The sequence below is a fragment of the Antechinus flavipes genome, chromosome 5 (genome assembly GCF_016432865.1).
Source record: "Antechinus flavipes isolate AdamAnt ecotype Samford, QLD, Australia chromosome 5, AdamAnt_v2, whole genome shotgun sequence".
NCBI classification, from domain to species: Eukaryota; Metazoa; Chordata; class Mammalia; order Dasyuromorphia; family Dasyuridae; genus Antechinus; species Antechinus flavipes.
In genome coordinates, this window is record NC_067402.1 from 89,465,725 (window position 1) to 89,609,903 (window position 144,179).

Below are 144,179 nucleotides of genomic sequence, written 5' to 3' on the forward strand. Positions count from 1 at the left end.
TCCAATTGATGGGCATCCATTCAATTTCCAGTTTCTAGCCACTACAAACAGGGCTGCCACAAACATTTTGGCACATACAGGTCCCTTTCCCTTCTTCAGTATTTCTTTGGGATATAAGCCCAATAGAAACACTGCTGGATCAAAGGGTATGCATAGTTTGATAACTTTTTGGGCATAATTCCAGATCGCTCTCCAGAATGGTTGGATTTGTTCACAACTCCACCAAGAATGCATCAGTGTCCCAGTTTTCCCGCATCCCCTCCAACATTCATCATTATTTTTTCCTATCATCTTAGCCAATCTGATAGGTGTGTAGTGGTATTTCAGAGTTGTCTTAATTTGTATTTCTCTGATCAATAATGATTTGGAACACTCTTTCATATGAGTGGTAATAGTTTCAATTTCATCATCTGAAAATTATCTGTTCATATCCTTTGACCATTTATCAATTGGAGAATGGCTTGATTTCTTATAAATTAGAGTCAGTTCTCTATATATTTTGGAAATGAGGCCTTTATCAGAACCTTTAACTGTGAAGATGTTTTCCCAGTTTGTTGCTTCCCTTCTAATCTTGTTTGCATTAGTTTTGTTTGTACAAAGGCTTTTTAATTTGATATAATCAAGATTTTCTACTTTGTGATCAGTAATGGTCTCTAGTTCATCTTTGGTCACAAATTTATTTCTCCTCCACAAGTCTGAGAGATAAACTATAGGATTCGGTTTTGAGCCAAAGAAAGAGACCACATTTGCTTTTTAAGTTGACCAAAGTTTTAAGCTTACCAAGAACATATGCACATGATACACTGTTACCACTAATCCCAGACTCAAGTACATAATGAGTTGTATTATAACATAAGGCATTTAGTTGCCCCAGGGAATAGAGTGCTGGGCCTGGTATGAAGACCTTAGTTCAAATGTGGCCTCAGACACTTCCTAGATGTGTGACCCTAGGCAAGTCACTTAACCCTATTTGCCTCAGTTTCTTCAACTGTAAAATGAGCTGAAGAAGGAAAGAACAAACCACTTCTGTGACTTTGCCAAGAAAATCCCAGATGGAGTCATGAAGTCAGACATGATTGAAGAACTAACCAACTACAACTAATAAAATTATAATATAATGTCTGTTTTTGATAGAAGCTAGTAGTCTTTCATAAAATGGCAGCAGATATAACACTCAGTGTTTTAATTCAGTATGGCATCTACTACCACTGGCAATTTCTCTCTGGCCTTGATACTCAGCTAGGGAAACCACTGCCTAAGATTAGCTGGTACAAGTGTCTAGATTAATGTGCAGCTTTTTATATAGTTTTTAGTAGTATGAAGTATCAAAAATTATGATCCTGAACTAATCAGCCATTAAGTGTTACGAAGTAAAGAAAAGCTTTACAGATTGTCCTAAACATAGGCAAGCATTATAAAATTCTGCACTTACACATCAATTAGGGCTGTAGAATTATAGCTCATTTCACTAAAAACAGGATAAACACCATCTGGTTTAGGGTAGGGAGTTTTATCTAGATCAAATGGGTGGTGCAAGCACAAAGCACAATTCTATGAAATAGTAGGGTGAGTGCAATGTGTGGAGAATACGCTGAGTCATGAAGCAAAAATGACTAGTCCAAAAACATATTTCATTAAGCACATCAGCCTGTAATGATGACCAGTTCTTCTGGTCGACTTCATTTATGTTATTTACTTCTCAGAGTTGTGATGAAAATCAAATGAGATAACACATGTCTATTGTAACCATTCGATTCAGCAGATATTTAAGATCCTATTATGTACCAGACTTTTCCACGGAAAACTTGCCTGGCATCCTTCTATAGGGTTGCTCCTTCCTTCCTTCCTTCCTTTCTTTCTTTCTTTCTTTTCTTTCTTTTTTTTTTTTACTTTGTTTATAATAAGAATATCATCATTAGGACAATTTGTTTCTTCCAATATTATTCAAAGACTAATATTAGCCAATTATTACTTGGCCTTTGGACAAGAATTTCACATTTGGAGTACCAGTAGCTAAATTAAAATTTATAGGCACTTTAAAAATTGCTATCATTTTTAGTACCCTCTGTCCCCTTTCTACTATTCTGTCATCACTATAGCATATGCAGAAGGAGACCTCGTGGCCCAAGGGCCATATTTTCTTTGTTTCATGGCTTTTCATGGAAATAGTAGAATTGGTTTTTATTAAATGCCCAAAGGCAACAAGAAACATAATTTCATGGGTCATTTGGCCATCTCATATTACAGTGCTCATGATAAGCATTTGCAAAAAGACCACCACAAGAATAATTATGTCATATGTTCCAACATTTGTTTCAGAGCATGAAGATCCAGAGAAATTGTAAGAAAAACTCAAGACTTTCCATTTAAATCAACATAAATTCAATATGTGATAACTTCAATGTGAGGACAGAAATAGTTGAGGATGTCAAGAAATATGTAAGAAAATATGAATCAGAAATAATGAGAACGCCAAAGACATGTAGGCTACATAGAAGCTTCATGCCTATACAAAATGAGTATTTTCTTCAGGAAAAGAATCAGATAAGGAAATAATGTTGAAGAATTGCTCATATTTAACCTATGTCAGATTGCTTGCTGTCTTAGGGAGGAAGGAGAAAAGAAAGGGAGAGAAATTTGGAATACAAGGTTTTGCAAAGGTAAATATTGAAAATTATCTGTGCATGTATTTGGAAAAATAAAATACTATTAAAATTTCTAGTAAGAAAAAGAATCAGAGAGCTGGACATAGTAAGCACAAAAAAAAAAAAAAAAAAAAATCCCTGAAATAAAATTAGGTCTTAGTAAATAGGAAATGATTTATAACTGAGTCCTTCCTGAATTAGATATCTATATATGCTCAGCCCATAAACTTGCTAGAAAGAAGACTGAAATTAGTACAAAGTTAGAATATATATCTGAAAATTATGGTGTTGTATATCTAAACCATGAAGCACAATTCCTTTTCTACCATATTGTAGTCAGGTTTCCGATCTGAATAACTGTTGCTTTTCTTCCTGCTTAAGATTGCTACATTTTGTCATACAAACGAAATAAAGAAAGGGGGTGAAAAATTATAAGCACTATGACCTCAAAAAACAGTTAAAAAAATAGAAAGGGAAAAGTAGGCAATGAAAAGAAGGCAACTAGGTGACAGTGCACTTGGAGTCAGAAAATCCTTTCTTTATTCAAATTCTCCGACATTTTAAAGGCACATGAGTGGTTGGGCAAATCACTTAATCTTTCTATCTCAGTTTCCTCAACTATGAAATGTAGATAATAATACCATTCAACCTCACAGGGTAGTTGTGAGGATCAAGTGCTTTGCAAACCTTAAAATGCCATATAAATACTGTTACCATTTAAAATGTTTGTATGAGATTCAAATAAGCCAAATCACCTCAAAAATTTAATTCTAAATGAAAGCCGAAGATGAATTCAAACTGGAAGAGAGGCAATGTGATATAATGGAGAGTATGTTAGAACTGGAACCAGGAAAACTTGGTTTTAAACCCTGCCTTTAGTAGTTACTAGCTATGTGACTGTGAACTGTCCATTTAACTTCCTAAGCCTCAGTATCCTCATTTGTACAATGGAGACAGTAATGCATGTAGTATCTACCTCACAGAGTTATTGTAAAGCTAAAATGAAATAATCCATAAACATGGTTAAAGCTCCCATATGGAATTAATGAAAAAAAATCAAATGAAGGTGGCTTAGCTGTACCAGATCTAAAATTGTATTATAGAGCAGCAGTTACCAAAACCATGTGGTATTGGCTAAGGAATAGATTAGTTGATCAGTGGAATAGGTTAGGTTCAAAGAACAAAACAGTCAATAACTATAGCAATCTAGTGTTTGACAAATCCAGAGACCCCAGCTTTTGGGATAAGAACTTACTGTTTGACAAAAATTGCTGCAAAAATTGGAAATTAGTAGGGAAGAAACTAGGCATCGACCCACACTTAACATTGTACACCAAGATAAGGTCAAAATGGGTTAATGACCTAAACATAAAGAATGAGATTATAAATAAATTAGAGGAACACAGGATAGTTTACCTCTCAGACCTGTGGAAGAGGAAGGAATTTATGACCAAAGAAGAACTAGAGATCATTACTGATCACAAAATAGAAAATTTTGATTATATCAAACTGAAAAGTTTTTGTACAAACAAAACTGATGCAGACAAGATTAGAAGGGAAGCAATAAACTGGGAAAATGTTTTTACAATCAAAGGTTCTGATAAAAAACTCATTTCTAAAATATATAGAGAATTGATCCTAATTTATAAGAAATCAAACCATTCTCCAATTGATAAATGGTCAAAGGATATGAACAGACAATTCTCAGATGAAGAAATTGAAACTATTTCTAGCCATATGAAAAGATGTTCCAAGTCATTATTAATCAGAGAAATGCAAATTAAGACAATTCTGAGATACCACTACACACCTGTCAGACTGCCTAAATGACAGGGAAAGATAATGCGGAATGTTGGAGGGGATGTGGGAAAACTGTGGTACTGATACATTGTTGGTGGAATTGTGAACAAATCCAACCATTCTGGAGAGCAGTTTGGAACTATGCTCAAAAAGTTATCAAACTGTGCATACCCTTTGATTCAGCAGTATTACTACTGGGCTTATATCCCAAAGAGATCATAAAGAAGAGAAAGGGATCTGTATGTGCACAAATGTTTGTGGCAGCCCTCTTTGTAGTGGCTAGAAGCTGGAAACTGAGTAGATGCCCATCAATTGGAGAATGGCTGAGTAAATTGTGGTATATGAATATTATGGAATATTATTATTCGGTAAGAAATGACCAACAGGATGATTTCAGAAAGGAGAGACTTACACGAACTGATGCTGAGTGAAATGAGCAGGACCAGGAGATCATTATATACTTCAACAACAATACTATATGATGACCAATTCTGATGGACCTGGCCATCTTTAGCAATGAGATGAACCAAATCAGTTCCAATGGAGGAGTAATGAACTGAACCAGCTATGCCCAGTGAAAGAACTCTGGGAGATGACTAAGAATCATTACATTGAATTCCCAATCCCTATATTTTTGCCTGCCTGCATTTTGGATTTCCTTCACAGGCTAATTGTACAATATTTCAGAGTTCGATTCTTTTTGTACAGCAAAATAATGGTTTGGTCAGGTATACTTATTGTGTATCTAATTTATACTTTAATATATTTAACATCTACTGGTCATCCTGCCATCTAGGAGAGAGGGTGGGGGGAAGGAGGGGAAAAATCGGAACAAAAGGTTTGGCAATTGTCAATGCTGTAAAATTATCCATACATATAACTGTAAATAAAAAGCTATTTAAAAAATAAAAAATAATAAAGTTCCCATATGTTCCTATTATTAGGATAATAAGAATGATGTTCTTATTATTTCTATGATGCAAATGTAACTTATTTGCCAGAATTACCATGAAAAGCTATTCTCATCATAGATACCAGGTAATGAATTTCTCATCAATGGAAACAAAAAGTGAACAATCATTTATTAGAGATATTGCAGAGAAGATTTCTGTTCAAGTACTGACCGGACAGGATGACTATGAGTTCCTTCTAATCTGTGATTCTATTATGGTAATACCACTAAATTTTGTTTCTCTAATAGTGCCCCTTGTGCTGTGTGAAGAAGTGGAAATAGCACTAAAGTGGAGGAGTGTAGCTGAACAAATCAATACCATAGATGTTGGTGCTTGAGGTGACATAATCTTGAAAGTAATGAGGAATCAGATTTCTAGATATCATAGATATGAGAGGATGTCAAGAGTAACAAATACAGAGAAGATTGTACCTTGAAAAAAATATGACTTTGAGAACATCAGCAACTATCAATACAGTAGACTTCCTCATTTCTCAAAAATCTTTATGATGTACAGTATAACCATTGTATTTTTCTACAAAAAAAGAAATGAAATAAGAACAACTTTGCTTTTCCCCTTTTGTAAAAGACTCTGTCTTAATCTCACCATATTTTGAGTGGACACCTGATTACCTTGGCCCACTGCATTTAGAACTCCTGAGGTCCAAGGATTTTTCATCCTAAAATTTTGGCAAGCAGGGATTTGGGGCACTACTCATCACAAGCAGTTCCTAGATGATCATCTAAAGCAGACTATCTCTTTACAATCATTTAACAATTCGACTTTTAAAGCCTTGAATTTTGAGTCCTTGAGAACATTTTCCCTGAGTCATTCTCCCTGATTTAGGGGATTTATACAATAAAGGTAAAAAGACCTTGGCATATATTGTTACATACTTTTATATTATCACTGAAGTATTTTATTTATTTTTTTATGTTCTATTTATTTCCAGTCTTTTTGGGTGCATCTCAGTGAAATTTCAATGGCCTTTTGGCTTCTCAATGGCCTTTTGGCTGAATATAGTGCCTGAATCTTCAGTAAACACATTACAGAAACCTCTTTTTTGGGTCATAATCATGGTGTCATGAAGCCAAAGCACTGAGAGTTAGGCTGCATATCAACTTTCCTTATGCACTGCAATAAGACCCTTGATTTTTCACTCATTTGTTAGTCTCCCTTTTAAAAGATACTTTGAGGATGAAACTTTGAGAATTGATCAATCCTTCAATGCCTGGCACATAGAGGATACTTACCTAAATGGGAGTAATTTTGGAATCAGATCTCTGTATAAATCCTATATATTAAGATATAGACACCATGCACAAAGAAAATAAATGCAGCCAAAATTAGAAGGAAAATCAGAAATTGGACAAAAAGTTACCATAAATTTCTCTAATAAGGACATTATTTCTCAAATATATAGGGAACTAAGCCATACTTATTTTTTTAAAAAGCCATTCCCCAATTAATAAATGGTCAAAAGATATAAACAAGCAGTTTTCAGAACAAATAAAAAATTTCACTATTTACATAAAAATGCTCTAAATCATTATTGATTAGAGAAATTTAAATTAAACAATTCTGAGATACCATCTCACACCTCTTAGATTGGCTAACATGGCAGAAAAGCAAAATGATAAATGTGGTGGTGTGGAAAAATATGGGCATTTTTTGTGAATTGGTTGATCCTTTCTGGAGAACAATTTGGAACTATGCCCCAAAAGCTATAAAACTGTGTGTACCCTTTGGCCTAGCAATACTACTACTTGTTCTATATTTCAAAGAAATCAAAGAAAAGGGAAAAGGACTTATTTGTAGAAAATTATATCAACTCTTTTTGTAGTAGCAAAGAGTTGGAAATTGAGATGATATTCATCAATTAGGGAATGTCTGAACAATTTCCTTCCTTCTTTTTTTCCTTCCTTCCTTCTTCCTTCTTTCCTTTCTTCCTTCCCTCTTTTTTAAAGATGTAATTGGAAAATACTTAACAAAATACATAGAAAGATAAATTTAAAGGATATAGATTTTATTTTTCATGATGTTATTCCATATTTACCATCTCCTAAATCTCCTAACTCTTTTCTTGGACAAAGTATTCATGATACATTTACACACTTAGAGCTGGAAGGGACTCCAGAATCACTTAGTCAATCAATGAACAAGCATTTGCTAAGAGTCTACTGAGAAGAGTAAAACCGACCTTATATCATTTTCTTATTGATCCTATTTACATTTAATTGATTTTGCTCCTATAAATGCCTGTCATGGCTTTCTGCCTCTGAACTTAATTCAGAATTCAGCTGCCCTATAATGGATTAAATTTAGAAATCTGGTTCTTTTGCCAAACTGTTCAATTCTTGCCCCAAGGAATTCTGTTATCCTTGGCAAATGAAGTTTGCCAAAAGGGAGTTAGGCCCATATTAACAAACTATTCTTCAAAGATGTCTGGTTTGCTCTCCAAGGAAGTCTGGGCTACTATCCTGCAGGTAGATTTACACAATGAATACTTCTTAGTCACAGGAAGAAAGGAGGGAGATTGTTGATAGTCCTCGTTCCCATATTCCAACCAATCACATGAACTAATTATGTTGTCCTCAGTCTCACGATGTCATCTATTCTGTTCTATTCTTTGTTCTGTACTCCTCAAAACCTATAAAGGGGAGCTGTCCTTTAGCTCAGAATCTTTAGCATAAATGGAGGTAAACCACTGACCCATTTTATTCTCAGGATTTACAACCTGTGAATAAAATTGGTATCTTGCTTGGAAAAATGTATCTCAGTTTACGTTTTTTAAAAAAAATTCATTCACAATACTACTCTGTTCCAGAAACTATGCTAGATACTATAGATACACATATGAAAATGAAATAGTCCCTGCTCTTGAATTTATATTCTTTTGAATAAGAGAATAAATCTACATACAAATATAATGAAAATTTATTTGGGGGAAGGGAGAATAGGGAAAAAGGAATTAATACTAGTTCAAGTTCCTCTCTTTACAGATAAGGAAACAGATGATAAATGACTTTATTCAAGATCACAATGGTAGTAAGAGGTAGAGCCAAAATTCAAACTTGGGCTTCTGGTTCCAAGCCCAGGAAGTCTATAAGCATGAATGCCATCTCTGAACATTTTGTATGGGATATAAAAAGACCCCTATCCAAAAATGACTACTCAGAGATCACTCACAGAAAGCAGAATTATTTATTAGATTCTCAAGAAGCAGACCATCTGTTCTGTGAGCTGAAGCTCACAGCAGGAAGGCCACTCCCTTGAGAGTGGTCACAGTTTTTCTACATTTCAGACAAAGAACCTCCCAAATCCCACCCTCTATATGTTGGCATTGGTCACATAAATCTGTATTCCCCTATTTGGTCAGTGGAATGTAGTAGACAAGGTGATGTACAGCTTCTTTAGCCACCTAATTCCTTCTTTGGACAATGGAATGTAGTCCAAGCCTTATCTAAAATCCTGTGACTCTGGATAAGCCAAAACTGAGGCCTTAAGACTTTGACTAATTTAACATTACAGATCAATATGTGCTTGATCTGTAAGTTCTTCACCTTTTCTACACAATTTGAAAACTTGAGTCATGTTTCCAACATCTTTTTGCTATATTCTTTTATTCCTATCTTTGCAATTCAACCACTATTAGAGAAATAATAATAACTAATATTATTTAGCATTTATATCATTTCCTACTATATAGCATACACTATGGTAAATGTTTTTATAAACTAATTCATTTTATCAGCACTACAATCCTAAGAGCTAAGTGCTATTATTAACATCATTTTACATTTGGGAAAACTGAGGCAGACAGACTTGCTCAGGGTCATATAGTTATTAAGTGTCTTGAAGCTGAATTTAAACCTAGGACTTCCTGCCCAGGCCCAGAGCTCAATCCACTGTGCCACCTAAAGTATATGTTAATTTAATTTGGAGGAATTTATCAAATTCTTGGGTGGAACTTGTATTAAAAAAACAATTTATGGTTAAAAGTCCTAAAACATGAATTCTTTTACATGCATATACTAAGGCATATACAGTCAACAAATGTTTAATCTATTAAATAATTCAAAACCCAAAAGAACCTCATATGATTTTTTTGTTGTTGCATTACACACACACACACACACACACACACACACACACACACACACACCTACCTTGTACAAACAACATATATAGCAAGGAAAACAGTTATGATTCTATACTTGTCTGTCACTACAACATTTTTCTTTTCAAACTCCTTTTGGACTGCTTTGTGGGATCCCAAGTCCCACAGAACACAATTTAATAAATATGGCATTATAGCATATTGCCTCCTAATCTTAGCACTGATCCTTAAGAAATTTTACTTTTCTCCCCAGATACACATCTGATTATTCTTACCCTTTGTTTTTTGCCTATATGCCAATTCTATATCCATGATAAAACATTTTCCTAATCCAATTGGTGACTCAATTTTTTTTTTGAGTGTTAGAATATTTTATTAAAAAAAGAAACCTTTCAATATCAACTAGAATCATAAGGTATAACCACTTTTTAAAATCATAGTACAGATCTGAAAACTAAATATTTCTAGAATTTTTTTTCCATAAAAATTTCTTTTTTTTTTAAATTTTAAATTTTATTTTATTTAATAATAACTTTGTATTGACAGAATCCATGCCAGGATAATTTTTTTTACAACGTTATCCCTTGCACTCGCTTATGTTTCGTTTTTTCCCCTCCCTCCCTCCACCCCCCCCCAAGATGGCAAGCAGTCCTATATATGTTAAATATGTTGCAGTATATCCTAGATACAATACATATTTGCAGAACCGAACAGTTCTCCCGCTGCACAGGGAGAATTGGATTCAGAAGGTAAAAATAACTCAGGAAGAAAATCAAAAATGCAAATAGTTCATATTCATTTCCCAGTGTTTCTTCTTTGGGTGTAGCTGTTTCTGTCCATCATTTATCCATTGAAACTCAGTTAGGTCTCTTTGTCATAGAAATCCACTTTCATCAGAATACATCCTCATACAATATCGTTGTCGAAGTGTATAATGATCTCCTGGTTCTGCTCATCTCACTTAGCATCAGTCCATGTAGGGGTGACTCAATTTTTTAAAACAGCCTTTGGTGTAGAACAGCATCATAGGCTTTTCGAAAATATAAAAAATGTATCTATTATTGGTAACTCTTTATCTACATATTTTTTTCCCAGAAAACTTAAACATTCATGTTTTCACCTAATAAAAAACATAGTCTTTTCTCCAATTGTTCTTGTTGTAAAAAACATAGTCTTTTCTCCAATTGTTTTTGTTGATTTTAAGTATTAAATAAGTCTATGTTTTATTCTCATCTTGTTTTCTTTTCCCTCTTTCGTTCCTCTATGCTATTTTTCTTCTTCCTTTTCTCTCATTTTCTTTATTATTTTAATGAAGAAAAAGAACTTTTAGAAACCTCACCACTTTCATTAAAAATCACATAGCAACTACTTCTTTTTCCCCATGACTTTACCAGCTCTTTATATAAGTTATGAAAAACTTAAGCATCTAAGAGTGTGGCACAGTTAGGTAGACTAAAAAATACTGTTTGGATCAGGGAAAGTAGATGATATTCTGAAGGGTCAGCTCAAAATTTAGCAATTCTATGGTTAATCTGAACTTGGATTCATATAAATTGTAAAGATAGAATAAGCCATAGGTCATTAGGTAGGGTATTAGGATCAGATATCAAGGGTCAGGTCAACAAAATCTAAAACAAGTTAATTTGCCAATAAGAAAGGAAACAAGTATTTAGGTATTAAGTACCTATTGCATGCCAGGTACTAAGCTTAATGCTTAAAAAATATTGGCTCATTTAAACCTTATAACAATCCTGAGAAGTAGGTGCTGTTGTTAGTTGAGATAATTGAGGCAGATAAGTTATCTGCCCCAAGTCACAAAGCTAGTATTTGAGGCATTGGGCCATCTAATTATCTCTAATCTGTGCTTGGAAGTAGAATAAAGCCAAACAGGGAAACTGATCAAATAGTTATCAGAAAACCAGGTAAGTTGTCATAGCTGAGAACAAAAACACAAATCTGGAATGAGTGATATTAAGAATACAGTCAAAGGAATTTGCACAAAGGTACAGAGTCAAAATAGTAAGAAAGGATCTTGACATCCAGAAATTGTTCCCCATGTTCTTCCACAGTCAGAACTTACCTTAGATCATCAGATCAGATTAGTTAAATGAGAAATCAGTTCCTGACTACTACAGAGTAAAAAGCATGGAAATAATTGCATAGTATTATCTCCATCCCAATCTAAGATAAAATCTAAATGTAAATTGTGTGACAGCCTACATAAATATGAAACTTCCAAGTCCTTAACTCTGGAAAGATCGAAGTTTATACCCTTTCGGGTCAGAGCAATACCAGACATTATAGACTATTATTAAATAAATTGAATAAAAATATTTTAAGAACATTTATTGCATCTTTCATGCATTTCATCTTTCAAAACACACAGGAAGCTCCCTGATAGGATTATTTTCTCATTCTTCTATGTTGCAGAATATAAGGTCATTTTGATTTCCTCTTCATTCAGAAAGGTTAATTTTCTTTAGCAGGGAGTGGAAATATCTCCATTTCTGGATAGATGTTATCCAAATACCACTGGAATGATTTGCAACCCAGTGTTTTTCTCAATTCAACACGTTCACTGATGTTTCCATACTCTTTCCTCCTCAGATCAGGTCTTTCTAAAAAAAATTGTTCCTAAATAAGAAAGGAGAGAGGGAAAATCCAGAGGGTTAGGATTAGGATGATGGTTAGGGTCAGAACCAGAATTGGGGTTAGAATATAATTCTGAGGATGTAGGAAAGCTGGAAGGAGTCTATAAGAGGTTGATTAGGATGTTGAGGAGACAAGAGACCATGTCATACAAGATTCATTCAATTGAAAGAACCGAGGAAGTTTAACATAGAGAAAAGAAAAGTTAGAGAAGACATAAAAACTATCTCCAAGGATCTGAAGGATTTTTATATAGTAAGAAGCATTATATTTGCTTTGCTTGAACTTATAGGACTGATTTAGGAACCACAAGGTTAGAGAGGCAGGTTTTAACTTGAGGGATGGGGAAAGTTTCTAACAATTAGAAATCTCTAAAGCAGAATATGTAGCTTAAGGAGTTTGCAAGTTTCCCATCACTAGATTTCTTTAAAAAAAATTTTTTTTTGTTTTTCAAAATACATGAAAAGATTTTTACATACAATGCATGCAATGTTTTCAACATTGCCCTTTGCACAACTTCGTGTTATAAATTTTTCTTCCTCCTTTTCCCCTACTGCTCTCCCTCAGACAGCAAGTAATCCAATTTATGTTAAACATGTGCAATTCTTCCATATATACTTCCAATTATCATGTTGCACAAGAAAAATCAGATCAAAAAGGAAAAAATGAGAAAGAAAACAAAAAGCAGGCAAACAATAACAAAATCAGTGAAAATACCATGTTGTAACCCACATTCAGTCCTCACAATCCTCTTTCTGAGTGCAAATTACTCCTCCATCTCAAGTCCTTTGGAATTGGCCTGAATCGCCTTCATTGTATATCTCCTCATTTTAAAAGTTAAAATACTAATGTTAACAATACATTTGAAATATCCATATTCATTTATTTTGAAATTCTTGTCTGATCATATTTTTTAAACATTCCATTTTTCCCTAGGCCTTACAACCCCAACACTATTTTTTACTCTCATTATGATTTCCAATTTCTCCATTTCCAGATTCTTTCCAGGCTCTTACTGGGCTATAGTCTCCTCCTTTCCCTATTTGACTTCTCAATGAATCAACCTCTACTCTAACTTTTATACTTAAATCCCCTGCTCCTTGTCCTATTGCTGATCATGTCTTTCTAAATTTAAGTGTAGATTACCTACATTATTGACCTCCCTCCTTTGCTTCTCGTTCATATGCTATTGAAGGAAGCTGGGGGAAAAAATCACACAACTACGGTGACTGGATCAATTACACACTTGTTAAATAATCTCAACTGGACCCTTACTACAACAAAGCAATCTTATGACTTCTTAAATCAGTCTGCCATCTCCCATGCCTTAGCTATTCTAAACATTTTCATCCCTTCTTGTCAAGATCATCACAGTACCCCATCCCTACTTTCAGCTGAGGTCCTTGCCTTATATTAAAAACTGAGGCTATTTGCTCAGAGCTGTAAATTCTTAGCGCTTACAACTGTTTTTATGTATTTGTTTGCTTTTTGCCTTTCTTTGTATTCTTTCTCCATAGTCCAGAACATAATAGACATTTAAATAAATGTTTTTTGATTACTCCTTCCTTACATCAAGTTAAAATTATGGCAGAACACAACTGATATCCAATTTCTTTCCACATTTCTACTTATTTATCTGAAAAAAAGGTGTCCTGAGTAGTTAGTCGATAGTTACAATGAAATAAAAATTTCTATGTTTTCTGGATATATTGCAATGGCTAGGATCATGGGTCTTATGGAAATGAACATTTTATTCACTTTTGACACTGTCAAACTTTTGACTATAGCTGAAGGGAAAAGCAGGTCCTGGCCAGAGCAGGTGCTGGCATTTTAAGAAGGATGTGACAGCTTAAAATGCCATTGGTCAAAACCCCACCCTCAGCCATGGAGACCTTTTGGTGAACTGTGGCTGCTTCTATTTTCTACTCTGATGACTTGGTTTTTCCTTCCTATTTTTGCCTTCCTTGACTATAATTCCAGTATCTCTACGAATGATACTCTTGTTGGCACTCATCAAGTCTTATTGACTTATTAGACTTTTCCCCTAAAGTCTGGGGGATTCTAGGGTTGAAACCTAACTCTGTCTCCATTCTACCTTCCTTTTTTAACATTGCAGAGTATGTTCTCCAAGCCTCTTCCAGCTCCTCCTCATTCCCCATCCTATAGCACTTCCCTGGCACCAGCTTTTGTGATTTACTGCCTTGTTTCCCTCCTCTCTTGGCCATAACCAAACCGCTATCACTGCTGAGTAATTACTGCCCTCTGCTGGCTATGGAAAACTGGAAGCATAAAGTCCCAAACCCTGTGTGTTCTCCCTTTGGGCCCCCTGGCAGAGAAATGAGAAATAGAAACTAATTAGGAACTCAATAACTGATGGAATAGAGCTGGGCCATGTTGGCTAGGGATACGTTCATTTATTGGGAGGAATAGATCCAAGGGAAGAATGCCAAGAAGACATGAAGGGAATGAGAAAGAAAAAGAATGTATATTGATCTTTGCCTGACTTACCTGGAAAGAATTTAAAGTTTCTTACAGAATAAAGTGAAAATAAAGAAAAGAAAAGAAAAAAAAAAAAAGAAATTCTGAAAAAAACAGAAAAGTGAATAATGAAGATGAATAAGCAGAAGAAATAATGAAATTTCCTCCCTAAAGAGGATAGAAATAAAGAAGATGCCAATCAAAAGTGAACATAAATTGATTTGAAACTGAAAGAGGCAAGAAGTAGAAAATATAACCATAGCAGTTACTGAGCCTATGACTCCTATTTTCAAATTAAGAATTCTTACCTTATATTCATCCATCCAAACATGTGCCAGTCGCAGAGAGTTATACTGCAAAGAGGCCATAAATTCCTGAGCTTTGTGTGAGAACATTTTCCGAGAAATATGGCCAACTCTAGAGCAAGGAATGATGAAGAGCTTGCCCCCACACATCCAGATCTAACCATAAGAAAAGGAACACAAACTAACTTTTTCTGAGTGTGAAATAAGATTGCTGGTTTTTTGGAAATGACCATAATATAGGTCCTTATAAAAGCTGGCAGACTATTTTACTTAATTAAATTTAAGCATTATCAAATAATACCCTTGAATGCTCTTACATATTATCTTACCAGAATCATTAAGAGTTAGAAAGAACCTCTTTTCTTATCTCCCACCCAATGCAGGGATCCTCTCTGATAGGAGAAAGATTGCTCATTCCATTTTCAAATAATTTCTAATTGTTAAAAATCAATTCCTTAAATTAAACTGAAATCTGCGCCCCCTCCCAATAATTTCCATTTCATTCTGCCTTCTGTTAAACAAATTGTCTGATTCTTCCCATATATAAATATATACATATATATACATACATGCACACATATATATGTATATTTATAAATGAGGTTATTAATCAGGGATGCCTTATATAGCTTATCTGAATCAGGTAGGAGCTTCTCCTATAATGTTTCTGGAAGAGAGTGCTTTTGTTGAAGTGGACAACAGGGTGATCTAGAGTACCGGATATATGGGACAGTGAGTGGCAGTAATATATTTTTATGCAAAGCCCTGAAGCTCCTGTCTACTCCTGCCATCTGTCCATACTCCAGATCTGTCTTTTTCTTTCCATTCCTATTGCAATTATCCTTGTTCAAGCCCTCATCTCTTTTCATCTGAAAATGAAGAGTCCTCTAAAATGATTCTAATAGGTTTTCCTGTGTCTGTTCATCCTTCATGCTTTGGTGACCTGGTAATTTTCCTCATTCATGGCTCTGATCCAGTCACTTCTCCACTCAAAATCTTTAATAGATCCTTGCTGCCTAAATAATAAAGTTATTGTCCTAGTAAAGCATATCTCTTAGATTGCCAAGGAGATAAGGATGATATAGGAAAGAATGACTTGTACTTTAGGCAGAAATCCCAATCTATGATTAAGGCCTCCTTAATCTCATTGGGAGACACACTAATGACTTGGCCAGATTTTGACTGACAAACTAGCCTCTCCCATCCTAAAGGTAAAGTCAAACCTGCAGCAGGAGTGAAGTGTAAGCATGAAAGATGTGGGCAGTGAAAAAGGGCACCTTGAGAAGATCCTAAACAATTGGTGGAGTGGTACACCTGGACAGGAGAATAAGTGCCATTTAACTAATCAAAGCTGAAGAAATAAAGTTACCAGAATTGGGATCCTGGGCCAGAAAGCACATCTGAGTAGATCCTAGTTGTGCTAAGCTCACTCAGAGGGGGCAGACCCAAAGTTGGTGATTCCTTATTCTCTTCTTCATTTTTTTTCTCCTTTTTCTCCCTTCTCTGAAGAGCATGTGTCTGTTTCCAAAACTTATTTCTTTAAGATTTATTTAAATTCCTTTTCACTTTCTTTTTAGAGTCAGTTTTAAGATAAATGTAATTAACAATTGAATTACTGATTTACATGCTTCATTATTGGAATACTGCAAATAAGACAAAGGAGAAGGGAAGAAAGGCCTGGGGGAGAGAGACAGAGACAGAGATAGAGATTTTTATAACTGTAATATAGCCCATATGTATGTATGTATATATTTATTTATATGTATCTACCTATTTATATTTGCTGAGATAGTTGTCTTGTATAGCGTCTTGGAGATAAGGAGAAAGAATTATTGATTCAATCTTACAAGTTCTCAGAGCAAAGAAACTTAAAATTGAACATTTCTAGGGAATTATACAGTTTTTATTGGAGGAAGCTTTGATGAAGTGGTACTGTCATGATCTGAAGTTTTAGACTTTCTCCTTGCAATTCCTTTTTCCTTTGCCATGTTGAAAGGAAAAACTTTACTTAAAGAGAAGAACTAAGAGAGAGACTGGGAAAGAATAAATTGGCCCATGCCAGGATAGCCAGAAAGAAGAAATAACAATCTCTTCTACCAGTCAGATTTAGAACTGCACTTTAAAGTTGTATTCATCCTTTTACTCATAGTTTTTTATATATGTGCCTCTCTCCACTCCCCTGCTTCCTTTAGATTGTAAACTCTCTCAAAATAAGGTTTATGTAATATCTCTATGTGTGTGTGTGTGTGTGTGTGTGTGTGTGTGTGTGTGTGTGTATTCATGGCCTAAAATACTTAGGCCTTTGTGCATCTCTATTCTCATTGGCGTTATTACTCCCTATGAAATAATGAGTTGAAAGAAATCCTAGAGATTTTGAAGCTTCTATACCTGCTATAATATATATAATCAACTAAATTGTAACACCCTTGTTTCAAGACCTCCGATGTGGGATGTGGAAGTACATTAATGGTCTATATTCCTTCTTAGAGAAATATTAAGAAATCATTTTCTCTGCCTTTGCCCTTGTTTGGTCTTTATATAAGAATGAGAAACTTTATTAATCTTCTATTAACTATTAGCTTTAAAACCTATAAGTAAATCTTTCTGTAGCCTCTTATTAAAAGCCTAAAAGAAAGAGACCTGAACATTTCAGTTAGGACTCTTTCAATGAGCTGATTAGAATAATGATCAGAGTAAGAACAAGAACATCTTTTGATTAATTCAATTAAAAGAAGTATTTCTTAATTCACTTTTGACTAGATTGAAAAGTAAATCCTTAGAGGTAGTGGTTAAAGAGGGATTGAATGGTTTTAGGGAAACAGATGCTCCAGGGTACAGTAGAAAGTTAAGTTACTATTGTTCTGCTGATAAATCAAAACTGTTCCCTAAACTTTGTACTCTTTAATCTTGATCATGGAAATGTTATCTTTGTTCTTAAACTGTGATTTGAAAATGACTGGGCAGAATGTTTTCAAAGGCAGGATGATTCACTGTCCCTTTGGAATTCTCTAAGTAAAGAGACTTAAAATGAGATAATTAATACATTTGTGTTTGATAGGCTTGTGCCAAAAAAAACCAAACCTAAAGAACTAAATTTTTTTTTTCTGCCAAGGAAAACACACTGTATCTTAAGGTAGCCCATTCCACTTATTAATACTGGGATTGAATGGAAAGAAGATGTAGTTAGGAGATATTAAAGAGGTAAAAACAAAAACAAACTCCCTTTTTGGTAACTTGGCCCCAGTTTAGCCTTTTGGTCTTATTCACTAGTCTCAATCTCCTTCATGCATGTCATGTTTTAGCTAAACTTATCTTTTTACCATTCTGTACATAAAATGTTTTGTTTCTTATGTGTTCCCCAGACCTGAGGGACTCAACCTTCATCTCGTACAATCTCATACTTCCTCCAAGACTCAACTCAAGTAACACCAGCTGCATGAAGACTTCCATGAAGTTCCCATCAGAAGCTAGTGCCTTTATTGTGTCCCTTCCAGAAATCTGTTAAGTTCCTTACAGATAACAACTATTTCACTCATGAATGTGTTGCATCAATCAAGTAAACAAGCATTTATTAAATGCTTATCATATGCTGGATATGGTGCAAAGTACTGGAAATATATATATATATATACAAGGTAAGAGAAAATTTCCACCCTCAAAGAACTTATATCTCATGAGGGAATACAGAATATGAAACACAAAAAGAAGCTGAGGATGAGAGAGGAGGTAAGAAGGGACTCATGCAGAAGTATAGTAGGGAAGAAGTCCAGAGAGTCAAGAGCAGAGATCAGAGATGAATGGAGGAGTAAATATGTCTGTCCTGGGCACTTCCTTGCAATGATGTTTCTAAGAACTGTTCAATCAGAAAAAGAACCTCAAAGAAGAAGGCATTCTGGAAAATGCAGTAGTTAGTATATAGTAAATTATTTTAAACTGTTGATTATTTATCCCAATAATATTAACGTAGCATATAAATTTTTCATCTATTTCCTCTCACTTATGCTACATGATAGGACTCATTGCTTCATAATTTTGTACTATTTCATATGGTAAAAGATTCATCTGTCAACGAACAAGCATTTTATTTTGGAGTGTGTGAATAGGGAGGGCTACTTACTTTGTTTCATGCATTCTGTAAGGTGGTAGAATTGCAAATAAGAAAAGCAAGACAATCCCTACCCTCATAAAGCTTACATTCTGCATGTCCTTGACATATTTCATGCTAGTGCCACATTATTTGACAAGATATATGCATGGGTAATTTTTCAGCATTGACAATTGCAAAATCTTTTGTTCCAACTTTTCCCCTCCTTCCTCTCACCCCTTCCCCAAGATGGCAGGTTGACTAATACATGTTACATATGTTAAAGTATAAGTTAAATACAATATATGTATATATGTCCATATAGTTATTTTGCTGCACAAAAAGAATTGAACTTTGAAATAGTGTACAATTAGCCTGTGAAGGAAATCAAAAATGCAGGCAGACAAAAATAGAGGGATTGGGAATTCTATGTAGTGGTTCATAGTCATCTCCCAGAGTTCTTTTGCTGGGTGTAGTTGGTTCAATTAATTACTGCTCTATTGGAACTGATTTGGTTCATCTCACTGTCAAAGAGAGCCATGTCCATCAGAATTAATCATCATATAATAGTGTTGTTGAAGTATATAATGATCTTCTATCCTGCTCATTTCACTCAGCATCAGTTCATGTAAGTCTTTCCAGGACTCTCTGAAATCATCCTGCTGGTCATTTCTTACAGAACAACAATATTCCATAATATTCATATACCACAATTTATTCAGCCATTCTCCAATTGATGGGCATCCACTCAGTTTCCAGTTTCTGGCCACTACTTAGAGGGCCTTCACAAACATTCTTGCACATACAGGTTCCTTTCCCTTCTTTAAAATCTCTCTGGGGTATAAGCCCAGTAATAACACTGCTGGATCAAAAGGGTATGCAGAGTTTGATAACTTTTTGAGCATAGTTCCAAATCAGAACATTCATTTTTAAAGATATTTTTTCAACTATGAGGTCTTACAAAGTTGAAAAAAATAGAAACAATTAATGCTGAGGGAACAGTGGGAAGACAAACACTAATCCACTATAATAAAGCTAGCAAGTTTGGCTCAAAGATTTTAGAACAATTCAGAATTGTTACTTTAGTAATATTGACCCGTAGATTGGGCATATAACCTAATAATGTCAAATTCAGAAAAGAAAGGTTCTATACATGCCAGAATAGCCATAGCATTACTTTTTTTTTTTTTTTTTGTGGCAGCAGAGAATTGGAAACAAAATAAATGTTCATTAATAGAATAGATTTTTAAAACTGGCCTGTAAGTAGAATGGGACATCATTTAAAAATGACGACTATGAGGAAATTCAGAGACATATGAGAAGACTTATATGAATTAGCACATAGGAATATAAGAACAATAAACACAATTCACATCAATAAAATAAATGAAAAGAATGTCAAAAGGAAGGTAAAATCTGAGTAATTATATCAATGACAATATTATAATTACAAGGGCCAAGGACAATTATAATGCCAAACTGCCTTCACTAAGACTCTTCTATTTATAAGACTGTGTTTGGGTTCTGTAGACCTTGGTCCTGTAGAACAACAGTTAGAACAACATATGGTCCCGATAGTGAAATATACCCCACTTCCCGTGGGTATGTTGATAAATGTTTAACAACTAGCTGGGGTGGGAGGGCAAGGGGATTTATGTTTGATACACTTTTAAATTTAATTTGCATTATTTAATTTTTTGCATCATTATATCTAGACAATCAAGTAAACAATAAATTAAGCCCTGATTTTCCAAGGTGTAAATGCTCACAGTGATAATTTAGCCACTATTTCATATTTTTCATAAGTCAGTATTGGTTCCAGGTCAACCCTGCTCCTCCTTTCAGCCCAAAGGAAGAATGTGGCATATATGTTCAGATGCAGATACTGGTTGCTTTTGCTTTACTGTTTTTCTTAATTATTAGGGTTGGTTCTGTTTTCAGAGTGAGGTATTATGTTTAGAAGTAACTGCAGTATAAAAACAGTGCACGAACAAAACTCTTAAAAGTTTGTAGCACCTTGCAGTTTTGTAGGACAACTAGGTAGTGCACTGATTGGAGAGCCAAGCCTGGGATTGAGAAGACTTCCCTCTTCCTGAGTTCAAATTTGACCTCAGATGCTTACTAGTGGTATGACCCTGGGCAGATCACTTAACCCTGTTTGCCTCAGGTCCTCATTTATAAAATGAGCTGAACATGAATATGGCAAACTCCTGCAGTATATTTGCTGAGAAAACTCCAAATGGGGTCATGAAGAATCAGACAAGACTAAATAACAACAAAAGCAGATTAGCACTAAAAACTAAAAATACTTATCCAATTCTTGAATATGTTTTCATTAAAATCCTCCATCAAGGATTTTACCAAGGTACAACAGGCCCTTTAACATTTTTTTTCCCTTTTAGGAGCATAGCATTCAGGCTATCATTGCTTTTGCCACATGGTTAGTTCATGTTAGTCACTTCAGAGGATGTTATTTTCATTCTTAGCAACATATAACTGACAAAATGGTGTCCAATAGGATTTTGATGAGTGACAACTGTGGTAATTAGTTCTTAATATTTGCCATACAATTCAATGTCAGAAAGATATTAAGTTGGGTCAAGTAACTTCTTTAGATATAAGATAATAATGATATGATATTTATAACTGTATTATTATGTGTCATTCTGGTTGTAGATGCATATAAAGATCTAAATATTCACTTTAAAGAAATGGAAAAAGCTTATTAACACTTTCAGTGGTATTATAGTTCTTAAAGTAGAAATGTCAGTCATAAACATGGAATAAAAAAAAGAAGTTCCTTCCAATTGATTAAAAATACCATGACTTAACAGAGGCAATAGATAAACAAAACACAAACACACCACTATAAATAGAAAAATTTTAGTCAAGGTAGTCTGAGACAATGGAAAGGGTAATGAATTTGAAGATATAAAACCTTGGTTTTGAATCCTGGCTCTGTCACTTACTGTTTGCACAACTTGCTTGGCCAAGTCACTTAATATGGTTGGAGCTTCCTTACCTATAAAATGAAAAAGCTGATCTAGATGACCTCCAAAGTCCCTTTCAGCTCCCAATCTTAGGCTAACCCATAAGTGACAGATTACAGAAACAACTTTCACTTTGTTTAGGAGCATTATTTAAGATAAGAATTTTTTTATATATCTAATATAGAATTTTTCTATTAATTAATTTTGGAAATTAAAAATGAAATTAATGTTTGTGATCCATACTGTGAATTTGTTCAGAGAAATTTAAAACATAAGCTGTTAATTTTCCTTTCCTCTTATTTTCTGTTGTGTTTATATATATACTAATAAAATTTTTCTTATATCTAATTAATGCATATACTGGTATAGTTCCAAGAACTATTCACTGGGCATTGAATAAACACAGTTTGGTGATAATAATGTAGACCAAATAAGTAGAAAGCAGGGAACCCTGGATGAATACCAGATTCTGTTATCTAATATAAAAAAAATATTAATTAAAAAATATAAAGTCTGAATTACCCTAAATGAAATTTCCAAATTTTCTCCTCCCCAAGTATTCATACCACTGTCATACTGTCCAATTTCAAAGAAATAGCGTCTGTTTATAGCAAAAATACCTCCAGCCATTGTAGGGGACCTAGAAAGGGAAAATAATTTTAAAATAGATTCCGTAATATATCATCACTTTGGTTGCTTTTTTCTTAAAAATTATTGTGGGTTGTTGGAATCCTTACTAACTACTAACTAATTAGAGTTGATCTAATCTTACAAGAAGATGTTTTGGCCAGAACCTGAAACAAGGTACTAAGTAGAACTAATCAAGACAAGGCTTGTGTTCCCACCTTTACTCATTGGAGTCCACAAGTATGCTAGCTTCACAAAGTAGACTTTCTACTTTCAGGGAGTTCACACCTCCCTTAAAACTCATTGGGTCAGAGAGCACTATGGGAGAAAACCCATAATCCCATTCTCTCAGAAGAGTCAGATAAAAGGCCAGCGATGAGGGATCTATGGCAGAATACATTTTTTCCTCTTGGCTGGCTGATCACGCTGGACTCGAGAGGAACGACTCTGGTGCAGAGAACACTTTGTCGGATTTCAGTGGAGCTACGAAGCCCTCTCTCCGCGGCAAGTTGGTGGCTGGGCTCCCCAGAAGGAGATAAGAGAGATCTTCCATCTCTGTCTTGGTTGGAGGCAGAAGAAAGCAGAGGCAGAGGCTGAAGGACAGAACCTTTGGATTTGGAGACATCCGAAGGGCTCCAAGCCTCTAAACCGGCTGTGCTTTGAGAAGAACAAACTCCAACATTTGAACTCTAACAGTGGGTTAATTATTGATAGTAAAATGTAGATTACTATTATAATATTAATAAATTATAATTCTGGTAAAACTTAGGATAATTTTATCAGGAAAAGTTACCAAAATATAAATACCCATCATTCAAACATAAGTAGTTAGACTTTCAATCAGCTTACATTCTTTCAGGAAAACAAATTGTTACTGAAAAGTAATTTTGGCTGACAAATGAGGGCAATTAAACGGCATGATGGAGTTCAGGTGATGATTTAACTGGTTCATCTTCCTTCTCCACGGGCCTTGGGGAAGAAGGACTCTGCCCCTCACCAGCTGTCTGGCAAGTCCTTCTTTTTCCTTGTTTATAAAACAAAGGAGTTGGAATTCTCGATCTTGTAGGTCCTTTCCAGAATTAACATTCTGATTCCTCTGTGTATGTGTATATATATATATATATATATATGTATATGTATGTATATATGTATATGTATATATACACATATATATGTGATATGAGTGTATGCATATATGCATACATATATACACATATGTGTGTATATACATATACACAGAGCCAAAATCATATATTACAGCTTGTTTAGCCATTCTCCAATTGATGGGCATCCCTTCGATTTACAATTCTTAGCCACCACAAAAAGAATAGCAGGCATTTATATGTCACTTGAAGATTTACAAAAGACTTTACAAATATTATCACATATGATCCTTCACAATTACCCTGAGAGGTAGATACTATTATCATCATCCATATTTTATATATGGGGAAATTGAAGCAGAAAGAGAGGAAGGGACTTGTCCAGGATCAAACAACTATGAAGTATCTGAAACTGGATTTGAACTCCTATCTCCAAATGCATGAACATAAATTACTGAATTGATGAAAGGTGTACTTTTTTGATCTGTGTTTACATGTACACAACATAATTTATGTATATTATTGCATGTACATACATCTAAATTATTTTTCATAGATGTGGGAATAATGGATTCTGAATGTATTCTAAAAAAGGTCATCTAAATACAATGAGTAGAGCATCAATTATTCAGAAGAGTTATGGGATTTGGTTTTCTGGATAATAAAAATTTTTAGTTAAATGAATATCATCCCTTTATATACCAAAACTCTTGTTTCATTTCTTTTTGATGAAATTTTTTGTAATGTGTATTACACACTGCTTCACCTAGGTGACACTGAAACTGTTCTTTATAGTTGATAAAGTATTTTATAGTTTCTCATTTCACTAGAGTCTTGTGAAGTGAATATTATAGGCATTATTAATTTTACAGACAAAGGAACTAAGTTCAGTATGATTAAGTGATTAGCTTATGGTCATGTAGTTGGTACTGGAAGCAGGGCTTCAATTTGTCTTTCCCAACTTCGGTACCATTCTTTTCCTCTAAACCAACCTGCTCCTCAGCAAATTCAATGCAAACTTTTGAAAAAGTATAGGAAAATCTAGATTAGTTTGACATAATCGTTCTGAAACCCTCAACCATCTGAAATGATCTTATTTCTATTTTCAAAGCACATTTCCTTGACTTATTTTTTTAAAATTAAAAACCTGGGACTAAGCAAAAAACAAACAAGTAAAAAAAAAAACAAAAAAAGAAATTGACCACAAAGAAATAACTTAATACCAAACAGTAATTTAAAAAAGATATTGTTGTCATTTTCAGTCATGTGTGACTCTTCATGACTTCATTTGGGGAGTTGTTGGCAAAGATACTGGCGTGGTTTGCCATTTCCTTCTCCAGCTCATTTTACAGATGAGGAAAACTGAGACAAATGGGTTAAGTGATTTGCCCAGAACCATATAGCTAGCAAGCATCTGAGACTGGATTTGAATTCAAGATGACTTCAAGCCCAGAACTCCATCCATTGTACCACCTAGTGACACCATTAAAATATAAGTCAAATAAGAGAAAGTAATAATAATGTTTGGTTTTGTTGATGTGTTGTCTTGTTCTCTTAAATTCTGTAAAACAGCACAGGGGAGCACATATCCATACGTGTTCAGTCATGTAGGAAAATTTTTAAATACATGGTAAACAGTTCAGTAAATTTTGTTCTGGGCATCATTTGGTAAACATCAGTGTTGCCCATAATCCTGTTTTCTTAGTTTTTTTTTTTTTTTTTTAACTTTGTAAATATTGGTGTGAGGCAATTGAGCAGGCCACTGAGACAGAAAAATCTGGCTTAAATTTTCTACACACACACATACACACTCACACACACACACATACAGCACACACATGGACACATGGACACACACATGGTCCTTGGGTCATGCCCAAAACATCTAACACAGAGGCATCCTGAAGGGCTTGCCAGGACTTATTCAGATGGATAGAGCAACAGATAGATTGATAGATAGCTGTATAAAATAATAACCATATATATAATTGTAGTTATAGTTATCCCTTTCACATCATGACTTTCTATATTTCAGTTTTGATATATTATGGGTATGTACAACAAATTAAATGAGAATTTTGGGGGAGTTTTGTAGAAGTTACAAATGACACATGGAGACCAGTAGATCACACAGAGTCTATGACCAAGTGCTTAACCCAAATTTTACAATAAGGTACTGTAAAGAGAAGAAAACAAAAGAAAAAAAGGAAAACTTCAGACTTCCTCTCTGGTATGAAAGGAGAGTCAAAAAATTTTACATGGATTTTCCAGATCACAGGGCCACTGAGTCCCTAACCCCCATGATGTAGAAGGGATAACTTATATGTCTATGTGTCTATATATGCAAACATGTGTATAAGTTGTAGAACTGATGACTTTGCATTAATCAGAGAAAATGTCCTTTTTCAGAGTTCCTTCTATCACTAAAATCACTAGACTGTTTGTTTTTTGAAGCAATTGGGGTTAAGTGACTTCTTCAGAGTCATACAGCCAGAAAGTGTTAAGTGTCTGAGGTCTTCCTGCCTTCAGGGCTGGTGTTCTATCCACTGTGCCACCTAGCTGTCCCCATAAAATGAAATCTTAATCTTATAAATAAAATAATCTTTCTTCCATTAAAGGATATCAAGGCATAGCTCTAAACACAATGTGAAATTATATAGACTTTCTTGAAATGGAAATATATTATCTCATATTTTGAATCCTCATGTTCTGTTGTGCATATGGCAATATTTTCCTTTTTTTTCTATTTTGTATTTATTTTAAATTAATAAAAAAGATAACATTGACAAAGCCTTTGAAAATGCAAATTCATTTTGAAGATATTAGGGTGCTCTGTGCCATTAAAAATATTTGAGCAACTAAAGGTTTTATATGAGTAATTCTCTGTTAAAAAAGCAGTAAGTTGATCCTGTCTTAGGTATCATGCTAAAGAAAAGACAAATGTGTTGATTGAAGCATATTTTTGAAAGGTATAAACTGAAACATAATTTGAAAAGGTTAGATAATAGCTAGTGAAAAATAGTCACCCAACTCAAAGACTACAAAATGACTGCAACTTTTTTTTTTTTCCAGAGAATGCAATTCTGAAAAATTTGAACAGTTTGGTAAAGTAACTTATTTTTGAAAATGCTTCACAATTATCTGGACAGGTGCCAACAAATCAAGTTTCTTTGGATTTAAGCAGCATGAATCTGGGGGACATATTGAATAGGATAATATTGTAGTTTCCCATTAAATAAAATCTTTTTTTTTTTTTTGATGAAAAAACCCCCCATCATCCAAGAGCCTTGGAAGGCACCTATTATCTAAAGAGTATGAGCTAATACATGAATAAGCAAAGGAATAAAATATCTTTTCTGGTTAGTTCTTTTGGTGCTTTCTATTGCTAGATAATTGCCAAGTTCACTTAAAGGAAGCAGTGTCAAATATCTGATAATATATATAAAATATGTATTTTCATATGTATACATACAAACACACATATACACATACATAAAATTATAAATATATTGTTATATAATATATGGATACATATTCATATATGTATATATGTGTGTGCTTGTGTGTATACATATGAAAATACATATTATGTCTTTTGATGTTTCTGAAAGGATGCAATCTAATGGACCCAAATGTTATTCAGAATATGAAATGTTATTTATTAGAGATGAGATTTGATGAACAAGTTTACTCAAAATATTGGATTTTGAATCTTATGACATTAAAGATATAATATTTTAAACATTGCTTATGCCTGGAATTCTATTCTAATTCACACATTAAAGAGAGCTTGAAGAAAATTATGACCTAGCAACATGTTCACAGAAGAATCAGTCAATTATCATTATGATAATAATGATAGTAGTTCACATTTTATATAACTCCTTAAGGTTTACAAAGTTTTTTCATCACCATACTCTTGGAGCATCCCCATTTTAGAGATGAGTAAACTGAACTTAAGATAGAGGACCTGACTTGTGCATAATCACAAAATATTTCTACTAGTGACGGAGGGGAGCTGGAAACTGGAGGGGGGACCCTGAAACTCTCTCTCTGAAAATTCCTTCAAGGAGAAAGTCTTCTTGAATTCTGGCCTCAGTAAAAGACCCTGCCGGAGGGAAACAGGACAAACAACTTCTTCCTGTTATCTAGGTGGGGCTAGTTGAGTCCAGAGTTGGAGATTCCAACCCCATTCAATTGGAGATTAGCTAAGAAACACTCATTCAATTCCAAGATTTTCTCTGATTTCAGCTCAAACTATACCCAACCCCCATCAAGAGCTGCTAGCCTAGGCTTCTATTATAAAATGAGTCAAGTTGGGGCTCAGTCCTTGCAGAGGACTTAATATGCCTCTCTCTCCCTGGCATAGCAGCAATCCTCTGCCTGCTGAAATGATATTCTCCTTCAGCATTACCCTCTCTTTATCTTTCTCTACCTCTCTGTTGGGATTTCTCTGCTAGAAACATTACTTCTCAGTCAGGACCTTGCCATCAAGGAATTCAGTCTTTCTATTCATGCATAGCAAAGGCTGACTTCCCAGTGACAATAATAAACTTCTTTTTATCAGTCTACCTTTTTGGGTTCAAAGGACCTCTGTGCCACCAGAAGGGGGTTCCCACAACTTCTTCTCTAACACCTAGGGGAATCTAAGGGAGTGAAACGTCTTTATTTGATTCCCTAAACCCTGAAACTGCCATTAACTTCATCATTTAACTCCCTGACCACCAGAAACCCTAACTTCATCACTAGGTTGCAAACCATCCATCCTTTTATTCCATAGCTAGAATTCTTTTTTATCATATCAGACAGAAGAATTTACAGATGCTGAGGGATAATTTATAGGCTTTGGAGGAAGCTAATTCCCTCGCCAAATACATGAGCACAAATTTCTGAAATGGTAAAGGATGTACCTTTTACAGATCCTATGAACAAACTTTCTTTAAGTGAGGAAAATAGAAAGTTTAAAAGCCTGTAGCCCATTGTGTGTATGATGTAGTAAATATTTTAAATGAGTTGGACTAATTAAAGGACATAATATCAAGTGGGGAATAAAATTCTCTGCAGGTTGAGAAAACTACTTAAGAGAAGGCTTTAATAATTGGTCTTATAATTAATTTTTCAAAAAGGTAGCCATGATATATAGCCTAGGGTTTTGTGGTTAAACATGTTTCTTTCAACCTTTATTTTTTTTAAAAGGCAATGACCAAAAGATGAAGATTTCCCCTACCCCCCAGAAAATCAAGTTCTAATATTATTACAATAGTCAGTTTTCATTCAGCAAAATATTATAATTCTATATAAACATATCCTTAAACACAGATATTCATGGAACATTGCGTAGGCATATCCCATGATACATTCTGAAGAACGTTTCCAATTTTCCTAGTCCTGAGGGACAGAAGGATATTTTCTTAGATATGTATTCTACACCATCTACAAGCGATAACACATCTGACTGAATCTAGGATACACCATAAACAATAATCAAGAGTAATGAATGATGGCCTGAATTAAGAAAAAAAAGTAGCTTATATTTATTGTTTAAGAAACCTGGGAACATATGACACATTTATATTTCTGTTAGATTGTGAATTCCAATGCTGAAACCTTCCATTTATATAGAAAATTCAGTTATCTATAAAGCTGTCAGTACTAGATAAGCAATCATCTGTTGTGATGTAGGTGTGTAGGCCATCAAACAATGCCAAGACATATTTTGGAACTTGCTTCCTTGAACAAAATATTTTACCAACAACAAAACAACAACAACAACAACAAACTCAACCCCAAAACACATCAAAAGAAAATCTTGAAAATACAATGGAATGAAAAATGTGTCTTATCTGATCTCCAGGGCAATGTAACATGCTGCTTTTCAGCAAAATTGATTATTAAATTATAATCCAAAGAAGCTTTCTCTAAAACTATTTTCTTGCCCTGAAAATGGAAAATTAATTTTTTTGGTCATTATGATGGTGGCTTTTTGCAGGCCTAGATCATCTAAGATGGAAGCCCTCTTATGTGAGATGCCAAAGAACCACTTCTGGGAAAAGACATTCTGCATTCCCCTACCATTTGAGGGCAAATAGCCTCTTTCCATTGACTGCATATCTGGAACAGACTCTGTCCTTAAAACTACCCCACTGTCTCTCTTTCTGGCAATTTCTAGGGAAGGTGAGGGTCTTATTCACTCATAGCCCTGGGGCATGGGGCCTAAAATGGGGGAGGTAGTCCTTCCCCACACCCAGCTTAGTTCATGGTGCACATACTACAGGTACTGCAGGAAAGAGAGAACAACTGGCAGCTTTAAAGATAGCAATCATGAAAGGAATCTCTTCCTCCCCCATCACACCTCAGTGTCTTCTCCCATAAGTGCTTCCACATCCCATAATCTGGGCAAGGAAAAGTCCTGTTACATTACTTTAATTTGATTATAATCATAATAAAAATAGAACTAATTTATCATTTTGAGGTTTGCAAAGCACTATGTGTATGTTATCTCATTTGATCCTTACAACAATCCCGTGAGTTTGATTTTATTATCATTATCTCCATGTTTATAAATGAGGAAACTGAAATTCAGAGAGCATAGTGTGAGTTGTCATACTAGTAAGTCCCATTCTAAATACCATCAGGCTGCTCGAGCTTTGCGTTTACAGTTTGGGATTACAAGAGAAGAAGCTAGGAGCATAGTGAAAAGCTGTACAGCTTGCCTTCCCTTCCACGCTCCTACACTATCTCCAGGGAAGAACCCTCGTGGTTTGAGACCCAATGAAATCTGGCAAATGGATGTGACTCATTATAAATCTTTTGGTCGTCTGTCTTTTATCCACGTTGTGGTAGACACCTTTTCAGGATTCACTTTTGCCATACCAGCAGCAAAAGAGACAGCCCGAGTGGTCACTGAATTCCTCATTCAAGTATTCGCAATTATGGGTGTGCCACAAGAAATAAAAACAGATAATGGACCGGCATATACCTCCAAACATTTTGAACACTTTTGTGCACAGTATAAGATTTTACACACTACTGGCATACCCTTCAATCCTCAAGGTCAAGCAATAGTAGAAAGAAGAAACAGAGACATTAAGACACTCCTCCAAAAACAAAAGAAAGGGGGAGCCACGGGTAACCCTAGAGAACTTCTAAATTTAGTTCTCTATACCATTAATTTTTTAATCTTTGATAAAGATGCACTGGCTCCAGCAGACAGGTTTTATAACCCACCAGAAGAGCAGTGTCCAGTGCGAGCAGCTCCACTATCCTTAGATAATCGCCAGGTGATGTGGAGAGACCCAGAAAGTGGTGAATGGAAGGGACCAGATAGGCTAACTGCTTGGGGGAGAGGATTTGCTTGCATCTCTACAGGTGGAGAAGGAATCAGATGGGTGCCTACGAGCCGCATTCGCCTTGTCCATTGCAGAAAGATGGAGCAGACCCTTGAAACAAAGGAGAACACCCAAGAAATATCGGGTGGTTCTGTTGCTGATTGTGCTCACAAGAATTATTAGATTCCTGGCACATGAACTAATGGACAATGGAATCCTATTGGACTGTTTCTAGGACTTATGGACATGTGTAAATTTTCAGATTGATTCTTGTTATTTGTTACATTACTACTAGCCTGTGTTATATTGCTATGTGCTCATGTAAATTATGTATAATGCCTCCCATATTGATGGATTTATGTGTACCCCCTCAGAAACCCCCTATATTTTAAAACAAAAGAAAGGGGGAGATGTTGGAATCCTTACTAACTGCTAAGTAATTAGAGTTGATCTAATCTTACAAGAAGTTGTTTTGGCCAGAACCTGAAACAAGGTACTAAGTAGAACTAATCAAGACAAGGCTTGTGTTCCCACCTTTACTCATTGGAGTCCACAAGTATGCTAGCTTCACAAAGTACACTTTCTAACTTCAAGGGAATCCACACCTTAAAGCTCTTTGGGCCAGAGAGCACTATGGGAGAAAACCCATAGTAAGTGTTTGAGGTGCTGTGTGAATTCAGGTCTTCCTGATTTTCTGTGGCTGGAGCCAGCTAGGAGCTACAATATACTTTTGACATACTTTCTATAATTTTTAACATTCTTTTATTTTAGTATCAGTAACTTCTACAATGTATTTCTATAACATTTCCAATCACACTAGATATCATTTGCATTCATCTTTTGATCTAGAAACTGGGACATGTATTATTTCATTTGGAGCTTGATACTGTCTTACTTTATGAGTAAATATCACCATCTCTGTAAACTTTAAAGTTATTGCCACTAAAGACCATGAAATGTAAAAATTATACATGCTTCACATTGTTACATGTTCATTTCATTCCAAATCAATTAACTATTTAAGTGCCTACTATGTGCAAGGTGATAGGTATTGTACTAGATGCTGGGGTTACAAAAACAAAAAGAAAAACAATCTCTGCTTTTAAAGACACTTCTGATAGTGTTCTTTTGATTTCTAATTATAGTCACAATTACAGAATAATAAAAATGTCTCATTAAATGTCTTGAATTTCATTTCTTAGTCACATTTCCTACAAGTTTGAATTCCCTACTGTGTGCAGATCTGTTTCTGGAATGATTTTGGTAAAAATATCAATAGCAACTCTGTTTTGGAATCATATTTTGGTGAGGGAGCTATTAAATTCAAAGAGTATCAAGAACATATTCCATTTGTGAGGTCACAGCATATTGCAAGCTAACCAAATGCTGGATACTAGATTACAGAAGCATCTTCAATGATTGCCAAGTCCCAGATTACTGTGTCTTTTGGTTCACTACCATAATTGTGGCAATAATCTGAAGCACATTAACTTGCCTTTTAAAGTTAAGGTTTAACATCCATCTTGATTTCATCCTACGCACAAAGCTTTGTGTTGAAGAAACCACCAGGCAAATGTTTCACTGCTTAGACCTGGCCACTGGAGAACAATGTGGAGAGCAGGAGCTCTTCAGCTGTAGGGAATTTAGAGGGAGCTAGAAGTCAGATCCTGCTACACCTACACTACTATTCTAATGTACATGAGTACAAGACTATTGAGTATGGTAAACTGAGGGAGGGAAATTTAGACTGACTTCAGACACAGATAATCTCTCTAAAAACTCTATTCTAATTTTTGACTCAGATTTATCAAAAGACAATTCTGGCTCCTAACTACATGAATTTCTTGATTATCTCCTTCCTTTACTCCCCAGTTAAAGAGATTTAAACCTGCAGCATAGAATCCAAATAGATTCAACTCACGAGACTCACTTTCATTCCTAGCTCTACTCAGGAACAGGATCCAAAGCATCAGAACAGATTATTCATTCTGAAGTAGTTGGACACTCTAAGAGAGATGGGAGATAGCATGTATCAGGAGATTCAAATGAGAATCACTTCAATTACCAACCTCCAATCAAACCATGATAGAGATCATTCAGGACACTAAGTCATAGTTCTGGGAACAGCAATGTCTCATGAACCATCAGTCCTGCTTCCACACTGGATCTGATAGCCATCACTAAGAGGAACAATTATTGGGGAAAAGGGTCCCAGTTTCCTGTTAACATCAGTATTGTTAACCAACTGCTACTAATGAGTAATGAAGTCCAAGTATCCTGAGAGCATAGTACCCCTACCCCCACCCTCACGACTGATCTTGCTTCCGTCTTAACCATAGCAGCCAATGTTCCTGTAGAGAAGCAACCTGCCAACAGATTCTGTGGATGCTTCAATCACAGCTTCTTCAGCAACCACAGCTATAGAAAACCGAGAAAAGAAATGTGTCACCATTACAGTCCTTGGCATTATCAAATGGTTTTACATTAGAAACAGATATGACTTCATCAGTAGAAGGGATATTAAAGAAGAAGCATTTTCTGTTTGTTTCCCATTAAGCCTCAAGGACCACGAGAACCTTAAATATGACTTGAAGATAAAATCTCTAATATGTGTTGTCTCTCTTATAAAAATGGGAGCTCCTTGAGAGTGGGAACTATCTTCACTTTTCTCTTTGTATCTTCAACCCTTTACATAATGTTTTGTGCACATTAAATACAATTTTTTCATTCATTTATTTAAAAAAGAATGCCTAATTTTTATTTAAAAAAGAGTGCCCATATTAAGTATTGGGAGGGATACAAAAGAGATGGAAACAATACCCCTATCTCCAAATGTAAAAAAGACAAAGGGAAAAAAGTTAGGAAATATAAACAAGGTTTCTTCCTGTTCTTATCATATACCTCCTCCCCAGGCTTGAGTTTTATTTTAAATAATTAAAATTAAATTAAATTAATTAAATTAAATAATGCTGACATTGGATTTTAAAAATTTGATTTTTTTATATGCTTAATAATATGCTTAACATAGGGCTATTACTACCTACTCTCTACCTGCTCCTTCATCCCAAACCCTAGCAGAAAAATCATACAGTAGGAATGTTCTCAGCAGTGGATTGGAGTAGAGAGGTCATTAACTCTCAGAGTGAGAAAAAACCAGGGTTGGAAACCAGGATTTCATCTACCAGTAGATGAAAATGGGCAAAACATTTAGTCTGTGTAATCCTCAGTTTCCATGTATGTGAGATAGAGATAATAAGGGTACTTACAGGATTATTGTGAGGATCAAATTAGATAGTAGTTATAAAACATTAAGTAAAGTTCAGTGTTATTGAATCCTAAGAATAATCAATTCAGAACAACAATTCTCAAACATAACGGCAAGAAATATTTTTTTTGGTTTGTTTCCTAGGCACTCCCATTTTCACACAAGAATGAGGAGAATTTCTCGGTCTTTCTTTGATTGCCTTTGGATCTAGTGCATGGCAGATGCTTCTCCTTATCCCTAAATAGACATTAAAAGATTCATGCAAATGATATTTGCAGTAGCATTCATTTATTCTTCCAGAGATTAGAAATGATGAATTTGCTGTTCTCCTTACTAAAAAGTTTCAGAGTAGAAGAGATGATAAAATCTATTACTGATTTTAGAGTTGAAAAAAAGGATAAGCCTAAATTTTCCTGAGACACTAATATATTGTTGATGGAGTTATGTACTGATCCAACCATTCTGAAGAGCAAACTGAAACTACACCCAAAAAGCTATCAAACTGTGCACATCCTTTGATCCAGCAGTGTCTGTAGTGAGCCTGTATTCCAAGGAAATCATAAAGAGAAAAGGACCTACATGTGCAAATATATTTGTAGCAGCTCTTTTTGAGGTAGCAAAAAATTGGAAAATGAGTAGATGCCTGTCAATTGGGGAATCGCTGAATAAATTGTGGTATATGAAGAGGTATATGAAGATAATAGGACATTATTGTTCTATAAAAAGTCATGAACATGCTTTAAAAAGACCTGGAAAGATCTACAGGAACTGATCCTGAGTGAAACAAGCAGAACTAGGAATACATTGCACACAATAATAGCAAGAATATGCAATGTTCATCTATGAAAGACTTGTTTCTTCTCAGTGGTTCAATGATCCAATGCTGTCTCTATAGATTTTGTTTAGAAAATGCCTTTTGCATCCAGAAAAAGAACTATGGAGATGGAATGTAATTCAACAAATGCTATATTCATTTCTTTATTCTTTTTTTTTAAATCTCTCCCATGGTTTTTCCCTTTTGCTCTGATTTTTCTCTCCCAATATGATTCATAAACAATGTACATTAAAAATAAATTTTTTTTAAAAAACCCTAAATTTTCTTAAGAGCTATAAATGAATTGACTCATTTATTTATTGAAACTGACAAGTTTCTCTGAATTCTGAATATTAAAGCACCTTTCAAAATTTATGTAATTGAATTTGAATTGAGCCAGACTAGATTTTTCATCCATTTTGTCTCATATAAGATACAACTATTTATGTTGAATAAACTACTAAACAAATACTTCCAGATAAAACTTTAATTTATAATTCCTCTTTTACCTGCTTCAGCACAAAGAGGTGGAGAACCTCCTGTTTGGAAATAATAATACTAAATTAAGAAATATAATGACACATAAAAAAATAGAAACAAATCCAAACTTTAATTTTAAGAACTCCGTCAAAATTTTTAAAAATTCCATATGCTATGAAAGTATGAGACTATTTTAATATCCTAAATTAAGATATATTCACATTTTTATCTTTTTTTTTTACATTTTTATCTTTTAACATAAAATAGAACATTAGAGGAAACAGAAGCTACTGATATTGACCATTCAGAAAATAAAACTGATTAATTAGAATTTCATAAGACAAAAGTTCTACTCAGTAAATTTGGGGTTCCCTTTCACCCCTTATTTTTTATCTGAGCTTTTTAAAAATGAAAATGAATGTGTCTATCTGACATATTTTAGGGACTTAGAATCTTTTCTAGTAATATCTCGCTTTGCTTTCTAATAATGATGATTGATAGACTCATCTGTTCTCAGGATTTGGCTATTTCCCTTAAATGGGCAAAAATATAAAATAAAAAATTTCCTAAACCTTGGCAGCTTATAGCTCCATTTGCAACAAAACAAACAAAACATTTAAACATAAATTCCAGTAGCAAATGTGTTATTTAAATAAATTAATCTAAAACTTCAAAATGTGATCATTTTATGAGCAAATTAAATTATGCCCAATGCATTTTTATGTTTTGTTTAATTTAACATTGAATTTAAATCTGGACAGAACACTAAAAACATGTATTATATATATATTTCCATTTTCCATCTCAAAAATAAAATTTCCCCCTCAAAAAAAAATCCACTTTCCCTCTGCTTTTTTAAAACAAAATAACAACAAAAATAGCAGAGAAGTTTTTTTTAATTGATTTCAAATTTTTTGAATATTTTTTCTATTTAATGAGGATTTTGAAAATCCTTCAAATCCAGAATTTCCCAAGAAACAATCTTTGTTTTAAACTATTATCTAAATTCTCTAGCCCATTGTGGTTAGATCTCTTTGGGATAAAAAGATCTACTCAATTTGACTACTACCAAGATCATTCATAGAAAGCATGATTTATTTATTAGAATCTCAAAAAACGAACCCCATCCTGGTCTGTGAGCCAAATTTCACAGCAGGATAGGGGGCCAGAGCCTTGAAAATGCTTACAGCTTTTATATATTTCAGACAAAGAACCTCCAAAATCCCGCCCTCTATATGTTGTGATTGGTCACATAAATCTACTGTTCTCCTAGTTGGTCAGTGGAATGTAGTAGACAAGGTGAGATACAGCTTCTTTGGCCACATTGGACAATGGAATGTAGTCCAGGCCTTATCTAAAATCACGTGATTCCGAAGAAGCCGAAATTTAGGCCTATAGGCTTGATCTACTTTAGCTAACAGTCTCTGATCAATATGTGCTGTAAGTTCTTCACCTTTTCCCACACAGATGCATGGAATCTGACAGTTAAGAGGAGACCTGAGAGAGGGGGTCTTTTATCTGATAACTATTATTTAGCTTCTACTTGAACATTTCTAGTGACAGTGAACTCTAGAAACCCATTTCCTTTCTGGCATCTTTAATTGTTAAAAATTTCTTCACAGAATTAGAAGGGAACTCACAAATCCTATTTAATCCAATCTGTACCAGAATCCAAATATATCTATAGCATCAAGCTCTAAATATATGTGTTATGATCCACAAATAAGGGTCATCTGCTACCTTGCTTAAGCTCACTACCATTACCCTTTCTGTTTCTCAATGTTAGATGGAGACTAGATCCTTTTCTTTTTAGGCAATCAGTTTTGCTTTCTGATAATGACAATTGTTAGGGAGTTTTTTTTTTATCATTTGGAGCTAAAAGTTTTTGTTACTATATGACTTTATTTTATTTAGTTTTTTTCTTTTTATTTAATAGTTTGTTTTTTTCCAATTACATGAAAAAAAATAGTTTCAACATTTGCTTTTGTAAGATTTTGAGTTCCAAATTTTTTCTCCCTCCTTTTCTTCCCTCCTCCCTCCCCAAGAGAGCAAACAATCTGATAAAGGTTATACATGTACAATCATTTTGAACATACTTCTATATTAGCCATGTTGTAAAAGAAAAATCAAAACAGAGAAAAACCACAAGAAAGAAAAAAACAAAATAAAAAAGGTGAAAATGGTATGCTTTGATCAGCATTCATCTCCAGTCATTCTTTCTCTGGATCGGAAAAACATTTTTCCATCCCAAGTCTATTAAAATGTCTTGGATCAATCACTGTATTGCTGTGAAGAGCTAAATCTGTTTGACTTTAGTTTATGCCTTCAATTTAGTCATGCTCTCACTAGATGGCGATAATATGATGGTCACAGGGTTGGGGATGAAATGCATAACTGAAGATTAAAATGCTGATTCTTTGGCTTACCACCCACAGATTTATAAGCATTACTTTTCATGACAAATTAATATCCAAAATATAGACTTTTCCATTAAGAAAATTAAACAACTTTAAGCAAAATCTAAACGGGAATCTTTTAGAAATAGTCAACCTATAACATACACACTGAAACTAGAATATGAAATTATTCTGAGTAACATTCATATAGCAATCCAAATAAGTTCCAATCCCAAAACAGGAAAAATACAACTGACTTTATTCTGTCCCCTATTTGGGAGTGAGATTACTTTAGTCTCTGTTTCTGTACTGTGGTGGAAATTTTTTTTTCTCATTTGGAGCTAAAAGTTTTTGTTACTATATGACTTTATTTTATTTAGTTTTTTTCTTTTTATTTAATAGTTTGTTTTTTTCCAATTACATGAAAAAAATAGTTTCAACATTTGCTTTTGTAAGATTTTGAGTTCCAAATTTTTTCTCCCTCCTTTTCTTCCCTCCTCCCTCCCCAAGAGAGCAAACAATCTGATAAAGGTTATACACGTACAATCATTTTGAACATACTTCTATATTAGCCATGTTGTAAAAGAAAAATCAAAACAGAGAAAAACCACAAGAAAGAAAAAAACAAAATAAAAAAGGTGAAAATGGTATGCTTTGATCAGCATTCATCTCCAGTCATTCTTTCTCTGGATCGGAAAAACATTTTTCCATCCCAAGTCTATTAAAATGTCTTGGATCAATCACTGTATTGCTGTGAAGAGCTAAATCTGTTTGACTTTAGTTTATGCCTTCAATTTAGTCATGCTCTCACTAGATGGCGATAATATGATGGTCACAGGGTTGGGGATGAAATGCATAACTGAAGATTAAAATGCTGATTCTTTGGCTTACCACCCACAGATTTATAAGCATTACTTTTCATGACAAATTAATATCCAAAATATAGACTTTTCCATTAAGAAAATTAAACAACTTTAAGCAAAATCTAAACGGGAATCTTTTAGAAATAGTCAACCTATAACATACACACTGAAACTAGAATATGAAATTATTCTGAGTAACATTCATATAGCAATCCAAATAAGTTCCAATCCCAAAACAGGAAAAATACAACTGACTTTATTCTGTCCCCTATTTGGGAGTGAGATTACTTTAGTCTCTGTTTCTGTACTGTGGTGGAAATTTTTTTTTCTCTGGATGATTATTCTGCTGACCCCGTAGTGTCTTGGATATTTTAAATGTATGCTATTATAGAACATTTTAAGATTTTCAAAGAAATTACCTCACACCATTATGAGGTGAATAGTACACATCTTATTATGTTTTACTGATAAGAAAACCAGCTCTGAGAAGTTAAATGACTTGACTCCCATAGTCAAATAGCTTTTGAATGTTTGAAGTGGGATTAGAATCCAGATCTCCTGACTTCAGCTTTCTTTCTCTTAAATCACATTATCTTTAAGTATATGTTAAATTGAAATGAAAATTGCATTTGGAAATGAGTGCCAGAGGTAGAGATAAAAAGTATGAAAGTATGCTCTGATACAAGTTTTTTTGGTAGTGAGTTTGTCTTTGCTGCTGATTACAGAGACAGCTGAGGCTAAGAGACTAGAAAAATGAATGACTTTGTAAAGCCATGTCAGTTTTTCCAGTGAGCCAAGAGCTGAGGCACAAATCTATTAGTAGGGATCGTACTACTAATTCCACAAACCATTTTGTCATGAAATATATGGACTCTATTCACTATCCTATATGGATAGGTCTAGGTCTAAAGTCAGGAAAACTCATCTTCCTGAACTCAAATCTGTCTTCAGGCACTTACTAGCTGTCTGACGTTGAACAAGTTACTTAACTCTGTTTACCTGAGTTTCCTCCTTTATAAAATGAACTGGAGATGGAAATAGCAAACCACTTCTGTGTCTTTGTCAAGAAAACCCTAAACAGGTTCAAAGAATTGGATAGGATTGAAAAACAATTAAACAACAATATATCTATTTATATTTATGTTTTATTCTCTTAGTAGATTATAAACTTCATGCCAGGGAAAATCTGGTCTTATTCAATCCAACAAATATTAAGTGCATAATATACACAAAGTGTTATGATAGATGGTGAGGATACAAGATAAAAATTTAACTGCCTCTCAAGGAGCTCACATTTTACTTCAGAAATACAATAGTTACATAGATAAGTAAAATTCAAAATTATTTTAATAATGGGAGGAGAAGGAAAGAATGTAGCAGATGAGCTATGCTGAAGAAAAATAAGGGTTCTAAGGGGGACAAATAAAGAAAGTGTACATACCAGAAAGACATGGCAGTAAAAGATGGAAGATAGTTTACGAGTTAGTTTAGCTGGAATGTAAAATGTATGAAAGGGAATAACATGAAATAAGACTAGAAAAATTAGTAGGAAACAGATTTCTTGGTACCTTAATTGCCAATTCTGAGCACTTTGTATTTTCCTCTAGATTTTTGATTATCATAGTGACATGCTCAGATTTATATTTTAAGAGTATCAATTTTTCAGCTATCCTGAGGATAGTTTAAAGAAGAAAAGACATTGGAGACAGGAAGCCCAACTAGAAAATTAGCTGAGTTCTGATTAGTAGGAATAATGAATCTCCCAAAGAGATTATATCGTTTGAACTTGCACTGCATATTTCCACTAGATTGAAACAATGACCATATTTTATATAATTATAGCTTCAAATAGTGCAAAATCAAATAATACAACCACTTCATGAAATTCATTACTGGTAGTAATCAGAACCTAGTTGTGTTATAACAGTCCAGTTGAAAAGTAATGAGAGCCTGGATCAGAATGGTATGTTTATGGAGAAAAAGGGATATATCAAAAATTTGTTTCCAGGTAGAATAGAAAGGATTTGGGAATTGGCTGTCTGGGGATGAAGGTGGAGAGGGCAATGAAGAGATAAAACCTTTGATAGAAATAGAGAAATTTGAAAGACTAATCTAAAACCTGCATCTTCTTCAGTTTTGTACATAGTGGATACTTAATAGATGTTTGTTGAAATGTCACTTATTTTTGTTTCAAATTCTATTATTATTATTTTAAACTTTCTTTTAATTGGAAAATGATACTCAATCTAAAAGGAGTCATGCATAGTCTTTGAATGGAAAAAATAAGAGCTATCTTCTGGGACATTAATGTATGCTCAAGGATCACAGTAGTCTAGACTTCATAGCCCTATGCCATCTGATAGCTTCCAGCCATCAGAGCTTAGATGCTTTCTATATAAATAATTGGAAAAATCAAGCTTAATCAAAAGGGCAAAATCAGCCAGAATAACCTGCTAGCAAAGTTGCTTCAGGAAAATCAAGTAAGAAAAAAAGGAATGAGTCAAAGGTGTGAAAAAACTAAAGAGATTGGAGCCAGGGAAAGTTCCAAAAAAGTAGAACTGACAATTCCTAGGTAATATTGAAAGGCCTAGAGCCTACTAAAGATTTTTTGAAGACCAATAGGAAAAATACCTTTTCTCACCTAGAAACTAGAAGGAGAAAAGGAAGAATAGTCAATATCCTTGAGAGAGTCGAAGTCAAAGCTCTAGAAAATACACCAGATCAAGTCTCAATCAAGAAATCCATGAGAAAAATCATGGTGAGTTATTTTTTCTAATCCATATCAGCATAAGAAGACAGAGGAGAAAGGTCTGCAGACACTGGGGATAAGATTCATCTAAAAGCATGCTACCTAGAGCATTACAACTCTAGGAATGAAATTTTGTATCAGGGCAGTAAACATCAAGGAAGGAGCAGGGGGACCCCAACTTGTGCAGGATGTGGGAGTATCAAATGGTAGTTCTGTTGCTCACTACCCAGTTCTAGTTGACACATCCAAAGTGGACTTAGGAGGGAACTTGCACTTAGAGTAGGATTTTAGGATGAAGAGTGGTTACAGGCCCCAGATTATGCAGTGATCAGGGAACAAGTTTAGAAGCAAATACTATTTATGTCATTGTAACCTCAAAAACAAAGCAGAGACTCATTTGTAGTCTGTGACTTAAATTTGAGGCCTGCATTAGAATAGCTAGAACAACAATTCTATACCAAAAGGAGCTCTGCAATTTGGCTACTCTGAATCTACAGTTTTGCAGCTGATTGATAGTGGCAGAGTCTGGCAACAGTTTACTGGAACTTCTAACTAGGAATAAGTCCACAACCATGTTACTCAGACTCAAATCTGGATCAGGAATTTATAAATTTTTCAGACCAAAATGGCAATGAATAGATTTTGTCCCAGATAACACCATTTTGAAAAAAACAAAACAATTCTCAAAGAGAAGTTGGAAAACAAAAAGAAGGAAAAATATAACCAATTGTTTATGCATAGGAAATGTATAATGTTCTTGAAACATGTTGTAAGACCAAAAGAAAGACTTTTTGGAGAGTCAATCAGATCAGAAATATCTTTAACAAGCCAACATGTCCCAGACCTAGAACTGAGGCTAGAAAGAAAATTTGAGCTGTCCAAAAAAACCTAGTATCTAGGTCAAATCTGTTTTGGCTAAAATACTTAAATTTGATTCACAAACAAATTACAATTGAAATGGCTGATTCTATAGACAAGATCTGGAAAAAGATTGAATAAAAAAAAAGCTAAATACAAAGTTAAGGTCTAGTTCTCTGTAACTTTTTAATTTGACTCTTGTTTATTATTCTAATTTCTTATTTTCCTGCAGTCAATATATCTACAATCTGTATAATTGTTTTTTTCCAATCAAAATCATTCCATAACGTCATTAATATGCTATAACCCAAACCCACTAATATCATTACACCAACAATATTAGATCAATAGCATGGGTTATTTACTTTATTGAATTATCCCCTATAATCTTTTTTATTATCATTTTTTTGGGCAGAACTAATTAATGACATTAGATGGGGATGTTTCTGTAATAGTAAAAGCTCTTTAAAGAAAAATGTTTAAGGGAGGATTCTCTGAAGATGGCAGAGTAGGTTGGTAAATTTCAATCTCTCCTGATTTCCCCTCAAAAAAGAACAAATTTGCACTTCAAGGCCAACGTAGATTGGTGAAAAATCAAGAAGACTTGGGGCAAAACAGAGGTCCTCCTGAGACAATCTTAGATGATATGAAGAAAGACTGTGCTAGGGATTAACTGGGCTAGCTCCACAGAAACTGGGTGTGGCTGGAGCCTTAGCTTGAATCACAGAGCCTTTGAGCTCCCAGACTATTTGTCTAGTTGGGGTCTGGGTCCAGGAAGAATGAATGAACCTCCACTGATTGGAAACACCAAGCCCAGCTGAGCTGCTAAGACACAGTACTGGGTGAGAATGCAGCTTGTAAATGCAGAAGCAGTTGGGCAGGGACTGGCTGTGAGTTCTTGCAGGAGGGTGGAACTCTTGGTTGGGATTCCTGGTCAGAGTGGAGAGTTGAAGGGAAGCTTGAAGCATCATTTCCCTACCTACGATTAGAAGTGCTTATACTAATAACTCATTTAAAAAAATGAATCCGCAAAGAAGAAAGAACCCCACCATTGAAAGAAGATTAGAGTTCATCTTCAGAGAAGAACATTTTAGTAAAAAAAAAAAAGCTTCTATCCCAAAGAGTAACATGAAATGTCTCCCTGTCTAGAGAGAATTTACAGAAGAATTTAAAAATCAAATGTGAGACATTGAGGAAAAAATAAAAAAAATAAGCAAAACAAGATTATGAAAAAACTAGAAAAGGAGGTTCAGAGTCTCAAAGATTAAAATAACTTTTTGAAAATTAGAATTGAGCAAGAAACCACCAGTTACAGAAAAAATAAAATAGATTATAAAGAATGAAAAAACAGAACAGAATGTGAAACATAAGAAAAATGACAAATCTAGAGAACAGATCAAAAAGAAAAAATACAAGAATAATTGGATTGCCAGAAAGTTGTGGCCAAAAAGAGAACCTTAACACAATAATGCAGGAAATAATCCAATAAAATTGTCCTGGAGTGATAGAACATGAGGGGCATATAGAAACAGAAAAAATTCACTGATTCACCTCAAAGAGATCCTTTGTGGAAAACACAGGAATATTATTTTTAATTTTTAAATAACTTTTTATTGACAGAACCCATGCCAGGGTAATTTTTTACAACATTATCCCTTGCACTCACTTCTGTTCCGAGTTTTCCCCTCCCTCCCTCCACCCTCTCCCCGAGATGGCAAGCAATCCTATACATGTTAAATAGGTTACAGTATATCCTAGATACAATATATGTGTGCAGTACTGAACAGTTCTCTTGGTGCACAGGGAGAATTGGATTCAGAAGGTATAAATAACCCGGGAATAAAAACAAAAATGCAAGCAGTTTATATTCATTTCCCAGTGTTCTTTCTTTGGGTGTAGCTGCTTCTGTCCATCCTTGATCAATTGAAACTCAGTTAGGTCTCTTTATTAAAGAGATCCACTTCCATCAGAATACATCCTCATACAGTATCGTTGTTGAGGTATATAATGATCTCCTGGTTCTGCTCATTTCACTTAGCATCAGTTCATATAAGTCTCGCCAGTCCTCTCTACACAAGAATATTATTGCCAAGTTTTGAAACCCCCAAGTCAAAAAGAAAATTTTGCAATAAATAAAAAAAAATCTGAATCCTGCCTGACAAGGCACATGACAATATTCTCTTATCTTTTGCTCTATTTTGTTTTGTATTCCTTTTCTATTCTTCTTATTTTTTCAAATAAAATACATTTTAAGAAAGAAATAAACAATAATATGAAAAAAATGTTTAAGGTAGCTGAACATGAGAGAAGGGTAAAGCCTTCATCCTATCTCATAGATAAACCTGGGCATGTAAAGCTACATCTTTTCTCTATATATCTTTTCTTCTTCCTGCAAGCTAAGAGAAGAAAAAGAGTAATGATTCTAAATTGGCCCCAAACCTAGAAAGCTATGCCCATGCTAAGGAGACTTGACAGTTAATTCCTAACTCAAGTTAAAAGATTGTAATGGCAGCAATAAAACAGTATAGCAAACTAATGAACCGATTTTAAAGCTTAATGGGAGTAGGGGGAGGTATTACAGAAAACCAATGAGCATTTATTTCTAATGGAAATTATAAGAGTTGATAACACTTTGAAACCTACAACCTAAAAGAATTTAGGATATGACAAAGGTAAGCTCATTGTGCTTCTTTCCATTATTCTTCAATTTTAATTAAAGTACCTTCACTTTTGCAGGTAGTTCTTCAGAATGTGAAACCCTACTGACTCAACAATTCCTAAGGAGCTCTCCTTGGTCCTGTTTCAGCAAGCTCTATTAGACTATCTAGCTGCCTGAATATAGCTTTACCATAGTGCTTTGAACATTGATAAACATGGATAAACATGGATTGTCTGCTACTACTTTAAACTATCTTTCCACCAGATGTTGATATAGAGTACAATGTTTCTTTTGCCTTATATTTTTCTTTCATCCCTGTCAATTAGTTTTTCTTTTACCATTCCTTAAACTGACTATATGGAACACACACACACACACACACACACACACACACACACACACACACACTCCTATATATTTTTGTGTTCCCCATTCTTGATTTTAAAATTGGATGAGTTTTTTTAAACATAAAAAGTTAAATTGCTTTTTCATTTTTACATAGTCTTTAATTAGTCTTCCTCCCCACCTCTGCTCCTTTGTGGATCAAATAATCTCTACAGAAAAGTTGTGCCCAAAACAGCATAGAAAATTCTAAAAAAAATTGTAACTTATCCAAATAAAATTACAAACACTGACAAAAACATTTAATTTTAAATTTAAAGAGTTTATAATTACAAAGTTTAGTTTTTATTACTAGAGAAGCTATTTTTCTCTTCTCCCTTCCTCTTTACTATCTCAATCTTTCTCTTCTACTTTCACTTCTACATTATATATTTCCTCCCTCTCCCCCCAATTTCCTCCTTCCTCTTTCTCAGAGAACAACAGGAAGGGTTGGAAGGGGGAAGTAGAGCATAAACTGTAATATAATTATGTTTCTTTCTCAGCTATCCTAAACTTTATTTTAACCTCTTCTTTTACAGTTTGTTATAAACCTAATCTTAATATAATGATCTTGAGTAGAATTATTCTTTGTAATTCACTAATTTAGCTAAAAAAGCCTCCTTAGTGTAAACTTGACTTTTTGGGTTTGAAGCTAATCTAGAATGGTTACAGTTTTGTTCCTTTTCTCCTCTCAGCTAGAAGGAAGAAGAAAGTTTATAGAGAGGGAAGAAAAGATGCAGTTTGGAGGCTGAGATCTCATATCTCTATAAGGAAAGATGCAAAATTTCTTTTGTGCAAGACAGAAAGCTCCTTGATCAATTCTTACAGTCATAGATTGCCTTTCATCTGTGCAATATCTCTTATTTTTACTATTTTTTAAAAAAGAAAACATTTCTGACCCCATTCCTCTGGTATTTGACTTAAACCTACATATAGCTTTGGAGTTACTTAGCCAAGGTTGCCCCCTAGCAATTGCTTCAGCTATAAAGTGCTTTGCTTTTTATAAACATCCCTGAGAAGCTATTTCTATTGAAAGCTTTCAGTAACACAGAAATTGCAAACTTCAGACTTAGACCATTTAAAACAAAGAATTAACAGCAAAAATTACATACATATATATATATATTATTGGAAACAAAATTTTGTAAAACAAGAATTAGGAAAGTCATATTAACTCCAATCCAAACGCTAAACCATAAATCCTTAGTAAAGAGTTCTTTGTTTGACTTTGACAAAATGTACCTTTTGTGCAGAATTACAGCAGTGGTGCCATATAATTCATTTGATTAATATGCTCATATGCACCTGAATATAAGATCCAAAATAAGAATAGCTAGTTGATATAATAGAGAATACACTGCACTTGACAACATAAAGATCTGAGTTCAAAACCTGCCTTATACATATGACCTCGGGCAGACCACTCTTTGTGCCTCAATTTCCTCATCAATAAAATGAAAGAGTTGAACTCAGTGGCTTTTTTCCTGTCTTGACTGGAGCTTTAATGATTATTCAGAGATCTGTGAAACTAGAAAGGGCACCAATACCATGAAGTTCATCTTGAGTTAAATGTGGGGAGAACTAAAACCTTCCAGGTGGTAGTGAAATGTAGGTCACTGAATCTTTCTGGAAAAGATGCACACAAAGAGTTTCAGAAGCACAAAAAGCTGAAGTAATTGCCTCTAAATTGAAATGTTTGTTCTTTTCTGATTAATTTTCTATCTATTAAGAGAAGTCTTACTTACTTTATTGGTGCAGCAACTCCTTCTGGTCCTAGTAAATTAGATGGAGGTACAAGCTCCCATTTAAAGTGTAGATTCCAGGTGAACCCTCCACGCAGGATAGGAGACGGTTTATACTTCAGAGTGTAAGCATTGATTGCATCAATTAGAGGGCACACCACCATTCTGTAGTCTTTTTGGATGGCAAACAATAAGGGCTGGAGCCACATTTTATTCATCTCACAATGACTGTCTAGGAATACAAGAACTTCTCCTAGGAACATAAAACCAAAGGTCTGCTAGATTCAATAACATTAAACTTGGATACTAATACTCCTTTGATCCAAAATACCCATGTTAAAATACAATCAGATTCAATGGGCATTCAATCAAATACAAATGGATTTGTTTATGTTCAGCATTATTAGCAACCAATAAATATGTAGAAAGCATATGATACATGCCAGGCACTATGCTAAGTGCTAAAGATATGAAGAAAAATTAAAACCATACCTTCCCTCAAGGATCTCTTAGTGATGTAAAAGGTCAAGACAAGTATAAGACAAAGTCTCTGTATTCAAGGAGTTTGCAAGAGTTAAATAGCAAAACAATTAATACTAAGTTATATACTGTTAATAGTAAGTGCAAAATCGTACAAGCAATAAGAACCAAGGAGTTGCTGAAAATAGAAAGGTTACAGTAGGCTGGAATGGAGGAGATGAAATAAATATTGAGTTAGGTCTTCAAATATAGAGAAGTTTTGAATCAATTAAATCAAGTATTGTCCAAGATGTACCAAATTCCTTTCAGAAATATTGGAAATATTGAAGCTTGATAGGTCCTTACTCTCAAAGAGATAATTTAGTTATTGTTACATGTCTAATACACATAAAAACAATCAGAAAACAATGATATTACAGAATAAAATCTAAATGGTGATAAGTACTATAATATTGAAGGGAGAGATCACTATAGTCAAAGGAGGTTTCCTGGAAGACATAAACTGAATGAGTGGGAAAACATTTATCAAGTATTACATGCAAAGCATGCATACATATATACACACTCATAACACAAAATAAAATGTTAAATATGAATGAAACTACAAGTCCAATGTGGGAAGTTTAGTCAAAAATTCTTTCTGAATGGAATTGCTATAATTTTAAAAATCTTACATATATGTATATAAAGCTGTCTTAAAGAATTTAAGCCATATTCCAATTTAGTTGCACAGGCAGCTCTGTGTCTGATTCTTCCAAAGTTTCCATGGCAACATATAGAACTGAATGTGATTATCCCTGAGAACTAAGTGGCTATAGCAACTGGATGATTGCAAATATGGGAGATTAGGTTAATTTGCTTGTAGCTATATCAATCAAGCAAGCAATACTTATTAAATGCTTTTATATTTATTATATAAAAGGAACTTTGCTAATCGAGGAGACACAAAAACTAAACTGAAATAGTTCCCTGTCCTCAAAGAACTTATATTCTAATGGGGAAAACAACTCATACACACACATACACACACACACACACACACACATACACACACACACACACAAACACACACACACAAAGCATATACACAATATGAATACAAAGTAGTTTTAAAAGAGGGTGCCCTTGTAACTGGATGGAAAGGGACTAGAAAAGATTTCATGAAAAAGGTGTAGCTTGCATGAGTCTTGAAGGAAACTAGGGACTCCAAGAGGTAAAAGTGAGGAGGGAGGATTTTCCTTCTATGGGGATCAACTCATGCAAATAAATGAAAAAGTAGGAGATAAAGTGCTGTGTGTGCAGAACAGGGAATAAGCCAGTAGAGTTCTCTTTAAGTTTTTGGCTAGGCAATTAGCTGAAGTATTGCCTCTAGTGATCTAAGTAAAAGCTTACTATCTTAGTAAGATATGGGTTTACTTTAGCAGGGGTTACTTTGAGTCAGACTACCCATCTCTCCAAATTCCACAAACTTGTATAAGTCAAAAAGCAAGATTTCCATGATCATAAAACAGGCCAGTCACTTAGTGTTCATTAGCTTTTGAAATTGTCTTGGATCATTGTATTACTGAGAAGAGCTAAATCATTTACAATTGATCACTGTGCGATACTGTGTACAGTGTTCTTCTGGTTCTGCTCATTTTACTTTGTATCAGTTCATAGGATCATAGATTGAGAGTAAAAAAGAGACCTCAGGGATTATCTCAGCTAGTGATATAGTAGGTAAAGTGCCAGTTCTAGAGTCAGTAAGACTTGAGTTGAATCTGACAGATATTTAAAAGTGGTGTGACCTTTATCTGCCTCAGTTTCCTCAAATGTAAAATGGGGGTGGTAAGAGTACTTACTTCAAAAGGTTGTTGTAAGGATCAGACAAAGAAATATTTATAAAGCACTTATAAAAATAACATTTTTGTAGTGCTTACTATGTACCAGGCACTAACACTTTGCAATTATCTAATTTGATATGATTGACATATGGTAATATTCTATAAATCCTTATTCCCTTTTCTCCTTAACTCTTTCATTTTATAGATAAGGAGTTGAGGCCCAATTAGGTATTTGCCATCTCACTTTGGATACAAAACAGTCTTTGACAAATTATTGAATTAAACCCAGCTGATTCCATAGAAAACTTTAAGCAGAATCTGGAATGTTTTCACATTATTATGGATTGTAGCACCAATGTTGGAGCTGGCTACTTCTCTGGTTGTCTGACCCTACACAAAGCTATTGATCCAATATATACTCAGCATCATTTCAGAAGATCTTATCTTGATGATAAGCTGTCATCCAGACTCCATTTAAAGGCTTCCTACTACCTCCTAAGAGAATCTACTTTCCAGAGAAAAGATCAGTGTGGAGAGGATCTAGAGAGGTTATCAACAGTAATGATGGGGTGCAGCATTCAGTTATCCCTCTAGTAATCCTCTGAGAGCAGGGACTATGTCTCACCCTTCTTCCTTAATAGGGAGTTCCTTGATAATCTGGTGCTGAGCACAGTGGCTGGCATAGGGTAAACACTCAAATGTTTGTCAATAATTTAGGACAATAGTTGAAGTGTTCCCTTGACTATTGCATTATGTAAAACATATGCATTATGTAGAACATTGCATTAACTATGTATTGTGCAAGACATAAATGATGAACCTACTCTTTTCCACCACTGTAGCCCACTTAAGGGAATCCAACACAGTCAACATTCATAGAGGCACTATTCTAATCTGCCCAAACAATGCTAGTAGATCTGAAGCAAATTCTAGGGGGTTCATTGTCTATCTGAAGTGTTGTCCAAGAGATATATATACATATATATATATATATATATATATATTATATATATATATATACACACACATATATACACACATACTTGTATCTATGTCTATATGTGTATTTATGTGTGTGAGTATATTTATGTCCATAAATATCTGTATATGTGTATGTGTGTATGTATTTGTGAATTAGCTCAATGGGCTGTGCAGCCAACTACATATTCTAATTCCACTAGTTTATTCTGTGTTAGGAATAATTCTTTTATGCAGAATAAACCTTATTAAGAAAATTCTATAGTTTTCTTGGGCTTGAACCAGTCAAAATAAGGGGTTTTGCAAATAAAGAGTACCTGAAGAATCCCTCCAATTAAAGAGAATCCACTCTGTGCAAGACATTCTCCACAACAGTGATAAATATATGTGGTAATTGTCTTCCTGTACAGTGATTCATTTATGGGAATAGTAGAGAAACAATATAAGGAAGGAGTGGCTAAATAGAAATCTAAATAGATTTTCCATGGAGTTGGTTCCATTGTGCATACAACAACAAAAATAATTTCATAGGACACTTAAGTCATCTCGCCTTGTAATGCCACAATAAGCATTAAGTCCAAAGATCACCATGAGGATAATTGTAATTTATGTGTTAATATCTGTTGCAAAGGATGACAAGAGAAATGCCATGAATAACTCAAGGCCCTCTGACTTAATCTAACATAAGCTATAAGGTTTAGTGACTTCAATTCAAACATGGGCAAAGGGAGAATGGTGAAAACAAGTTGATAAATTTGGATAAGTTCAAGAAACAAAAGCAGTAAAGACTTGCAAACTATAAAAAACCTCTTGACCTGAAGTCTTTGTACTAGTAACTAGTGCAACTTCTTCCAAAGATCCTAAATTATGTTGTTATGTTGGTCAGTCATATCCAACTCTTCATGATCTTACAGACCACAGCGCTCCCAGTCTTTCTGTACTCCACCATTTCTTGGAAGTTTGTCCAAGTTCATGTTCATTGTTTCTATGACATTATCTATCCATCTCATCCTGTGCTATTCTTTCTTCCTTTGACCTTCAATCTTTCCCAACATCAGGGGGCTTTTCCAAATGAGTCATACTTGTGCATTTATTTTGGCAAAGTGGTGAATGTTCAGCTTCAGTATTTGAACTTCCAGTGAATAATCTGAATTAATTTAAGTATTGATTGATTTGATCTTGCCATCCAAGGGACTCTCAAAAATCTCTAGCACCACAATTCAAAAGTGTCAATTCTACCTTTACTCGGCGTATAGTTCAACTCTCACAGTCATATGTTGCTTCTGGGGGGAAAAAAACTTTGACTTTATGGACCTTTGTTGGCAAGATGATATATTCGCTTTTTAGGATACTAGATTAGGTTTTTTTTTCAAAGGAGCAAGTGTATATTCATTTTGTAGCACTATTTTTAGGATTTTAGAAATCATGGTTTGCCTCAGGGAAGAAGGGATTAGTACATGCAAATATTCCACTTCTTTCCAATTACTGACCCTCATAAGTTGTTTACCTGGTAGACCCTGGCTTCTTCAAAGACAGGACTTAGTACAACCACTGTGATCAACGTGTCTAGCTTCTTAGGATACTCTAAAACTTCTTAGCTGTTTTTCTAAAGGTTGGAAAATCTCCCTTTTTCTTAATTGAAGGGAATCATACTATCTCTAACTCCTAAAATTCTTCAGTTCCACTCTTGTTCACATTGTCAATGTGAAATCTTTCCCATCTTTCCAGACGTACTCATGTGGAGTTTCTATAAGGAAGTCCCTCAAATCTTTCACAGCACTTTTTCTGGAACTCTCTTAGACAATTGCCAATCAGTCAATCAGTCAATAAACATTTATTAAGCACTTGCTATGTGCTTACCATGCTATGTATCAGGAACTATACTATATACTAAAGATATAAAAAGGCAAAAAATGTTTCTGATCTCAAATAAGTTCATTATCTAATTTGGGAGATGACAAATAATTATGTTTAAATAGGCTATATGTAGAATAAATAAGAAGTAATTAACAGAAGGAACTGCTAAAATTAAGAAGAATCAGGAAATTTTTCTTAAAATAGATGGGGTTTTAGTTTGTACTTGAAAGAAACTAAGGAAGGGAAAGCATTTTAGGCATAAGAGACAGCCAGAGAAAATGTCTGGAACCAAGAGATGGAGTATCTTGTTTTTGAAACCAGGCCCTAATTTGTACTATAGATATACAGAACCTTGTCATCTCTTCTACTAGACAGTAAATATCTTGAGAAAAGAAACTGAGTTTAATTCATCTTTCTTTCTATAGCATCTATCACATATATCCTCAATAAATGTTTATTGAATCTAATAAAGTTGGAACTTGTTGAAGATTAATTTTTTACTAGGAGATAGAATAAACAATACCAAAAAACCTCACAAACCAATGATTTTGGCTAATGTGATTAAATTCTAACCACATGTTGTTTTAACTGCCACAAGTTAATAGGGTACTTTTCTTTCTCATCACTTTAACCTCATCTTGTTCTGGTTAGATTAAAAGGGGAAAAGATTGATGGAATTTTATGTGTAGGAGGCTTCTGAAAATCAATTCAGCATCACAAAAGGGTTATTGAAGAAAAAGTTATAATCCTAAATCTCTCTGTTAACCTCCAACAGGGAAATTTTTCAGGTTTCAATTCAAAATACAATTGAAAAACAAGACTTGGTAAAGGGAAATCAAAGAAATGCAGAGGAGTGATGTTAAACACAGAGGAGACTTTTAAAAACACATGATAATTTTTCAGTGTATCTTAGGAAATCAAGAGTCAGGATGCAGAGGACAATTGAAGGCTGAGAATGGCCCAGAGGCCTAGAAAATATTTGATTTGAAAAGCTGAATTAATTCTAAGCCAATAAGAACTAGTAAGTTTTGAGTTCTTGATTCTTGCCATTCAGGCAAAAAGCCATGAAGAGGATTCAGTTCAGATGCATTCATTCAAGTAAAAACAAAATTTCATTTAGTGTTAATTTGTTTTCAGAGCTATTCCCTCTTCTGTAATCTACCTCCTCTCAAACCCAATAGAGCAGAATCTGTCACAAGTAATTTGTATTTTGTATTGTTGGCAATTTTCTTGCTTATGACAAAAACCAGTCCTATTTTCCAAAGCCTATTAAAATTAAAAACAGACTAAGTTGTCTTTTGAAGCAAGTTTGGGGTCTCTGAATCCCAGAGGACAAGGATGAGTCAGTTGTGCTAGAAAATTTTATAATTATCTCTTAATCAGATTTGTATATAAGAGGAATCATGTCTCCAAATGGAAAGCAGATATCTCTAATGTAGGGAAAGCTGACCCTAAGTTTAAGGTCACAGTTTGTGTTTGCCATTTTGAACAGTGGAAGCACACACATTTTAATACTTCAAAGCAACAATGTTCCGTTGTTTAGTATTAATTTATGTTTAGTATTAATTGCTGCTTATTTAAGGTTAATATAATTTTTTCAATAGTTTTCCAAATACATGCAATGATACTTTTCAACATTCACCTTTGCAAAATCTTGCATACCAAATTTTTCTCCCTTCCTCTCCCCTCTTCAACACAGCAAGCAATTCAATATAGGTTAAACATATGCAATTATTTAAACATATTTCCATATTTGTTATGCTGTGCAAGAAAAATCAGATCAAAAGAGAAAAAACCACAAGAAAGAAAAAAAAACCAAGCAAACAACATGGATTGATATTTTAAAGGCACATAATAACAAATGGCATTACTGTGCTTGGCTATGCAACAAATCCTGGTTAAATTCCCAAACATCTATGAGATGGACCAGAATCAAGTTTGAGATATGGGTGTATCTCCTGTGACTTAATCGATGCCCATCTCTTTAAATTAAGGCAAAGGAAGAATTGGTGGACTTTAAGTGTACCCACATATTGTCTTTGTGATACATGTGACCATTTAGTCAAGAAAAAAAGGACAGTATGTCATACCTGTAGCATTAGTTGCTCCAATCATTCTTCCTCGAATCAATCCCTCTCGTTTATAATTTCTTATTAATTTAACTTTTTCAGGAAAATTTTCTTTGATATATTTATGTAGGTCTTCTTTCAAATAATCTAAAAATAGAAGAATAATCACATTTATGAGACACAACCACATAATTATTGACCCACAAGTATTTTATATTTGCTGGAATATAACATAGATCAGGTGAATGTTAGTTTGTATTACGAACCTTTAATCTACTTTTAAAAAAATTTGTTGAATAACAATAATAATAGCTAGGATTTATATAGCATTTTAAGTTTTGCAAACTGCTTTACATATATTATCTCATTTGTTCCTCACAAAAACTCTGTGAGGTAGATGCTGTCATTATCATCCCACTTTTTCACCACTAAGAGAGGTTAAATGCTTTGTCTCAGGACATTCAGCTAATAATTGTTGTTGTAGGATTTGAACTCAGCCCTTCCTAATTGACTCTAATACTTCACTCATGCCACCTGCAAAAAGGGAGAGGAAAGGCAAACCAATAGTGAGAACACTTCAAAAATAAAAAATGTCTTGCATTTGCAGCAATTATGTACGTAGAGGATTCAACTTGAAAAGAAGTCAACAATCCTCAAAGGAGTCCTGCTTATGGTAGCTGAAAAAAGGCCTGAGCATTCATATACATGGAAAGCCATTAGTTGTGGCTTGAGCATGGGGTAGGTACTAGTGTGTGGAATTGGAAACTTTGCTGTAAAAAGAAAGGAACCTAGAACTAGTGGTAGCTACCAAGAGAAAACCAAAAAAGTTTCAGACCCAAACTGGGACCTTCAGGAGCCACAATAATCCAGAATTTCAAGCTGAATGCAATGAAAATTATGATATATACAAAGAGATATCAGCCAAAAATCATTAGCCTTGGGTCATTACTCCTATTTCAAGGAAAATATACAGAAGTTATCTTTCATCCAGATCTCTTCTCTTTTCATACTACTGGAACTTTACCAATTGGTACTATGAGTTTGCAGTGATTAAGACTGAACCTCTGAGGGAGGAGGGGGAAGGAAACAACTCCAAACCAGATGGGGGATTATAACTTATGCTTTGTTTCATGGGCTTTAATATTAGTCACCAATCTTTATGTACCATTAATAATCATTTCTATTTATTGCTTTGGACCCATTATGCTCACAGAGGACACTTAAGAGACACAAGCCACATTCTGAACTTCACATAGGTGAGGGAAATGTACCATAGATACAATTATTAGACAAAACTACTGAGATTAAATTCAGTCCATCTGTTAGGGGAGAGGAGATCCATTGACATATAAATCACACGCATTTTTTATTTTAATTATTAGCATTAAACAAGAAATCTTATTATGTTTATTATTATATATATTATTATTATCCTCCCCATTAAACACATTTTAAAACAAACTAAAAACAAATTCCCTCAATAAATATCTATGTATATATTTAAAAAAACATATTCTTACATTATCTATGTCTGAAAATGTTTGTTCCTTTCTGCATTTTAACTTCTTCACCTCTTTGTTGGAAATTAAGTGGACTGTTTCAGTTTCATTTTTCTGTACCTATGGGTTCATCAATGAAGCATGTCAAATTTGTTTTTCTCTATAATATTGTTATCATTATATAAATTGTGCTCCTAATTTTGCTTACTGTGCTCTGTATCAGTTTATAAAAATCACTTCAGTTTTCTTTGGATTGACCATTTTCTTAAGGAACAATTATAGTTCATGAAGCATTATTTGTTTAGTCATTCCCCAATAAGAGGACAGTCTGTTCGTTTCCAATCTTTGGATACCATGAAATAGGCTATATTGAATATTTTTATAATCTTTATCCTTTTTGTATGCTCTTTGGGGTATAAGCTTTGTTGCATAGTTGGCACAAGGGATGCTTGGAAACTTTCTGAGAATAGTTCCAAATTGCTTTCCACAAAGGCTGAATCAACTCACAATTCTGCCAATAGTGTGGCAGTAATGTGCCTGATTTTCCACAGCCCTTCCAACATTTGTCCTTTTGTACATTTTGTACATTTGTAATTTTCTTCTTGTATTATCTCTGTCAGTTTGAGAGGTACGACATTGTATTTTCAAAATTATTCTATTTGTATTTCTCTAATTATTGGTGATTTAGAGCAGCTTTTATATGGTGTTGATTTTTTGATTTCTTCTTTTTAAAATTGACTCTTTTTGTGACCATTTATCCATGTAAGGATGACTCTTAATCATATAAATTTGAATGAGTTCTTTATATATCTTGGAAATGAGGCCTTTATTAGAGAAAATTATATTACCTAATCCATTTTAGTGATTAACCTCTTTATTTATTAACCAGTATCAAATCATTTTAATAATTGCCATTTTGTAATAAAGTTTGAGATGAGGTAATCACGTACCCACTTCCTTACTTTTTTTTTTTTATTATTGCCTTTGAAGTTATTAAACTTTTTTCCTCCATATGAATTTTCTTGTTGTTTTTCTAGATCTATAAAATATTCTTTTGGGAGTTTTATTAGTGTAGTGCTGAATAAGTAAATTAATTTAGGTAGCATTGACATTTTTATTATATTAGTTCAATTTAAAAATGAACAATTAATGTTTTAAATCCTGCTTTCTAAATCCATTCTGTTGCCTTCTCCCATTTAAAGGCAAGTTCATTACATTTACATTCATAGTTATTATTGCTAAATGTATACAAATTAATTACTCAATTAACTTAAATTTAACAGCTATGTCCCTCCATTCTGTTTTCTTGAACCTTGTCCTCTTTTTATTCCTATCTCCTTTATAAATAAGAAAGTGGTAAAAGAAAGGGAATAAGCTTGACACTTCTGATCTTGTAAAACAAGCTATTTCCTCTCTTATATCTTTTCTCTTCTCTTTATTCTCAATCCCAGGTTTATATTCTTTCTTCTTTCCTTTTAATCTTCCCTTCATATTCCTTCTTCCAATATATTTTATTTATGACAATTCTCTTTCTTGCATTATGACTTTACCTCATCTCCCTCATATCACTTTCTATCTCTCCCTCATTCCAGTTCCTTCCTAGTTCTCTTTTGAATTTAATGTAATTCTATCCAAAGATTTCTAAGTGTGATAGGTATAAGTGTATTCAATTTTTTTAAAATTTAGATTAAAAATGAGGTTCGTTGGATAACTCTATCACTTCTTCCTCTTTATCTTATGTACTTCTATTATGCAATAGTAATTTCCTTCTTTTTTCTTTCCTCTCTACTATAGGCCTCCTTCCTTCTATTTTTGTCTTCTCCTAATACCATTAAACATAACAAAATCCTGGAAAGCAGACTGGAAGAAATTAAGTTTAGTACAATATCTTAAAACAAATTCCACAATATATTTAAATGGATATGTGACTTTAATATTAAAGATCCCATTATAAAAAAATTAAAAGTAAAGCAAATCATATACCTCTGACAGATATAAGTGAGAGATATATTCTTAGCTGTGAGAAATGGATGGGCATTTGGTTTCTACAATTATGAAAATTAAATTGTAGAAATTAAACTTAAATTAGAAAACTGAAGCTCACAAGGACATCAAGGAATAATCAAGGGTGGAGATTGTCTTCCCCCAAAAGAATGTAAGTTTCTTGGAAACAGGAATTGACTTTTGTAATGAGGTGCTGGCCTAAAATTTGAAAATAATCTTTTGTTCTTTATCCTTAGTCCTCCTCTGTTACCTTCTCCCTTCTAGAATGTAAGCTCCATTGCGGCAGGGACTGGCGATGTGATGAGGGATGGAGATTCATGTTGAGTAATTTCTGTGACATCCAATTAATGGGGAATCAGGGGAAGGGCTTGTGCTTCAGGATAGAAAATAAAATGCTGCCTTTGGATTTTCAAAGGTGTGTATCCTAACTTAAGCAAACATTGTATCCTTGCAAGAATGTAAAATAAATCTTTCCTGCATTCATCAGTGAGTCAGTGGCGTTTTTGGTAAGATATTTTGTTTCTTACATTAGCCAAACAAAGGACAGAGGTGATTAAAAAAATAAAATAGATAATTTTGATTATGTGAAACTAAAAAGCTTCTATACAGACAAAATTAATGCACTTAGGATAATAAGAGAAGCAGTTGAATAGGGGAAAAATTTTTATATCAATTTTCTCTGATAAGAGTTTGGAATCTGGATGCATAATTAATTAATTGGTGATGGGATAAATTTTAAAATATTGGTAATAGAGAGGCAGTGTGCTTTAGAACAGTATTGGACTTGGAATTCAAAAGAGCTAAATTCTACTTCAGATAATTATTAACTTTGTGTCTCTGGACAAGGCATTTAACCTCTCTGAGTATCATGTAAACTAGGGATAATAGTATCTATTACATATCCATTAATAACAGCTAGCATTTGAGGGTTTGGAAAGCACTATATATGTTATATAATTTAATCCATACAACAATCTTATTCCCATAAGGAAACTGGCATTAAGAGAGGTTGTGATTTTTCTATGAGAGTCAGAAAGGAGATGGTGGTTATGATCCTGGGGGCAGTTTGACTCAGGCACATGCTTCCTGTCTCTCTCCTAGGGGATTTTGCTGCTTTATTTAGGCTTGTTTACCTGGCCATTGGTAACAGTTGGTGGGCAATTGATAGGACTAGAAGGTCTCTTCTCCAAAAATGTTGATTTCCTGGCTCATGACTTGGGGTGGGGAGAGGAACTAAAGAGATATGTGGAGCTGTAGGTCCTCCCTGCTGGAAGAAGTCACTAATTTTTTTTAAGTCTATTTCCTTGCCTGTAAAATAAGAACTAGAAGCTCTTTAAAGTTTCTTCTTTCTCTTACTTTCTGGAAGTTGCTTGTATAAAAGGTATGGCCAGGCATCAACTAATCAACAAACATTTTATTAAGGACCTGCTATGAATCTATGGAACTTTGGAAACTATGCAAGACACTGGGTATATAAAGTCAAAAATGAAACAGTCCCTGCTCTCAAAAAACTATACAGAAAGGGGAGTAATGTACAACAAGGCTGAAAAAGTAAATTGGGATAAGTTTAAATGATGTGTTTTAAAAGTTAGAGCATTTTGTACTCACTCTATTTGTTTCTAAAGGCAAAAGGGCATTATAGCCAGAGTAAGCCCTTCCTATTCTCTGTTTCCTGAATCACTTGTGGAATATCCTACAAGATATAGATTCTTTTTATTCTCCATCTTGTTTAGGAAGCATAAGTAAGGATTACTGAATTGACACCCTATTGATAATAGAAGTCACATATTATTAAAGTTTGGCATTTAAAAAGAAGCAGGAATTGAAAGTGAGGGTGGAGGAATGCGGCACAGAAACAGAAGACATTAAGGAAACAGCCAGAGAAACAGAAACTTAGAGAGGTACGCGAACATAGATGCTGGTCTGTAGACTTCCATCCCTGTGTGCAATTTATAGGGAACCAAGTTCATCAAAAGTCCAGTGCCAGAGATAGACTGGGAAGAGAAGAAAGGACTTGAATCAGAAAGAGAGGAGAAAGGTATTCAGTACTTCAGTGAGAGGAGAAAACAGAGAAAGAGGCTTACTCAGATTTGGACAGAGAAATAACTGAGACCCACATACATTGAAAAGCAATCAGGATCTGTCCCCTCACAGATAATATGAGTCATGTGGACAGTATAGATCCAGAAAAAAGTTAGGAGCTATCAGGATGAAGAATTTGCTTGATGCCCTCTGGAAAGGGGAAAAGACCTTTCCTAACTATATATTAATACAGGAACTATTTCATTCTGTTTTTGTCAGGTAAAATAAAACCTGTCTTATGACCATTACTTTATTAATATTAATGCTTGTAGGATCTTTTTGGGTAAAGTTGGAGTCAAATATTAATGTTCAGGGAAATTACTGGTATGGGAAAAATGATCAACAAAGATTATTAAGAATGGTCTTTAAGCAAACAAGAAGAATGACAATAATGAGACAACACACCAAAACTTATGGGATATAGCCAAAGCAGTTCTTAGGGGAAATTTTATGTCTCTAACTAGTTACATGAATAAAATAGGGAAAGAGGAGATCAGTGAATTGGGTATACAACTAAAAAAATATAAAAAGAACAAATTAAAAACTCCCAATTAAATACCAGATAAAAATTCTGAAACTCAAGGGAGAGATTTAAAAAATTGAAATTAAGAAAACTATTGAATTAATAAATAAAACTAAGAGTTGATTTTATGAAAAAACCAAAAAAATTGATAGTTAATTATCAATTTGGTTAATTAGGAAATGGAAAGAAAAAAACCAAATCATTAGCATCAAAGATGAAAAGGGTGAATGTACCACCAATGAAAAAGAAATTAAATCAATAATTAGGAGCCATTTGGCCCAAGTGTATGGCAGCAAATCTGTCAATCAACTGAAATGGATGAATATTTACAAAAATATAAATTGCCCAGATTAACAGAAGAGGAAATAAATCCCTTAAATAGTCCTTTACTCTTTTTAGAAAAAGAAATTGAACAAGCCATTAATGAACTCTTAAAAAAAAAAAAAAAAAAAACTTGAGGGTCAGATGTATTCACAAGTGAATTCTACCAAATATTTAAAGAACAATTAATTCCAATATTATGTAAACTATTTGGGAAAATGGGTAAAAAAGGAGGCCTGTCAAATTCCTTCTATAACACAAATATGGTACTGATATCTAAACTAGGAAGAGCCAAAATAGAGAACAAAAATTGCAGACCAATCTCCCTAATGAATATTGATGCAAAAAATTAAATAAAACATTAGCAAAGAGATTAAAGCAATTTATCAGCAGGATAATATATTATGACCAAATGTTTTTTAATACCAGCAAGGCAGGGTTAGTCCAATATCAGAAAAACTATTACCATAATTGACCATATCAATAACAAAACCAATAGAAATCATATGATAATCTCAATAGATGCAGAAAAGGCTTTTGACAAAATGTAGCATTCATTCTTATTATAAACATAGAGTGCATAGGGATAAATGGAGCTTTCCTTAAAATAATAAGCAGCAATTTGTTTAGACAGTTTCCTTAAAATAATAAGCTACAATTTGTTTATACAGTCTCAAATGAATAGGCATTCATTTTTTAAAGCTATCACAAAGGTTACTCACTTTGATTATTTTATTTCCATTTTTGCAGATTTGCTTGACTTTCTTAAAATTACATGCTCAGGAGAGACATCAGTGAATAAAGACATATTTAATTTTATGATTATTGTGTAATTGTAATTAATTTTATGATTATTATGTAATTATGATAACAATTTTAGAAGTGTTTCAGGGCACTTGTCTTCCCAGAGCCCCTTCAAAATTTACTATTTTCAACTTATGTAATTTTTATTTGATGCTTGTATTATGGTTTATAGTTTTACTTCACCTATCATTAGTGATATATACAATTTTTTCTTTGGTTGTAGATAATTCTTTGTTCGTACATTTGACTATGTATCTGTTACAGAATGACTTTTGACATTTTTTTAAACTTTAACCAGTAGAAAGGAACCTGTTTTTCAGAGTTAGAAAGAGCAATTATAATGTTTTGAATTCACTTACAAAAAAGCAGGAAGCAATTAAAAAATAAAACAATAAGCTGTATCTATCTAAAGCCAACAGCAAGCATTATTTGTAATGGAGACAAGCTGGATACATTCCCAATACAATGAGAGGTAAAACAAGATGCCCATTATCATCACTATTATTCAACATTGTATTAGAAATGTTGGATTTAGCAATAAGAAAAAAAAAGAAATTAAAGGAATTAGAATGGGCCATCACTTTTTGCAGATGATATGATGATCTACTTAGAGAATCCTAGAAAATCATATAAAAACCTACTCAAAACAATTCACAACTTTAGCAAAGTTGCAGGATGTGAAATAAACTCACACAAATCATCAGCATTTCTATATATTACTGGCCAATAGCAAGAAATAGAAAGAGAAATTCCATTTAAAATAACTGTAGACAAAATAAAATATTTGGGAGTCCACTTGTCAAAAAAACTCAAGAACTATATGAACACAAATAAAAAACATTTTTCACACAAATAAAATCAGATGTAAACTATTGGAATTGGAAAAATATCAATTACTTGTAGGTAGGCTGAGCTAATACAATAAAAATGATGATTCTGCCTAAAAAAGAGAGAAAGGATGGCCTCCAAGGCAGATCAGACCCATCAGTGTCAGGGATTCAGACCCAAATGATAGAAAGGTGACAATTCTATTTGCCAAGAAATGGAAACCTACTCAGTCTTCTGTCATTTTTCCAGTTTTCCCTTCATTCTAACTTTTTCCTCAGAGATCTTAGATTTACACACACACACACACACACACACACACACAGACAAAGACAGAGACAGAGAGACACAGAAAGTCAGATAGAGGGGGAAGGGAGAGGGAATGACTTGAGAATCAAAGACACAACCTTGTTGAATGCAGGAGGAGGAAGAAGACCAAAGAGAGTGAAAATAAGAAATCAGAGAAGTCAAAGAATCAGGATAGAGTAGCAGAATTGTAGTCAAATCATCTATCAATTTTTCAACCGATTCATGAATAAGCCAGAAGAACTACAAGATATGTACACCATGGCTTTAAAAATGTTTGAATCTACTTTATAGAGCTAGAAAAAATAATAACATAATTCATCTAAAGAACAAAAGGTCAAGAATTTCAAGGGAATTAATGGAAAAAAATGCATAAGATGGTGGCCTACCCATATCAGATCTAAAACTATATTGTAAAGCAGCAGTCATCAAAGACATTTGGCAGCGACTGAGAAATAGAATGGTAGATCAGTGGAATAGGTTAGGTACAGAAGACATAATAGTCAATAATTAAAGTAATCAAATGTTTGGTAAACCTAAAGCCTCCAGCTTTGAGATAAAGACTCATTGTTTGACAAAAATTGCTGGGAAAAATGGAAAATAGTGTGACAGAAACTAGGCACTGACCAACATCTAACATGTTAGATAAGGTTGAAATAGATGCATTATTTAGACATAAAGGGTAGTATGATAAGTAAATTAGAAGAACAAGGGATAGTTTACCTCTCAGATCTGTAGAAAAGGGAGCAATTTATGACCAAAGAAGAACTAGAGAACATTATGCATTATGAATAATTTTGATTACATTAAATTAAAATGTTTGCATAAATAAAACCAAATGCAGCAGAAATTAGAAGGGAAGCAGAAAACTGGGGAAATTTTTTTTTTACATCGATGGCACTGACTGATAAAGGCCTCATTTAAAAAATATATAGAGAATTGATTCAAATTTATAAGAATACAAGCTATTCCCCAATTGATAAATAGTCAAAGGATATGAACAGACAATTTTCAAATGAAAAAATTAAAGCCAGTTCTAGTGATATGAAAAAATGCTCTAAATCACTATTGATTGCAAATGAAATGCAAATTAAGACAACTCTGAGGTACCACTACATACCTCTCAGATTGGCTAAAATGACAGGAAAGAACATGATAAATGTGGGAAAACTAGGACACTAACGCATTGTTGGTGGAGTTGTGAAATGATCCAATCATTCTGGAATAATTTGGAACTATGCTCAAAGGGCTATCAAACTGTGCATACCATTTGATCCAGCAGTGTCACTCCTGGGTTTGTATCCCAAAGAGATCTTAAAGGAGGGAAGAGGACCCACATGTGCAAAAGTGAATGTAGCAGCCCTTTTTTTGTAATAACAAAGAACTGGAAATTGAGTGTATGTCCATCAATTGAGGAATGGCTGAATAAGAATGTTATGGAATACTATTGTTCTATAAGAAATGACAAGCAGGCAGATTTCAGAAAAGCCTGGAAAGACGTATATATTAACTGTTGCTAAATGAAGTGAGTAAAACCTGTTAGGGGAATTCCTCTCTCTCTGAGATAGGCCATGTAAGCTGTATGCCATGTCAGTTTGGCAGGGTGGGCCCAGGCCCACCTCTGAGGCCTGTGTCTTGCAAGAGTTAAAGGAACTGCTATAGGTTTCTTGAGATGGCGAGGAATGTGTCCTCTTGCTAGATCGCTTCTTGGGGTACAAGTCAACTCCACACTCTTCCTTCCTCTGGTTCCACCTATGGCAGTGCTGAATGGGTGGGCACAAGGTAATCCCAGAAGAGAAGAAGCATAAATAGACAGCTCTGAGTGGAACTCACTCTCTTACTCCCTGCTACCCCCACTAAGAGGATTACTGAATAAAGACAGACTGTTTACACCACTGGATTGGCTCATCTCCAAAATTTAGCAGGGTATTGTCCCAAAGACTTGGTATGTAAGACCCTGGCAGCCTAGAGTAGTGTGCCTGGACAGTCTGGCACAAAAACTGAGGGAACATTGTACCGTAAAAACAAGATTATATGATGAATGACAGTGATGGATGTGGTTCTTTTTTATTATTATTTTTAATAGCTTTTTATTTACAGGTTATATGTATGGGTAACTTTACAGCATTGACAATTGCCCAACCTCTTGTTCCAATTTTTCCCCTCCCTCCTCCTCCCCTCTCCCCCAGATGGCAGGATGACCAGTAAATGTTAAATATATTAAAGGATAAATTAGATACACAATAAGTATACATGACCAAACTGTTATTTTGTTGTACAAAAAGAATCGGACTCTGAAATATTGTACAATTAGCCTGTGAAGGAAATCAAAAATACAGGCAGGCAAAAATATAGGGATTGGGAATTCAATGTAATGGTTCTTAGTCATCCAGCAAAACTATAATAGTGGGAGATCTCAACTTTGCACTCTCAGAATTAGATAAATCAAACCACAAAATAAATAAGAAAGAAGTCAAAGAGGTAAATAGAATACTAGAAAAGTTAGATATGATAGATCTCTGGAGAAAATGAAATGGAGACAGAAAGGAGTACACTTTCTTTTCAGCAGTTCATGGAACCTATACAAAAATTGACCATATATTAGGACATAAAAACCTCAAACTCAAATGCAGTAAGGCAGAAATAGTAAATTCATCCTTTTCAGACCATGATGCAATGAAAATTACATTCAACAAAAAGCCAGGGGAAAGTAGACCAAAAAATAATTGGAAATTAAATAATCTCCTACTAAAGAATGATGGGTGAAACAGCAAATCATAGACATAATTAATAACTTCACCCAAGAAAATGACAATAATGAGACATCACACCAAAATGTATGGGATGCAGCCAAAGAGGTAATAAGGGGAAAATTCAAATCTCTAGAGGCCTACTTGCATAAAATAGAGAAAGAGAAGGTCAATGAATTGGGCTTGCAATTAAAAATGTTAGAAAAGGAACAAATTAAAAGACCTCCAGTCAAACACTAAACTTGAAATTCTAAAAATAAAAGAAGAGATCAATAAAATTTAAAGTAAAAAAACTATTGAATTAATTAATAAAACTAAGAGTTGGTTCTATGAAAAAACCAACAAAATAGACAAACCCTTAGTAAATCTGATTAAAAAAAGGAAAGAGGAAAATCAAATTGTTAGTCTTAAAAATGAAAAGGGAGAACTCACCACTAACAAAGAGGAAATTAGAGCAATAATTAGGAGTTACTTTGCCCAACTTTATGCCAATAAATTCGACAACAAACGAAATGGAAGAATACCTTTAAAAATATAGCTTGCCCAAACTAACAGAGGAAGAAGTAAATATCCTAAATAGTCCCATCTCAGAAAAAGAAATAGAAAACGCTATTAACCAACTCCCTAAGAAAAAATCCCCAGGACCAGATGGATTTACATGTGAATTCTACCAAACATTTAAAAAAACAATTAATTCCAATGCTATATAAACTATTTGAAAAAATAGGGATTGAAGGAGTCCTACCAAACTCCTTTTATGACACAGACATGGTACTGATATCTAAACCAGGTAGGCTGAAAACAGAGAAAGAAAATTATAGACCAATCTCCTTAATAAATATTGATGCTAAAATCTTAAATAAAATATTAGCAAAAAGATTACAGAAAATATCCCCAGGATAATACACTATGACCAAGTAGAATTTATACCAGGAATGCAGGGCTGGTTCAATATTAGGAAAACTATTAGCATAATTGACTATATCAGTAACCAACCAAACAAAAACCATATGATTATCTCAATAGATGCAGAAAAAGCATTTGATAAAATTCAACATCCATTCCTAATAAAAACACTTGAGAGTATAGGAATAAATGGACTTTTCCTTAAAATAGTCAGGAGCATATATTTAAAACCATCAGAAAGTATCATATGCAATGGGGAAAAACTGGAACCTTTCCCAGTAAGCTCTGGAGTGAAGCAAAGTTGCCCACTATTCATTATTATTCAATATTATATTAGAAACACTAGCCTCTGCAATAAGAGTCGAGAAAGAGATAAAAGGAATTAGAGTAGGCAATGAGGAAACCAGACTATCACTCTTTGCAGATGATATGATGGTATACCTAGAGAACCCCAGAGATTCTACTAAAAAGCTATTAGAAATAATTCATAACTTTAGCAAAGTAGCAGGATACAAAATAAATGCCCATAAATCCTCAGCATTTTTATACATCACCAACAAAATCCAACAGCAAGAAATACAAAGAGAAATTTCATTCAAAATAACTGTCGACAGCATAAAATATTTGGGAATCTATCTGCCAAAGGAAAGTCAGGAATTATATGAGCAAAATTACAAAAAACTTTCCACACAAATAAAGTCAGACTTAAATAATTGGAAAAATATTAAGTGCTCTTGGATAGGCCGAGTGAATATAATAAAGATGACTAATCTATTTATTTAGTTCTATACCAATCAGACTTCCAAGAAAATATTTAATGATCTAGAAAAAATAACAACAAAATTCATATGGAACAATAAAAGGTTGAGAATCTCAAGGGAATTAATGAAAAAAAAATCAAATGAAGGTGACCCAGCTGTACCTGATCTAAAACTATATTATAAAGCAGCAGTCACCAAAACCATTTGGTATTGGCTAAGAAATAGATTAGTTGATCAGTGGAATAGGTTAGGTTCACAAGACAGAATAGTCAATTATAGCAATCTACTGTTTGACATTCCCAAAGATTCTAACTTTTGGGATAAGAATTCATTATTTGATAAAAACTGCTGGGATAACTGGAAATTAGTATGGCAGAAATTAGGCATGGACCCACACTTAACATCGTATACCAAGATAAGCTCAAAATAGGTCCATGATTTAGGCATAAAGAAAGATATTATAAATAAATTAGATAAACATAGGATAGTTTATCTCTCAGACTTGTGGAGGAGAAAGAAATTTGTGATCAAAGATGAACTAGACACCATTACTGATCACAAAATAGAAAATTTTGATTATATGAAATTAAAAAGCCTTTGTACAAACAAAACTAATGCAAACAAGATTAGAAGGGAAGCAACAAACTAGGAAAACATCTTCACAGTTAAAGGTTCTGATAAAGGCCTCATTTCCAAAATATATAGAGAACTGACTTTAATTTATAAGAAATCAAGCCATTCTCCAATTGATAAATGGTCAAAGGATATGAACAGATAATTTTCAGATGATGAAATTGAAACTATTACCACTCATATGAAAGAATGTTCCAAATCATTATTGATCATAGAAATGCAAATTAAGACAACTCTGAGATACCACTACACACCTGTCAGATTGGCTAAGATGACAGGAAAAAATAATGATGAATGTTGGAGGGGATGTGGGAAAACTGGGACACTGATGCATTGTTGGTGGAACTGTGAACGAATCCAACCATTCTGGAGAACAATCTGGAATTATGCCCAAAAAGTTATCAAACTATGCATACCCTTTGATCCAGCAGTGTTACTTCTGGACTTATATCCCAAAGAGATACTAAAGAAGGGAAAGGGCCCTGTATGTGCCAAAATGTTTGTGGCAGCCCTGTTTGTAGTGGCCAGAAACTGGAAATTGAATGGATGCCCATCAATTGGAGAATGGCTGGGTAAATTGTGGTATATGAATGTTATGGAATATTATTGTTCTGTAAGAAATGACCAGCAGGATGAATACAGAGATGCTTGGAGAGACTTACATGAACTGATGCTAAGTGAAATGAGCTGAACCAGGAGATCATTATATACTTCAACAACGATACTGTATGAAGATGTATTCGGATGGAAGTGGATTTCTTTGACAAAGAGATCCAATTCAGTTTCAACTGATCAATGATGGACAGAAGCAGCTACACCCAAAGAAAGAACACTGGGAAATGAATGTAAACTATTTGCATTTTTGTTTTTCTTCCTGGGTTATTTCTATCTTCTGAATCCAATTCTCCCTGTGCAACAAGAGAACTGTTCGGTTCTGCACACATATATTGTATCTAGGATATATTGTGACATATTTAACATATATAGGACTGCTTGTCATCTGGGGGAGGGGGTGGAGGGAGTGAGGGGAAAAATCAGAACAGAAGTGAGTGCAAGGAATAATGTTGTAAAAAATTACCCTGGCGTGGATTCTATCAATAAAAAGTTATTATAAAATAAAAAAAAATGGTTCTTAGTCATCTCCCAGAGTTATTTTGCTGGGCATAGCTGGTTCAGTTCATTACTGCTCCATTGGAACTGATTTGGTTCATCTCATTGCTGAGGATGGCCAGGTCCATCGGAATTGGTTGTTGAAGTATATAATAATCTCCTGGCCCCGATTGTTTCACTCAGCATCAGTTCATGGAAGTCTCTCCAAGCCTTTCTGAAATCATCCTGTTGGTCATTTCTTACCGAACAATAATATTCCATAATATTCATATACCACAATTTATTCAGCCATTCTCCAATTGATGGGCATCTACTCAGTTTCCAGTTTCTGGCCACTACAAAGAGGGCTGCCGGATGTGGCTCTTTTCAACAAGGAGATAATTCAAGGCAATTCCAGTAGACTTGTGATGGAAAGAGCCATCAACATTCAGAGAGAGGACTATGTGGATCAAATCATAGTATTTTCACTTTTTTTCTTGTTGTTTGCTTGCTTGCTTATTGTCTTTCTCGTGTTTTTTTCTCCCTTTTAACCTATTTTTTCTTGCTCAGCATGACAAATATGGAAATATGGTTAGAAGAATTGAACATGTTTAATCTATATTGGATTGCTTGCAGTCTGGGAGAGGGAGAAAAATTTGGAATATAGTGTTTTGCAAAGGTGAATACTGAAAACTATCTTTGCATGTATTTGGAAAAATAAAATACTATTTAAAATAAATTAAAAATTAAAAAAATTAAAACTATAAAATGTTGTTTTTGAGCCAAGAAAAAACATGGTCAGACCTTAGGAAGATTATTTAGGTCCATGTATATAGTTTTGTTTGGAGAGAGAAAAGTAAAATAGAAAGATAAACTATGAAACTCCTAAAATATTCTAAATGACAGGCGATAAGAATCTGAAGCAAGACCATTACTCTGTGAGTGGATATAGAAGGCTGAATATGAGAGAGGCAGAGATAGAATTTAAAAGGACTTGTTTACTGATTGGCCATGGGAAATGAGGGAAAGCATTAGAGGTGGTTCTGATATAGGTGGTTCTGATGTCATTAACCTGAGTGATGGGGAAGATAATGGTGTCCTCAAAAGAAACAGGAAAGCTTAAAGGAAGGACAAGTTCTATTATAGCAATAAGAGATGGCATTTGTGCAGTGGTTTAAAGTTTGCAAAGTTCTTTACATGTATTATGTTATTGAAACCACTCAGTGAAGTAGGTTGCTTTGCATCTGAGACAGTTGAGGCTCAGAGACAAAAGGCACCTTTTTTAACAGATAGTGTTGAATGTAGACTTCAGGCCCAAATCTCACAATCCTTCCTCTAAATACATAATGCTTCCTCTAAATAGGCTTTTTCTAATTAATTCAATTTTGGATGATCAGATATCTAAATGGACATAGATAGCAGTCAGTCAGTGATATAAGAGTGGAGTCTTAGGAGAGAGATTAGTCCTGGACACATAGCTCTAGATGTTAATTACATAAAGATGACCATTGAATCCACAGGTTCAGATGAGTTCAAAAAAGAGGCGAGCAAAGAGAGAGAAGACAGAGCCTTGGAGAATACTTCAGGGAGTGGCAGATCCAGCAAGGTAGTCTGAGAAGAAAGAATCAGAAAAGTGGGAAGAAAACCAAGAGAACACTGGGTCAGTGAACAGCATCAGAAGCAGTAGAAAAGATAAAGATTGAAAAGGACATTAGATTGAGCAGATATGAAGCTAATGGTATCTTCTGTGAATTATGCAATGAAAAGACAAATTAATGAGTAAATTGGGAGAAAAAAAATGCAGTAAGTATAGAAAAGCTTTCCAGGAATCTTAAAGGTGAAAGCAAAGATATGAGATGGGATCTGATGGGGATGATGGCAAAGTCAAAGGAAAGGTTGATTATTATGATGGGGAAGACCTAAGCACAGTTGTACACAGTAAGAAAGGAGATGATAGATAGATAGGGAGAGACTGAAGATGGGAAGTGTGGGGAATGTTCAAAAAAGCTTTCTCCTGAAGAATATGGGAGAAGAGGGGATAAAAAGCACAAGGAAAGAGGGTAATCTATTAAGGAGATGGCTTATCTTTTTCTCAGCTGAAGTAGAAATGGAAAGAATGGATAAGGATTTAAAGGCATATTGACATGGAGGAAATAAGGGAAAGCATGATGGATGACCTTGATTTTTTTTGTAAGGTAGAAGGAAAGACAGCTTGGTGTAGTAGAAAGAGCTCTAGATTTGGAGTCTGAGGCCCTGGGTTAGGAAGGATCTTAAGTATACTATTTTCTATCTTTGTATCCTCAGCCAAGTTATCTTCTCCTCATCTTCTCCATTCATAGAATGAATGGGTTAGACAAAATTACTTCAAAGTGCTTTCCCATTTTACAGCTATGATCTTATGATCTTCTAAGATAAGAAGAATGTGTAGGCAGTAGCTTGAAGAGTTAAGAAGATTTCAAACAATTACTCCAGGGAGTGGGTCAGTGACTTAGTCAGTGATGAACAATAAGATTATTAGGTGATAGTAAGAGCCCAGTGGAGATTAGATAATATACCTTTGTAGCAGACTTCTTCTGAGGCCATAACAACATAAAGATTAAAAACAGAAAAAGCAGATAATGAGCTGAGAGGGGCAAGTCGAGTGAAAGTAAGAAGAAAGGGAGAAATATTCAAACATGGAGAACTATGTATATTTGAAATGGATAACTGTGATCAAGACTGTGAAGAAAAGAATTTAAGAAACAGATTAGTAGAACAAGAAGGAATGGAAAAACTAAAGATCATAGAATGGATGAAACGTAGGTTTAGGAAGAATAAGCCAAAAAAGAGAAATGGAAGGATTATGATCAGAAGAGGAATTCCAGAATTCAGGAATGTGGAATTAACATAGTGATGGATGATGGTGGGATATCTATGACCACTCCTGTGGATGCTTGAGTTAGAATGGAGATGCACATCATGGGAACTAAGCAAATTGATGAAATGTGAAGGGACATTCAAGGTGAATACTGAAATTCTCAAGTGTGAAAGTAAGTGATGAGATGGAGAAGACAACTATGAGCCAGGTACTAAGCTCCTTCAGAAAGGATAGAGAGTGACCTAGAAATCAGTAACATCGAAAATGCATAGAATGGTTGTCAGAGGAGAGCTTATAAAGTAATGGAAACTGAGGGCAGGTCTGGAAGTTGCAACAGAGTGCGTGCAGACTCCACTTTCTGAACCATGTATATCTAGAGAGCTTAACAGAAGGGAATACAGTACTAAGGAGAGGGGAAGACATGAATACAGTGTCTTCATAGTTAGATTTCTTTGAATTCGGGAAGATGGGAAGTATAAGAAGAATTCTATGATAAAGGGGAATTTGTTAATAGACTAGGGGGATGTCCATTAATCAAGAAATGGATGAACAAGTTGGGGTATATGATTGAGATGGAATACTATTGTGCTATAAGAAATGATGAGCAGAATACTTTCTTTTTCTTTTTCTTTTAGCTTTTTATTTTCCAAAATATATGCATAGTTTTCAACATTTACCCTTGCAAAATCTTGTGTTACAATTTTTTCTCCCTCCATTCCTCCTCCATCCCCTCCCTTAGACAGAAAGAAATACAATATATGTTAAATATATGCAATATATACATATTTCCACAATTATCCTGCTGGAGAAGAAAAATCATATCAAAAAAGAAAAAATGAGAAAGAAAACAAAAAGCAAGCAAACAACAACAACAAAAAGGTGAAAATATTATGTTGTGATCCACATTCAGTCTCCACAGTAGGATGTATATGTAGAAGGCTCTTTCCATCATGTCTATTGGAATTGGCCTGAATCACCTCATTGTTGAAAAGAGCCACATCGAACAGGGTTGATCATTACATTATCTTTTTGTTGCCATATACAATGTTCTCTTGATTCTACTCACTTCATTTAGTATCAGTTCATGTAAATCTCTCCAGGTCTTTCTGAAATCATCATTATTCCATAATCAGAATATTTTCCAAAAAACTTGGGATGACTTATGTAAACTGATGCAAAGTAAAATGAGCAGAACCAGGAGAACACTGTACACAATATTGCACAGTGATCAATTGCAAATGATTTAGCTCTTCTCAGTAATACAATGATCCAAGACAATTTCAAAATCTAAGGATTTCAACATAATGAAAAATGCTATACATCCCAGAGAAAGAACTGATAGAATCTAATTGCAGACCAAAGCATACTTTTTCAACTTTATTTTCCTTAGGGTTTTTTTTTTTGGTCTGTTTTTTTCACAACATGTCTAGTATAGAAATATGTTTTGCATGACTGCACATGTATAATCTAAATCAAATTGCTTGACTTCTCTAGGAGGTGGGAGCAGAGAAAGAGAGGGAATTTTTTAACTCAAAAATTTTTTTAGGTCCTCTAACATTTTATTGTTTTAAAAATGTGCTATTGACATTATTCTTTGGCGGGAAACATGAGTTATGTAGGTCTTTGCAAATCTGTATCAATAAAATTGCATAATGCTCACATAATTATATTTTTAGTACTATATGTGTTCAGCCTAATAATGTTTTATTCTTTTTAACTTTTTATTACTTTAGTTTCATTTCTCTGTGGTACATGCCCATTAGGACTCATTAGTTATTATGGAAATAACTCAAAATATTTTAAAATGAATGTTAAAATTTGTTTTTGCACAATATTGAGAAAAAATTTTTAAATAGAATAGGGGTATTAAAGTGGAAGCATGATAGAAGGGACACTGGGGAGATTGGGTTATTGAATGGAGAGTGAGAGAATGGAGCAGGCATAAAGGGGTTTATTTGGCAGAGACTCTGAATTACAAGATTTAGAGGAAGGATTAAGAGACAGGGCCTGAGCTGGAGATTAAGTTTACCCACTCTCTGCTTATTAAAGTTGACCTCAGGATAATCCATTGACTAATGTCTAAAAGTATGTGGTTAAGGCCTAAATATGTCTGGCATTAGAACAACTGGAGAAGATACAGTACACTCACATAAACTATTTTAGTTTTTAAATAACTTCCAAGTTAAAAAAAATCCTAATGTTTAACCAAAAGTTCCTTTGACCTTTTCTAAGTGGATAATCTTGACTTTGACCTAAGAGAATTATTTAGAAACTCATGTCCTCTTATGCTATCTTCATCTTCTTATTTTAAATAAACTAAATTTATTAAATCTCTTCATATTTTATGAACTAAGTCTTTTGGCTGCGATCTCCTGGACTTCTCCCAACATCTATATGTCCTTTTCAAACACTTTTCTCTAAAGCATACACAGTACAATGCAATCAGCTCACAATTTATAAGTAGTTTTTGTTCTGAAAGTTTGTTTGGAAACTCAGGGTTTTTTTTCCTCACAAAAACAACATTTCAAATAGTGACTTATTACTTAGCTACCTCATTAAAGCATTATCTAATCCAGGAAGTAGTTAAAATTACCTAATTTTCCCCTATAAGTTGACTGATCTATTGTCTCTATACTTTAAAGTCATTTAAAAAAATTATTATTCCCTCATTCTCCCGTAGCTTCTTCTACTTAGTCTTTTCCTTTGGTTCTTCCTTCACTGCCTTCTCCTCCCATAATACTTTAAGCATATTATGGGCTGTTGTGGGCTAGCCTGGGAATATTTTGATTAATGGGCAAATAGGACTTAAGTGAGGCAAAGTTGCATAAAGTCATTGGATTCATTCTCTTTTCCAGATCCACCTTGGTTCAGGGGCAGGACAGTCACAACCACTGGTTGAGAAATGGTGGAAGATCTCCAGGTCTTTGTTGCCTAAGCTCTAAGTGCTGTCCAATACCTGCCTCACCTGCCTTCCTGGCCAATGGAACAAATTGCTCTCATCCAGACCTTCTACTGAGGGAAGTATTTATACTAACATTGCTTTTATGTCAGTAATTCATTCAATGATTCAGGAAATGTTTACAGCCTTGGTCATAAACATAATGTCATCCTCCAAAAGAGGAATTCCCTCTCTCTCTTCATGGTTTTAACTAGAACCCCAATTCATCCATAGCATGAGCCAGTTACTTTTTATATATAGATGTTTGCAAGCTGGATGATATAAACCTATATAGTTCTTGTATATTAGTAGTAAACTAGAATGATGATGATGACAATAAGATACATTTAACAGGGTTTGCATGACACAATGGGAAAAATGCTAGATTTTGAGTCAGAAGACCTGTCTTTCAAGTACTGACTCTGTCAATTACTAGTTGTTTGACCTTGGGAAAGCAATTTGTATTTGTTCTCAATTTGCATAATAATAGCTAGCATTTTTTTCTCTTTCCTAAATCTTTTTTTAAAAATAATTGTAACTTTTTATTGACAGTACATATGCATGGGTAATTTTTTTTAACAACATTATCCCTTGAACTCACTTCTGATTTTTCCCTTCCCTTCCTCCACCTCCTCCCCTAGATGGCAAGTAGTCTTATACATGTTCAATTTGTTATAGTATATCCTAGATACAATATATGTGTGCACAACCGAACAGTTCTCTTATTGCACAGGAAGAATTGGATTCAGAAGGTAAAAATAACCTGGGAAGAAAAACAAAAATGCAAACAGTTTCCACTCATTTCCCAGTGTTCCTTCTCTGGGTGTAGCTGATTCTGTCCATCAATTGGACAGATCAATTGGAATTGAATTAATTCTTCTCTTTGTTGAAGATATCCATTTCCATCAGAATACATCCTCATACAGTGTTGTTGTTGAAGTGTATAATGATCTCCTGGTTCTGCTCATTTCACTTAGCATCAATTCATTTAAGACTCTCCAAGCCTCTCTATATTCATCCTGCTGGTCATTTCTTACAGAACAATAATATTCCATAACATTCATATACGACAATTTACCCAACCATTCTCCAATTGATGGGCATACATTCATTTTTCAGTTTCTAGCCATGACAAAAAGGGCTGCCACAAACATTTTGGCACAGGTCCCTTTCCTTTCTTTAGTATCTCATTGGGATATAAATCTAGTAATAATGCTGCTGGATCAAAGGGTATACACAGTTTGATAACTTTTTGGGCATAATTCCAGATTGCTCTCCAGAATAGTTGGATTCATTCACAACTCCACCAAGAATGCATCAGTGTCCCAGTTTTCCCGCATCCCCTCCAACATTCATCATTATTTTTTCCTGTCATCTTAGCCAATCTGACAGGTGTGTAGTGGTATCTCAGAGTTGTCTTAATTTGCATTTCTCTGATCAATAGTGATTTGGAACACTTTCATATGAGTGGAAATAGTTTCAATTTCATCATCTGAAAATTGTCTGTTTATATCCTCTGACCATTTCTCAAGTGGAGAATGGCTTGATTTCTTATAAATTAGAGTCAATGCTCTATATATTTTGGAAATGAGGCCTTTATCAGAGCCTTTAATTGTAAAAATGTTTTCCCAGTTTGTTGCTTCTCTTCTGATTTTGTTTGTACAAAGGCTTTTTAATTTGATGTAATCAAAATTTTCTATTTTTTGATCAATAATGATCTCTAGTTCTTCTTTGGTCACAAATTCCTTCCTCCTCCACTATCCTATGTTCCTCTAATTTATTTATGATCTTGTTCTTTATATCTAAATCATGAACCCATTTTGATCTTATCTTGGTATATGGTGTTAAGTGTGGGTCCATGCCTAATTTCTGCCTTACTAATTTCCAGTTTTCCCAGCAGTTTTTATCAAATAATGAATTCTTATTGCAAAAGTTGGGATCTTTGGGTTTGTCAAACACTAGATTGCTATAGTTATTGACTATTTTGTCTTGTGAACCTAACCTATTCCACTGATCAACAAATCTATTTCTTAGCCAATGCCAAATGGCTTTGGTGATAGCTGAAAGTGCATTTTTAATGGCACTTTAAGCTTTTTTAAAAAAAGACCTTACAAATATTGTCTCATTTATCCTCACAAACAACCCTGGGAAGTAAGTGGTATTATTACCTCCATTTTAGAGATGTGGTAACTGAGGCAGTCAGGCATTAAGTGATTTGCCCAAAGTCATACAGGTAGTAAGTATCTGAGGCAGGATTTGAACTCAAGTATTTCTGATTGCAAGTTTAGTGCTCTATTCATTGGGTTATCTAGCTGCCTATAAAAATGAGGGTTAGAGAAGATGACCTATATAGTTTATCTCTCAGACTTGTGGAGGAGGAAGAAATTTGTGACCAAAGATGAACTAGACACCATTACTGATCACAAAATAGAAAATTTTGATTATATCAAATTAAAAAGCCTTTGTACAAACAAAACTAATGCAAATGATTAGAAGGAAAGCAACAAACTGGGAAAACATTTTCACAGTTAAAGGTTCTGATAAAGGCCTCATTTCCAAAATATATAAAGAATTGACTCTAATTTATAAGAAATCAAGCCATTCTCCAATTGATAAATGGTCAAAGGATATGAACAGATAATTTTCAGATAATGAAATTGAAACTATTACCACTCATATGAAAGAGTGTTCCAAATCACTATTGATCAGAGAAATGCAAATTAGACAACTCTGAGATACCACTACACACCTGTCAGATTGGCTAAGATGACAGGAAAAAATAATGATGAATGTTGGAGGGGATGCGGGAAAACTGGGACACTGATGCATTCTTGGTGGAGTTGTGAATGAATCCAACTATTCTGGAGAGCAATCTGGAATTATGCCCAAAAAGTTATCAAACTGTGTATACCCTTTGATCCAGCAGCATTATTACTAGATTTATATCCCAAAGAGATACTAAAGAAGGGAAAGGGACCTGTATGTGCCAAAATGTTTGTGGCAGCCCTTTTTGTAGTGGCTAGAAACTGGAAAATGAATGGATACCCATCAATTGGAGAAAGGTTGGGTAAATTGTGGTATATGAATGTTATGGAATATTATTGTTCTGTAAGAAATGACTAGCAGGATGAATACAGAGATTCTTGGAGAGACTTACATGAACTGATGCTAATGAAATGAGCAGAACTAGGAGATCATTATATACTTCAACAACAATACTGTATGAGGATGTATTCTGATGGAAGTGGATTTCTTTGACAAAGAGACCTAACTCAGTTTCAAATGATCAATGATGGACAGAAGCAGCTACACCCAAAGAAAGAACACTGGGAAATGAATGTAAACTGTTCGCATTTTTGTTTTTCTTCTCAGGTTATTTTTACGTTCTGAATCCAATTCTTCCTGTGCAACAAGAAAACTGTTAGGTCTGCACACATATATTGTATCTAGGATATATTGTGACATATTTAACATATATAGGACTGCTTGTCATTTGGGGGAAGGGATAGAGGGAGAGAGGGGAAAAATCGGAACAGAAGTGAGTGCAAGGGATAATGTTGTAAAAAATTATCCTGTCATGGGTTCTGTCAATAAAAAGTTATTATAATAAAAAAAAAAGAGAAAAAAAGAGAAGATGACCTATAAAACTTCTGCTGTGATACTATTAACTAAATACACTAATTTTCTTAAAACTAGCATTTATTGGATAATAGAGCTCTTTATTGGACCTAGTCCTATTAGAATTACTGTGCTGTATGAATGTCAATTGTCAGAAAAAAGGAGAAAAGCCAATTGCCTCAGGGCTATCACTGCAGTCCGAGGGGGAAAACAGTTTTCATTTTTAACATGAGTTCCTTACCAAATTCACTGTGGTCATCTATCAAAATAATTTCATGAAGGAGATGCGGTGGAGTTTGATCAATGACACTATGTACTGTCCGAAGCAAGACAGAAAGCACTTCATTGTGGAAACAAATGATAATGCTGGCAATCGGCAGAGAGGAGGGATAAGACTTGCCTTTACATCTATTGAGATATAAATAAGAAGAAAAATAGTCAGTGAAAAACATTGAATGATTCAGATTCTAATTTACCAAAACTTAGATACCCATTTCTAATATTCTCTATTTGTCCTTGATTTCATTCTATTTATGAGAGAAGCTAACATTTGTACTGTAGTTTACAGCTTCCAAATGGTTTTCCTCTTCACAATCTTGCTAAGGGAATAGTAAAAGTATCAATATTTCCATTTTAGAGATAGGAGAAAGTGAGGTATAAAGAGGTTAAATGACTTATCCATGTAAGTTTTTTGCTTCCCAAATCCAGCACCCCTTTCACTATACCACCCCAGTTCATTAGATTATGATAGTATATAGCACTGGACCTGAAATCAGAAAGTCTTGAATTTAAATTCTGTTTGCCTCAGATATTGACTAGGTATATGACTCTGTGCAAATCATTTAACCCAATTGTCTCAGTTTATTCAACTATAAAATGGAAATAATAATAGCACTTACCTCCCAGGGTTGTTATAAAGATAAAATGAGATAACATTTCTAAAGCACTTATAAAATATTTCAGGATATCTAAAAGATCAATAAAATTGTGATTTCAATATGTCTGATCTTGCTAGCTTAAACTTGTGACTGATATTTAAAGAAAGATATAGGTGGTATAAGGTAATAACAGAAAACTTGTTAGTTTGAGATTCCCATTGTGAATAAATCATCACAAGTCTCTACTAAAAAAAATCACTTAAAATGTTAGCTATTTAACAAACTAATCAATAAAATTATAATATCCATATTGTAAATATTTATAAGCACTATTTAAAAATTTATAAAAGCTAGTATTAATAACACTAATAATAAGCTATCCCAACTTGTTAAAAGATTAAGAATGTAGGATCACTTTTCTATTATTTTCCAAATATTTGTTTTTTCTTGCTATGACTGATTATTTGTTTTTTTTTTTTTTTTTTTTTATAAATTTTATTTTATTTAATAATAACTTCGCATTGACAGAATCCATGCCAGGATAATTTCTACACGACATTATCCCTTGCAATCACTTATGTTTCACTTTTTCCCCTCCCTCCCTCCTTCCCCCCCCCCCCCCCCCCAGGATGGCAAGCAGTCCTATATAAGCTAAACATGTTGCAGTATATCCTAGATACAATACATATTTGCAGAACCGAACAGTTCTCTTGTTGCACAGGGAGAATTGGATTCAGAAGGTAAAAATAACTCGGGAAGAAAATCAAAAATGCAAATAGTTCACATTCATTTCCCAGTATTCCTTCTTTGGGTGTAGCTGTTTCTGTCCATCATTTCTCCAATGAAACTCAGTTAAGTCTCTTTGTCAGAGAGATCCACTTCCATCAGAATACATCCTCATACAATATCGTTGTCGAAGTGTATAATGATCTCCTGGTTCTGCTCATCTCACTTAGCATCAGTCCATGTAGGTCTCTCCAAGCCTCTCTGTATTCATCCTGCTGGTCATTCCTTACAGAGCAATAATATTCCATAACATTCATATACCACAATTTACCCAGCCATTCTCCAATTGATGGGCATCCATTCATTTTCCAGTTTCTGGCCACTACAAACAGGGCTGCTACAAACATTTTGGCACATACAGGTATGACTGATTATTTGGCCTTATTTTGGTAAACTTCAGAACTGCAAGAAATTTTAAAGATCGTCTTACCCAATACCTCATTTTACAGATGATGGAATTGAAATCCAAAAAAGCAAACCTATTTTGCCAAGATCCTACACATGTTCATCCCAAACTTTTCATTGTGCTGAATTTACTTTTCATTCAGTGGAAGGGAGGTTATAGAAGGTGAACTTAGACATTATCCAGCAGCATGTCAATAAAGTGTCAAGAGGAAAAAAAAAACCATTAAGAAAAGAAACACTGAATTAAAATTTTCATTTTTAACATTTGATAAAATGTGTGGTATAGCAGAAAGTTTTTGTAGGCTTTGAAATGAGCAGATTTCAGTTCAAATTCCACTTTGGACATTTATCAGTCTTTTATAACATTGAACCAATCATTTGACCTCCATGGTCCACAGCCTCTTTATCTATAAAATGAGTTGGGTTTGACTGAAAATGGCTTCTGAGCTCCCTTCCACCTCTAGCTGGATGGGATGAGCCTATGATCTTAATAATCTTAATAATCCTATATTTTAAATAAAGTATTCTTTGTCCTTCCCAATCTGACAGGTTTTTCTATTTCCAATTTACATTTTTCATGGAAAAATATATTTTAAAAATGTTTTTAATTTTAAAATATGTATTTAAAATATGTTCTATAGTTCTAATGGGTCTTTCTCCAAAATTGTCAAAATTATGGTCATTGGATTTTATTTGTATGATTCATTTATAATTTTTGTGTTACATCAACTTATAAACAAACTTTTGAAATTTAATCCATTAAATTGAAGACTGCCCATTCTCATCTGTGTCTAATTTAGAAGAGAATTTTTTAAAGAAAAATAACTGGGAATTCTGGGGGAATGGGAGAGTTAAGAAGCTGGATTCTTCACACTGCCCTCAAAAACAACAGAAATTTAGAAAAAGAGAAATAAAAATGAGTAAAATAAATTGACATAACTATCTTTAGAGAAATAGATATATGAGATCAACTGAAGCATATACCAAAGCAGTACAGAGAGAGAAAGATGATGCAAAACACCCAAGAGATGATCTCAAATGTATTGATTATATACTTAATGAGTTAGAACAAAAATTAACACTGGCAAAAAAAAAAAAAACAAGTTGATATGAAAATTGAATTTGAAGTTGTTTAAAAATAATGGTGGAAATTGAAGTGAGGAAGTGAATGATGCTTTTTTAAAAAAATGATTGGAAGAAAATAATAAAAAAGAATTAAGATTACAGAGAATATAATAGAAAAATATGAAAATACTAATAGACAGAATCAAGAAAAGAGTTAATATTAGGTGAAGATAAAGTCATAGACAACACAGTGGAAATGAAGAAAAATAAAATGATTCAATTGGTGAAGAAATAATTTTTTGGAGAAGGAAATGCAATGTATTAATGAAAACTAAAAAAAATTGTTCAAATTCTCTAATAATCTGAATGTATTTTAAATTATTTTATAATTGCACTTATAGCTATAAAACTAGCAAAAAGGCTTAACAAGATAAAATTTAAACAAGATAAAATTTAAAAATTTAAATAGGAAGAGGTTCAGCTTCAAGGAAACAATGTTATTTTGCAGCACAATCCATGCTTGCAATTGCAACAACAGTCTATCACCCAACTGATCAGCCCCCCTAACTAACCCAGAGATCCCATTGATTGGATTTTATCTTAAGGATGTAGAGAAAAGGAAAAGATCTATTTGAACAATAGTATTTGTGCCTGCTTTATTTGTAAGAACAAAATAATTGGAAACAAAATTATTTACTTAATAATTTATAAATAACTGAATAAAATATTAATGTAATAGAATATTACTATACACAGCAATAAGTATGAAGAATGCAAAGAAAAATGGAGAGATTTAGAAGGTAATGCAAAGGTGAGGCCATGGAGTAAGAGTAACATACAGTTATGTGTTGACTATGGTCACTAAAAATCACATATAAAGAAAACAAAACTTAATAACTACAGAGATGGATTTGGAAGAAGAAAAATAACAGGGTGTCTTAAACTTTTTCCAGTCACAATCATTTTCACCTGAGAAAATTTTACACAGCACTGGATATATAAGCATATAAAATACTTATGCAAATCAAATATTTACTGATGATAAAACATAAAGAAATTTATTTTATGTTTGTAGCAGCTCTTTTTGTAGTGGCAAGGAACCGGAAATTGAATGGATGCCAATCAGTTGGGGAATGGCTGAATAAATTATGGGATATGAATTTAATGGAATATTATTATTCTCTAACAAATGATGATCAGACTGGTTTCAGAAGAGCCTGGAAAGACTTACATGAATTGATGCTGAATGAAGTGAAGATACGGAATATTGTATAAAGTAATAGCAAGATTATGTGGTAATCAACTATGACAGACTTAGCTCTTCTCAGCAATGTGGTGATTCAAGACAATTCCAGTAGACTTGGAATGGAAAATGCCATCCACATCCAGAGTGAGCGAGCTATAGAGATTGATTATGGATCAAAGCATAGTATTTTTATCTTTTTTGGTTGTTTTTTTTCCTTTCTTGTTATTTTTCTCTTTTGGCCTGATTTTTCTTGCACAATATGACAAATATGGAAATTTGTTTTAAAAAATTGTATATGTATATAACCTATATCAGGTTGCTTACTGTCTTGGAGAGATGAGAGGTGAGGGAGGGAGGGAGGGAGAAAAAATTAGGGGACACAAAATCTTACAAAAATGAATGTAAAAAACTATCTTTATATGCATTTGGAAAAATGGAATAATGAAAAATAAATTTAAAACAAAAAAATTAAAAACAATTCTTTGGTGTGTATATAATTTTACCATTTATTAAAGATGAAAGCAAATTTGCATACTAATGAAATTGATTTATTTATTTTTACATAAAGAAGTAAATATTAGCAGAATATTTGATACTTTTTACTTTTGCCAAATTCTTTACAACCCCCACAATCAGTTCCATGAGCCCATATGGGATTGCAACCCATAGCTTTGCTATAGAACAATCCATATTACTTTAACACTTATATTACATTGCATATATCATATCATCTTACATTATATTATTTTTCATTACTTTGTTACATTGTATTTGTACATTGTAATACATTGTATTATACTTGCCAAAATATAAGTATCTTAATTTTTGAGTTTTATTTGGAGCTTTGCAACATACATCAATTTTAAAAAATGTATTGTGTAACTAAATTTCTAGGAGGAAAACATCATTTTTTTTTAAGACACATATATACCTGTATATTGGAAGGAGTCTAGCCACTGCATACTACTAACTAGTGAGCAGCATCCCAACTAATATTCTAGTATTTACCAGTAATATATCTTCATTTTTCTGTGTGGAATGTAAACATTCAACCTGGGAAAAGTATTCTCCATTGTATTAGACTTATATCTTTCTTACATGATATGGTCAAGATAAATTTTTAAATTAGGTATAATTACCACTTTTCTCCTATTAGCCATCTAATTTGTAATTTTGAACCATATAAGAAATCTTGTAGATTCCTGGATTCAGGATTTATGGTTTCAAATTGTGGATTTTGTGGTTTCAAATCATTCTTACTTTGGTGTCATCCTACTCCTGAGCTCAGAGACAAACCTCCTTGATAGAAGGGAGATTATCATCCCTCTTTAGTTGAAGACAACCAGAAACTCATACAAAGAGATATCAATCAATCAATCAGTTCATTAATTAGCTACATGCTAGGAATTGAAGAATATAATCATAAAAATCATTAAGAACGTTGAAAAGGAGAGCTATATAGAGAAAAATGATTTTGTGTCGATAATAAATGAGGTCATAGATTTGATGTTAGAGGAAATCTTGGAAATCATCTAATCAAAACCTTTTATTTTTCAGATAAGGAAAACTGGGGTCCAGAAAGTTTGTGCTTGCTTAAGTTATACAAGTTATAAATGGCATAGTCAGAATTCAAATCCATATGACCTCTGATTTCAGATCGAGTATTCTTTCACACTGGCCTACATTCTTTAAAAAAAAAAAAAAACTCTGTGTAAAAATATATTCTCAGATGATTGCACTTGAAGCACAGCAGTATTGGAATTCTTTCTCAGGGTTGCCAAGCAAGAAATTGATGGCTAACTGCAAGATTTCAATGTCATCCTCATGATTTGATTAAAAGAGCCCCCAAGAGCACAATGTTAAATGGCATTTACAGAAAATAGTTACATACTCCATGCTCCTTGTATCTGGCACATCTCTATGATAGCTCAATTGGTTACTGATAAGTATGTTGAAACCATGCTGCTTGAAGCCCAAGTCTCTGATCTTCTGAATGTTTTCATAATAAATCTTATCTACAACAGAAAAACATAAGTCAGACTATATTAGATAAGCTACATCAAAATAAATTTACAAAAATAATTTGCAATTCTATTTATGTAACTCATTGAAAATGATTTGAATATGACTTGAATATGATTTTTGACTTGGGATACAAGATATTCACTCAAAGAAAATTATCATATCCTTCCAGGAAAAACAAAATATGACATCAAAAAATATAAAGGTATATTTTTATCCTGAGAACTGAGAAATAAGGCTAATATATATTTAAATATGACAAAACTCTTGAAATTATAGACTTAATATAATATAGAAATTTAATATAAGATGATAAACAAAATTATATAGTAAATAGATTTAATACTCATTCACATATATAAAATATTTTTACAGAACCTGACATGCTAATAATAGCTAGTGTTATGCAGTACTTTTAAGGTTTGCAAAGCATTTAGAAATATTATCTCATTTTATCCCAACAGAATTCCTGGGAGCTAAGTGCTATTGTTATTCTCATTTTACAGATGATGGAGACAGAAAGAGTTTAATTGACTTGTCTAGGGTCACATAGCTAGTAAACAATTAAATCAATTTTTGAACTCAGGACTGCTTACTCCAGGTCCAGTATTCTATCCATTGCACCATTTTGCTGCTTATAAACTTTTGAAAGTGAAATGATTCTATAAGAATAATTGTACAAGTCATGTCCAATGGATGGTGGCAAGAGGAGCGACCTGTATATAATGGAATAAATTCTTTCTTTCATCATCTCAAATGTTCCCCTCAGCAATAAATTGACAAAAATATAATTTACTTTTTAGATAATGATGATGTCCTTAAGGTTCGAACTTAAAACAGAAAAAATTGATCAATGGAAAAAATATAGGTTCTAGAAATAGACTCAAAACCTTGTGAAACTTATAGAGTAGGAAAGATACAAATATAATTAAGATCTGGCACTTGCCTTAGGAGCTTCTATGCCAAGGAAATGATCCCCCAAAGAAAAAACATTATACAAGGCTATCATGGCATCACTGTTTGTAATAACCCAAAAGAGGAAAAATATATAGAGTGATTATGAATGGCATCACTATTCATATCAGCAGAAATCTAGACATAATCCAAAGATTCTACAATACAGCATTACAAAACAAATTATAATGCAGATAACTCCCAGATCAATATATGTATATGTATCTTTCCTCCCCTATATTTCCAAATACCTATTAGACATTTTGAATTGGATGGCCCATAATTATCTCAAATTTGGTGGGTCCAAAACAGAATTTGCTATCTTTCTCCCAAAATCTGTTGCTGTGGTGGTGATGGTGGTGGTGGTTATTTCAGTTGGTTGAGTTATTTCAGTCATATCTGACTCTTTATGACCCCATTTAGAGTTTTCTTGGCATAGATACTGGAGTGACTTGCCATTTCTTTCTTCCAAAATCTACCCCTCTTCTGAATTTCTTTCTTTCTATAAGAACATCACTAGCCTTGCAGTCACTCAGATTTTCTAACTTGGAGTCACGCTCAGCTACTCATTCTCCCTCATCTCATATATTCAGTAATTGCCAAGTCTAGTACCTTGCTTCCCCTCTTCTGCCTGCTAGAATCTTTTTCAAAGTTTAACTCAAGCATCACCAACTACTAGAACAAGTGTCAAACTCATTGCAAGCAGCAGGCAAAACCCCAGAATGTGACCAAAACCAGATTAAAATATAATTGGGAGATGGTTAATATATAAAGAAAGATGCAACATAGATCATGTAAATTTGAGGTATGGCCTGCAGGAATTCCTTTCTATTTGAGTTTGACATCACTGTGCTAAGAGTTTCCCCTTTATATTATATTACTAAGTCTACTTATATAGACTTAGCATTTACTTTGTGTCTGTCTTCTATTTACACACACACCCATACATAAATATATGTATATGTGCACACATACACACATACTTGTAGGTATATATGTGATTTTCTTGATAGAATTGTAAGCTTGATACTAAAATTTTTTTTTCTTTGCATCTTCTATTCTTGGCATGATACCTGGTACATAGTGCTTTGTTGACTGATGAATCGATGAGGACATAATATGTCATTTACAAGTCATTTTACTTCTTCCTAACTATTAGACGAGGATATTGTATCAGATATCTCTAAAGTGGTTTCTCATTGTAATTTTCTATAATCTATAAGATTAGATGAGCAGAAAGAGGAATGGGTTGGGAGTAGGGATTTAGAATCTCTAGGTTGGAAAGGGCCTTGGAATTAGTCAAGTTTAATTAGGATAAGGAATCACAGAATCATAAGAGCAGAGGACTTGTGATTGGAAGGGACCTCAGTGACCATCTAGTTTTATTCTTATCTGAAGAAGACTATCCAGTGTGACACATATGTCAAGTAATCACACAGCTTCCCTTGGCAGATCTTCAGTGAGAGAAATTCTAGTATACCTTAGGCAACCACTCATTCCATTTTCAGATAGCATTTTTTCAAAAGAGCTTAACAAGATTGGGTGAAAAGATAAATTAATAGGATGTCAATGAAAAGATCATTGGTGTTGGAATTATAGGACCCGAATTAAAATGCTTCCTCTGTCACTTAGATCTAGTAAGAACACTTGAGCCTTAATACAAGATCATGGGTATTTTATTTACTCTCTTTTCTCATCCATAAAAATGAGAAGGCAAGGCTAAGTGGCCTTTAAAATACCTTAAAAATATAAATATATGATCCTGTGAGGGAGAGGCTGTGTGACCTCATGACCTGGTTTTGAAATAGGTGATTCAGGCCAATTCCAATAGACTTATGATGGAGAGAGCCATCTACAGCCAAAGAGAGGACTACAGGGACTGAATATGGAGCAGCACAATATGGTATTTTCAAAGTTTTTGTTGTTTGTTTGCTTTTCGTTTTGTTTCTTAGTTTTTTTCTTTTTGATCTGATTTTTCTTGTGCAGCATGATAATTGTGGAAATATGTAGAGAAGAATTGCATATGTTTAACCTATATTGGATTACTTGCTCTCTAGGGGAGGGAGTTGGAAGAAGGGAGGGAAAATTTTAGAACACAAGATTTTGTAAGGATGAGTGTTGAAAACTATGTTTGTATATATTTTGAAAATAAAAAGCCATTATTAAAAAAGCCTTTATATTTATTCCCATTAATTTTCACTTTATTGGATATTAGATTCAGCCCAATTTTGGGGCCAAGATTTTTTTGAGTCTAACACCCTTCTAGCTTTACATCATTGGCAACTTTGATAAGGATGCCTCCTATGCTTTTATCCAAAATATTACAGAACCAAGTTAGTGATCACTCTTTTGAGCATTACCAATCACTTTTTAAACCATCTAAATGTATTCTTATCTAACCAATACTGCTACATCTTTCCCACAAGATTAACATAATATATTTTATCACATTCTTTATCAAAAGCTAGATATCGCTCGTGATAGCATTCATCTGATCTACCAGTTAAATAATCCTTTCAAATAAAGGAAATATGGTTATCTTTGCTTCCTTTTCTAGATATTTGCCAATCATATCTTTATTAATATATTCTAGAATTTTCTCAGGATTTGAAATCAAGGTAGTTCATCTATAATTTGTAGATTGAAATGTCTTCTCTGAAAATGGAGGCAGTATTTAGACCCTAGTTCTATGATACCTTTCTTGTTCTCCATTATCCTTTACATATCACTGATAATAGTTCATCAGTTGCATCTGCCAAGTGTTTTTCACTACCAAAGGATATACTTTATCAACATTAGATGACTGAATTCATCAAGGGAAGCTAAATGCTTTCCTACTATCTCCTTACTTATAAAACATAAACTACCCACTAGCCACTTTTATTCTGTTTTTATTTCCAATCCAAAGGTCATTCTCCCTGGCAGAAAAAACTGAAGCAAAACAAATGAAACAAACAAAAGGAATTAATTAACTCTGCCTTTTCTCTGTTGTTGGGAGAAGAAAAATGAACTCATTTCAGAAAAGTTTCTAAAGCAAAATATGAGTAAAGTCAGGACTTTCACAAAACATATGAACCTTAGAAGTTTCATCTGCAAAACATTACTTGACCAAGGTTGAATTATTTGATCTCTTTTTCAGCCCCAGTTTTCCCATCTGTGAAACAGGGATAACAGTATTATCTCTCAGCATTAGTGTGAGGATTAAAAAAGAAGCAAACCTTAATGTGCTATATAAAGACTATTATTATTACCAAAGATCACTGAAAGTGGTTCAGTGATCAAATATGCCAGTTCTTTACATACCAGAGGAATGGTATATAAATTACATGACTTGAACTCATCAGAATCATTGTGGAATAGTGTATAGAATGCTGGGCAGGAAAACTTGAGTTTGAATCCAGCCTCTGACCCTTATTCATTTATGTGCACATAGGCAACTCATTTAATTTCTGTGGACCTCAATTGTCTTATCTGTATTTACGGTGGAGATAATAATAATCATCGTATCTGCCCCCACAGGATTATTGGAAGGACCAAATGAGTTAATGAATGTAAAGTCCTTTGGAAACTTAAAGGGCTCTATAATTATTACCTTCTTATTTACCTTGGGTAACAACTTTTAATTTAGATAATTTCTGGTCCAAATATCATTTTCCATAAGAGAACCAGAAAAATCTCTAACCTTAATATATTATACTCCAGATACATTCTTGGTAGTTTAGGAAGAACACTAACACTAATGGAAAACACTATACATGTCTAAATGTAAAGCAAGAAAATTTCTCCTATTAATTTCTTACCTATTATTAAATATTTTCATCTCAATAGGATAGGAAATTAGTAAATCCCTGAAAGCTTATTTTTTGATAACTGAATTAATATTTTAAAGAATAAGTCTATATAAAATAACCATCCATGGAACAGAATGGTATAAAATGTTGCCAGGAATTGAAGTCAAACTTATTGAACTACAATTTTCCACAATCAGATTATTTGTCTTTCTCCAGTTCTACTAGATCCTTTTCTCTATAATCTTTCAAAGATCATGGAGAATGACTTAGCAATTACATCTATTACATCTTTCAGGATACTGAAACATAAAATTCTTATATATATATATATACATGCAGACATGAACAGGTGTCATAGTAATGATAATGAAGTTTAAAGCTTTAATGGTCCTTTGAAACCTATATTTATAAATATAGATAGATAAAGCTATAAATATATATTTATTTATCTAATAGCTATCATTTTTGTTCAGTTCTTTTTAAACCAAAGATCATTCTATATCTTCAGCAGAGAAAACAATGAAGGTTAGAGTTAAGTGGTTCTGTCTTCACATCTATCATTATTCCATCAGCTATGGGTATTTGTTCCTATCTCTTCTTTAATCTTTCTGTTCTCCAAATTAACTGTTAAGGCAGTTTTCATTGACTATAATTTTCTTTCTCAATCTCAGCTCATTCTGAGTGTCAGTACACCTATCACTTGTGCTACAGGAAAATGAAATTTCCATGTTGTATTCATATTCCACATCTTTTTAAGATTAAAGTTGTTTCCTGGCTTCTCACACACTCATATTAATGTGTCCCATTTTAAATGTGATTAACTTTGGTTAAGTTAAATTTACCTTCCAGATTTAGACTCTTTAATCCACCTTTCTGTTATCCACATTTTGTACATTTGTGTACAGATATCTTAAGCCATGCATTTTGTTTACTTTCTTGAATTTTGTTTTGTGTCAACATTTCTGGGCATTTCTACTGCTGTTCTTACATTGTGAATGTTAGACTAGTTTTCCATTTCTTCTTTGTTAGCTTAAATCCCCTTAAATGCATTTATTAGAATTTAAGCAGATAGTTTTACCAGACTTTTCTTGGTATACTCCATCCTTGGCCAAATGTCCATTACTCCTATATTAAAGGTTCAGAAACTAAAATCTCATTCTCAGATGTTATCTTCTTAACCAAGCCTTCATTTCCTAAACATCTTTCTCCTTTAAAATCCATGCTTTTGGAATCAGCAGTGACATATGTTCTAAGACCTTTAGCCTCTTGTTTAAGACTTAATGATCCTCAATGATGGACAGAATCAGCTACACCCAGAGAAGGAACACTGGGAAATGAATGTGGACTATTTGCATCTTTGTTTTTCTTCCCAGGTAATTTTTATCTTCTGAATCCGATTTTTCTTGTGCAACAAGAGAGCTGTACAGATCTGCACACATATATTGTATTTAAGATAAAATTTAACATATTTAACATGTGTGAGACTGCCTGCCATCTAAGGGAGGGGGTGGAGGGAGGGGAGCGACAATGTTGAAAAATTACTCATACATAAATTCTGTCAATAAAAAACTATGATTAATTTTAAAAAGACTCAATAATCCTAATAATTTAATTGTAATCTCAAATTGTTTTCTACCTCAGCATTATTTTCTTGGTAATACTATATGGTCACAATTCGGGAAATAGTTTAATCTCAAAAGAATTAAAGTTATAAATTACTCAGAGGGCAATGTCATGATGAAGGCACAAACAGGGTGAAAAAATGTTATCAAGGATGATGTATTTACAGAAAACGGCATAAAAAAGATTATAGAGCTTATGTATGACCATAAAATAGATATAATCTCTCGTATAGAGAATGGACAATTTAGACAGCATATCAGTGTTCTAAAAATACTTATAGGGCAGAAGAAAAAGCTCCTCAACATTTTGGTATAATCTTTGGTATAGGAGGATTTATGGGAAAACTTAGTCAAAATTGATTAACAAAATATGATCAATGTTAGAAAGAGAAATGACGTCATGGCTTGTTGAAAGTGCCAAATTAAACATGGTACCTAATCACAACAGCTTCAATTTAAGCTTAATGTCTTTTATTCTACTTCACTCTTGGGTATAAGTAACCAGACAATCATTAAAATACCTTTCCTCAAAAACATTTTTTTCCTATTCTTTTATTGATTTTAAATTTAAAAAAAATTTTTATTTGTTTTTCCATATCTAAGGGGTCAGGCTGACACTTGCCATGTGAGGCAGATGGTAATCTTCCAGGGTTCTTTACTCAGCATTGGAATGAGTTGATTGCCAGAAGCCAGGGCTTCTCTGGAGCAAATCAGGAGCAAAAAACAAACAAACAAAAAAAAAAAGTGGACCAAAACAACTAATCAGCAAATGGAAAACAAAACAGGTTAGAGAAGAGATTCTTGGTTGGAAAGAGCCGATTTATTAGTCCTATCTTGTTAAGAATCTGTCTGGAATGTGAAGATAAAGGCCATGGTTCTAGGCCTGTTTCTTTTCCTGATACGTATGCAATCTTTGCAGGAATATTGTTATAAGTGATGTCAGCTTGCCTCCCCCCATCCACAATGGGAGAGGAGAGAAATCAAGTATATTAGGGTCAATGGGCATATCACCATTCATGAAATATCAAAATCAGAATGTTCTTTAATTAAAGTATGAGAAGCATAGAGGAACTACTTCATGATGTCTATATAACACCATAGAAATGTAGTCATATCACTGACAATAATATGAAATCTAATTTTTAAAAAGACAAGATGAGTTTTTACTGTAACCAAAAGGATAAACTCTTAAACAACATTCAGTTGAAAATACAATTTAGAAAAGCATTTTTTCCTAAATCTTCAATGATTAAATTATATTTTCAAAATAGCAAATAATGGCAGCTAAATCCACTTACCCAGTTCAGGAGAAATCACTATGTTATTTGTGGCTTTAATATCCTGATCTAACTTATTCTCAACATCATTGATTTTTAACTGTGGCCTTATTTGCTTTGGGAAGTTGGAAAAACTGGAAGAGAATTTTGTAGGAAATATCTGATGGGTTTCAGCACCATTGCGGGGAACATTCTTGAGAAGTTGGTTCACTTGGATATAATTTAGATAAATAAAGAATAACACAGTCCAGATCAAAGATGTTAAAAAGCATCCACGGCCAACTTGGTGAGCCATGTTATTTCTCATTGTAATTTCAATTTCCTGAAAGAGAAGAAAAGAAAAGTTTTTAGATGCTTAACTATCCTTTTAAATAAACTTCTAGAATCCAATCCAATATTAAAAACAAACAAACAAACAGCATTCTTTTAAAGAGAAATGAAAAAATAATAATGGTACCAGAGAATAAAAATGAAGAAAAACCACCTGGCAGAGAAGTGGGGTAATATGGACAGAATGTTGCATACATTGTCAGGCAGATCAGAGTTTTTTTTGGCCTATTTCTCTTTGCTATAAAGAGAAGGTTCCATTTTTTGGAACCTTATTGGAACATTATATGGATGTAATGCATTCAGAAATGACTGCAATATAAATACAAAAGCCATCAATGGTATTTATTTTAAAACACACACACACACACACACACACACACACACACACACACATACACACACAGATTATGTCAGCATTCTTTTGAAGCCAAGTATTACCATTTACAAAGCTGAAAGCTTTTTTTTTAACCTAAGTAATTTTTTCCTTCCATCCATCTATCCATCCATTCATTAATTCAACTATCCATATCTATCTACCTCTCTTTCTCTTCCTCTCTCTTCCTCTCTCTTTTCCTTTCCCTTTCTCCCTCTCCCTCTCTCTTACGCCCCTCTATCTCTGTCTCTGTCTCCCCACTCTGTTTCTGTCTCTGTCTCTCTGTCTATCTTGGGGATTTATGTTCTAAATTCATAAACCAGGTACACAAATGCCTGAGCTTTAATGTAGCCCCCTCCCCTTCAGCTACACCCAGATTCATGGTTTACCATCTCTGCCACCAGAGTCACCAATATATCTCTATATACCAAACAATATCATGTGACAGATTAATTCTAAACAAAACACATGTAATAAAGCAGAATGTCAAGGTTATAAGAAATTTAATTAGTTATGTTTGCTTCATGAGCTTATTAAGTGCTCATGGCATCCATTCCTAAATGGCTCTTACATACATGCCAGAAGTACTAGCCCAAAGTTTCTTAACCTTTTTGAAAGTGTCATAGACCCTCTTGACAATCTGGTAACCTACAGAGCCCTTCTTTGAATAATATTTTTAAGGGCCTAACATTAAATATATAGAAATACAAAGGAAAGCAATTATATTGAAATAGAGTTTTCAAAACATTTTTTAAAACTATTTAAAAAAAACAGGTTTATGGATCTCAAGATTAAGAATCTCTGCATTAATTTACTTCCATTGAACTTTTCAATTTCTCTAATGCAATAATTAAAAAGTGCTAGGGAAATTTTCCATAGCTGCAATCTTGGGAATATTGGCTCCTCAGCACAGAAACTAGCGATTATTTTTAATTCTTTTTGGAACAGCCACAATTCAGAGGGCCCTGGACTCCCTTGGTACTATGATTCAAGTGTGTATTGACCTTTCTCAACACTATAGTCTTGCTGACCTGTTGAATCATAGTACCAAGGGAGTCCATGTTAGCATGAGATGCTGCAGTCATTTTTTTTTCAACTTTTTCTTTATGATAAATTACATGCATCAAAAACACTCATTCAATGAGAATACATACTGGGTCGTATTATCATATAATTTTGGCTCAGCTTATTCTTTTCACTTCTCTCCCTTCTCAACAGAAGCCTTGGTCCCTTGGAGATGCCTAAATCCCAAGGGTTTGGGATTAACAAATCCCTAGTCTGAACTGCAATTCCATGAGGAGTCCCACTCACATTCACTTTGCTCCAACTCAATTAAATTTCTAGATTTTTCTACCTTCTGTTCAGCAGTCTCACATGGATACCCTTTTCCTGCCCTTCCTTCCATCTTTCCATTATGTGTTATCTTCCCATTAGAATGTAAACTCTTTGAAATGACTCAAATTTATAAGAATACAAACCATTCCCCAATTGATTAATGGTCCAAGGATATGAAAAGACAATTTTCAGATGAAGAAATTAAAAACAGTTCTAATCATATGAAAAAATGTTCTAAATCACTACTGATTAGAGAAATGGCAAATTAAGACAACTCTGAGATATCACTTTACACCTATCAGTTTGGTTAAAATAACAGAAAAAGATAATGATAAAAGTTGGAGGAGATGTGGGGAAATTGGGACACGATGTGAACTTGTGAAATGATCCAACCATTCTGGAGAACAATTTACAACTATGCCCAAAAGGCTATGAAACTGTGTATATCTTTTATATAGCAGTGTCACTTCTTGATATGTATCCCAAAGAGATCATAAAAGAAGGAAAAGGGCCCTTTTTGTAGTGGCAAGGAACTGGAAATTGAGTGGATGCCCATCAGTTGGGAATAGTTGAATAAGTTATGGTATATAAATACAATCAAATAATATTATTCTTTAAGAAATGATAAGAGGGCTGATTTTCAGAAAAGTCTGGAAAGGTTTACATGAACTGATGCATAGTAAATTGAGCAGAACCAAAAGAAGGTAAGTACATAGTAACAACAAGATTATATGATGATCAACTGGGATGGACTTGGCTCTTTTCCATAACGAGGCCATTCAAGGTAGTTTCAATAGACTTATGCCATTTGCATCCAGAGAGACAACTAAAGAGACTGACTGGATCAGAGCATACTATTTCTGCCTTTTTGTTGTTGCTTTTTTGCTTGTTTTTTTCTTTTGATCTGATTTTTCTTGTGCAGCATGACAAATATGGAAATATATTTCAAAGAATTGCGTGTGTTTAACATATATTGGATTACTTGCTGCCTTGGGGAAAGGGCAAAAAATTAGAAACGCAAGGTTCTGCAAAGGTGAACTGAAAACTATCTTTGCTTGGGAAAATAAAATACTATTGGGTGGGAAATGTAAAATCCTTGAAGATAGGGATTATCTTGTTTTCTTATATTTGTATCTCCAGTGCTTAGCCCAGTATCTGGCAAATGGAAATTTAATAAAATTCTATTTAACTAGATACTGTTCAGTCCGTGAATATATTAAAATATTTTCTTTCATAAATAAGGCTCTCTTGACCCTAATTATGGGAACTTGGTTCCCATAAACTCCTTCCTCAAAAATATAATGAAGTTGGCAACTTGGAGCCCATTCTCAAATCATAGACAGTAGACTCTGCTTGCTGCCAAACCATGTAGAGAGGTTTGGTGAATCTGCTTCTGGAGGCTCCTACTAATGGATGGGTCTTACTAATGGATGTATATTGGAAGGGTCTTGGTCTCAACTTCAGAGCATGCATGGCCATTCTATGATAGATTATTGTTGTTGAATCAGAACTCACTGAGAAGCAAAAGATCATAATTTAGTAAATTACACTCTTTCTTTGGTGGTGAATGAGACAATAAGAATTGTAAGCCTCCATATGAGAGGCAGATGGTAGGAGTGGAAGAAGCAGCCTCCTGCTCTGTTAAGAGACACATCATATCATGTCTACCATTTTGTGAAATCATTTGGGGTTTTCTTAGCAGATTCTCCAGCTTATTTTATAGATGAGGAAACTGAGGTAAACAGGGTTAAGTAACTTGCCTGGTCCTGTAACTAATAAGTGTCTGAGGCCAGATTTGAACTCAGGAAGAGGAGTATTCCTGACTCCAAGGGTGACACTCTACCACTGCTCTACCTAATTGCCCTGTAGCCTCCAACTTTGAGCTACCAATTTCCCCACCTAAAATGATGAGTCAGTATAAATATGGTGCCTCTGGGGCACGTATATTTTCCTCTTTGCATTTGTCCTGTCCTTTTCTTAAGTTGAATATCAGAGACAGAAAAGATTATACTACATCTTTCTACATTTCAAAGGTCAGGAGAATTATTAGGGGTCCAAGAACTAAAGGACCTTCCAGGTTTGTCAGCAGCTAAATGAGGTAACAATAGCATGCTCAGTAAGAGTCAAAAAGAGTCCAATTCTGAATAGAGACCTAATAATTTGTAATGAATATGCCTTGAAGACTTTGGAGATGTGTAGACATTGTATAAGTGTTTCTGGTATGCTAATTACATAGTGAAGAACTTTTTTGGAAATGATGTTGCTTTCAAAAGGCATTAGTTACTCTTGACCTCTCTATAGACTGAAACTCTTAGTTTGACTTCTTTGCTCACGGGGCCTGGTGAGAGATAACATTTTGGAGAGGCTCCAGCCCTATGGAATTGGCTTTTGGTTCTTTGGCTCCTGCAGTGTTTCTTTTTTCCTTTTTGGTAAATGAATTAATTGTTGGCCACAACCACAGGAAGCTAAAAGTTCAGGGGAGTGAGCCATCCAGGAGTGTGGGAATCCTGGAGTTTCTGGAAATTGATTCTATCCTAGGTTTTGTAATCAGCTCTTTATCAATCCTCCAGGGATTCAAATAGCAACCTTTAAGACCCAAGTAGTAGATGAGATGAGGACTCAACTGACAATGCTCTCCTAAAAGGGACATAAATTTAGTGGGATCAATCATATAGAGAAACTGTGCTGAGTCTGAGCCTATCCCCAGAGAGTGATGTGCTAAGAAGAAGAAATTCTTCTGTTTCTGCTATATTTTCCAAGGAAATATCTCTTTATAAAAGCTAATTGATATTAACTGATTAAATGGAACTTAGGTGTTAATTACTGATAGCTAATTATGGGAAGAAAAAACTCAGAATAAGGCTTGAGCCTATTGTCTTAGAAAGGAGACAATCCACAGCCCAGGAGTACACTTAAGACTCTTGGAGAAAGATGAAGTCAGCCTAATTCTGTGATAGTGAGCCTAGAGAGGATATTTACTATAATAATATGATTCAGAGGAAGAAAAATATATAGTATCAAACTGAGTGTTTCAGGGAAGACTTTGTGAAGAAAGTAGCATGTGAGCTGAGCACTGAAAGACAAATAAATTCTTGACAAGGGGAAGACAAAGGGAACAGCATGAACAAAGATGTGGGTGTAAGAAAAATACCCAGTGGGCACAAGGAACTGAGAATGATTCAGGTTGTCCAGAGTATAAAATATCCAGGAAGAATAGGTTGGGTCCATGTTGAGGAAGGCTTTCAACAAATTGCTCTTAAATTACATCATCAACTCCCCAATGCAAACTCATTAAATAAAAGACTACTAATCAAGGTAACATAATTAGCTTTGGATGAAGAAGTTTTGTATAAAACCACAGGCACATTTGTTAGTGCTTTGGTAAACACCTTCAGGAAAATAGATGAGCTAAGTTCATTCATGCTTGGTTAACTTCTGTTTGTTTTTCTTTCTAATATCACTTTTCAGAGAGAAAAATAAAAACATAATCATTAACTTATTGCGGTACAAAGTCTTTTTTTTTTTTTTTTAACCCCTAGAGCTCAAAGCACTTTGGTTTGGCAAGCAGCATTATCTCCTGAGAAATTCTTCTATTATTAAAAATGAAGAGGTGAAAGAATGACAGTTCTTGTCCTTGAGGAGATTACATTCTAAAAGGGAGGAAAATAAAAGGAAGCTGAAAAACTGGGATGAGGGCAAGGATTGAAGCAAGGTTATTCGGTCAGTTAATAAGTATTTATTAAATGCTTAGTTTATGATGTACTAAGTACAGTGCTAAGTGCTGAGGATACAAAGAAAGACAACAGTTCATATTCTTGAGGAGCTCACAGAGGGAGACAAGATGAATCTAAGTGTAAAAACAAGATTGACTGGTGTGTGTGTGTGTGTGTTATAACCTGGAGATAATCAATATAGGAAAGGCACTAGAATTAAGGGGAATCAAGGAAAGTTTCTTCTAAAAGGTAGCATTACAATTAGGGTTTCAAGGAAGCTAAGGAAGCCAAGTGGCAAAACTAGAGACCCCCAGGAATGGGAGATAGCCAATGAAAATGCTCAGAGTTTGCAGGTGGAATGTCTCCTGTGAGTAACCTGAGGAGGCCAGTGTCACTAGGTTGAGAAGACTGGAAAGGTAGGAAGAGAGCAGATTGTAAAAGGGTTTGAATGACTACCATAAGAATTTCATGTTTTATAGTTATAGGTATCCACTGAAATTTATTAAATGGGGTTTGTATGACATGGGAAGGGGTTTAGCTTTAGGAATTAAATGAGGTAATATTTGTAAATTGCTAAGCATAGTATCTGGCACATAACTGGCACTATGTAAATGCTTATTTCCTTCCCTTCTCCCCTCAGAAGTTGTTCTACTTAACAGTTGAGTGAAAAATGGATTGGAAAAGGGGAAAACTTGAGATGTGGATACCAACCAAATGGCTTTAGCAATAGACCAGGAGTGAGATAATAAAGACCTGCATTAGGGTGGTGACAATGTCAGAGGAAAGAAGGCAAGATATATAAGAATTGTTACAATGGAAAAAATGGATAGGACAGTTCTGGGAGAGACTCACTAATGGGACAAAGAAGCATCAGAGACTTCTGAAGCATAATGGCAAAGTCTGCTTAGCAAAGCACATATATTTGGGGCCTTTTCCTCAAAATAGAATTTCTGGGAAAAACTTACCAGTGAAAGAAGGTGTTTGCAGGAAAGCCAGTTTTTTGTTACCAGTATGTGACCAGTATGTCTTACCAGTAACATGTGTAACATGTTAGATAAGAGGGAAAAAAAAATTCCAGAGTACTTACTCTGACCAATTGAATTAGATTCAATTTGACAAACTGGAATACTTATAATGTGTAAGGTACTATGATAGCCACTAGGGATGTAAAATTGAAAAAACCCACACATAAAACCTCTATTCTCTTTTTTTATTAAAGTTTTTGATTTTTAAAACATATGGATGGATAATTTTTCAACGTTGATCCTTGTAAAACCTTGTATTCCAAATTTTCCCCTCCTTCCCTCTAACCCCTCCTCCAGACAACAAGTAATCCAATATATGTTATACATGTTAAAATATATGTTAAATCCAACATATTTAAACATATTTATACAATTATCTTGCTACACAAGAAAAAACTGATCAAAAAGGAAAAATGAGTAAGAAAACAAAATGCAAGAGAACAATAACAAAAAGAGTGAAAATGCTATGTTGTGATCCACTAAAGTCTCAAAGAGCTTATACTCTTATAGTGGAAATACAACATGCATGTAAATAAATGTGAAATAAGACAGGGGCAAAGGAAAAATTCAAATATTTTAGGAAATTCTGAGAAGAGATCTCTTTGGTTTGGAGGGATCAGGGAAAGCTTTATGGAAGAGGTGACACTCTGAAAGAACAGGAGAACTTTGTGAAGAAAACGGTTTTTTAGGTATGAGAAATAATTGGACACAAAGAGGAAAGAGAGGGCAGTATGAGGGAAAAACAAAGTAATCCAGTTTGGCTGAAATGTAGAATGTATAAATGCGAATAGTTTGAATAAGGTTGAAAAGGTAATTTGGAGGTGAGATTGTAGTGGATTCTAAGTGCCTGGTTGAAAAGTTTGGATTTTATTTCATAGGCAAGTAGGGAGGCATCAAAGGAAGGAAGATAATGGAATAATAGGGCAGAGTCTGGGCTCTCAGACAGTGAGATGGAAGGGGACTGATTTGGGATTTCATAGGTATAGAATTTCCTAGGAAGAAGCTTTCTCTACCCATACAGATTGGCATCTTTTCTGCAAATCACAGTCTCTTAGAATTGCCTTATAGCAGTGAACTTGCCTTGTCTAGGGTCACACAATTAGTATGTGCTAGAAGCAAAATTTAAACCAAGGCTTCCTGACTTTGAGGCCAATTTGTCTATACTGTACTGCTCCTCAGTGAATATGAGCCACATAACAGAGTTTTAGGCATATCTATTGAATTTCTTCTTTTAATACAGTCTCATGATTAGGCTTAAACTCTCTAGTATCCCTTTTCAATATCATGAATCTAATCAGTCAGAGATGTCTTAAAAATTCAAAGATTTGGAATTTACATGTATTAAAAATGTTGTTTTACATGTAATTAGAAAAATAAAAATTAAAAAAAGAAAAAATTCAGAGGTTTGGGTGATTAATAAATGGATAAGAATTCCCTTTTTTGCTCAGATAAAATGCATTTTATTCTGCCTTTTTAATATCTTATATCTCAACTCTTGACATTATACATCAACGCTTCTAGATTTTTGTCTTATCATGTAGAATAGGGACAAGGAAGAGACTCCTTCCTTTGAAAGTCCATCCTTTTGGTCCAGCTATCAATCATCTTTTTAAAAAAAATTATTTTATTTTTAATTTATTGAATAAAGCAAGCTTTTCTATAACATAGTACAAAAAAAAGATTGCATGTGAAACTGTAAATCTATTATGCACAACTTGCTGTTCCTTTCAAATATAAAACAAAATTGTGATGTAAGTTTTTCCTTTTTTTATCCCCTTCCTCCCATTGCTCTAGAGATGGCTATGATTAAAAACAAATAGGAAAAAAATATATATATATAGGTTTATATATAGAATTTTTCTATACATACTTCCACCTATTAGTTCTTTCTCAGAAGGAAGATGGTATCTTTCTTCATATGTCCTTTATATTTAATTTAAGTATTTGCAATAGACAAAATAATATTATTCCCTAAAAGTTGTTCTTAAAACAATATTGCTGGGGTGGAACCAAGATGTCAGAGAGAAGTTAGGACATTGCCTGGGCTCTCCCCAGCTTCCCTCAGAATCAATGCTAGATATCAAGCCTCTGAAAGGATTTTGGAGTGACAGAACCCACAAATATTCAATTTAATAAGTTTCCAGCTTAAAATTTCTTGAAAGGACAACAGAGAGATATATCTCAATTGGGCAGGGGGAAATATGGCCCAGTGGAGGCATGATGTGAGAAGACCCAGTGAAGGGAGGTCCAATGCAAGGAATCTAGCTAGAGTCTCTTAGTCAAAGTATAGTAGTATTGCCTACTCTGTTCTGATTCAGAAGGCCAATGAATCAGCAGACTTGCTGTGAGACTTCCAATGCAACCACAGAAAACAAATTGTGAGCCCCTGAACTCTGGCATAATAGACAGGATTTGGTCAAGTCAACCTAGCCCAATGGGAAAACTCCGAGTGGCAGAAAGGCAATGAGAGACCCTTGATAACCTGAAAAAAAGAAGCTTGGAACAATCTCCTCTGTGCCCCAGAGACATAAAAACAAAAAGAGCCCTGGTTATAGAAAGCTACTATAGAGACAGAGAAGATCAGAACACAAACCTGGAAGAGGACAGCAATACAAATTTCCTACAAGTGAATTCTCAAAGGGGAATATGAACCAGTCTCAAGCTCAAAGGGCTCTCTTGGAAGAGCTCAGAAAGGATCTTAAAGATAGAGGGAAAAAAGGGGGGGGAATGAAAGCTATGCAGAAGAATTATAAAAGTTTTTGGGAAAAGTCAACAGCTTGGAAAAGGAAGCAGAGAAATTGAAGAAAACAATTTAAAAATAAAATTGGAAAAATTGAAAAAGAAAACAATTCCTTAAAAAATAAATTTGACAAAATGGAAAAAAAATATACTGAAGAAAACAACTTCTTTAAAAGTACAATTGGCCAAATGCAAAAAGAGGTAAAAAAAAAAAGGCTAACCAAAGAAAATAATCATTAAAAATTAGAATTGAACAAATGGAATTAACTCTTACATAAAATGGAAGTGAATAGTAGAATAGATTAAAAGCTAGAATCCTACAATATGTTGTTTACAAGAAACACATTTTCACAGAGAGATATATGCAGAATAAAGGTAAAAACCTGGAGCAGAATGTATTATGCTTCAGCTGAAATAATAATAATAATAATAATAATAATAAAAACGCAGGAGTGGCAATCCTGATCTCAGACCAAACAAAAGCAAAAATAGATCTAACTAAAAGAGATAAGAAAAGAAAGTACATCTTGCTAAAGGGTACTATAGATAATGAAGTAATATCAATACTATACATATGTGCACCAAGTAGAATAGCATTCAAATTCTTAGAGGAAAAATTAAGTGAGTCGCAAAAAGAAATAGAGAGTATAACTATACTAGTGGGGGATATCAACTTCTCTATCTCAGAATTGGATAAATCTAACCATAAAATAAATAAGAAAGAATGCAAGGAGATGAATAGAATTTTAGAAAAATTAGGTATGATAGACCTCTGGAGAAAACTGAATGGGGATAAAAAGGAATATATTTTGTCCTCAGCATTACATGGCATTTACACAAAAATTAGCCATATATTAAGGCGTAAAAACCTTACAATCAAATGTAGGAAGGCAGAAATATTAGATGCGTTCTGAAAAGCATCTTTTCAGATCATGATACAATAAAATTACATGTAGTAAAGGGCCATGGATAAATAGAGCAAAAATTAGTTGGAAATTAATAATCTAATCCTAAATAATGAATAAGTGGATAAAATAACAGATTATAGAAATAATCAATAATTTCATCAAAGAGAATGACAATAATGAGACAACATATTAAAACTTATGGAATGCAGCTGCAGCAGCCCTTAAGGAAATTTTTATATCTCTAGATGCTTACAAAAATAAAACAGAGAAAGAGAAAATCAGTGAATTGAGCATGCAGCTAAAAAAGCTGGAAAAAGACAAATTAAAACCCACCCAATTAAATACCAAATTAGAAATTCTGAAAATCAAAGAAGAGATTAATAAAATTAAAAGAAAACTATCAAATAAATAAAACTAAGAGTTGGTTTTATGAAAAAATGCAAATAGCTATTAGTTAATTTGAAATTAATTTGAAAAGAATCCAGAAAGAAAAAAAATTACATGTAATAATGGGCCATGGATAAATAGAGCAAAAATTAATTTGAAACTAAATAATCTAATCCTAAATAACTGAGTGGATAAAACAACAAATCATATAAATATCAATAATTTCATTCAAAAATGAAATTACCAACCATTACCAACAATGAAAAGGAAATTAAAGCAATAAATAAGAACTATTTTGCCCAATCCTATGCCAATAAATCTGTTAATCAAAGTGAAATGGATGAATATTTACCAAAACATAGATTTCTCAGATTAACAGAAGAGGAAATAAAATACTTAAGTAGTTCCATTTTAGAAAAAGCAATTGAGCAAGCCATGAATGATTGCCCTAAGAAAAAATTTCCAGGGTCAAATGAATTTAAGTTAATTTTATCAAACACTTAAATAGCAATTAATTCTAATACCATATAAACTACTTAGAAAAATAGGTGAAGGAAGAGTCGTACCAAATTCCTTTTATGATACAAATTTGATGCTGATACCTAAACTAGGAAGAGCTAAAACAGAGAAAGAAAAGTATAAACCAATTTCCCTAATGAATATTGATGCAAAAATCTTAAATAGAACATTGGCAAAGAGATTATAACTTATTATTGGACAATACATTCTGACCAAGAGGGATTTATGCCAGGAATGCAGGACTGGTTCAATATCAGGAAAACTATCAGCATAATTGGTCATATCGGTAACAAAACTAATAGAAATTATATGATTATGTCGATAGATGCAAAAAAAAGTATTTGGAAAAATACAGTGCTCATTCCTATTAAAAACACTAGAGAGCATAGGGATAAGTGGAGTTTTCCCTTAAAATTATAAGAAGCATCTATCTAAAACCATTAGTAAGCATTATGGTAATGGGAATAAGCTGCAAGCATTCTCAATAGGATTAGGGGTAAATCAAGGTTGCCCATTATCACCACTATTATTCAATATTGTACAAGAAACTTGAGCTTTACCAATAAGAAAAAGAAATGGAAGGAATTAGAGTAGATAATGAAATAAAACTATCACTTTTTGTAAATGATGTGATGGTATATTTAGAGAATCTTAGAATCAATTTTAAAACCACTAGAAACAATCAACAACAGAGCAGAGTTAATTACAGATTATGCTTTCTAGTGTTTTTAATAGGAATGAGCACTGTATTTTTCCAAATACTTTTTTTTGCATCTATCGACATAATCATATAATTTCTATTAGTTTTGTTACCGATATGACCAATTATGCTGATAGTTTTCCTGATATTGAACCAGTCCTGCATTCCTGGCATAAATCCCTCTTGGTCAGAGTATATTGTCCAATAATAAGTTATAATCTCTTTGCCAATGTTCTATTTAAGATTTTTGCATCAATATTCATTAGGGAAATTGGTTTATACTTTTCTTTCTCTGTTTTAGCTCTTCCTAGTTTAGGTATCAGCACCAAATTTGTATCATAAAAGGAATTTGGTACGACTCTTCCTTCACCTATTTTTCTAAGTAGTTTATATGGTATTAGAATTAATTGCTATTTAAGTGTTTGATAAAATTAACTTAAATTAGCAGAGTTGTAGAATATACAGAGTTAAATTAGCAGAGTTGTAGAATATAAAATCAATCCACACAATGATCAATATTTCTATATGCTTGACCAACAAAGTCCAGCAACAAAAGATAGAAAGAGAAATAGCCTTTAAAATTACTGTAGAAAATATAAAACATTTAGCAGTCTGCTTGTCAATAACTTCTCACTACTGGGTTTGACTTCTAAAGACATAATAAAAAAAAAGGAAAAGGACCCATATGTGCAAAAATATTTGTAGCAATTCTTTTTGTAGTGGCAAGGAACTGGAAATTGAATGGATTCCTGTCAGTTAGGGAATGGTTCAATAAATTATGGTGTATGAAGATAATGGAATATTATTGTTCTATAAGAAATGATCAGCAGGCTGATCTAGAAAAGCCTGGAAAAACATGAACTGATGCTGAATGAAGTGAGCAGAACTAGGATAACATTGTATACAGTAACAACAAGACTTTGCGATGCTCAATGGTGATACATTTGACTCTTTTCAACAATGGGGTGATTCAAGGCAATTCCAATAGACTTGTGATTGAAAATGTCAATTGCATCTGATCTTTCTTGTACAACATGACAAATATAGAAATATGTTTCATGTTTAACATATATTGAATTGCTTGCCATCTAGAGGAGAGGATGGGGGAAGGATAAGAAAATCTGGAACACAATGCTATATAGGCAAGGGTCAATGTTGTCAAATTATATGTGCATATAATAAAAAGTTTTATTAAAAATATGTTTCAAAGGATTCACATATTTAACTTATATCAACTTGTTACTGTATTGGGAAAGGGAGAGCAAGGGATGAAGGGAGAAAAATTAGAACACAAAGTTTTACAAAAATGAATATTGAAAATTATTTTTACATATATTTGGAAAAATAAAATATGATTAAAACAATATTGTTGCTATTGTATAAAATGATCTATTGATTCTGCTCATTTCACTTTTCATTATTTCATGCAAATATTTCAATGTTGTTCTAAAATTAAGCTCATTATTTCTTATAACACAATAGTATTCTGTCACAATCTCAAAGGTTCAACTAAAAAGTTAGTTGAAACAATAATTTTAGCAAAGTAGCAGGATATAAAGTAAATCCATATAAATCATCAGCATGCTTATGTCACAAAGAAAACTGCAAGAATGGATAGTAAAAAAAAAAGCATTTTAAATAACTCTAGTCAGTATAAAATACCTTGAAATATACTTGCAAAAACAGACACAGAAACTATATAAACAAAATTAATTTTTAAAAAATTTTCATACAAATAAAATCAGATTTAAATATTTAGAAAAATTAATTGTTTAGGACAGGCAGGGCCAATATAATATAATAAGAAATGACAATTTTGCCTAAACTAATTTATCTATTCAATGCTATTTTAATTAAATTACAAAAAATATTTTATTGAATTAGAAAAAAATAATAAAATTCATTTGGAAAAATAAAATATCAACAATATTAAAGGAAGCAATGAAAAAAAAATACAAAGGAAGGAGACTGAGCAATTCCAGAACCTAAAGGATCCTATAAGGCAGTAATTATCAAAACTATCTGGTACTAGGCTAAGGAATAAAAAGGTAGATCACCAGAATAGAGTAGACACACAATTTACAGCAGCAAATAAATATAATAACCTTGTATTTGACAAGTATAAAGACTTAAGATGTTGGGGGTAAATTATCAATGATCTCTGAGTCAGCTCCAATTTCTGGAGTTCCCTATGTCCCAGCAATTTTTTTTTTATTAGTTGTGTTCAGTTCTTCATGATCCCATTTTGGGTCAACCCATTTGGGTCTACTTCAGTAGACATACTGGAATGGTTTGCATTTCAATCTCCAGATCATTTTATAGACGAAAAAACTGAGAAAAACAGAGTAAAATATTTTGCTCAGGGTCATACAACTAGTAAATGATTGAAACCAGATTTGAACTCAGGAAGAGGAATCTTCTTGACTATAGGTCTAGCTCTATCTACTATACCACAGCACAGTACCAAAATTAATGTCTCTCAAGGAGGAGAAAACTCATGTCTATCTCCAAGGAAAGTGCTCCAGTCCAACAAATCAGAGATTCTCCTGATCACAACTACTCCACTTATTAGGAGCTCTCTAGCTCATTCATCAAAAAAGGCAGCATACATAATGAAATGAATACAATGATATACAGTATACAGTAGGAGTAATATTGTTCCCCCCCAGCGGTATTTTAATTTTACAAATACATAGAATGAATACTTGAACTGAGAAAGATCTTAAACCCTTATCTGCTATGTAACTAGGCACTTCATTTAAACTGAGCCTCCATTTCTTAATTTGCAAAAGGTGTATAAATATTATATCTTATAGGGTTGCTGTGAGAATCAAATAAGATAAATTATCCAAAGCATTACAAACTTTAAAGTACTTTATTTTGTTTAATTGTTTTTTTCAGTCATGTCCAACTTTTCCTGACCTCTTTTGAGGTTTTCTTGGCAGAAATAATAGAGTGATTTACCATTTTCTTCTCAGTTCATTTTGCTGAGGAGAAATTTAGGCAAACAGAGTTAAATGATTTCCCCAGGTTCACACAGCTGACACCAGATTTGAACTCAGGAAGGGAAATCTTCCTGAGGACAGACCTTGTACTCTATTCATTGTGCCACCTAGCTGTCCAAGATACTCTATAAATGCCATTTATATTATTATTAAGAATCTTGGTTGGTTATGATGGATGCACAAGGCTCTAGGGATTCCAAAAAAGAAAATAAGAAAATCACATTCTCTCCAGACCTCAAGAGGTTCACAGCCTAATAGTGAATAGATATGCAAACCTGTATGATATAAGATAAAAAGTGGCAAAGACCAAGAGGGATCCAGACAAAGTACTCAAGAAAGTTTAAGGAGTAATGTTCCCTTTAGGTTGGGGGATCAGGAATAGTTTTAATGAAGTGGTAAACGATCCAGATATCACCTGGGTAAAACAATGTGTCCAAAATGCCCAAGTCATCTAGAATTATAGATTACTTTGAAAACATGACTTATTTTTTCATCAGTTTCTTAGCACAAGCCACAGGATACTTCATTCCTTTAATGAGCCCACATTGCCTTAAAGATATTTTAATGAACTTACATGACAAAAATCCATGCTTTAAAGGTATAACAGAGAAATCTCAGAGGATACACACTTTCAAGAGATACTCCTCATTAAAGGTACAAGGCAGCCCCTGACCTACATTGACCTCATTACTATTCCATTAAAGAAGTTAGCTGTAGAGAAGAGTGATTCTTTTAGAAAACGGAATATTTCTTTGAATTTCAATTAATCCTTAGCTGTTCAAGAGCCTCTAAGCTTTATGAAATTTCTCTGGAGGGTCACAGATATCAAGAAATAATTTTCAAACATAATATCATCTCTTAAATCCTGTTTGTTAAGGAAGAAGTTTGGCATGGTAGATAGTGTGCTGGACTCAATGCTGGGTGAGTCATTTGACCTTTAAATTTCTCAGGAAACTCTCTAGGATTGATCTATTAATTATAGCAAATTGTAATCTGCTTCGATGAGGGAATACCCATATTGGAGCTTCCCAAAAGATCTGTGGCATGGTCCCATAATTTCTGCTAATAAATATCTGGTGATCAAAGATGATTAGTATGATAAGTTGCACATAGTAGTGCTTAATAACTATTTTTTGAATTGAAATTGCCTGAACTATATAAGTAGTATGGGACTTTGAGGGACAAGAAGACTTCAAGAAATGAGTTATCAATACCCTAATCACTTTTGCAACCTAACAGAAACTTGAACAAGAATACATAGTATTCATATCTTAATTCTCTCATTTTATTGAAGGATCCAACATGCTTTTGGGGAACTAAATGCTAAATCAGAGGATATTACAATTTCAATGAGGCCAAACTTTTATTCTAAATATCCTTTTCTTGATAAATTGCAGTCATCTTCTTTCAATTTTATCATTAAATTTTGTTTATTTTCTTTCCCACGATACTTGCCTTCATAATATTTCTTGACATGGTCTTGCCCTGTTTTCTCTCCACCAACCCTTTTCACTAAATAAATGCCAGGTAACCCTATAGTCATCATTACATTTCAGATGTTCCTTTTAAAATTCCAACTTTGTTTTTTGCTACTAAATATTCTTATCCAAACTATAGCTAACTTCAGAAAGCCTTGAGTCACATTTTGGAATGCAGTGAATAAGACTATCATTTTGTAATTATTTCACCAGTAACTTACATTTTTGAAGCAGTTCTGAGAAGTGAGAAGAGCTTCTGAATAGTCAGAAAAAAGATCATAAAGTTTATGATCTAAAACATCTATTTTATTTATATGAGCATCTCTTAGATCCACCTGAATCAGACTATTTGTTCTTATTTTACACATAATTTAAAAAGCTTTAATGACAGACTTAAAGCAGCAAATTAAGAAAAGGGATGCCAATGAAGAAGCAAAAGTAGTCAGCAAAAGAAGATATGCAAAATTATTAAAAAATAGACTCAAGAAATCTGGATAGTCCAGGACCATTTAGTAAAATGACAAATTGCTTTCCATACCTCAATAGTCCCTGAGGGATATAAATTTATCATAGTACAATAAAATAATTAGTGTTTATAAGAATGATCTTAAATTTTCCCAAAAAATTCAAAATATTTTTGGTATTGTTTCATTTTTTTAACTAAAAAGGTAAAATGTTTAATTTGATTTGTTAAAATTCCCCTACAAATATTTTGAAATGTGGTGTTTAGGTTGTTGAGAGTTTTTTGGTAGTAACTAAAGTTATATCTGAAATGTTTCTTAGGTGCTTCCTTTCCCAAACTATCTGGAATTTTGCAATTCTTTAGTACTTTTATGCCTTTTAAAATAAGAAGTACTCGATATCAATTTAGATTCTAAGCACAATGCAACAGCAATGCTTCTCTGGGATGTCCATACAGCTGGACTAGTTCTACCCAATTTCATGAGTACTAGTCATTTTTCATCTATGTGGTTTTCTAATGAATATGATTCAATCAATTTCTCATGCATTATTATGAGCTCCACAATAATTTTTCATAAAATAAATAGAAATAACAATTTTAAAGAAATCTAAAGCCATATAGAAGCTTTGTTAAAAGTGGACACACATTTAAACAGAAAAAATCAGAATGTGCCTGGAAAAATAAAAATAAAAGTTATTTTGCTTTTGAGTAAGTATTTTCAACAGCCCAACAACCTACTGAATTTCAGCACAAGTTCAGTCTTTTATATATTTAGTTTTGCCTTTCAAGATTCAGCCAAAATATGGAAATAAACATTCCCACATGCATGAACATACATGTGTGGGCATAAATAGATACATATATGTACACATATTCATATGCACACATCTGGAATTCCAAGACCTTTGCTTAATTCAGGTTGCTCATGACCCTTAGACAAGATTGTATTAACATTATGAATATAAATCAAGGTTATCACCATCTTAGAAATGGGGGTGACCCAAAGAATGATGGGAAAACAGATGGTGGGTGTTTGTTAGTTGTAGTGTCAAGAACAAGGACTTAGGGAAAATGCATCAGGGACAACATTCAGAAAGTGTATGATTAGAAAAGGAATGAGAGCAAGGGACAACATTTTAGCAGCATGTTGCTCTGAGAATGCTAAAGGCCTAGAGAAAGGCTTTTAGCATGTTGGACAGGTCTTCTGTAATACAGAAGATAGATCCCTGAAATTGGAGCCAGAGGACTTAGGTTTGATTCCCAGAACTATGACCTTGGACATAGACCTCATTTCTAGAGTCTCATTTTCTTCAACTGTGGATCACAATACCACGTATGATCACCTAAATGAAAGTAGGGGTTGCAAAATTATGATTTATTATCAATAAATGTTTGATTTGTAATATATATATATACACGCACACACATACATACACCCAGGGTCACTAAAAATTTCTTGGATGAAAAAGGATCACAAAAGGAAACAAATTTAAGAAGCCTGGTTAAGTGACCTCTAAAATCACTTCCAGATACAACTTTCAGTTGTAACTCTATGATTTATAGAAGGATATGAGCATATGGTGAAATGTGGTTGTACCACTGTGCATGGGTATTAATGTGATCACAGATAAATTATAATACATATATGGCACAGGAGTAAGAGGGAATGGAAGATTATTTCCCCAACATCTCTGCCCAACCCTCTCTATCACCCTGACTTCACTTACAGTTAAGGTGACTGCTTGGCTTGAAATTGTATTTTGTGGTTAAAATAACTTCCAAATAGGGTGGAGCACAGATATTAGAGAAATGTAGAGGATAAGAAGCCAAATATGATTTGATTCTCCCTTGAGTCATGCACTGCTGTCTTCTGGGGTCCAAACACATTGACTTTATATTTTAGTGCTTGACCCTTCCTCTGTGGCACTGGATAAAGCTCTAGGGTCAGATAACCTCAGATGGTCTTAGTGACATCACAAAAGACATCAACAATCACAAGAATCCCAACCCATAAGTGAAATGATATAATGTTAGAGCTGGAAAAAGACATTAAAATTACCTAGCTCATTCTCCATAATTTTACAGAACTATATGGCAGCCTGTATTTGTGCTGGTCTAGGTGAACTTGGTCTGTATCTCAAAGTTCTAGATATTTCTTCTACATTGTTTCTTTCCTGAGCATAGGTACATTTATACCAAGCCAGCCTTGTGTATCTGACAGGTAGGGGAAGGGGCTTCTGGTCCTTCAAATGGTACTTGGAGATCTATTGCGATTCTTCTTGGAGAAGTTAACCACAATCAGGAAGAAGAGCCTAAGCCATGACCTGAAATGGCAAAATACCATCAAGTGAGTTGGACAGTGCAGGATCATGGAAAAGATGAAATGACTATTCAGCACACGTAGAAAACTTTTTTGCTTTGACATTTTTATGTATCAGCCTTTCGAAAAAGTAAAACAGGACTTGAAACTTGCTGTTCCATGATTTATAGCTTTGTCCATGAGTACTTTTGATTCTTGTGTTTTTAGCATTTCTTCTGTGTGGAAAAAAATAAGTAGCTGTGCTTTTCCTGGGGGGGGGGGGGGAAATGACAATAACACTAATTTCTATGAACTTTAATTTTTAAAATTTTTATGCACTTTAACTTTTAAAAATACTTTTCTCACAACAATCCTGTTAGGAAGACTTTGTAAATCTTATTATTTCAATTTTATAAATGAGGAAACTGAGGGTTGGAGAAATTAAGTGAGGTTCAAATACTTTGCTATCTACTAGCAGCACAATCTTGCCAAATTCCCTGCAAGTTCTGCAAGTGCAGAACACTTGCAGTTGAATTTAATGTTTATTACCAGTGTAAACTTGGGCAGTTCACATAATCTGCTTATATTCTGTTTATCTTTAAAATAAATAATTTAAAATATACCCTCTGAGGTCCCTTCCCTAATCCTCCATGAAGCCCTCTATGACCACCCCAATGATAATGGTCTTCCCCACTTGGGTCTTACATAACATCATTTAATACTGTGTGTATCAAAGTTATCTGTGTTTGAATCTTATGGAATCTAAGCTCCATGAAGGCAGGAATCAAGGGTAGTTTTGTATTGCCTCCAGCACATGACACATTTTTCTTCACATAATGCTAAAAAAGTTTGTCATCATTGTTGTTGCTATAACTGGCCATTCTCTTGTGCATATGTATATTCATAGGATATAAAATGCATAAAGGAAAATCAAGGGGCACAACTAATCCACACACTGCATAAGAAGCCCCTCAATAGTACTTGAAAAATTTCAAAGCCTTTTCCTGCTGATCACTATTGTCATAGGTTCTATTTGACATATTGTACTTCTAAGGACTTCCATCAGGGGGAGCCATAGAACATTTCAGAGGTCTGTCAAGTAATGCAACTACAAGGCAATCTTTTGAGGAAGAAAGATGGTGAAAGCTTTCACTTAATCAAAGCTCACTTAGTTTCACTTCCTGCACTGCTTGCTCTCACATATGGGCTCGCTTTGCAAGGTTGCACAGTTTCTGAACAATTCCTATTGTTCAGGAAGCAGTGGCGAATGAGACTTTCTAGTGCTCATCTGATAAAACTTTATTTTAGAAATAAATTATAATATTTTCCATTTATCCTATATTTAAGTTTATATACAAACATGGTTTATATTGTTAGCTCTTCACAATTGGAAACTCAGGTTTTCCTGACTCCAAGCCCAGCTGCCCATCTTAAAGCCATTACTAAAGTCAAAGTCGGTTTTGGAAGGCATTTTCTCCCAAGTGTTGGAGGTAATCCAAGTCCTAGGAACTTAAATTTCAGGTCTCCTGACCCCTAGTCTTAGTCTCCAAGTCACCCGAGTTTTTCGAGTGGGATCAGTCTTAATGCTTGAAGCTAGCTACTTGTGGAAATAGAAAATCATTTAAAGTCAGTAAACATTTATTAAACATCTATTATATGTCAGGGATAGAGAAGCTAGATAACATAGTGGATAGAGCACTGAAGTCAGCAAGACTCAGGAACTTTTGAGTCTTGAGCCAAACTGGCCTCAAACACTAACTTGTTGTATAACTCTGGGCAAGTAAATTAACTTTGTTTGCCTCAGTTTCTCCATCTCCAAAATGAGCTGGACAAGAACATGGCAAACTACACTAGTATCTTTACTAAGAAAACTCCAAATGGTGTTACAAAGAGTTGAACAACTGAAAAAGAACTACACAAGGAAAGCAGAATCACGTGGCTGGAGATGGATGGATTTGTAGACAAAGCCTAAGGTTGAATCTGGCAAATTATTTAATCTTTCTGGTCTTCCTTCAGTTACCTCATTTATAAAATGAGGTGGCTGAATCAGATGACTTTTAAGGTCCCTTCCAGCTCATAATCTAATATATAATGATAATAATAATCATTATTATAATAACTAGTACTTGTGGAGCACTTCATGGTTTACAAAGCACCTTATATACTTTGTCTCAATTGATCCTCACAAGAATGCTGTGAGATAGGTATAATTATCACCCCCATTTTAAAGATGAAGAAACTGGGTTCATACAGCTAGAAATTAACTGTCTTCAACTAGATTTGAACTCAAGAAGTTACAATGCTACTGAGTCCAAGAATAATTAAGGCTAAGTTTCAACAAAAGATATAACAACTCCAATTTAGAGTTGATGGATTTTAAAGAAGAAAATTGTTTATTCCAGGTCTTAGAATAGTGTTTCTCCACCTCATTTCCAAGACACACACACACACACACACACACACACACACACACCTGGTCAAAGAGTTAGAAAGGCTGACTGCTTCCAGAAACTGCATTCTTAATTATGCTGGGAAACTAAGAGCAAAGGTTCCCATAATGTGTGCCAGGCTTTAGGTAAGATTGGAACCAAGAGTAGATCCTGGAAAATATCAGGTTCAAAGACTCCCACATAATTAATATAGGTCACAGAGTACTAGAATATTACTATAATGCTGTTAATAATTTTGTTCCCTTTCTGTGATTTTTTTTTTTAGTGTTTAATACCTTTGAAGTTCAAATAGTTTAATCTGCAAGAATGTTAAGGTCCTTGAATAAAGATACATTCATTCTTATCTGTTTACTGATACCTCATCCAACACAGCCATATCTCTGCCACATTTACAGTCATATTCCCTTTGCCTCACTAAGAAATAAATCACAAAAACATAAATCCTAGTAGTCAGAAAGTTCTAAGGGCACCTAATCCAACTCTAAATCAAATCCTGATTAGCATTAACAATATCCCTGGCACATGGCAGGCTGATATAGGTTAAGAATTTGGTGACATCCTTCTCAAAGCTATCTACTAGTAGTCAATCAATCAATCAATCAATAAACATTTTTAAAGTGTTTAGATCATTTCTCTCCAGGATGGATTCAGATCTCTTCTACCATCTTCATCTTGAAGCCTTATCCAGGCGTCCTCAAACTACTGCCCGCAGGCCAGATGTTATCCCCCTCACTCAGGGCTATGAAGTTTCTTTATTTAAAGGCCCACAAAACAAAGTTTTTGCTTTGACTATAGTCCGGCCCTCCAATAGTCTGAGGGACAGTGAACTGGCCCCCTATTTAAAAAGTTTGAGGACCCTGGCGTAATCTAATGCTGGAATTTTTATATTGGAAGTATCCTCCACTTTTGCAGCCTCTTCCTCTGATTGGATGATTGGATAGCTCCTCCATTTAAGAAAAGTCCCTACTCCAGCCATGTCTTATTTCTACCCAAACTTCCTCTACCATGCCCCTTCATGGATACCTTTTCCCCTATCCCCTCCACTTTTCAACTTCCTTTTATATGTTGTCTTCCTCCATTAGAATGTAAATTCCTTACTGGAAACTGAATGGATGCCTATTAGTAGGAGAATGGTATATAAATATTGTGGAATATTATTGTTCTGTAAGAAACACCAGCAGGATGATTTCAGAGAGGCCTGAACTGATGCTAAGTGAAATGAGCAGAACCAAGAGATCGTTTGTACCTGGAAACAACAAGATTATGCAATGATTAATTCTGATGGACATGGCTCTCTTCAACACTGAGATGATTCAGAACAGTTCCCATGGTCTTGTTATAAAGGGAGCCATCTACACCCAGAGAGAGAGGGCTGTGGTAACTGAATATAGATCACAACATAGTATTTTCACCCTTTTTTGGTGATTGTTTGCTTGCTTTTTGTTTTCTCTCTCATTTTTTCCCCTTTTGATCTGATTGTTCTTGTGCAGCATGATAAATGTGTAAATATGTATAGAAGAACTGTACAAGTTTAATATAAATTGGATTACTTGCTGTCTAAGGGAGGGGATGGGGGAAGAGAAGCAGAAAAATTTGGAGCACAAGGTTTTGCAAAGGTGAATGTTGAAAATTATCTTTGCATGTATTTTGAAAATAAAAGGCTATTATTTAAAATAAAAAAGAATGTAAATTCCTTAAGACCAGGGACTCTTTTTTTATACTTATAACTGGGTTCCCAGCACTTAACACAGTACCGGGCACTCAGACTTCCTGTGATGGGAAGCTCACTACCTTATAATAGCAGCTTACTCTAATTTTAGACAGCTCTGGTTGTAAGCAAGAGCTAAAATCTGCCTTATTTAAACTTTCATCCATTGGATCTGGTTCTGCCCACCCCCATCTTCCAGGGCCAAGTAAAGTAAACCAAAGTAAATTAAAACCCTCTTCCTCTTCCATCCTCTAAATATGTTATTGTGTTATCTCATTCTCCCAGGCTTCTCTTGTATATAGCATAATTTTTGAGTTCTCCTATTGTGATAGATGTATCATTAGTGGGATTCATAGCAATTGATCCTATTGTAGGAATAGAAATTCACTATAAATTGCCCAAGAAGAATGGAAGATCCTTACCTCCTAAATTAGTTTGTTGAGCTATCCTTGAGATTTGATCTGATTCAGGGGATTAAGGTTAGAACAGACCTTGCTTCCTGCTGCCTAAAGCATAAAACTCTAGCTCATAAACAATTGACACTCCTCGGGCCAAAACACCCAGTTTCTATCTGAATGTGTCATTATGGCAAATATAGTGGCCAAGAGTAAATATGTCTAATAGAACCACCACTGTATTTTTGCTACACATGCTTTCCATGCTATCATAAACTTTCTCTTTAATTTTTAAAACACTTAATTTTTTTTATTATATATTATATTTTAAATATATCATATATTTTATTTATTACAAATTTTTATTTTTTTTTATAAATACACTTTTGATAAATGTTATCTATAGAGTATGGCCTTAGAGCTTTTATTTAATGAGAAGATGCTGCAGTCTTATTTCTATTAACCTACTTTTCCCCCCCATAATACCCTAAATTCTCACAATTCTCACTACCACCAAATGTGGTCTACTATGATCTATCAATTAGTGAATCAATCAATCAATCAAATATTTATTAAGTACTTCCTATGTGCTATGTACTTTTCTAGGCCAGGGAGTATGGATACAAAGAAACAGTCTTTACTTATCCAGTAATGGTAACAATTACCTGCTGCTTCCTCCATGCCTGATTTCCAGTACCACTCTCTCTTCTTATAGATAAAATAGAGCACTCTTTTTTCCCTTTTTGCTTCCATGATGGAGTAAAAAAAAATGATATAGCTTCTTTTAGAGGCTCTCTCTGGTTTTTCTACCAATGCTAGTACAGATTTCATTGGATAAAGAAATACCAGAATACCAAGATACCAGCAGATTTGCTGGTCATAGCTACCTATTATGAAATAATTTCTTCCCCTTTTTTCTACTTGTATCTTTATAAAGCTCTTTTCCTTTTAAGGAAAAAGTAGCATCAGGGAGGGAGTTTAGGGTCCTTTGAAGTTATCACTTATTTCATTACATATTAACATTTGTCCTTGTGAGAAAAGGGCAAGCTGTGACTACAAGGGAAGCTAATTATTGACCAGGTTACAGAATTTGTTCATTGATATGGTATATTTCAATGTTTTGCTCAGAATGTAAGTAGAATGGTTAAACTTTCAAAGATCTAGTTACTAAGTTGAAATGAACAATTAATATTTTTCTAGTAAAATGGGTTTTTCAGTTTGTTTTATTTTAACTAGCCTCATCAATATTATATTTTCAGATAAATAAATTAGACACTGTTCTCTTGGATCTTTTCCTTCTCTATCTATAGGAAGGAAATATATATGCATCTGTTTTATTTCCTGTGATTCTTGGGGTTTTCTGGCTAGATTTCTTAAGGACCATGCCTTAAACCAAACCCAATCTGGTTCTCATTGATTGGCCACCAATAGGTCCTAGGCCAAGTCCCATTTGGTCATTGTTTGAGACCTGATTGATTCAAATTGAATGTAAATAGCTGTAGTTTCTACTTTGACCAGAAATTCTGAGGGCATTCTTCCCCAGATTCATTTATTTATTTATTTAGATTTTTTAGTTTTGGATTAAGTGAAAGAGGAGATTCTTTGTCTCAGTTGGGGACCTAGCCTTAATCACTGAATAGGTACAGCCTCAATCAAACTGAGATTTGTTGAAGACGTTAGCTTAAAAAAGCCAATGTCTCCCATTTTATCCAGGGACATCTCCAGTTGAACTGATCTGGCCACAGGACCTAGATGCCTCTGGAGGGGAAAGTAAGGCAGGTGATCTTGCCCAGCTCTCCCTCACTTAAATCCAATTCACCTGCATGTCAGAGCATCCTCTCCCTGATGTCTTGGTTCTCTTCAAGAACAAAGGACAAACAATAATAGCTACAAATATCAATAGACAGTTCAGACAAATATTTTCATTCTCCTCTATGAAATTTTAGGAGATCATTTCTGGTGGCAGAAAGAAGAAACCCCTTCTAGTTCATGGAGTGGGAAATAGTCACTCTCCTACCAGTAACCTAATGATGACTATTGGCAGTTCAGATAATTTGGTTAAATTGTTTTTAAAGCTGATTTAATCAAATTCTTGCTGTCAATATACCAGTCAATCAATCAATCCTCATACATTTATTAGGTACTTACTATCTTTCTTTGAGGCACTGTGTAAAGTGTAGTAGGGATACAAAGATCCCTAGATGGAAACAAGACTGTTCCTTCCCTCATGGAGCTTACATCTATGGAAGGAGAAGACATGTACATTAAAAAGCATATGTAATGAACTGATGCTAAGTGAAATGAGCAGAACCAGGAGATCATTATATACCTCAACAACGATATTGTATGAAGATGTATTCTGATGGAAGTGGATTTCTTTGACAAAGAGACCTAACTCCGTTTCATTTGATAAATGATGGACAGAAGCAGCTCCACCCAAAGAAAGAACACTGGGAAATGAATGTAAACTGTTTTTATTTTTGTTTTTCTTCCCCGGTTATTTTTAACCTTCTGAATCCAATTCTCCCTGTGCAACAAGAGAATTGTTCGGTTCTGCAAACATATATTGTATCTAGGATATACTGCAATATATTTAACATATAACATATAGGACTGCTTGCCATGTAGGGGAGGGGGTGGAGGGAGGAAGGGGAAAAGTGGGAACAGAAGTGAGTGCAAGGGATAATGTTGTAAAAAAAATTACCCTGGCATGGATTCTGTCAATATAAAGTTATTATTTTTTAAAAAGTATATGTAAAATATAGGGAATGCAGATCAGCATTTTCTATGTGGTATATAAGTCTTAAGAAGTGCCCTAGGACACTGAGAGGTTAAATGATTTGCCTATGGTCACCCAGACAGTACATTCCAGGATGTGGAACCAGGCCTCCCTAGTCCTAAGGCCACCTCTCTATTTATTACATCCCTCTGCTGTTATTGTTATTTTGTCAATTAGTCATGTCTGACTTTGTGTGACCCCATTTGGGGTTTTTGTGGCAAAGACACTGGAGTGTTTTGCATTTTCTTTCTCTAGCTCATTTTACAGATGCAGAACAGAGGCAAACAGAGCAGAGTGACTTTACTAAGATCACAAAGATTATAAATGTCTAAGGCCACATTTGAACTCAAATTCTCCTGAATTGACATTACATCACCTGGCTGCTCATACATCCCATTCTTTTCACAAAATACAAAATATATAGAAACTAAAAACAAGGTAATTTAGGAGGGAAGGGGAGGATATGCTAGCCATTAGGCAAACAACAGGATGATGATCCATCTATCTAGCTCTAGGCAAGAGCTCTGCTTACGGCAAGCCTTCACCAGCACTCTTTCTAGGTTTTTCAGACGGAATGAGTCCCAATCTGTCCTCCTATTTAAAGCAACCTTATTACAAGATCCAAGGAATCTCAGTAGTACAGAGGTTAGAGTCTAGAACTAAGAGTCAGGAAGATATAAATTCAAATCTTGCTTTCGTCACTTATTACTTGTGTGACTCTGGGCAAGTAACTTAAAAAATCTCTTTGTACTTTAGTTTCCTCATTTGCAAAATGGGGATAATAATAACAACTACCTCATAAAGTTATTGTGAGGATCAAATGAATAAACATATGGAAAGCACTTTATAAAACTTAAAATGCCAGATAAATGCTGACAACTGTTATTATTATCATTGGGTACTCTTCATTCCTCAATGCCTTCTGATCTTTTTCTGTACCCCCATTCATGGAATGAACTTAATCTAATCTGCTTTTTTCTATATATAAAAAATTATTTTGTCTTTAATGTATGGAATAAAACAAGCATTTCTGCAACAGGGTACAAATTTTTTTAAAAGTGATTGTACATGAAACGGTAAATTTATTATAAAAAACATAATTCCTTTTAAACATATAATAAATTTATCATGCAGATTTCTTTTTTCTTTTTCCATCCTTAGATAACTATCTAGACACAAATACATATGATATATATATACATATATATATATTTAAAATCATTCTGTAATATACTATTTATCAGTTCTTTCTACTGACATTTATTGACCTCTTTCTCCTCAGTGCCCGGTTTAGGTGCTGTGTCCTTGTTAAATGATATTCTTAGCTCATTTAATACACAGGTTATTCTGTTTGACCTTTCTTATGCACTTGATCATTTTAAAATTTGTATTATAATTGTTTGTGTACATTTCATCTCCCTACTATTTACTCTTTCTTTGAAGGTAGTTTTATGAATCTATGAAATTTTGTCATTTTTTCATCTTTATATCCACTGAATGGCACACAAGATACTTAATAAATGTTCCTTTAATTGAATTGTATGAAATTGAATTAGAAGCATTATTCAGTATTTAAACAGCACTTGATATTTACAGAGCACTTTCTTCAATCTTATTAGAGGCAGCTCCATCTACTGCAAAAACAAAACAAAGAGCTGAGCTAAAACCAGGAAACCTTGGATTAATTCCCAGGTCTGCTGCTGGCTTGTGTGATTTTATGAAGGTCATTTTAAATTTTTCTGTACTTTAGTTTTCCCTATTGTAAAATAGCTATTATGATATCTGCTTTTTCCTACTTACATGGGGGAGAGAGATGTGAGATTAAATTAGATCATATCCATAAAGTGCTTTGAGATCCCAGTAATGAAGACAAAGTATGTACTTGTATTACTTCATTTCATAGAAGTCAGTCAGTATCATGAAAACTGTTTTATAGCTAAGGAACAGAGATATGGACTTTAACTTGACCCTTGTGTATCAGAGAAAAAGCTAGACTTCCAATTCAAGGCTTATTTTCCATCTTCCTGGAAGGCCTATGGAGATGAATGAGAAATATGGCTCATTTGCACAGAATAGGGAAGTTTTTTTGAGTTCCCTTTTTCTGTTAAAGGCACCATCCCAGCCCTACTCTCCCAGTCTGAAAACCTTCTTTTAGTCTCTCTTCACCATTTAAACAGTCACCAGGTCCCAAATTATTATAATAATCCAGGGAATTGCTTACTATGTCCCAAGGGCTGAATCTGACCCTTTGCTTGCTTTTGTATGGCTGGCAAGCTAAGAATAATGAGAACCATTCTTAGCTTGTCCAGCTAAGGACAAAAACAGATGGTGAGCCAGATTTGGCCCTTGGGCCAGAGGCTATCAACTTCTGCATAATCTCATGCTTCTACATGTTTTTATTCTCAGGTTAATCTGCCTTGTACAACGCTGACATCCTAGAATATTGATTATTTTAAAACTTTCAATGGATCCACATCGCCAAAATAAAGGTCCAACTCATTAGCTTGGCATTTAAGACCAGAAATGCTGAAGACATCTCAAATTCAACATGTCCAAAACTGAACTTAATTAGCTTTCTTCCAAAACCCATCCCTATTTTAAATTTCCCCATTTCAATTGAAGGCCCTATCTTCCTTCTGCTCTTCCAAGTTTACAACTTCAGCATTATCCTAGAATTTTACTCTCTTTCTCATCCCACATATTCAATCAATGACCCAATCAAGCCATTTCCAGCTCTACAAGTTTTCTCACACAGGATTTCTTCTCTCTTCTCACACAAAGTTACTTTACTGCACTAGTTTAAGTCTTCAGTGTCTCTTGCCTAGATTGTTATAACAGCCTCTTCATAAGTTTTCCTGCCTCAAATCACTTTCCACCCCAGTCTCTTCTCCATAACTCTGCCCAAAATAATTTTCTTTAAGTATAGATCTGATTATGACTTTCCCTGTTCTCATTAAACTCCAGTAGCTCCTTAGTGCTACCAGGATCAAATATAAACTCTTCTGTTTAGTTTTGAAGGTCTTTCATGAGCCAGCCCCACCATTGTCCACCATCATTGTAAATGACACCTTCTCTTACACTCTGCAACTGGCCCAAACTGACCTTTTCTATTGCATCCACACAGAACACTCTATTGCCTGTATCTATATCTTTGCACTAATTATCTTCTTTGCCTGGAATGAGCTTCTTACTTCTACCTAAAAGAATTATTTTTTAATTGCATATGTTTAACCTATGTTGGATCACTTGCCATCTAGGAGAGTGCGATGGGAAGAAATGAGGTAGAAAAAATTTGGAACAAAAAGTTTGCAAGGATGAATGTTTAAACTATCTTTGCATGTATTTTGAAAATAAAAGGCTATTATTAATTTTTTTAAAAAGAATTCTTCTTTTCCTTCAAAACTCAGCTCAACAGACTGATTTTAGAAAAGCCTGGAAAGATTTACACGAACTGATACTGAAGTAAGCAGAACCAGAAGAACATTGTACACAGAAATAGCAAAATTTTGTGATCAACTATGATAGACTAGCTCTTCTCAGCAATGAGGTGATCCAAAACAAATTCCAATAGATATGGGATGAAAAATGCCACCTGCATCCAGAGAGAGAACTGTGCAGACTGAATGTGGACCTAAACATAGTATTTTCACCTCTTTGTTGTTTATTTACTTTCTTTTTCTTTCTCGTGGGTTTTTTTTTGGTTTTTGATCTGATTTTTCTTGTACAACATGATAAATATGTTTAAAAGAATTGTGCATATACAACCTATATCAGATTGCTTGCCATCTTGGGGAAGGAAGAAGTAAAGGAGAGATGGAGAAAACAATGGAACACAAAATCTTACAAAAATGAATGTTGAAAATTATCTTTACATGGATGTTGGAAAAATAAAATATTGTTGGGAAAAAACCCTCAGTTCAAGTATTGTTTACAAGAAGCCTTTTCTAATCTCCCCTGCTAGTACCAGACTACCCTATAGTTAACTACTTGGCAATTATTTGATTTTATATTTATATGTATGCATACATATATACATATATATTTGATTCTTTATATACTTGCATATGTAATTATGTTCTTCCCTATTTGAATATGAGCTCCTAATGAACAGAGATTGTTTCATTCATTTTACTTTTACCTTCAGAATCTAATACAGTGCTTGGCCCACTATAGGAACAACAGAGATTAACATTTTTGATTATTTAATTCCAGCTCCTATACCCTACCCCTGCTGAATTCTGAGAGTTGATAATAGTGATGGCAATGTTTATTAATCTTTAGATACAGCATCTCTGGGCTGAAGGACCAAAATATCTTCAGTGTTTGTAGTCATAAGATTTTAGTTGGTTAGAAGATCTAAGCTATGAAAATAATAATTCTCATCTGCAAAATCAAGTCCCTTCTGGATTTATCAGGTTCTGTGTTTCTGGATTAATTCAATAAAGTCACAGAACCAGAATTAAACAAAATACTGTCCCTGACTCCTCTAGCTTATGAGTTACTGTTTCTCAAACTGTTAGAAGGAACTAGGGAATTAGTGTGAGTCAGGAGGCTGTGAAGGAGAGCAGAGTTGCCAGTTTGTGGTAGCAAAATTTCAGAGCTGTAACTAAGTAGGGTTGATTAGGGCTATGTTCCAGGGCATTGAATTTTTTAATAGAGCTTTTTATTTTCAAAACATATGCACGGATAGTTTTCAACGGTCACCCTTGCAAAACCTTGTGTTACAAATTTTTTTCTCCTTCTCTTCTTCCCACTCTTTCCCCTAGATGGCAAGTAATTGAATATATGTTAAACATGTGCAATTCTTCTATACATATTTCCACAATTATCATACTGCACAAGAAAAATCAGGTCAAAAAGAAAAAAATGAGAAAGAAAACAAAATGCAAGCAAAGAACAACAACAACAAAAGTAAAAATACTATGTTGTGATCCTCACTCAGTCCCCATAGTCCTTTCTCTGGGTGTAGAAGGCTCCTCCATCACAACACCATTGAAACTGGCCCAAATCATCTTGCTATTGAAAAGAGCCATGTCCATCAGAATTGAGTGTTGTATAATCTTGTTGCTGTAAACAATGTTCTCCCGGTTCTGCTCATTTCCCTTAGCGTCTGTTCATGTAAGTCACTCCAGGCCTCTCTGAAATCATCCTGTTGATAGTTTCTTTTAGAATATAACATTCATAAACCATAACTTATTCAGCCATTCTCCAACTGATGAACATCCACTGTTTCCAGTTTCTTGCCACTACAAAAAGGGCTGCCACAAACATTTTTGCACATGTGGGTCCTTTTCCCCTTTTTATGATCTCTTTGGGATACAGACCAAGTAGTGACATGACTAAATCAATCGGTATGTACAGTTTGATAGACCTATGGGCAAAGTTCTAAATTTCTCTCTATAATGGTTGGATCATTTCACAATTACACCAACAATGTATTAATGTCCCTGTTTTCCCACATTCCCTCCAACATTCATCATTATCTTTTCCTGTCACATTAGCCAATGTGAGAGGAGTGGAGTGGTACCTCAGAGTTGTCTTAATTTGCATTTCTCTGATCAAAAGTGATTCAGAGCATTTTTTTCATGTGACTAGAAGTGGTATTAATTTCTTTATCTAAAAATTGTTTGTTCATATTCTTAGGGAATTTAATTTTAGACATGACAACAGGTACTTCCCTAAATATCCCTAAACCCTAAATCTCTTTAGTAATAGCTTATCTTCAAGAGCTTAGAAATGAAAATATGTTTCCTTCCCCTCTGTAAGCCACATCTTAGATGAGTATTCTTTGCTCAACCCTCTCTCCTATCCTTGTTCTGCTCCCTGTTCCTCCTACCCCCATAATTATTATAATCTCTTGACTAGGTACAACAATTTCTAGTTATGTTCTGCAATATGTACAGGACAGAAGAAATAAGCATGTGAATACATGTTTTGGGATACAAGAGATCCTGGGCTGGCACAGTGGAGTACTTAGAAATTTTAAAGTTGGAGAGCCACCGACTATTTTAATTCCTCAATTGTTGTTTTTCAGTCATATCCAACTCTTTGCAACCCTATTTGGAGTTTTCTTGGCAGAGATACTGTAGTGGTTCGACATTTCCTTCTCCAATTCATTTAATAGATGAGGAAACTGAGATAAATAGGGTCAAGTGACTTGCTCAGAATCACACAGGTAGTGTCTGAGGCTATATTTGAACTCGTAAAAATGGGTCTTTCTGACTCCAGGCTTCATGCTCTATCCACTGTGCTACCTAGTTGTCCCAGTTCCTTAATATAGGATTCCAAAACTGCTGAAAAGACAGAAGTTCAAAGGCTTTATGGATCTTTTCTTAAAACTTCAGCACTAGAATAAGCAGCCCCAGAAAAGTGCATTATACATTGACTAATTACCAGACAATGGTTATATCTGACAGCAGAAGCTCTCTCCAAAATGGTCATTTTCCTGAAGCATTTAGAAAATTAGAATCAATACCTTTTTTTTTAACCAAATGTCTAATTTAAAGGAAAGAAAACATTATCTTTTCATAAACATATTGTCTTAATCATGATTTGTTTGCCTTCAGAACAAAAATTAAGCTGTATGGCACTCATTTTGAAACAATTGCCCTAACTAGTAGATAAGACTAACTTGTAGTATAATTGTAGGGACTTGGAAAAGGTCTTTCTGTGAGAAATTTGTGCAACAGGGGACAATGTCTTCTATATCATAAAGATCTATATTTTTAGGTTTATACTTTTTAGATTTACAAAATAGTTTACTGATGGCACCCTGGTATTAGAGGTATCATAATCCTCATTTTGCAGAAGAAAAAAAATCTAGATTTGGAGAAGTCATGCCATATAGCTTCAGTTATACAAATTGGAAGTGTCAGAATATAGTGTTATAACTCGGGTCTCTTTTAAATGGAAGTCTCGTCCTTTCCTAAGGTTTTCTGGCTGTCCCATCAAACTATTGTCTCACACGGAGCTTATACTCATCTAAAATTCCCAGATCTTTTTCAGGCCCACTAGCTTTCATCTTGAACTTGAGAATTTGATTTTTTTTCAATGTAAATGTAAGATCTCCTCTCCTTCTTCTTCTTGTGATTTCATCCACATGGGAAACTCTCTCATGTGGAAACTTGCTCCACTGATCCAGTTTGGCATCTCCTCTGTAACTTAATCTTAGAGAATGACCTGGGACAAGGAAGGAGGAAAATAAGAAGGTGTTTTTGCTTGTTTTTTTTTTTAAGTTTATAGATTTTAAGATATGTACTAAAAATCTGCTCTGATGTGTCATTATAGTGTGGAGCCGACCCAAGTTCTCAAAGGCTTTTCTACTAAAGGGCTAGCTCTGCTTAGTCTTATCAAACTGGAAATGGCCTGTATATCTATTGTCTGAGAATTAAGTCTAGGTCAACTAAACTCAAAGGATCACAGCCACAGAACTGGGAGGGTTCTCAATGGTGTTCCAGTTTAATCTCCTCATTTTATGGATGGGGAATCTGAGGTCCAAAAGAAGTAAATTATTTACCTATAGTTTACACAGCTAATATATGACTGTAGTGCTAATATATGAGTGTAGTATATGAGTGTAGGAGCCAAGTCTTCCTGACTCCAAGGCTGTGCCACACTGTCTTCTAAGCTTGACATTTATCCCTATTAAATTTCATCTTATTGGACTCAGCTCAGTGTCTGCCAAGCACTGCCAAGGTCTCCAACATCCAGTATGTTATCTAGCCCTCTCAGTTCCATGTAATCTGCAAATTTGATCACAATGCTGTTTCTGCCTTCCTTCAAGTCATTGATACAAAAGGATAAACAGCTCAAAATCAAGTCCAAAAATCCAGATCCCTGCAAGGGCCCCACTGGAGATCATCATTACTGACCTCAAAGTAATAATGACTAATCTCGAGTATCATCATTCAATTATTTCTATCTAATTGTCTTATTCTCTAGCTGACATCTCTGGTTTTTCCACAAGAATGGTATGAGGTGTCAAACTCTAGAAAAATTAGATCTACAGGAGTTTCCAAAGGAAACTGAACCTGGCCTGAGCCCTTCTTTTTGAAGCTCTGATGCTCTCTCTGATTATTGCTTTCTTTTCTAAATGTATACAAACCATCACTTTAATAATATGTTCTCTATTTTTGCCTGAAATCAAAGTGAAGATCCAAAATTGGCCTGTAGTCTTTAGAATCTATTCTCTTCCTTCTTTTGAAAATTAAGGCACCACATTCTTCCATTGATAAATAGTTAAAGGATATGAACAGACAATTTTCAGATGAAGAAATTGAAACCACTTCTAGTCATATGAAAAGGTTCTCTAAAACACTATTGATCAGAGAAATGCAAATTAAGACAACTCTGAGGTACCACCACACACCTCTTACATTGGCTAAGAAGACAGGAAAACATAATGATAACTGTTGAAAGGGACGTGAGAAAACTGGGATACTGATACATTGTTGGGGGAATTGTGAATTGATTCAACCATTCTGGAGAGCAATTTGGAACTATGCCCAAAGGGCTATCAAAATGTGCACATCCTTTGATCCAGCAGTGTTTCTACTCATAAAGGAGGGAGAGACTCCCTTGTGCAAAAATGTTTGTGGCATCCCTTTTTGTAGTGACAAGAAACTGGAAACTGAATGGATACCCATTAGTTGGAGAATGGCTGAATAAATTATGGTAGATGAATGTTAAGGAATATTATTGTCCTGTAAGAAAAGATCAGCAGGATGATTTCAGAGAGGTCTGGAGAGACTTGCATGATGCTAAGTGAAATGAGCAGAACCAAAAGAACATTGTACATAGTAACAACAAGATTATAAGATGATCAATTCTGATGGACATAGCTCTTTTCAACAATGAGATCATTGAGACCAGTTCCAATGATCTTGTGATGAAGGAGCCATCTGTACCCAGAGATAGGACTGTGGGAACTGAGTGTGGATCACAACATAGCATTTTCACTCTTTTTGTAGTTGTTTACTTATATTCTATTTTTTCATAATTTGCCTTTTTTGATCTTTCTTGTGCAGCAAGATAAATGTATAAATATGTATTACATATATTGGATTTAACATATTTTTAACATGTTTAACATATATTGGCTTACTTGTCATCAGGGGATGGGGTAAGGGAAGGGGAGGAAATTTGGAACACAAGGTTTTGCAAGGGTCAGTGTTAAAAATTATACATATGTATGTTTTGAAAATAAAAAAATTTAATAAAAAGAGGAAAATTAAGGTATTATCTGCCCTTCTCTAGACCTATGTTACCTCTCTCATTCTCTGTGATATTTCAATTTATATATCTCAACAACTAATACACAGACCCACACTAGTCCACAGCCAATTTTTAAAACCAGTTTATAAAACTTTTACTAGCAGCAGTCCTTATTCTTAAAATTCATATGTCAAACTTAGAACTGTAATGCTGTCATAATAGGTACTCCTTCCATCTTCACAGATAGGAACTCTTCTATAATTTAGTAAACAGTGTTTGAGAGTTGTGGCTAAGAGAATTCATTACCCAATCTTCATCCAAAAAATGAGCATCTTGGAGTCACCATGGTACAATGGAAAGAGTATTGTCTTTGGAATCAGGATACTGGAGTTCATGCAGCAGTTAGGTGTTTCAGTGAAAGGAGAACTTGAATTCAAATCCAATCTTAGACATACTTATTAGTTGTACAACTCTGGGTAACTCACTTATCCCGATTGTCTTCCATATACAAAACAAAAAGAGAATAATGGGATTCAAATCACATAACTTCTATAGGTTTCAGTTTTCTCATCTGTTAAATGAGGGGCTGGCTATATTGTAATTGATGCTCCCTCTAACTATGCATCCATGATGTTTATGAACTTAGGCTAGTGCTTGGATAAAAGATTATGTACTGAAATATCATTGTTGTCTTCAGACAATAATAGATGGGTTGTTATCAGTTCTATGACTTTAACCATACTAGTTCTTAAACAATAGTCATAGACACTACCAAAGTCATGTTAGGATCTATCAGAGCTGCCACTCTGCTGGAATAGCTTTTGACACTTCAGAGTCACCCTGGGCTACAATGAATCATCAGAGCAAGCCTTTACTGGAAGTTTAAAAACCTATAAACTTTAAAAATGATATCTTCTCTTCCCTCTTCTTTCATTCTCTTTCAGTTTTCAGTTCTCTCCTTTCTGACTCATATTCTCTGAGCTTCTGAGAACAACTGAGAAGGAAAAGCCATTTGCAGTAGATAAGTGACATGATTTTGCCAATATGTTTTATAATTTGGGTTGGAAAATACTATCCTAGCAAGTTTAAATATTTCAAGGAGTCAAGTTTTTCATGAGGGAACCCTTGGGAGTATGAAAATATAGCCTGAGTCTAGCCAGGGTGTATATTCAGTGTTCAGTTTGTAGGAGCAGCTACCACAATTAGTATTGCTTTCTAGGGCAATTCTAGAAGATTTTAACCAATTTCCCTAAAAGAACTGTGGAAGTCCATAGTTACCACTAGAGGGCTCAACAAGGATTTTGGCTATGAGCCAAGATAGTGCTGAGAAAGTACCACTGAGCTGTCCAGGTGCTGAGGGACTAAAGAGGAGCTTGAGGAGGGGACAGTTATAGCAAAGAATCCAAAAGCAACCCTGAGGTATCTTGCTTCTGCCTTTCTTTGCACAAAGTCAGCAAGGAAGAGGATTTAACACTAGGTAGAGACTGGAAGACTTGAATCACCTATAGAGACTATAAACTGCAACTTGGAAGTCCCACCCTTTCATTTCTCAATGGAAAGGATGTCAGGGAAAGGTTAGTTACCCTTGTATTTATTGAATGCCCATCACATTCATAGCATTATGCTAAGGGTTGAGGTTGTGACAGTATCCACAGAAAAAACTGGAAGAGTGTAGTGGGTAGAGGCCCAAGCTTGAAGTCAGGAAAACTCATCTTCCTAAGTTCAAATCTGACCTTAGACTAGCTCTGTGACTGTGACAAGTCACTTAATCCTGTGTGTCTCAGTTTCTTCATCTATAAAGTGAGCTGGAGAAGGAAACCAACCCAATATCTTTGCCAAGAAAACCCCAAATGGAGTCACAAAGAGTTGAATATAACTGAACAACAAATATCTCTCTGGGCGCAGATGGTATTTTCCCACCCAAATCTGTTGGAATTTTCTTGTTTCAATGTGTTGCTGAGAAAAGCTGTTTATCATAGTTGATCATCACATAATCTTACTGTTTCTGGGTACAATGTTCTCCTTGTTCTGCTGCTTTTCTCAGCGTCAGTTCATGTAAATCTTTCTAGGCTTTTCTGAAATTGGCCTGCTCATTAAGATGCTCTTTTGATTACATGGGTTTTTAAAAGTAATGTCTAGGAGGATTTCTAACAGAATCCTATTAATGATACTACCACCACCTTAAGAAAAAATTTCAATATAAATAATGGATTTTTTAGATGAAATTTAATAATGTTGGAGAATTACACTGAATTCTGTAGTGCACAGAATTGTGATATGAAGATGAATGTAGATCTATCAGCAATCAAATCAATAAGCATTTGTTTATGTTTAGTATGTGCCAAGCACTGTATAAGCATGAGGACTACAAAGAAACAAAAAAACAATTCCTCTTCTCATGAAACTCAAAATATAGGGGTATACAAACATGTAAACAAGTATGCACAAACATGAAATATACAGAATAAGTTAGAAATAATTTCAGAGGAAAGGTCTTAGTTAAAAATGTGACTCAAACAATTTTGGACATATGGTATGCTTATGTTTATTTTATATTAACATTTATTGCTTATACAGAGAAAAATGAGAGAAACTAAATATGTTTTTTCACATTTCCATAGGAATAATAATAGTCCATTAAAAGAAATTTGTTTGCAAAATTGTGTGATAATTTGGGGGCAGAACAAAGGACTCTTTTATATTATTGTGAAATGTGCTGGCTTTTTCTTATCAAAATACTAGCAAAGGTATTTTTTCTCTTGGGGAAAGAATAATATGAAGCAAATTTACTTAATAACAAAAACTTTCTTTAAGGCATGATTTGGACTAGATGGTCACTGAAGTCTCTTCTAACTCTCAAATTTAATGATTATGAAGTTCTATAATTTTAAAAAATTTTTATTAGTTTTTTTCCAATTTTCAAAAACTTTTTTTAAAAACTAGGTTCTCTAAATCAGTGCAAGCTCCTCAAAATCATACTCTGATTCAAAAAGATAATGTAACTACCTTTATGAAACAAATGAAGCTATGGATAATAAATTTACAAAGCAGCATTTTAATGTTTCCCAATTTAAAAGCCTGCAAATGAAATTGAAATTGAAGAAAATAAAGAACTGATTAATCACTTGGTTGTTCTACAGAAGTAATTTTCACTTTATTTTTAAAAATTTAGATATTTTAAAATATGAATGGATAAGAAGTTCGTTTCTTATAAAGAAATGTACTATATTTGATGTTATTACATCTGAACAAGAATGGTTATTAAGCTTGTGATGATAAATTGAAAAAAAAATCACTTGAACCTGTAAATTTTATCTCCCTCTCAAAGAATCAATCCTTCACTTCCTTCAAGACACAGCTTAGGCACACTTTTTCAGAAAGCCTTCTCTGATCTTCTAATTGCTAGTGCCCTCCATCATAACCCTCCTGTATTCAACTACTTTATATTTGTTTTGTATTTATTCTTTTTACATTTATTTTCATAATGCTTGTAGAGACTACATGTTTTCTGTCTACAAAAACTCGATAGAATAGGAATTTTCATTTCTGTCACTGTATTTTTAATACCTAGTACAGTACCTGAGAGGTAGTAGGCACTTGAGTATTTCTTACTTGATAGATTTATTTTTGCCTGAGAGTGAACAAAGAGTTCTCTAGTTTATCAAAGTGATACAACTTTTTTTATTACAGTTCATTGTATTTGTGTGAAATGGTTTTTTTTTTTTTTGGCTGTAAATGCCATAAAGACAAAATACTGATTTTAACTAGAGATTGAAAAATAATTACAAAGTATCAGTGTTGACATATTTTGAAAAATTTGTGCAAAAAAATAAGCCTACCAATCACATTAATAATATTATTATGACTAAAGTTTTTAAAATTTGTAAAAATGAAAATCATAAAGGCTTTTTATAAATAAGTACCTTGTTACTTTGTATAATATGTTTAAAATTTGTGTTAAATGAGAAGATTCAGTTCAGTTCCAATGATCTTGTGATGATGAGAGCCATATATACCCAGAGCAAGGACTGTAGGAAGTGAGAGCGGATCACAATATAGCATTTTCACTCTTTTTGTTGTATTTGAATTTTATTTTCTTTCTCATTTTTTTGTTCCTTTTTGATCTGATTTTTCTTGTGCAAGATAATTGTATAAATATGTATGTCTATATTGGATTTGACATATATTTTTTACATGTTTAACATATGTTGGATTACTTGCCATCTAGGGGAAGAAATGAGGAAGAAAGGAGGGAAATTTGGAACTAAAGTTTTTCAAGAGTCAATGTTGAAAAATCATCCTTGCATATGTTTTGAAAATAAAAAACTTCAATGAAAAGGGAAACAATAAAAATAAAATAAAATTTGTGTTAAAAGAATTGTGATAAATGCTTAATTTTATTTGAATAAAATATGAACTGTGAAATTTATTTGAATAAATTATTTTTATGAAAATTATGATGAAACATCACAAATTTTAATTAAAAGTTTGGAAATCACTGCTGTAGACAATAGGAAAAGATTAAAGGATTAATAAGAGAATAACAAGACAATATCATTGTTTTAGGGAGGGAGTTGAAACCAAGGAATGAAATATTTGGAAAAAGAGATCCTTAAGGAAATTGTTATAATACAGAAGTGCAAGTATCAGTTGAGGAGAGACTGAACTTAACTTATGTAGCACTGGGAAAAGAAAAGAAGGGTTATGAATATGAAAAAAAAATTCCCTCATAAGAAAGGACAAATGTGGCAAATTCAGAAAATCTTGGGAAGATTTGTATGAACCATGCAGAAGAAACAAAACCAAAAGAAAAATTTTTATCCCAAATTTCAATAAAGTAAGAAAACATAACTTTGAAAACTTCCAGTATTCTGATAAATTTGGTGCCCAATTTTAACTTCAGAAGGTTGATCAAGTCTTTTTTTTTTTTAATTATAGCTTTTTATTTACAAAATATATGCATGGGTAGTTTTTCAACATTGACCCTTGCAAAACCTTTTGTTCCAACTTTTCCCCTTCTTCCTCCCATTCCCTCCCCTAGATGGCAGGTAATCCAATACATGTTAAATATGTTGAAGTATATATTAAATGTATAATGTATACATATTTATACAGTTATCTTGCTGCTCAAGAAAGAAAACCTGAGAAGGAAAACAAAAATGCAAGCAAACAATAAAAGAAAGAATAGAAATGCCATGTTGTGGTCCAAACTCATTTCCCATAGTTTTCTCTCTAAGTGTAGCTGATTCTCTTCATTACTGAACAATTAGAACTGGTTTGGGTTTGGATCATCTCATTGTTGAAAAGAACCACATCCAGATTGATCACGTCTTCTTTTAGCCTCTTAGCAAAGGGGTGAAAGAAGGACTAAAGATCCTTATTGCCAATTCTGTAGGACTTCTGCTAAAAAGTACTATACAACTCCAGAAAAAAGATCTGGAAGAGCCTGAATACTGATCAAAAATACTTTTTCTTTACTTTATTTAAAAATTTTAAAGTGATAAGTCACTTACTCCTGTTTGTCTCAGTTTCTCCATCTGTAAAGTGAACTGGAGAAGGAAATGGCAAACCACTCCATTAACTTTGCCAAGAAAACCTAAATAAGGTTATGAATGAGACATTGAAGTGGGTTAGGGTCCCTTTAAGAAACTGTATGTCCTATTGATCTGTGATTCCTTTCAGGTTCCCAGCCCATCCTGGCTGAGTCACATCCTTCTCAGATGAGTTGTCTTTCCAGGATGCCAGAGCCTTTGATTTAATTACAAATCCTGATCAAAAAGCATCCCTTTGAATTCCAATAGGAGATCCCAGCAGATCCCAGTTTGTCCCTGCCCCCACTGGTTCTGATCTGCTCTGGTTGTCCCAGCCCCCATTCTGACTTGCTTGGGCTGCCCAGCCCCCACTGGTTCTGATCTGCTCAGGCTTCCCAACCCCCATTAAGATACCCAATATAATAAGCTTTCATCAACTAAAACCTTTGCAGCTGGATCTTGGCAGCTCCCTTTACTGCCAGGATTTTCTGTCCACTTAGAACTGCATTCTCAGTGCAAAACTTCATTTTCCATAGATCTGTCACTATAGATGTCAGTCTCTGGGTAAACTGATTTCTATCCAACAATAAACTTTCATTTTGCAACTAATAATTCGGAATGAGTGAATTCTTTCACTCCTAAAACCTGCAGTCTATTTAAAGGGGATTCTTAATAACTCTCTTATAGCCACTAAACTCTAAACCATCAGGAATCTAGACCACTCAAACAGCATCAACATGACTGAAATAACTCAACAATAAAAAGCAACTGAAGAGTGAGCAAGGGAGGGCAAGGGAAGATAACCAGGAGGGTGAATGACTTCTAGTTAATACTTGGGATTAGCTAAATGAGATAGCATATTGACCTTGGAGAAGAAACTACACAAGGGAGATATGTACTCAGGTATTGGAAGGGTTGCTATATGAAAGCTTTGGAATTGTTCTAATCAGTCTTGGAGTACAAAACTACAAACCACAAGTGGAAGTGACCATAAAGATTTTAGAATCAGCAAGATGGAGGTGATCTTGGAAGCCATGTCACAGGCTTGGGTTGAGGAAGAAAAAAGAACAGAGAACCAAGCAAGAAACTTGAGCAACCAGCCAAGGAGAACCAAAAAGAAGTCAAAGAGGAAGAAAGAAAGCCAAGAATGCCCAATATTTTGGAAGCCAAGGGCAAAGCGATTTAAAAGGGTTTCAGGAATGAAAGATGTATCAATGGTATCCAGTCCTGCAACGAATTCAAGGAAGAGTGGGATTTCCTTAAGGGAAGCTCAAGATAAAAGCCCATTAAATATGGCAAGGAGGTTGTATGAGCCACCACATCTGAGTTATTGTTCTTGTTTTGCTTGTTTATTTTATTCATGTTTGAAGACAGAGGGAAAAAAATCAGAGGTTAGGGAGGGATTAAAGATCCTAAGAGAAAGAGAATCAACATATATTACTAGACCAAAAGGAGGAGACTTTTTTTTCCCCAAATGCTTTATGCATTATTTTTTGAATCTGAAGCCTTGATTATAAAAGCTATCATAGCTCACCATTTCTGGAGTAGTCTACAACCTCCTTCTGAAGATACCACTATTGTTTTGCTTTCTTCAAAGAGACTCCAAATGACAAACTGGTATGTTGCTATTTAAATGCATTTGTACCATCCACAGCTGGTGAGAAATCACCCAATACAAAGTCACAAGTGGGCTTCCTGCCTGTGCAGCTGTCTCCCTGGATCCCTTTCTCACATATTCAGCTTGCTTGCTGCATCCCATTTCTCTGCTTTTTTGGACGTGTCAACTTCTTGATTTCTAATACGAGATGCTTTCCCTTCCAGGACCTCTAGAGATTTAAAATAGACTGCAATTAAATTGTCTGTCTCTCTGCAGCATTGAGTGAAGACTGATCACCTAGTAAATAAACAGATTTCAGGAAGACCTGTTCATGAACTGGATGACAGCATTTGGCTGGGAATCTGGCTGTAGTCAGAAGAAAAAACTGATGTATCTTTCCCTGTTAATAAGAATTGAATTCCTATTAAATTAAGGATTTATTCCTATAAAATCAAGGATTTTAGAGAAATAAGTGATTTTCCAGAGAGGGTAGAAAATGAAGAGGATGATAAATCTGTGATTTAATCAATATAGGGATTACTCCACCCCCCAAACTACCTTTATCAATGACAATCAGCAACTTTTCTAAAATGTATAGTATTAGGAAGGTATTTGGAACACTGAGAAGTTAAATATTTGCCCAGGACTACACAGACAGTATATGCCCAAATTAGAACTTAGGACCAAGTTTTCTTGACTTTAGAATTCAGCTATCTATCATATCAGGCCTCTTGTGATAACATACAGATGCAAATGAATACTATATGTTCTCATGTCATTTTCACCTGTCTTTTTTTTTCCCAATGAGTTATCATTTATTACCCACCTTAGAAACAAATCGAGTCCCAGATTCTTGTTTTTCACAATCAATAATTCATCAACATATATGATGGCTTGTTGTTTCTGGTTGTTTCCTCTTGCTCTAATGCTCTTCCTTTGTCTTTCTGATTATTTAAGGAAGACAAGGATAATATGAAAAGAATCCTTAAATTGGAGTCAAAACACCTGAATCAGATTTGATACACTCTGTGGTCCTTTCCGGTTCTAAATCCTTTCTATGTTCCTATTCTTTCTTTAAAACCCATCTCCACTTCCATGTTTTTCATGAAAACTTTCAAGACTATATAATATTTCCTACTCTGAACACTAACAACACATTATCTCTCCTGATTATTTGGAATTTGTAATTGATTCTATTGTGTTTTAATTGGTTTACCTGCCTGTGTTCTCTCTTCACTGTTAGACATAGAATTATTGAAAGTCAGAAAGACTTATTACCAACCAATCTCATGTCTCATTAAATGAAGGTATTTGGAACAAAGGCTTGAGCTGAAGGGTGATATCTCACTTTAATTCCCCCTCTCGCCCCCCTTTTTTTATTCTTGTTCATCTTGTCTTCATTTATATGGAAGACCTAAAGGATCATGGGGAAACTGAAGACATCCAGACAACCCTGTGTGGTTTTTAGAAGACTGTCCCTGAAATCATTAATAGGAAACATGGGTTTGAAATCAGGAACTAAACAAGGATTTTCAAAGTCTAAGTTAGATAAAGGCTTGGAACAGAAGTGTTTTTACTAGTGAGCAAAAGGAGGGATGTTTAAAGGCAAGCTAATGATGTGCAAGCTCTATGTAGTTGCTGGTTGTTCCATGTTCTAAAAGAATTTGATTCCTGGAGGATAAGACAGACTAACAGAGCTAATAGAAGTCCCTTTTTATGGAGAGAAAGAAATCTAGAATTTTTTTCCTGTTAGGCTGATGACAACTGGGTATGTGCAAGGCCTCTATTTCTCATGGAAAGAATTGAAATTTAAGCCTCTGGGCACCATGGTAAAAGAAAGGTGATAAAGTTCACCCCTCTTACAAGGAAGAAGTATCTCAATGGAGGACTCCAACTAAGGTCTGAAGCCAGTTGCAGAGAAAAGGTTTAGAATTTTCAGCAATAATCACAAGATCAGTAGAAGCAGCATAATAATACCATCAGAAGATAGTAGCATAATAATAAATGTGGAAATATGCTTAGAAGAATTGCACATGTTTAACTTATATTGGATTACTTGCTGAGTAGGGGAGGAGGTGAAGGGAAAGGAGGGAAAAATTTGGAACACAAGGTTTTGCAAAAGTGAATGCTGAAAATTATCTTTGCATGTATTTTGAAAAATAAAAAGATACTATGAAAAAAAAAGAATCTAGTAGCACAGCAGCATTTAAGGTTTGAAAATAGTTTGTGTGTGGGTCCGGGTCACATGTATTCCCTATATAGATGCCTCTTCATATGTGTACCCCACAAATTTTCAATAAGTTTGCCTCACTATTCATATTCCCAATGCATGCCTACTCTTTCCATCGTTGGTCTGTGTATTTCTGGAAAAGTATGTTCCAAGTCAATGGGGAAAATATTCTACTGATGGGCTCACCCTATAGACTATTTCATTAAATGCCTATTTCAGTATAAGTCCGTGAGCTAGGTTGTTGAGTGAATGCAGATCCACAGAGTACTTTAAACCTGGGTAGGTTTTCTGGGGAGAAAGAGAGAGAATATCTACATATCAGTGGGAGTGAGTGCCCCACCCTGTTGTTACAACACCTGTTAATTTGTTTTTTGCAACATCTCTCAAATTTGCTCCTTTCTCTCTCTGACACTACCACAACTATAGTATGGACACTCATCATCTCATATCTGAACTATTATAGTAACCTACAGGTGGGTCTGCTTATCTTATGTCCCCCTATTCCAATCCAAAAATAATTTAGCCACTAAAATTATTTTCCTAAATCGTAGGTCTGACCAATGCCATACACTTATTCAATAAACTCCAGTAGCTCCTTGTTGCCTCTAGGATCAAATAACAAATGCTCTGTTTGTCATTCAAAGTCCTTTATAATCCAGCCTTTTCTTCTTTCCAATCTTCTTACTCCTTGCTTCCCAACATATATTCTTCCATCCAATAACACTGGCCTTCTGGCCGTTCCATGAACAAGACACTTCCATCTGCTAACTCCAGACATTTTCTCTGGCTATTTCCATTATCTGGAACCCTCTCACTCCCCTGTTCTAGCTATTGACCTTCATAACTTCCTTGAAGGCCCACTAAAATCTCACCTTCTATAAGGAAGCCTTCTTCAACTCTCTTAATTCAAGTGACTTCTCTCTGTTTATTATTTCCTATTTGTCCTGTACACAGATTAGATTATAAATTCCTTGAGAACTGGAACTGTTCTGTAATCCTTTTTGTATCCCCAGCGCTTAGCACAGTGCATGGCCATTCATTGCTGTTCAGTTGTTCAGTCAAGTCTAATTCTTCTTGCTTGCATTTGGAGTTTTCTTGGCAAAGATATAAGAACTATTGCTGTTTCCTTCTCCAGCTCTTTCTACAGATGAGGAAACCAAGGCAAATAGGGTTAAGTGACTTTCCTAGGCTTACACAGCTTGGAACTATCTGAAACCAGATTTAAACTCCACTCTTCCTGACTCAGTCCTGGCACTTTATCCTCTGAGCCACTTACCTTTCCCATGCTTGGCCATAATAAGTGCTTAATAAATGCTTATCAACGGTAGGATAGAGATGCCTATAATAGTAGGGCAGATAAAAGGGGCAAATAAATTTTCGTTCATTTTTTCTCTCAAGGGAATGGAATTTCTGGGAGTTTGAGGATTTCTTCTGGAGGATAAATATAGATTATTTCGATACCGATGAGTTGGAGTTGGAATAAACAGAAAATGTTGATAATGGTTAGGCCGGCAACATGAAATCAGCAATGATTTGCATGTTCAAAGCTTCAGTCAGTCACAAAACCATAAGATGTTAGGAACTGGGGGTGAAATAGTAGGGGAACTTTAGCAATCATCAAGTCCAACCTCTCCTTTCTAGATGAAGAGCCTGAGATGCAGAGAGGTGACATTATTTAAAAAAAAAATGGTAAAGCTGCAACTAAAATTCACAAATCCAATCTCCTAGTTCAGGATTTTCCCACCATATCCCATTGCTACCCCTTTGAATTCCATTATTACTTGAGTCAATATGCTTAGCCCACATGTTTTATTCAGGTAGTAGTTAAAGCCCATACTGTGGAATCCAATGTCTAGGATACCAATGTATAAGGAAATCAGAATCTAGTAAACACATTAGCTATCTACACCAATATGTTTGGCTTGGGAATTTCACAGAGAAGAAAGCATTTAAGCCTGTCCTTGAAATATATGGAAATTTCAAAGAGTAGATAGGAAGGAAAGGTATCATACAATTTAATTTATAGCATAATTCCAGGCAAAGTAACAGAGATAAATAATCTAACCTAGTTACTCCATTTTACAGGTTATGAAACTGAGCTCCAGATAGGTGACGTGACTCCTCAAAATCTCAAAGGCAGTAAATGTCAATCTCTGGGCTTGAATCCAGCTTGTCTTAGACCAAACCCAGTACTTTCTACTATATCATCTATAAAGACTTGAGCAAAGATATATAGGAAGGTACTGGATAGACTGGTTTGTCCACATGAGAGGATTTCTATCATGGCATAGATAAGAAGGAAAAAAAAAAGCAATTTAAAGTGAGATTATGTAAGAACTTGAAAACCATGCAAGAAGTTTAGATTTTGTCTTGACAATCATAGGGGAATCATTGGAGGTTTTTTAATAAGGAAGTAACTATCATGATCAAAGCAGCATTTTAGGAAGGATTTAGAGTAGAGGAGAGATCCGGCTCACCAGCTGTCCCTTTGCTGAAGTCAAGGCTGTTCCTGAGAATCAAATCTTGCCATTTCAATATTTCAGGCTGAGATTTTTTTTTAAAGGAAAGGAAAAAAAAAAAGAAAGGAGGGGGAAATGGAGAAGTACCGCAGATTGTCTGCTTTTGACATATTTATGGTGCAAAAGAGTTATTCTGGAATTCAGCTGTTGCCATGGTAATGTATAATCACCAGGTCTTTACTGGAAATGCGAACAGCTGCCCTCATACTAATTATTGATCTACAAATCCTTCATTTCTTCCCCCACAGATGATTTTTCTTGAAGACAGGTATATCCGAGGGAAACAGCTTCATCCTGACAAGATTCATTCCCTCACTGTAAAACACATCTGTCTGCTTGGTTGAGATGAGGGATGGGAAATAAAAACTTCAAGGGAGAGACAACTGAAATTTGTTACCAAATGTGCTGAGTTCCTGGTTCCCAAAAATAGGCTACAGTGCCCAAGCACCCTAGTCAGCTCTTCCCATGCATCATCGAGTTTAATTTCAGACTCTGGTGCATTTACGTCTTGCCTTACATCACAATACCATGTGACCATGCTGGGGGAATGAATGTTTGCTCTATATTCTGATATTGCAGGGTCCTTGGCTCCTTCTGTTTACCTTCAGTGTCCCTATAAGGAAAAACCTAAGCAAAATATGTTCTAGGTCATTTCTAATTAATGCTGTTAAACTTCGAAAAAGGACAGCTGAAAACTAGCAGCAAAGAACATCTTCAAAATGAGTTGAGCTAAATGATCTTCAGCAGCAGTGTGGTATATTAATGAATCAATAAGCATTTAAGTGCCTTATTTTGTGCCAAGGATTGTACAAAGTGCTGGGGATACTAAGATAAGTGAAACAGTTCCTGCTCTCAACAATGGCACTTTAATATCACCAAGTTGGACACAGGGTGATTAATACTTTGGTCTCAGCACAAAATCCCTCTACTAAATTACAAAATGGTTACAATCTGTGATACTAGAAACAATACCCATACAAACAAAACTAATGATGGGTGTTGGAGATTAATTCAGTACTTTGTTCAAAAGCTTTTTTAAAAACTTTTTTTTTGGACTGTCACATCATACTGCTGACTGATCCTGAGCTTATAGACCACTAAAACTTGTAGATCTTTTTCATACAAACCATTGTCTCCACTATTTTACACTTACATACAGTCCTGGTTATTGGTATTGTGTTCCATTTTATTAGTTTCCATCTGTAATATTAGCCTATTAAAAAAGCAACAACAAATAAACAATTTTTTTTAAAGAATGGTACTTCTAGTAAAAACTTACATTCTATCATAGTATAGTCGAAAGAATCCTGATCTTGGAGTGAGTAGGGATTTGTATTAGAATCCAATACTTTCTAGTTGTATAACCATGGGTGAGTTACCTCATAGTCTCTGTACTTGCTTTCTTCTCAATAACATGGCATTAGATAATATGCAATGTTGCATATAAGATGATATAAATAAAGTGCTTTGCAACCTATAAAGTATTAAATTAACATAACTTGTCATCATCCTTGAGGTTCCTTGCAGCTCTGACATTCTGTGAGTCCACAATTCTGCAAAACTTATATGAGTTTTTTCCCAAGAATTGAGATTTACATTATTGATCAGAGAAATGCAAATTAAGACAACTCTGAGGTACCACTACACATCTCTCACATTGTCTAAGATGGCTAAGATGAGAAAACATAATGATAACTGTTAAAAAGGATGTGGGAAAACTGGGACACTGATACATTGTTGGTGGAATTGTGAACAAATCCAGCCATTCTGGAGAGTAATCTGGAACTGTGCCCAAAGGGATATCAAACTGTGCATACCCTTTGATCCAGCAGTGTTACTTCTGGGCTTATATCCCAGAGAGGTCTTTAAGGAGGGAAAGGGACCTGTATGTGCCAAAATGTTTGTGGCAGTGTTTTTGTAGTGGCAAAAACTGGAAACTGAGTGGGTGCCCATCCATTGGAGAATGGCTGAATAAATTGTGGTATGTGAATGTTATGGAATATTATTGTTCTGTAAGAAACAACCAACAGGATGAATCCAGAGAGGCTTGGAGAGACTTACATGAACTGATGCTAAGTGAAATGAGCAGAACCAGGAGATCATTATACACAGCAACAAGAAAACTATACGACAATCAATTCTGATGGATGTAGCTTTTTTCAATAATGAGAGGATTCAGGCCAATTCCAATGATCTTGTAATGATGAGAGCCATCTGCATCCAGAGAGAGGACTGTGAGAACTGAATGTGCATCACAACAGAGGATTTTTGGGTTTTTGTTGTTGTTTGTTTGCATTTTGTTTTCTTTTCCATTTTTTTCTTTTTGATTTGGTTTTTCTTGTATAGCATAATAATTGTGGAAATATGTATAGAAGAATTGCACATGTTTAACATACATTGAATTACTTGCTGTCTAGGAATGGGAAGTGGGGGGAAGGGAGGGAGAAAAAAATTTGGAACACAAGGTTTTGCAAGGGTGAATGTTACAAAGTACCTATGCAAATGTTTTCCTTACCCCATTCTCTTTTTGTATCCAAATCCCAGAAATACTATACCACCTCCAACCTTCACCCCCTCCTTCACATCCCACCCCAAAACATACACTGCCACAATACAACAGTAAGCTATTTAGATACTTCCATTGTTTTCTTTAGCCATAGTACAGACCAAACGTTTCTGTTCTTTGAATGGCAATGTATTGGACAAGAAATTAGATTTCTTGTGACATTTGGTCAGCTTCAATGCCACCATGTATTGCAAGGAATAAAGTACTCAATAAGATCCACCAAATTAAGCCAATATTTTCTAGGGCTATGGAGAAATAAGGACATTATTACACTAGTGGTGGAAGTGAAAATTGGTACCATCTTCTGAGAAATAACATGGTAATATTTTAAAATGTCAGTATCTTAAGATTTTAAAGAACTGCCCATAAATTTTTATTCAATGGTCCAACTTCTTGGACTATACCTAAAGAGATATGTTTGTGTGTGTGTGTGTGTGTGTGTCTACAAATATACAACAAAAGCATATATACCCAATACATATAAGTATATATATGTTCATATACCCACTTTATATTGTATTGTGTATACATATGTATTATAAATATATATGTATATGTATGTATACATGCATACAATATATTATATTGCATGTAGGTTTGAGTGTGTGTGTGTGTGTGTGTGTGTGTGTGTGTGTATGTGTGATCTGGACTTGTAATCTCCTTTGTGTGGGGAATTCTTGATGTGGAATCTCCATTCATAGACATAGGTTGGCAACTCCTCTGGAACTTACAGTCTATAGCAAGAGTTACCTACCTAGTACATCTCAGAGACAGAATTTGCACTGTTTTTCCTGAGCCTCTATCCATGATATTCAACCTCCTCTCAAATAGTACATTAAAAGGAAAAATTATCTCTCTATGGACACATTCACATTAACTTTATTTGCAATACTTAAATCTCCCCCAAACCCTCCAAAATATAATAGATATAATGCAAATATACGCCCAATGATTGGAAAATGGCTGAATGAATTGTGGCTTGTGAGCATGATGGAATATATATGTTAAAGAAAATCATAAAGATGAATAAAATGAAATGTGGCAGAACTTCTAGGAAATAATACAGAGTGAGGAAAACAGAATTAAAACATCATATAACCAGGTTATGACTTCTTAAAAAAAAGCAACAAAATCTTAAAAATTAATACACAGGATAAAAGGAGATCAGTAGGGGATATGATGGATCATAATTTTAGAGGTAGAAAGGAACTTCAATGTCATTTAGCTCAATGCCCTCATCTTACATAATATTATAGTCATTATTTTGTTAAAATAAAGATATACATAAACCTATAAATAGCTTGGTTGTATCTTAATGTATGGTCATTTGTTTACCTGAATGTTTTGTTAATGTTTACTAATTTAAAAATAAATTTGGAAATAATTTAATTCCAAATTTCTTGATGCTCAGTGATTTCAATATAACAACAGCACAAGGAAGGACAGCAAAAACTGCATT

General features: G+C 34.2%; 1 protein-coding gene across 2 annotated transcripts; it reads right to left on the minus strand.

The window, feature by feature from the left end:
- Positions 1–11,855: 11,855 nt before the first annotated feature.
- Positions 11,856–111,339, minus strand: LOC127564957 (polypeptide N-acetylgalactosaminyltransferase 11-like). 2 transcript variants are annotated; one of them, XM_052001817.1, is made up of 9 exons: positions 111,161–111,339; positions 92,480–92,780; positions 84,684–84,807; positions 78,654–78,820; positions 54,518–54,643; positions 47,293–47,542; positions 22,547–22,664; positions 14,954–15,106; positions 11,856–12,152 (listed from the first exon to the last, which is right to left on the minus strand). In XM_052001817.1, exons 2-9 carry the CDS (start codon positions 92,763–92,765, stop codon positions 11,988–11,990), a joined length of 1,389 nt encoding a protein of 462 aa, XP_051857777.1. In that variant the 5' UTR covers positions 92,766–92,780; positions 111,161–111,339; the 3' UTR covers positions 11,856–11,987. The 2 variants fall into 2 exon arrangements, with proteins under 2 accessions (XP_051857777.1, XP_051857778.1); XM_052001818.1 differs by lacking the exon at positions 22,547–22,664 and having other exon boundaries at positions 12,047–12,152.
- Positions 111,340–144,179: the final 32,840 nt, after the last annotated feature.

Coding starts and splice junctions, on each gene's coding strand:
- LOC127564957 (XM_052001817.1), bottom strand. CDS start 92,765: ATGAGAAATAACATGGCTCACCAAGTTGGCCGTGGATGCTTTTTAACA. Junction 78,821..84,683: donor CCAGATACAAGGAGCATGGA/GTATGTAACTAT, acceptor ATATCTCAATAG/ATGTAAAGGCAAGTCTTATC. Junction 15,107..22,546: donor ATTTGGAAATTTCATTTAGG/GTAATTCAGACT, acceptor TCTTATGGTTAG/ATCTGGATGTGTGGGGGCAA.